Below are 106,681 nucleotides of genomic sequence, written 5' to 3'. Positions count from 1 at the left end.
TGTGAGGCACCATAGTGACATATAACCAAGGTAAATAACAAAGAAAGAAAAAAATGGTAAAAGGACAAACAATAACAACAACAAACACAAAAAGCAACAAACAAAAATAATAATATCAAAACTAATGAAAGATAACATAAAGTACAAAACACTCATATATATACCCTCCAAACCCCTTCCCCACTCACCCCCTAATCCATACAATAATCCATCCATGTATACATTCAAATTCATATTATTCACAGGTCTTTCTCTCGCCTATTCTATCACTGACCCCCCTCATCCACCCCACCACCGAAAACAGGTCACTCAATGATACAAGTTGAATTACATATACCATCAGGGTAAGGTGCATGCTAATGAATAAAAAGAAGGGTACAAGTTAAATAACCCCTGATACAATCCCTGATAGAAGGGGAAAATTTGAGTTGCAGCGATTAATCAATTAGTCAGTCAACAGAAAATAAAAATAATAATTAAAAAAGGATGAAAAAGATAAAAGGGTGTGCTTCCCCTGTTGACTCCTCCCAATATCTATTTTATCTAATAACAATCTATTAGCTGTCTGAATGTCTAATGAAATTATTGTAGGTTACTTTTTGTTAAGCTGAGGTGTAATATCTTCATATCTTCTGCTGTAACATTTTTCCCATATGTTAACTGCTCCATTTCTTTTACTTGCTCCATTAAATCCTTCAGTTTCTCTACACTAGGCCTTAGTTTCTGAAGTCAGTTTTTTGTTATAAGTTTAAGAGCAGTTATCCTTACATTCTAATAAGATACTCATCTTCAGTTCTGACTATCCCCTTTGGCATTTTTCCTAACAAAATGAACTCATGGTTAATTTTGAGGTCCATTTTCAAAACAAAAATGATATTTTTCAAGTAAAAAAGAAAAAAGACAGTACTTACTATACACTCTCCTATCTGTCAGTATCTATATTCATGATAAGTGTTAAGATATCACGATTTGTGAGCAGTTGTGGACAATTGTATAGCCATCTATACTAATATTGGGAACCACTGGTGTAGAGGACACATTGACAGGATGATACAGTAACACACATACAGCTAAACAAATATGAGCAAACTTATAGCTTAATACAACATATATAGCTATTATATACAGGCAAGAATTGCACAACAAACTACATTTATACATTCAGGATTGTTAATACAGTTAGAGGTAGTGAGGTTATTGCACAAGTTTTCAATTACATTTGATTATATGTATGTATATAAAGGTGAAATAGAATTGTAGCTTTTTCAGACTAATTGTTATCAAACCTTCCGTGGCTGCTTTAAGTGTTGAGAAGTGTAATTTGAGGGAAGAAGCTGTTCTTGTGTCTGGTGGTTTTGGCTTGTAGTGTTCTGTAGCACCTACCAGAGGGGAGAAGTTGGAACAGGTTATGTCCAAGGTCTGCAGTGACTCTGGAGGTGTACATGTTCTGGAGGAAGGGTAATGTGGATCTTTTCTCCAATCCTGACTGTCAGTTGCAGTCTGTTCTTGTCTGGTTTGGTGGTTGATCCAAACAAGACAGTGATGGATGTGCAGAGAACAGACTTGCAGGTTAAACTTCCTGAGCTGATGCAGGAAGTTTATCCTCTGCTGGGCGTTTTTCTGTAGCAGCTGTTTCTTGCTCCAGTAACACGTCTGTCTTCTGTGTCGTTACCTCATTTAAATCTTGATTGAACTCATACCTAGTAAACTATAAAATATTAAGTCATTTGTTATGTCTTTCCAAAATTACACATATCTGTCATATTATGTTCTGGTTGAGTTTAGGCAACTAAAACATTTGATTACGTTCATCTTCACAGTTAAAGGACAAAAGACAGGATGCAAACCCTGATCTTGCCTGCTTTGCTTTGACTGATGCTTACTCTAAATTACTCTAATTTTTAAATCTAGCTTCCAGTTAGCTACAGAATTAGTTTAGAAGAGCATTTGAATGTTTTTAAATCACACAACAGCTTTGGTCCATTGCAACTTGCTGACTTGCTTGACATTCAGTCAGATCTTAAGGTCAAACTAGGACCTAAAGGGTATAGGGTGAAGTATGTATCCATTATACTAAAATAGTGAGGCATTAAGGCCAAATTACATAAAATAACTAATAGACAAACTCAAATATAAAAAATAAATAAGTAAGAATAACTAAAAATAGAACAGAGGCTAGAGATACACTGGAGAGATACACTGTACAATGATGTTAATATGCTATAGTATAATACACAGTACATTAGTGCAAGTCAGGTGGATATTGCTATAGTAGTAAGGTGTGTGATTGTCCATGGATGTTAGAAGCAAATAAAGAAGAAAAAGAGGTAAACAAATATCAGCTAAAAAAAAAACATAATCAAAGTGTAGCCCAAAGATAACTAAGTGAGACAGAGGGTGTGTGGATGGGTGTAGTATCCTGAAATTTAAAAAAGACAAGTAAAACAATACCTTAATCTCGATCCCCACAACCGACAGGATGACTATGAAGACACCAGCTAAGCTCAAAGCCAAGATACATTTCATATGCCAAGGCAGGGCTGTGAAGATATCAATTGAAATGATAAACCACAGAACAACATGGTATTTATGTTAATCATATGATACATTTATTAATCATTTCTACCTGAAACAATAATGTGTGTCTCTCTGGTCTGGTTGATGTTCTTCTGTTGGACTCTACAGGTGACGTTGTTGTCGTGCCTCTTCTCTACAGTCACTCTGCTGCTGACAGTATAGAGGTCATCAGGACCTCTGACTGTCTTTGTAGGTCCAGCAGAGAGGAGGTTTCCCTCACCATCCAACCAAGACACCTCAGGCTCTGGATACCAGCCTTTAGACTCACACTGTAACACCACATTTGTGCCGTTTCTGTTTATCACCTTTATGAAAGGTGAAGAGACAGCACCTAAAATGAGAGAGTGGAGATATAAATTTCCTGCAGCTGATACAAGTTAATCATTATAACAGTGTGTCTCCTCTGAATTCTCACTCACATCTTAAATTTGTGTCGTGTGTATTTTGTTTGTCAGGTTGGACAGAACAACCAAGCCAATCAGAGTCTTTGCTTGCAGGTGGCACTAAAGTTATTGACATACAAAGCTGTGTTCGAGTCAGACAATGATCCACCACCTCCATGGTTTGGATCTGCTTAAGTTTGGGGAACTAAAAAACGTATTTGCTCAAGGTTAGGTTGCTTTTTCATGTCTTTTTCAAGTCCTAGAGGTGCTCAGAATCATGGAAAGTTTGAATGACAGTGAGTAAGTGGAACTTGAGTTATATGTGCACAAACTGTGTCAAACGGATTCATTAGGATACATGCAAACACATAATAATGGGCCAAATTAAAATAGATATTAACCATGTACAGATATAACTAATAAGTGTAAATATACTAAAAATCTGTAAAGATAAAATGTGTCTATCTCTTTAATGAAAGGGAAAAAGATGGAATTACTGTCCAGTACTGTGGTCAAGTGTGTCAAATAAAGACTTGGAAAAACTACAATCAGAAAAACATCATCAGAAGGCACATAACCTTGGGTTGGTCATTGATGAAGGACAGGATGGTTATTTCCCTGCTTTGTTTTATTATAAATATTTAATTGTCTAAAATCACAAATGTCCTGCTTTTCATATAACAGTAATGACCATAACGATAATACTCTTGGCATGTAGCAAGAGGTTGTTTTTCACTTCCTGCCTCACAAACTAATGCAAGGCAACATACTGTTATGTACAGAGGAATAAAAATATGGAATGGGTTGCCATCACATGTTACACATTTAACAAGTAAAACTGTTTTTTTAAGACTTTTAAGACTCAAAGCACATTTTCAAATGTCATGTAAAAACAAACCTATACATGAATATATATCGTCTTACCAACAATAAGTTTGATGAAAGCAGCCCGACCCAGTGTGGGAGCAAGACATCTGTATGTTCCCTCATCAGAAGGTTTCACCTCAGAGAGTCTCAGTGAAATGTCTCCGTCCTTTAATTTATCAGTTAGCAGTGATGTTCTTCCCCTGTAGGACGGCTGTTTATCAACCACAGATTCTTGACTGTTCGCCCTCACATGGACAAACCCAGGGCTCAGGTCAGGTCTCACCCACTCCAGCCTCAAGTCAGAAGCATTGATCGCAGGTTCCAGGTGACACGGCAAAATGATGTCGTCACCAACTGTCGCCACTATTGGCTGAGATGGACCAATCACCTGAGTTTGACCTGAGTAAGATACAGATCTGTTTTTTTAATTCTTGCTGTCTCAACTGCCATTTCACACAACAAGGCTCTTTGTATATCAGTTTGTAGATCATGATCTACTTTCATATCAATAACTAGTAAAGTACAGTACATCAGTCTCCATAAAATTGCAGTACAGTACAGACACAACAACCTAAAAATTAAAAAAGCTGCTAGTACTCCAAATCTGGTGGCTATCAATCAGTTTGCACATTTTTGGGGTAATAATTTGGAATCATTTTTTAAAGTTAATGAAGTTTGTGTTCATTGAATCCAGCACACATAGTGCTATTTAAGTAGTTTGCTTTGAAATTACCTGCACATGACTGTAGGACAAGAAAGACAATCATATGATGTAAAACCAAAACTGTGAAGTCACTGAAGGTCAATCTATCACTGGGCTGTATTGGATGCTGCATCGTGGATTTCTGAAAGCTGGACAAAAAAGTTGTAAAATGGAAGATAATGCTTATTCAAATTGTATTTATGATATTTTCACAAATCAAATATACAGTGTGTCATCACTTAAAAGTAAAGGAATCTTGAGATAATAAAAACACTTGAGCTAAAGAAAGTTATGATGTAACTACAAGGTAGTTATATCTTGATTTGCGATCTCTCTTTTTCTTGTTTGGCTCACGCCTTTTTCTTTACCAAAGAATGGGGAGGGTACAGCATATCTGCCCTTCAGTGATATTGTGCTGTATATCTGAATGCAATATCTGATTGAAGGAAACCTTCATGAACTGTCAGTGACAAAAACAGGACGCAAACACTCCTTGAAACAAAACTACGTACTTTTTTGAATACTGTGCCCCTTTGAACAAATTTTTAAAAATAAGAGAAGTTAAATTCTATTTGACGATTTCATAACTTTATACTCAGACAGTCAAACCAAGTCAACATTTAACAACCTTTGATGGACAAAATGTCACAGTGTGCTTTACGGACAAACACAGTCGTGTCACAAAAATAAGAAAATTCCCAAAATTTGACTTGCAAAATACCGTATACACCCAAAACAAAACAACATGCTGCTTTGTTTTTAAATTCCCAAAGTTCTCAGCTCCACCTTAAGCAGCAACATTAAAATGGTGTTTTACTGTCACTCTTAAAGGAACAATTATTTAAAATGATAATTCACTAACATTTAAATAAACTACATTTCACTGCTAATGCTTCTTTGATTTTACTTAAAATGAAAGTCCTTTAAAATGCAGGATATTTTTAACATATATGTACTCTTTTTGTCAGAGTATCACATTTAGTGGATTTACAGTAAATTAAAAGTTAAATCCTTACCTAGAAGGCACACAAGGAGTCCACTCACTCTCCAACTGTTGTGACGCAGTTCAGAAATGTAGCTGTTATTTATACGCACACTGAAAAACTCGTCCTTCCACTTTTCATGTGTGACATTCAAGAGACTGAGTGACCTGTCAGGTGATAATTTGTTAAAGAAATTAAGATATACTGTACTTCTCCACCTCTGACTAGTCTGTGGTTAATTGTGAGATGCTTAAAGGGGCCATATAATGCCCATTTCCCAGTTTTCATTTTTGTTTTAGGACATCTGCATGCTTTAAATTGCAAAAAAAGAAAAACAAAAGAAAAACAAAAGAAAAAAAACAGTTTCACTTTCTGCAGAGGAAGATTTTTCCATTATGCAATTGTGGCCACTGCCTCCTTTGGGCCTTCAACTAAAAGTGGCCCCAAAATGCTCTAGATTTATTATGCTATTTAGATATGAAACATATAAAATTCTGTTACTATTCAAACTCATTATAATTCATTACAAAAGGCCCCCAAAAGCACATTTTTAAAAATCATTGTCAATGTGCAAGTCCTGCACTACAGGGGGATGGACTATCACCTCATGACTCACTTGTTGCTAAGCAGAGTTAACATGTAATTCTACACAACATCAAATAGTGAAACTGAGTTTTCACAGAGTACATATTTAAAGAAAAAACAAAAAAGCAACGGTGGAAGAAGTACTCAGATGCTTTACTTCAGTAAGAGCACCAATACAGCAATATAAAATACTCAATTACAAGTAAAACACCTACATGAAAAATCCTACTTAGTAAAAGTACATAAGTATTATGAGCTTGATGTAGTCAAAGTATTGCAGTAAAAGTACATAAGTATTATGAGCTTGATGTAGTTAAAGTATTGCAGTAAAAGTACATAAGTATTATGAGCTTGATGTAGTTAAAGTATTGCAGTAAAAGTACATAAGTATTATGAGCTTGATGTAGTTAAAGTATTGCAGTAAAAGTAGTGGTTTGGTCCCTCTGACTGATATATTATTATATATGACATCATTAGATTATTAATAGTGAAGCATCAGTGTTAGAGCAGCATGTTACTGTTGTAGCTGCTGGAGGTGGAGCTAGTTTACACTGCTTTATATACAGTTAGCTAGTTTAGTCCAGTGGTTCCCAACCTAGGGGTCGGGCCCCTCCAAAGGGAGCCTATAACTCAAAGACTGTCAAACCACAGGAAGAGGAAGTTCTAACTTACATTATAATAAAGTTGCATTCAGTATGATACTCAGACAGTCAGCAGCAAGACAGCATGGAGGTCACAGCTCTCTGCTTCAGACTGTGTGAGTACTCACCTGTCATGGTTTCTTCTTTTTTTATAAGTTTTTCATAATCCTGTTCATCAAAATATCTGTCTGATGTACAACTCTGTTCCTTTGTTTATCCAGTGATGCTTGAAATCGTTCAGTTGGGGACTCAAGTTCAGAAAAGTGGTAAGTAATCTAAAGAATCAAGGTAGAAGATTGACATGAACCTTTTGAATCTATGATGTAATTTTGTTTAATGTTGTATATTCTGTGAAGGGTTCAATCACTAATTAATTCATGTTCATGTTGCTGGTGAAAACCTGAATGTATCTTGCAAAGAGACTCAATTTAAACTGTTTCTGTCACAAGGTGGACGCACCTACAATCATTTGTTTTGATCCAGTTCTGGATGTTTCATTGGACACTTTTTAAAAAATAATTACCTCTCGGTTTCAGATGCAGCTTTTCTTCGTATCACTCCAAACAGACTGCAGCACTTTGAATACGACTCAGTTTCTCTTGACTGTGTTGGGTTTGATAACTCAACTCAGTTGAGAGGAATCAGGAATAATGAGGAATTTACTCCTGTATGTGATATTAATAAGAGGACGTCAACAGGGTCCTTCTGCACCCTTGATAGAGCCTATCCTGAAGACAGCGGAGAATACTGGTGTGAGACTGATGGTGGAGAGAGAAGCAACAGTGTCAACATCACTGTCACTGGTACAGTATGTTTATTGTGTTTCTAAAACCACTACATATCCATTTGAACTGGTAATTATCTGTTTCTCACCCAGTATGTCCAGTATGACACTATAACACACTATATAATGTATAAAATCATTTGTTCTCAGATCAACATGTTCAAGATGATCAGGTTTACTGTAAATTTGGTAGATTTTATTAAATGTGTGTTTTTACAGAATCATGGAATCTGTATAAGGGAAGAATAAAACATTGAACAATGAGCCATCATCTATGTCCCATGTTGCCTGTACGCTCCTTATTAAGTGAGGAGCCGTTTAGCACATTTAGCATTTTATAATATGCAGAGTCAGGGTCAAACCAGAACCTTTATGTTTAAAAGTCTGTGTCTGTGGTGAAACTTAAAATAATTTCTTAATTTATGATAAAAATCACAAATTAACTATGTTACAGATATGTGGGAACCTCTGCCTACTGCTAGGGTTAGGGTTAGTATTATATATATATAATTTTTCAATTGTGTTCTGTCTAAATCTGAAACGTATTCATTCAGTGAAGAGCTTTACTTTGCAGTCAGCAAACGATAGTGCCATATGAATAAAATTGAATTTGATATCAAGGTAATGGTATTTGATGTGATTTTTTTTCACTCCAGTCTTAATTTTTCCCAATTTTCTACTGTGTTACTGCAACATTGTACATAAAACATATTTTTAGCATTTTTCAATATGTTGTTCAGCTGATTCTGTGATCCTGGAGAGTCCCGTCCATCCTGTGATGGAGGGAGACGATGTGACTCTGCGCTGCAGAAACAAGGCAAACTCTACCAACCTCCGAGCTGATTTCTACAAAGATGGCGTCCTCATGAAGAGCACTGCAGCAGGAGAGATGACCATTAACAGTGTCTCCATGTCTGATGAAGGACTCTACAAGTGCACCTCTGATGTCGGAACATCACCAGAGAGCTGGTTGGCTGTCAGAGGTGAGACACAAGAGTGTATCAAAACAAAATGAAGATGATATTCTGCTGGTTATATGGCCAGACTGTGCATGGTAATGGCAACCTTACTTATGAGAAGTCCAGTTGTTTGACTCTTGGTAGAAAGTTTTTATAAAAGTCTGTTTGAAAAATGGAATGTGTCTACCAGTGTTGTGAAAAAATTATGACTATTAGCTGGAAATAATTTCTAAATGTTTTACAACCATCTTGCCTTTAGTGCCACTTTCCTGCTGAATATTCTTCATATTTCCAGGTTGTTTATATGTGTAAATATGTTTAATTGTTTAAATAAATGTTTAATGTATCACAGGTTCCTTGTACTGTTGTGACATGTGACTTTCCTCTCAAGGGATCAATAACGTCTCATCTTTTTTTCTTACAGTCTTTGCAGCACGTCACAATGAAACTCGGTGCTCTTCCTCAGACGACACCTCAGATCAGTCCTGTCATATTTACCTCGTCTTAAGGACTGTGTTCACCATTGTGATGGTGGCTCTGCTGCTGCTGCTGGTGGGACTACTTCACTGTGGGAAACTCAAAGTTACATAAAAATAACAGATACCTGCTCACATGTAAAACTGCCAAAGTAAGGATGATGCTGGAATGATTTTTATCTTGTAAGATAGTTTGGTCACAAAGTTAATGAATTAGGAAACATGATAAAGCGATTTGGGTTTGACGTTCCTTCATAGTCTGTTTACATTACCGTTTATATTAAAAAGGAGAAATAAAATAACAGTATCTGGAATGGCACAGGTTAAGAAGTTTAAAAGCAGTTAAATACAAAATAAAACAAATATATAATAATAAAGGTGTATACTGACTGTACCGGTTAATACAGTTTGTGCAAAAAAGAGTGAACAGTGCAAAACTTGCTGTGTTAAAAATCTTGTGTTTATAGCAGCATAACAGAATAATGTAACAGGGAATATAGATAAATATACTGTTTAAAAATGTAAATATAGCATATAAATTGGTTTACAATTTTGTATTCTTATGTAAAAAGTGATAAGCCAACAACATTTGGGTGTAGACTATGTGGAGAATGGTTGAGTTAAGATTTAGGCTATTTTTATATGTTTAATATATTATTTCACTTACCCACAACCTGAAAAATAGTTTTAATGCAGTAACTATCAAGTCAATCTTAAATGCTGAATGTAAATAACCCTGTGAAAAGGCTTTTCATTAGGCCCTGTTCCCCTTCATTATTACAGTATCATTGTTTCGTGTGTTATATCATCATTACTTTCAGTCAAATGTCTCCCTTGATTTGTCAGGTTTTTGTTTGATAAATAATTGAATACATTGGTTGTGATGTGTAGTTTGCTCTGGTTTATAGGTTTATGATCTGTGTCACTGTATTTTTTCAGTTTGTTGGAGGTAGATCAGCCATTCAATCAGGGAGAGTGGAAACAGGTTTGTATCATCAGGTTCTCTTAGCAGTGAGGAACTGGGCATTGCTTGGATGTGGAAAGATAAGTGAAACTGTTCTGTAGTAAGTTACATTTTCGTTGAACTTTTGGCACTTAAGAATAATTTGTGTGCTTATAGTAGATTGTGACTTTCAGCAGTAACAGAAAAATCCAGTGTTTATAACAAGCCCACCCCCATACTTACCTGAACAGGTGGTATGTTCTAGTTAGGTGAGAAGGAGATGGTAAAAAGCCATTCAGTGGTCAATAGGGAAGAGAGTAGTTTGCAGCTTGCTGTGAGGCCGCAGATTTTATTTGTTTGTGACTATGACTGAAGTTATTTTTGTTGGATTTCCCATGGTTCATTTTTGCTTCTGTTTCATTGATATTTTATTTTTAATAAATATCACTTTTTGTGCACATATTCCGGTCTGCCAACCTGTTTTATTCCAACATCCCTTCATAGGTTTCTAGTGGCCAAATACTATCTTCTGCCCTTGATATTGGGTGACAGCAAAACAGTCCCCGATACAGTGTGTTTCATGTGTGTAAAGTTTGCATTGTCTTTAAGATGGCATACAGATCCTCTCACTGTCAGTCTCGCAGAGAGTGAGCTGCACTCAGAGCTGCTCTCAGTCCCCCTGAGAGCCTGCAGACATGACTGTGGAACCGTTGTAAACACCCCTTGATGACGTATTACAGAACTGTTCACACTGAATCACTCAGTGCAACAGCCAATGGGGAAACTCAAACACTCGTATGATGGTGTATCTCAGCCAAAATCTGCAAGCACAAAGGAGATCCACACGTGTGGACATAGAGGAGCATCTTACACAACTCAAACAGCCACACACGCACATTATTTTTGTGAGTGGTTTCACAGCACACGCACAGAATATTTTTGCTTGCATAAGCAATATTGTAGCCTGCAAGGAGAAACCATGCTTTGAATGCACATACAATATGAAGGAGCATGTGGCTATTATCCCCGAGTGCACAATTACTGTCATTGCTCTCCTGCTCGCTCACAAGTGTTTTTTCTTTTTGGCAGTGAGTGGGCAGAGAACTGGATACAGCATCAGAGGCAGGGACCCATTTATTCCTATGAAAGTTGCTCAGTGGCGCATGAAGCAAAAAAAGGCAAGTCTGCTGTAAAGAAATTATGGATGATTACATACTTTGCATGCTCTATGAGTCGCATACGCCCAGAGAGCATGCTCACTAGAGACAGCTTACACAGCTAACTTCTGGTTTAGCCCTCCAGCTAACTTAAATGGGGATAAAACAATTCAATTGTGCGGCTCCTCTAGACTTTCCAAATGTGATCCGACCAAATTGATCGAATTCATTTTTCGGGGGTTGTGATGCTTAAAAAATTTTATCTGCTAATTTACAGACATCTCATTCACAATGTAAGTCAATAGAGAAAAAGTCTGGGCCAGTGTACATCACCTGACGTTGTAATAACCTGGTTTAGCTGGGATACAATCACCATTGTATCCCTAAATATAATTAGTTGAGCAGGTCCACCATCTTGGGCAGCTAGGTACGGCAACACCATTTGGACAAACCACATAGACCAGTTCTCTATGAAAAGTGCCCTGAGATAACTTCTGTTGTGATTTGGCAAACAACAGAACTCAGACAAACACATTCAAGTACATTGCTCTGTGTAACATTTTGCATACATTAAAGTAAAGTCATATAGCGCCTGGAACAATATTGTGTGTCTCTCTGGTCTGGTTGATGTTGTTCTGTTGGACTCTACAGGTGAAGTTGTTGTTGTGTCTCTTCACCACAGTCACTCTGCTGCTGACAGTATAGAGGTCATCAGGACCTCTTACTGTCTCTGTAGGTCCAGCAGAGAGGAGGTTTCCCTCACCGTCCAACCAAAACACCTCAGGCTCTGGATACCAGCCTTTAGACTCACACCGTAACACCACTATGCTGCTGTTCTTTGAGGTAACATTTATGATTGGTGTTGAGACAGCTCCTACTGATGAGACAGGAGAAATTTCCATTTCACTTCATGCTTTATAAACAGTCAAACGAGACCGGGTTAATTTTGACCCGGAAGGACAACAGGTGTCATTATGTGCTGCCATTAAAAAGCCATTAAATAGTTTCAAGCAGTATCCTGACTAAACTTTGACATATACCAATCTGTGACAATCAATCAACATATTTTCCTCTGATCTTAAATATAATTAAAATAATTCATAATTTCTGCTCTTTTTTTACTCAAAAATGAGGTATAATTTCAAGTAAATTAGGTCTATTGGCCATAAATTCCAAAAAGTATTTTAAAGTTTGTGGTAATGAGTTGGAATGAAGTTGGCTAAAAAGATGTAACACAGTTTTGGGGGGTAATTTATACTTCATGCTTTAGTCAAAGCTGACTGTAACTTATTCAATGACTTATACATAACAATCACTTATTTATCTCAATTTACATAAACTATTTAACAAAATACAGACTGCACTACCGAAATAAACACACATAAACATAACTTGGCTCCCACAGTGTTGTTGAGTGTGATTTCCCATAAACCATTACCAATAAACCACAGAGGAAATAATCTGAGAAGAGATTAGTGGTGATTACATGACAATACATGCATGCAGGATTTTAAGATGCACACACTGACATGTATTCAGTTTTCAGAATGAGGCACCACAGCTTCTCTCCGAAAACGAGAAAATGAATTACAGTTCTGAAAGTCAATGTCTGAAATATAAGGGAAGGGAAATTTGTGTTGTATCCATTTTCTGAGTTATTTGAATCCCATCTCTTACATTACAGTCAGGCAGTACTTCATGGTAAGTATGAACAGCAGGAACAATTACAGAGACCATTAACTATTTCAGTGTACATATGGGCTTTGAGTTTTCTATTAAGAATTACTTTCACACCAACTGTTTGATGTGATGACATTGCACCATTTTAACTACACTTTTTTGAGTTGCCCTCAAGTGTGATGTGACAATGGAAAAAATAAGGGTAATCTCCTGAGATTTTTACCCAACAGCAACAATAAGAGTCATTGCTGTAAAATCCATTACAGTAAAGGTCTAATCTCCACTTTGAGCAGCTACAACCTTTAAACACTGATTACATGTTCGCACATCATTAATTTCACACAACTATTATTTAAAACAAGAACTTTTGACATTTAGATTAACTTCAACAGTCCTTTCTACATGGTTTAAAGTATATTATCAATAAATGTAGTAAAATACTGAATTAAGGCACATTTATTGTTTCATTTACATACTGTCGGCAAGTAAAACAGTACTTCTTCCACCACTGTTGAAGTATGAAATTATATTCAATAAGTATTTCCTGCCCTTATCTTGAAGTTTCACTTTAGAAGGAATGTGGTTTTGACTTTTATAGTCAAAGGAGTTCATCATTCGCTATAAAAGCTTTGTATAAAAGTTTGTAATTGTATAAAAATACAGTCAAACTTTTAAATGTATGAAAAATTCAGCATTTTTTGATGATGATTTAATTTAATGATGATGTAATGCCTTATAAAAAAACATAGAAAATTTGTTTTTGAAGACAAAGTACATAGTCTGCACATTGTTTTATCAGTCAAAGCTTTAATTTTTTTTAACATTAAGAAATGATGACATATCCAACATTTAACATACATAATAAGTAATACATTTTACTTGGTCTTATCTACAGTATGAAGAACGCTAGTTCTCTTTTCTGAGAGCGAATGTGAAAGGGTCACAAATAAAAAGTAGACTTCCTCATTTCACAAGTCAGATGTCATGTAGTGTGTAATTATGAAATACAGATTATCAGAAGTAAATGAAAATCATTTTTAGTCATTTTAAGGCAAACTGTCTCTTAACTGTGGTATGGTTTTTCTGAGGACTGTATATATTTACAATATATTTAGACCTTATAAAGTTCTATCGTACATGCAACGTAACCACAGTCTCATCCTGGGTTAAACTACAGACTCAGAGACGTCAACAATGCAAATTTGCATTACTGACAATTCTTACTAAATAACTGCTCCAAATCCAACACCTTTGGATTGCTCCAAAGATGTATCTGAAGCTTGATTTAAAAATGAAAATCAAGCAGTAATAAGTTATAATAGATACACAACAAGTACATGATTGGCTGATTCAGTCATAACACACTAGATCGGATCTTCTATGAGCCGTAGCAATAAAAATATAATTATAACAGAGGGACACATTTAAGATTAGAACAATTCTCTTGTTGCATTACTGGTCTTGGGTCTTTTGGTTGTGGTGACTCCTGGTGGTCGTGTCACAAAAGGACAACAAAAATATCCACATGGATGGTCTCAAAGCAAAATGTGTAGAGTTTCTTTCAGCCCAGTTTATACAATTTGAATCGATTCATTTATAGAATGTATCCCACCAAAATGAAAAGTTGTATTTTAAGTTTACCATTAGAATTATTTATAATGGATGATATACAGTGGCCTTGAGGGGCAAAACACAATAACATTCTACAAATAACGAGATGTCATTCTGAATACAGTGACTCTCTGATCAAAAATGAAGTACAACAGTATAACACAAATGAGGTATATACACACTAATATTTATACTACACAGGCCATCAAAATAAACTGAAAGCAGATGTTTCCTGGTTGCTAAATTCTTTTTTTATAACCTAATTTTTCAAAATGTGAGGCACCATAGTGACATATAACCAAGGTAAATAACAAAGAAAGAAAAAAATGGTAAAAGGACAAACAATAACAACAACAAACACAAAAACGCAAAAAAAGCAAAAATAATAATATCAAAACTAATGAAAGATAACATAAAGTACAAAACACTCATATATATACCCTCCAAACCCCTTCCCCACTCACCCCCTAATCCATACAATAATCCATCCATGTATACATTCAAATTCATATTATTCACAGGTCTTTCTATCGCCTGTTCTATCACTGACCTCCCTCATCCACCCCACCACCGAAAACAGGTCACTCAATGATACAAGTTGAATTACATATACCATCAGGGTAAGGTGCATGCTAATGAATAAAAAGAAGGGTACAAGTTAAATAACCAATCAATATTAATTTCATAAACATGATACAACTGGAAAGAGAGAAACAAATAATTAAATACATAAATAGTAATAATGCTGTTAATAAAAATAATGATTAAAAAAGGATGAAAAAGATAAAAGGGTGTGCTTCCCCTGTTGACTCCTCCCAATATCTATTTTATCTAATAACAATCTATTAGCTGTCTGAATGTCTAATGAAATTACTGTAGGTTACTTTTTGTTAAACTGAGGTGTAATATCTTCATATCTTCTGCTGTAACATTTTGCCCATATGTTAACTGCTCCATTTCTTTTACTTGCTCCATTAAATCCTTCAGTTTCTCTACACTAGGCCTTAGTTTCTGAAGTCAGTTTTTTGTTATAAGTTTAAGAGCAGTTATCCTTACATTCTAATAAGATACTCGTCTTCAGTTCTGACTATTCCCTTTGGCATTTTTCCTAACAAAATGAACTCATGGTTAATTTTGAGGTCCATTTTCAAAACAAAAATGATATTTTTCAAGTAAAAAAGAAAAAAGACAGTACTTACTATACACTCTCCTATCTGTCAGTATCTATATTCATGATGAGTGTTAAGATATCACGTTTGGTGAGCAGTTGTGGACAATTATATAGCCATCTATACTAATATTGGGAACCACTGGTGTAGAGGACACATTGACAGGATGATACAGTAACACACATACAGCTAAACAAATATGAGCAAACTTATAGCTTAATACAACATATATAGCTATTATATACTGGCAAGAATTGCACAACAAACTACATTTATACATTCAGGATTGTTAATACAGTTAGAGGTAGTGAGGTTATTGCACAAGTTTTCAATTACATTTGATTATATGTATGTATATAAAGGTGAAATAGAATTGTAGCTTTTTCAGACTAATTGTTATCAAACCTTCCGTGGCTGCTTTAAGTGTTGAGAAGTGTAATTTGAGGGAAGAAGCTGTTCTTGTGTCTGGTGGTTTTGGCTTGTAGTGTTGTGTAGTTATGTCCAAGGTCTGCAGTGACTCTGGAGGTGTACATGTTCTGGAGGAAGGGTAATGTGGATCTTTTCTCCAATCCTGACTGTCAGTTGCAGTCTGTTCTTGTCTGGTTTGGTGGTTGATCCAAACAAGACAGTGATGGATGTGCAGAGAACAGACTTGCAGGTTAAACTTCCTGAGCTGATGCAGGAAGTTTATCCTCTGCTGGGCGTTTTTCTGTAGCAGCTGTTTCTTGCTCCAGTAACACATCTGTCTTCTGTGTCGTTACCTCATTTAAATCTTGATTGAACTCATACCTAGTAAACTATAAAATATTAAGTCATTTGTTATGTCTTTCCAAAATTACACATATCTGTCATATTATGTTCTGGTTGAGTTTAGGCAACTAAAACATTTGATTACGTTCATCTTCACAGTTAAAGGACAAAAGACAAGATGCAAACCCTGATCTTGCCTGCTTTGCTTTGACTGATGCTTACTCTAAATTACTCTAATTTTTAAATCTAGCTTCCAGTTAGCTACAGAATTAGTTTAGAAGAGCATTTGAATGTTTTTAAATCACACAACAGCTTTGGTCCATTGCAACTTGCTGACTTGCTTGACATTCAGTCAGATCTTAAGGTCAAACTAGGACCTAAAGGGTATAGGGTGAAGTATGTATCCATTATACTAAAGTAGTGAGGCATTAAGGCCAAATTACATAAAATAACTAATAGACAAACTCAAATATAAAAAATAAATAAGTAAGAATAACTAAAAATAGAACAGAGGCTAGAGATACACTGGAGAGATACACTGTACAATGATGTTAATATGCTATAGTATAATACACAGTACATTAGTGCAAGTCAGGTGGATATTGCTATAGTAGTAAGGTGTGTGATTGTCCATGGATGTTAGAAGCAAATAAAGAAGAAAAAGAGGTAAACAAATATCAGCTAAAAAAAAAACATAATCAAAGTGTAGCCCAAAGATAACTAAGTGAGACAGAGGGTGTGTGGATGGGTGTAGTATCCTGAAATTTAAAAAAGACAAGTAAAACAATACCTTAATCTCGATCCCCACAACCGACAGGATGACTATGAAGACACCAGCTAAGCTCAAAGCCAAGATACATTTCATATGCCAAGGCAGGGCTGTGAAGATATCAATTGAAATGATAAACCACAGAACAACATGGTATTTATGTTAATCATATGATACATTTATTAATCATTTCTACCTGAAACAATAATGTGTGTCTCTCTGGTCTGGTTGATGTTCTTCTGTTGGACTCTACAGGTGACGTTGTTGTCGTGCCTCTTCTCTACAGTCACTCTGCTGCTGACAGTATAGAGGTCATCAGGACCTCTGACTGTCTTTGTAGGTCCAGCAGAGAGGAGGTTTCCCTCACCATCCAACCAAGACACCTCAGGCTCTGGATACCAGCCTTTAGACTCACACTGTAACACCACATTTGTGCCGTTTCTGTTTATCACCTTTATGAAAGGTGAAGAGACAGCACCTAAAATGAGAGAGTGGAGATATAAATTTCCTGCAGCTGATACAAGTTAATCATTATAACAGTGTGTCTCCTCTGAATTCTCACTCACATCTTAAATTTGTGTCGTGTGTATTTTGTTTGTCAGGTTGGACAGAACAACCAAGCCAATCAGAGTCTTTGCTTGCAGGTGGCACTAAAGTTATTGACATACAAAGCTGTGTTCGAGTCAGACAATGATCCACCTCCATGGTTTGGATCTGCTTAAGTTTGGGGAACTAAAAAACTTATTTGCTCAAGGTTAGGTTGCTTTTTCATGTCTTTTTCAAGTCCTAGAGGTGCTCAGAATCATGGAAAGTTTGAATGACAGTGAGTAAGTGGAACTTGAGTTATATGTGCACAAACTGTGTCAAACGGATTCATTAGGATACATACAAACACATAATAATGGGCCAAATTAAAATAGATATTAACCATGTACAGATATAACTAATAAGTGTAAATATACTAAAAATCTGTAAAGATAAAATGTGTCTATCTCTTTAATGAAAGGGAAAAAGATGGAATTACTGTCCAGTACTGTGGTCAAGTGTGTCAAATAAAGACTTGGAAAAACTACAATCAGAAAAACATCATCAGAAGGCACATAACCTTGGGTTGGTCATTGATGAAGGACAGGATGGTTATTTCCCTGCTTTGTTTTATTATAAATATTTAATTGTCTAAAATCACAAATGTCCTGCTTTTCATAAAGCAGTAATGACCATAACTATAATACTCTTGGCATGTAGCAAGAGGTTGTTTTTCACTTCCTGCCTCACAAACTAATGCAAGGCAACATACTGTTATGTACAAAGGAATAAAAATATGGAATGGGTTGCCATCACATGTTACACATTTAACAAGTAAAACTGTTTTTTTAAGACTTTTAAGACTCAAAGCACATTTTCAAATGTCATGTAAAAACAAACCTATACATGAACATATATCGTCTTACCAATGATAAGTTTGATGAAAGCAGCCCGACCCAGTGTGGGAGCAAGACATCTGTATGTTCCCTCATCAGAAGGTTTCACCTCAGAGAGTCTCAGTGAAATGTCTCCTTCCTTTAATTTGTCAGTTAGCAGTGATGTTCTTCCCCTGTAGGACGGCTGTTTATTAACCACAGATTCTTGACTGTTCGCCCTCACATGGACAAACCCAGGGCTCAGGTCAGGTCTCACCCACTCCAGCCTCAAGTCAAAAGCATTGATCGCAGGTTTCAGGTGACACGGCAAAATGATGTCGTCACCAACTGTCGCCACTATTGGCTGAGATGGACCAATCACCTGAGGTTGACCTGAGTAAGAAACAGATCTGTTTTTTAATTCTTGCTGTCTCAACTGCCATTTCACACAACAAGGCTCTTTGTATATCAGTTTGTAGGTCATGATCTACTTTCGTATCAATAACTAGTAAAGTACAGTACATCAGTCTCCATAAAATTGCAGTACAGTACAGACACAACAACCTAAAAATTAAAAAAGCTGCTAGTACTCCAAATCTGGTGGCTATCAATCAGTTTGCACATTTTTGGGGTAATAATTTGGAATCATTTTTTAAAGTTAATGAAGTTTGTGTTCATTGAATCCAGCACACATAGTGCTATTTAAATAGTTTGCTTTGAAATTACCTGCACATGACTGTAGGACAAGAAAGACAATCATATGATGTAAAACCAAAACTGTGAAGTCACTGAAGGTCAATCTATCACTGGGCTGTATTGGATGCTGCATCATGGATTTCTGAAAGCTGGACAAAAAAGTTGTAAAATGGAAGATAATGCTTATTCAAATTGTATTTATGATATTTTCACAAATCAAATAAACAGTGTGTCATCACTTAAAAGTAAAGGAATCTTGAGATAATAAAAACACTTGAGCTAAAGAAAGTTATGATGTAACTACAAGGTAGTTATATCTTGATTTGCGATCTCTCTTTTTCTTCTTTGGCTCACGCCTTTTTCTTTACCAAAGAATGGGGAAGGTACAGCATATCTGCCCTTCAGTGATATTGTGCTGTATATCTGAATGCAATATCTGGTTAAAGGAAACTTTCATGAACTGTCAGTGACAAAAACAGGGTGCAAACACTCCTTGAAACAAAACTACGTACTTTTTTGAATACTGTGCCCCTTTGAACAAATTAAAAAAATAAGAGAAGTTAAATTCTATTTGACGATTTCATAACTTTATACTCAGACAGTCAAACCAAGTCAACATTTAACAACCTTTGATGGACAAAATGTCACAGTGTGCTTTACGGACAAACACAGTCGTGTCACAAAAATAAGAAAATTCCCAAAATTTGACTTGCAAAATACCATATACACCCAAAACACAACAACATGCTGCTTTGTTTTTAAATTCCCAAGGTTCTCAGCTCCACCTTAAGCAGCAACATTAAAATAGTGCTTTACTGTCACTCTTAAAGGAACAATTATTTAAAATGATAACTCACTAACATTTAAATAAACTACATGTCACTGCTAATGCTTCTTTGATTTTACTTAAAATGAAAGTCCTTTAAAAGTATCACATTTAGTGGATTTACAGTAAATTAAAAGTTAAATTCTTACCTAGAAGGCACACAAGGAGTCCACTCACCCTCCAACTGTTGTGACGCAGTTCAGAAATGTAGCTGTTATTTATACACACACTGAAAAACTTGTCCTTCCTGTCAGGTGATAATTTGTTAAAGAAATTAAGATATACTGTACTTCTCCACCTCTGACTAGTCTGTGGTTAATTGTGAGATGCTTAAAGGGGCCACATAATGCCCATTTCCCAGTTTTCATTTTTGTTTTAGGACATCTGCATGCTTTCAATTGCAAAAAAAAGAAAAACAAAAGAAAAACAAAAGAAAAAAAACAGTTTCACTTTCTGCAGAGGAGGACTTTTCCATTATGCAATTGTGGCCACTGCCTCCTTTGGGCTCTAGATTTATTATGCTATTTAGATATGAAACATATAAAATTCTGTTACTATTCAAACTCATTATAATTCATCACAAAAGGCCCCCAAAAGCACATTTTTAAAAATCATTGTCAATGTGCAAGTCCTGCACTACAGGGGGATGGACTATCACCTCATGACTCACTTGTTGCTAAGCAGAGTTAACATGTAATTCAACACAACATCAAATAGTGAAACTGAGTTTTCACAGAGTACATATTTAAAGAAAAAACAAAAAAGCAACGGTGGAAGAAGTACTCAGATGCTTTACTTCAGTAAGAGCACCAATACAGCATTTTCATTTATTCCTCTCACCTTTTCAACATGGAAGATGCAACTCTTGTTTCACTTATTTACTCTTTGATTTGACAGACTCACACTCTACAGGGACATCTTGTGGCCACAAGTTGACAAAGCAGCTCCATTAGTGATTTAATACACGTGAGTTCATTATTCCAGGACATACAGTGAGGTGAGAGATTTAGTGATAAATTCTGAATGTCTTTTCAAAATGTATCCATAGTCAGTTAATGCAGGTTTAAGTGGCATTTTGAATGTATCAGTTTTACTTTAATTAAAGTGGTGTTATTTTTACCTAATTAAAGGATTTGAATTTACTGGGCGTTTGTACATTTTACATTTGAGAGTACTGACCAGATTATTCTCTAGGTTTCTTGCAACAATGATGTGTAGAGACTCTTCAGGGGCAAAAATGTAAAAAAAAAAAAAAAAAAAACACAGGGTAAAGGTTATGCTAACTTTAGGGATACTTGAACCAATCAGAGAGTCAGGGATGGTCGGCCCCTCTTGACTGAGAGCCTATAACTCAAAGACTGTCAAACCACAGGAAGAGGAAGTTCTAACTTACATTATAATAAAGTTGCATTCAGTCTGATACTCAGACAGTCAGCAGCAAGACAGCATGGAGGTCACAGCTCTCTGCTTCAGACTGTGTGAGTACTCACCTGTCATGGTTTCTTCTCTTTTTATACGTTTTTCATAGTCATTTACATCAAAATATCTGATGTCTGATGTACAACTCTGTTCCTTTGTTTATCCAGTGATGCTTGAAATCGTTCAGCAAGTTCAGAAAAGTGGTGAGTAACAAATACAAAATCCTAAAGATACTTTTTTGCATCATTCTTTTACCTAAAGAATCATGGTAGAAGGTTGACGTGAACCTTTTGAATGTAATATATGTATGTGTAATGTAATGTTATTTAGGTTCCTACAATTTTGTTTAATGTATTTTGTGAAGGGATTGTTCATTAATTAATTAATGTCCATGTTGCTGGTGAAAACTTGAATGTATCTTGCAGAGAGACACAATTTAAACTGATTCTGTCACAAGGTGGACTCACCTACAATCATTTGTTTTGATCCAAATCTGGATGTTTCTTTGGATACTTTTTAAAAAATAATTACCTCTCGGTTTCAGATGCAGCTTTTCTTCGTATCACTCCAGACAGACTGCAGCATTTTCAACACGACTCAGTTTCTCTTGACTATGTTTGATGACTCAACTCAGTTGAGAGGAATCAGGAATAATGAGGAATTTACTCCTGTATGTGCTATTAATAAGAGGACGCCAACAGGGTCCCTCTGCAGCATTGATAGAGTCTATCCAACAGACAGTGGAGAATACTGGTGTGAGACTGACGGAGGAGAGAGAAGCAACAGTGTCAACATCACTGTCACTGGTAAAGTATGTTTATTGTGTTTCTAAAACCACTATATATCCATTTTGAACTGGTAATTATCTGTTTCTCACCCAGTATGTCCAGTATGACACTATAACACACTATATAATGTATAAAATCATTTGTTCTCTGATCAACATGTTCAAAATGATCAGGTTTACTGTAAATTTGGTAGATTTTATTAAATGTATGTTTTTACAGAATCATGGAATCTGTATAAGGGAAGAATAAAACATTGAACAATGAGCCATCGTCTATGTCCCATGTTGCCTGTACGCTCCTTATTAAGTGAGGAGCCGTTTAGCACATTTAGCATTTTATATTATGCAGAGTCAGGGTCAAACCAGAACCTTTATGTTTAAAAGTCTGTGTCTGTGGTGAAACTTAAAATAATTTCTTCATTTATATTAAAAATCACAAATTAACTATGTTACAGATATGTGGGAACCTCTGCCTACTGCTAGGGTTAGGGTTAGTATTATATATATATAATTTTTCTATTGTGTTCTCTCTAAATCTGAAACGTATTCATTCAGTGAAGAGCTTTACTTTGCAGTCAGCCAACGATGGTGCCATATGAATAAAATTGAATTTGATATCAAGGTAATGGTATTTGATGTGATTTTTTTTCACTCCAGTCTCAATTTTTCCCAATTTTCTACTGTGTTACTGCAACATTGTACATAAAACATATTTTTAGCATTTTTTTCAATATGTTGTTCAGCTGGTTCTGTGATCCTGGAGAGTCCCGTCCGTCCTGTGATGGAGGGAGACGATGTGACTCTGCGCTGCAGAAACAAGGCAAACTCTACCAACCTCCGAGCTGATTTCTACAAAGATGGCGTCCTCATGAAGAGCACTGCAGCAGGAGAGATGACCATTAACAGTGTCTCCATGTCTGATGAAGGACTCTACAAGTGCACCTCTGATGTTGGAACATCACCAGAGAGCTGGTTGGCTGTCAGAGGTGAGACACAAGAGTGTATCAAAACAAAATGAAGATGATATTTTAATGGTTGTATGACCAGATAGTGCATGGTAATGGCAACCTTACTTATGAGAAGTCCAGTTGTTTGACGCTTGGTAGAAAGTTTTTATAAAAGTTTGTTTGAAAAATGGAATGTGTCTACCAGTGTTGTGAAAAAATTATGACTATTAGCTGGAAATAATTTCTAAATGTTTTACAGCCATTTTGCCTTCAGTGCCACTTTCCTGCTGAATATTCTTCAGATTTCCAGCTTATGTATGTGTAAATATACATAATATTGTTTATAAATATTGTTTAAATAAATGTTTAATGTATCACATGATGTGACTTGACATGACTTTCCCCTCCAGGGATCAATAACATCTCATCTTTTTTCTTACAGTCTTTGCAGCACACAAAGAAACTCAGAGCTCTTCCTCAGACGACACCTCAGATCAGTCCTCGTCTTAAGGACTGTGTTCACCATCGTGATGGTGGCTCTGCTGCTGCTGCTGGTGGGACTACTTCACTGTGGGAAACTCAAAGTTACATAAAAATAACAGATACTCACTCACATGTAAAACTGCCAAAGTAAGGATGATGCTGGAATGATTTTTATCTTGTAAGATAGTTTGGTCACAAAGTTAATGAAGCAGAAAACATGATAAAGCGATTTGGGTTTGACGTCCCTTCAGCAGAGTTAACAGGCTGTTAGCATGCATTGTCTCTTCTGTTCCTGGTGAGCCATCACACTTTAAATACACTTTATGATGGTGTTTTGTTTATTTTTTATTTCATTTCTCATATGTATACTTCTTATCATATGTTTATAGGTTGGTAGGATTGCCTAATTTTGGATAAGGCAGTCGCAATACGGCAGCTTGTGTACAGGAAAGTTTTATGAGCACGTACGAAACACTGTGGCAGCTTTCATCAAGCGAAATAGCTACATAAGCTGTTAGACTTGCTTCTCATGCATCTATATTTGAACGTTGACTGTTGAGATTAAAATAAAAGGTTGAAAACCACAGAGGTAGTGGCCAGACATGTGAACTATTTTCAAAAGGCGTGACTTATATCTTTATCTGTGTTTATTTTAGATGCTGCAGATACAGGTGATAATTTGAGCTTCTAAGATGAAGCTGCATAATTTAGAGAAACTTACAGGGTAAGACAATAAAGCTGGGCATAAATTAAAGTTTTAAATATACAAGATTCAAAGACTTTATTGTCATACACAGAGCAGCAGGTTACACATTACCATGAAATTCTTACTTTGCAGTCTGTCTACATTGCCGTTTATATTAAAAAGGAGAAATAAAATAACAGTATCTGGAACGGCACAGGTTAAGAAGTTTAAAAGAAGTTAAATACAAAATGACTGTACAGATTAATACAGTATGTGCAGAAAAGAGTGAACAGTGCAAACTCGCCGTGTTAATTAATTGAATACATTGGTTGTGATGTGTAGTTTGTTCTGGTTTACAGGTTTATGATCTATATGTGTCACTCTGTATGTTTTCAGTTGTTTATTGGGAGTAGATCAGCTGTTCAGTCAGGAAGAGTGGAAACAGGTTTGTATCATCAGGTTCTCTTAGCGGTGAGGAATTAGGCATTGCTAAGATGTGGAAAGATAAGTGAAACTGTTCTGTGGTAAATTACATTTTTGTTGAACTTTTAGGCACTTATGAATAATTTGTGTGTTTATAGTAGATGATGACTGTCAGCAGTAACAGAAAAATCCAGTGTTTATAATTGTGTGGTGTTCTGTATGCTTAAAAAGTCTAGTGTCTGGGTAGCTCACCCCCATATTTACCTGAGCAGGTGGTATGTTCCAGTTAGGTAAGGAGGAGATGGTAAAAAGCCATTCAGTGGTCAATAGGGAAGAGAGTAGTTGGCAGCTTGCTGTGAGGCTGCAGATTTTATTTGTTTGTTACTACTACAAGTTATTTTTGTTGAATTTCCCATGGTTCATTTTTGCTTCTGTTTCATTGATATTTTATTTTTAATAAATATCACTTTTTGTGCACATATTCCAGCCTGCCAACCTGTTTTATTCCAACATCCCTTCATAGGTTTCCAGGGCCAAAATACCATCTTCTGCCCTTGATATGTGGTGGTGGCACAACAGACTCCAATACAGTGTATTTCATGTGTGTAAAGTTTGCATTGTCTTTAAGATGGCATACAGATCCTCTCACTGTCAGTCTTGCAGAGAGTGAGCTGCACTCAGAGCTGCTCTCAGTCCCCCTGAGAGCCTGCAGACATGACTGTGGAAGCGTTGTATATACCCCTTGATGACGTATTACAGAACTGTTCACACTGAATCACTCTGAAAAAGCAACAGCCAATGGGGAAACTCCAACACCCATATGAGGGCATATCTCAATTTGTGAGCACAAATTAGATCCAAGCGCGTGGACGTAGAGGAGCCGCTCACGCAACTCAAACAGCTGCACTCGCACACAGAATATTTTTGCTTGCATAAGCAATATTGTAATCTGTGAGGGGAATCCATGCTTTGAATGCACACAGAATTCGAAGGAGTGTGTGACTGTTATCCCTGAGTGCACAACTACTGTCATTGCTCTCCTGCTCGCTCATGAGTGTTTTTTCTTTTTGGCGGTAAGTGAGTAGACCCATTGATGTATGAAGGGAACTGGATACAGCATCAGAGGCAGGGACCCATTTATTTCTATGAAAGTTGCTGAGTGGCGCATGAAGCCAAAAAAGGCAGGTCCAATGTAAAGAAATTATGGATGAAAACATACTTTGCATGCTCTATGGGCCGCATATGCCCATGGAGCATGCTCACTAGAGACAGCTGAGACAGCTAACCTCTGGTTTAGCCCTCCAGCTAACTAATTGGGATAAAACAATTCAATTGTGCGGCTCCTCTAGACTTTCAAAATGCGATCTGACCAAATGGATCAAATTCTGAGTTATTTTTCAGGGGTTGTGACGCTTAAAAAATTTTATCTGCTAATTTACAGACATCTCATTCACAATGTAAGTCATTAGGGAAAAAGTCTGGGCCAGTGTACATCACCTGACGTTGTAATAACCTGGTTTAGCTGGGATACAATCACCATTGTATCCCTAAATATAATTAGTTGATCACAATCGACGGGGAGACAACAGGAAGGTTAAATAATGTTGCCTTTTACAAAATATTATGGTTACATTAACATATATTAAATCCAATGATTATTAGCTGAACTTTAACAAATTACTATGAATTAACTTATTCAATGACTTATACATAACAATCACTTATGTATCTCAATTTACATAAACTGTTTAACAAAATACAGACTGCACTACCGAATTAAACACACATAAACATAACTTGGCTCCCACAGCGTTGTTGAGTGTGACTTCCCATAAACCATTACCAATAAACCACAGAGGAAATAATCTGAGACAAGATTAGCGATGATTACGTGACAATACATGCATGCAGGATTTTAATATGCATTCAGTGTCACGTATTCCGTTTTCAGAATGAGGCACCACAGCGTCTCTCCGAAAACCAGATAATGAATATGCAGTTCTGAAAGTCCATGTCTGAAATATAAAGGAAGGGAAATTTGTGTTGTATCCATTTTCTTATTATATCTTTTTTATATACATTCTATTATTTTGGGTCTGTTTGTCTTATGTTTTTGAAATTCTTTATTTCAGAAATTCATATTCAAAAAGCAGGAAATGTGGAGGACACCTACTTGATTTAGTCTAATTCAGACTACTGAACCTTCATTTTAGTTTAACTTGAATTTAACAATGCTTTTTTTCACAGAATGAGGAATGACTTATTTGAATCCCATCTCTTACATTACAGTCAGGCAGTACTTCATGGTAAGTATGAACAGCAGGAACAATTACAGAGACCATTAACTATTTCAGTGTACATATGGGCCTTGAGTTTTCTATTAAGAATTACTCTCAAATCAACTGTTTGATGTGATGAAATTGCACCATTTTAAGTACACTTCTTGAGTTGCCCTCAAGTGTGATGTGACAATGGAAAAAATAAGGGTAATCTCCTGAGATTTTTACCCGACAGCAACAATAAGAGTCATTGCTGTAAAATCCATTACAGTAAAGGTCTAATCTCCACTTTGAGCAGCTACAACCTTTAAACACTGATTACATGTTCGCACATAATTAATTTCACACAACTATTATTTAAAACAAGAACTTTTGACATTTAGATTAACTTCAACAGTCCTTTCTACATGGTTTAAAGTATATTATCAATAAATGTAGTAAAATAGTGAATTAAGGCACGTCTTATTGTTTCATTTACATACTGTCGGCAAGTAAAACAGTACTTCTTCCACCACTGTTGAAGTATGAAATTATATTCAATAAGTATTTCCTGCCTTTATCTTGAAGTTTCACTTTAGAAGGAATGTAGTTTTGACTTTTATAGTCAAAGGAGTTCATCATTCACTATAAAAGTTTCGTATAAAGTTTGTAATTGTATAAAAATACAGTCAAATTTTTAAATGTATGAAAAATTCAGTCCAATTTAAATAGACTATGATGATGTAATGCCTTGTAAAAAACATAGAAAATTTGTTTTTGAATACAAAATAAATAGTCTGCACGTTGTTTTACCAGTCAAAGCTTTAATTTTTTTAACATTAAGAAATGATGACATATCCAACATTTAACATACGTAGTAAGTAATAAGTTTCACTTGGTCTTATCTACAGTATGAAGAACGCTAGTTCTCTTTTCTGAGAGCGAATGTGAAAGGGTCACAAATAGAAAGTAGACTTCCTCATTTCACAAGTCAGATGTCATGTGGTGTGTAATTATGAAATACAGATTATCAGAAGTAAATGAAAATCATTTTTAGTCATTTTAAGGCAAACTGTCTCTTAACTGTTAAGAGACAGTTTGCCTTAAAATGCCTTAAAATCTTTGGAGCAGTCCAAAGATGTATCTGAAGCTTGATTTAACAATGAAAAACAATTAAGCAGTAATAAGTTATAATAGATACACAACAAGTACATGATTGGCTGCTACAGTCATAACACACTAGATCGAACTTCTGTGAGTTGTAGCAATAAAATTATAATTATAACAGAGGGACACATTTAAGATTAGAACAATTCTCTTGTTGCATTGCTGGTCTTGGGTCTTTTGGCTTGTGGCGACTCCTGGTGGTTGTATCACAAAAGGACAATAAAAATATCCACATGGATGGTCTCAAAGCAAAATGTGTAGAGTTTCTTTCAGCCCAGTTTATACAATTTGAATTGCTTCATTTATAGAATGTATCCCATCAAAATGAAAAGTTGTATTTTAAGTTTACCATTAGAATTATTTATAATGGATGATATATGGTGGCCTTGAGGTGCAAAACACAATAACATTCCACAAATAATGAGATGTTATTCTGAATACAGTGACTCTTTGATCAAAAATGAAGTACAAAAGTATAACACAAATGAGGTATATACACACTAATATTTATACTACACAGGCCATCAAAATAAACTGAAAGCAGATGCTTCCTGGTTGCTAAATTCTTTTTTTATAACCTAATTTTTCAAAATGTGAGGCACCATAGTGACATCTAACCAAGGTAAATAACAAAGAAAGAAAAAAATGGTAAAAGGACAAACAATAACAACAACAAACACAAAAACGCAAAAAAAGCAAAAATAATAATATCAAAACTAATGAAAGATAACATAAAGTACAAAACACTCATATATATACCCTCCAAACAACTTCCCCACTCACCCCCTAATCCATACAATAATCCATCCATGTATACATTCAAATTCATATTATTCACAGGTCTTTCTCTCGCCTATTCTATCACTGACCTCCCTCATCCACCCCACCACCGAAAACAGGTCACTCAATGATACAAGTTGAATTACATATACCATCAGGGTAAGGTGCCTGCTAATGAATAAAAAGAAGGGTACAAGTTAAATAACCAATCAATATTTATTTCATAAACCTGATACAACTGGAAAGAAAGAAACAAATAATTAAATACATAAATAGTAATAATGCTGTTAATAAAAATAATAATTAAAAAAGGATGAAAAAGATAAAAGGGTGTGCTTCCCCTGTTGACTCCTCCCAATATCTATTTTATCTAATAACAATCTATTAGCTGTCTGAATGTCTAATGAAATTACTGTAGGTTACTTTTTGTTAAGCTGAGGTGTAATAACTTCATATCTTCTGCTGTAACATTTTTCCCATATGTTAACTGCTCCATTTCTTTTACTTGCTCTATTAAATCCTTCAGTTTCTCTACACTAGGCCTTAGTTTCTGAAGTCAGTTTTTTGTTATAAGTTTAAGAGCAGTTATCCTTACATTCTAATAAGATACTCGTCTTCAGTTCTGACTATCCCCTTTGGCATTTTTCCTAACAAAATGAACTCATGGTTAATTTTGAGGTCCATTTTCAAAACAGAAATGATTTCTGTACAGATATTTTTCTAGTAAAAAAGAAGTGTGTGTTAAGTGTTAAGATATCACGTTTTGTGAGCAGTTGTGGACAATTATATAGCCATCTATACTAATATTGGGAACCACTGGTGTAGAGGACACATTGGCAGGATGATACAGTAAACACACATACAGCTAAACAAATATGAGCAAACTTATAGCTTAATACAACATATATAGCTATTATATACTGGCAAGAATTGCACAACAAACTACATTTATACATTCAGGATTGTTAATACAGTTAGAGGTAGTGAGGTTATTGCACAAGTTTTCAATTACATTTGATTATATGTATGTATATAAAGGTGAAATAGAATTGTAGCTTTTTCAGACTAATTGTTATCAAACCTTCCGTGGCTGCTTTAAGTGTTGAGAAGTGTAATTTGAGGGAAGAAGCTGTTCTTGTGTCTGGTGGTTTTGGCTTGTAGTGTTGTGTAGTTATGTCCAAGGTCTGCAGTGACTGTGGAGGTGTACATGTTCTGGAGGAAGGGTACTGTGGATCTTTTCTCCAGTCTTGACTGTCAGTTGCAGTCTTCATCCTCTGCTGGGCGTTTTTCTGTAGCAGCTGTTTCTTGCTCCAGTAACACGTCTGTCTTCTGTGTCGTTACCTCATTTAAATCTTGATTGAACTCACACCTAGTAAACTATAAAATATTAAGTCATTTGTTATGTCTTTCCAAAATTACACATATCTGTCATATTATGTTCTGGTTGAGTTTAGGCAACTAAAACATTTGATTACGTTCATCTTCACAGTTAAAGGACAAAAGACAGGATGCAAACCCTGATCTTGCCTGCTTTGCTTTGACTGATGCTTACTCTAAATTACTCTAATTTTTAAATCTAGCTTCCAGTTAGCTACAGAATTAGTTTAGAAGAGCATTTGAATGTTTTTAAATCACACAACAGCTTTGGTCCATTGCAACTTGCTGACTTGCTTGACATTCAGTCAGATCTTAAGGTCAAACTAGGACCTAAAGGGTATAAGGTGAAGTATGTATCCATTATACTAAAATAGTGAGGCATTAAGGCCAAATTACATAAAATAACTAATAGACAAACTCAAATATAAAAAATAAATAAGTAAGAATAACTAAAAATAGAACAGAGGCTAGAGATACACTGGAGAGATACACTGTACAATGATGTTAATATGCTATAGTATAATACACAGTACATTAGTGCAAGTCAGGTGGATATTGCTATAGTAGTAAGGTGTGTGATTGTCCATGGATGTTAGAAGCAAATAAAGAAGAAAAGAGGTAAACAAATATCAGCTAAAAAAAAAAAACATAATCAAAGTGTAGCCCAAAGATAACTAAGTGAGACAGAGGGTGTGTGGATGGGTGTAGTATCCTGAAATTTAAAAAAGACAAGTAAAACAATACCTTAATCTCGATCCCCACAACCGACAGGATGACTATGAAGACACCAGCTAAGCTCAAAGCCAAGATACATTTCATATGCCAAGGCAGGGCTGTGAAGATATCAATTGAAATGATAAACCACAGAACAACATGGTATTTATGTTAATCATATGATACATTTATTAATCATTTCTACCTGAAACAATAATGTGTGTCTCTCTGGTCTGGTTGATGTTCTTCTGTTGGACTCTACAGGTGACGTTGTTGTCGTGCCTCTTCTCTACAGTCACTCTGCTGCTGACAGTATAGAGGTCATCAGGACCTCTGACTGTCTTTGTAGGTCCAGCAGAGAGGAGGTTTCCCTCACCATCCAACCAAGACACCTTAGGCTCTGGATACCAGCCTTTAGACTCACACTGTAACACCACATTTGTGCCGTTTCTGTTTATCACCTTTATGAAAGGTGAAGAGACAGCACCTAAAATGAGAGAGTGGAGATATAATTTTCCTGCAGCTGATACAAGTTAATCATTATAACAGTGTGTCTCCTCTGAATTCTCACCCACATCTTAAATTTGTGTCGTGTGTATTTTGTTTGTCAGGTTGGACAGTTATTGACATACAAGGCTGTGTTCGAGTCAGACAATGATCCACCACCTCCATGGTTTGGATCTGCTTAAGTTTGGGGAACTAAAAAACTTATTTGCTCAAGGTTAGGTTGCTTTTTCATGTCTTTTTCAAGTCCTAGAGGTGCTCAGAATCATGGAAAGTTTGAATGACAGTGAGTAAGTGGAACTTGAGTTATATGTGCGCAAACTGTGTCAAACGGATTCATTAGGATACATACAAACACATAATAATGGGCCAAATTAAAATAGATATTAACCATGTACAGATATAACTAATAAGTGTAAATATACTAATAATCTGTAAAGATAAAATGTGTCTATCTCTTTAATGAAAGGGAAAAAGATGGAATTACTGTCCAGTACTGTGGTCAAGTGTGTCAAATAAAGACTTGGAAAAACTACAATCAGAAAAACATCATCAGAAGGCATATAACCTTGGGTTGGTCATTGATGAAGGAGAGGGTGGTTATGTCCCTGCTTTGTTTTATTATAAATATTTAATTGTCTAAAATCACAAATGTCCTGCTTTTCATATAACAGTAATGACCATAACTATAATACTCTTGGCATGTAGCAAGAGGTTGTTTTTCACTTCCTGCCTCACAAACTAATGCAAGGCAACATACTGTTATGTACAGAGGAATAAAAATATGGAATGGGTTGCCATCACATGTTACACATTTAACAAGTAAAACTGTTTTTTTAAGACTTTTAAGACTCAAAGCACATTTTCAAATGTCATGTAAAAACAAACCTATACATGAATATATATTGTCTTACCAACAATAAGTTCGATGGAAGCAGCTCGACCCAGTGTGGGAGCAAGACATCTGTATGTTCCCTCATCAGAAGGTTTCACCTCAGAGAGTCTCAGTGAAATGTCTCCGTCATTTAATTTGTCAGTTAGCAGTGATGTTCTTCCCCTGTAGGACGGCTGTTTATTAACCACAGATTCTTGACTGTTCGCCCTCACATGGACAAACCCAGGGCTCAGGTCAGGTCTCACCCACTCCAGCCTCAAGTCAAAAGCATTGATCGCAGGTTCCAGGTGACACGGCAAAATGATGTCGTCACCAACTGTCGCCACTATTGGCTGAGATGGACCAATCACCTGAGTTTGACCTGAGTAAGAAACAGATCTGTTTTTTAATTCTTGCTGTCTCAACTGCCATTTCACACAACAAGGCTCTTTGTATATCAGTTTGTAGGTCATGATCTACTTTCGTATCAATAACTAGTAAAGTACAGTACATCAGTCTCCATAAAATTGCAGTACAGTACAGACACAACAACCTAAAAATTAAAAAAGCTGCTAGTACTCCAAATCTGGTGGCTATCAATCAGTTTGCACATTTTTGGGGTAATAATTTGGAATCATTTTTTAAAGTTAATGAAGTTTGTGTTCATTGAATCCAGCACACATAGTACTATTTAAGTAGTTTGCTTTGAAATTACCTGCACATGACTGCAGGACAAGAAAGACAATCATGTGATGTAAAACCAAAACTGTGAAGTCACTGAAGGTCAATCTATCACTGGGCTGTATTGGATGCTGCATCGTGGATTTCTGAAAGCTGGACAAAAAAGTTGTAAAATGGAAGATAATGCTTATTCAAATTGTATTTATGATATTTTCACAAATCAAATATACAGTGTGTCATCACTTAAAAGTAAAGGAATCTTGAGATAATAAAAACACTTGAGCTAAAGAAAGTTATGATGTAACTACAAGGTAGTTATATCTTGATTTGCGATCTCTCTTTTTCTTGTTTGGCTCACGCCTTTTTCTTTACCAAAGAATGGGGAAGGTACAGCATATCTGCCCTTCAGTGATATTGTGCTGTATATCTGAATGCAATATCTGGTTGAAGGAAACTTTCATGAACTGTCAGTGACAAAAACAGGGTGCAAACACTCCTTGAAACAAAACTACGTACTTTTTTGAATACTGTGCCCCTTTGAACAAATTAAAAAAATAAGAGAAGTTAAATTCTATTTGACGATTTCATAACTTTATACTCAGACAGTCAAACCAAGTCAACATTTAACAACCTTTGATGGACAAAATGTCACAGTGTGCTTTACGGACAAACACAGTTGTGTCACAAAAATAAGAAAATTCCCAAAATTTGACTTGCAAAATACCGTATATACCCAAAACACAACAACATGCTGCTTTGTTTTTAAATTCCCAAAGTTCTCAGCTCCACCTTAAGCAGCAACATTAAATGGTGCTTTACTGTCACTCTTAAAGGAACAATTATTTAAAATGATAACTCACTAACATTTAAATAAACTACATGTCACTGCTAATGCTTCTTTGATTTTACTTAAAATGAAAGTCCTTTAAAAGTATCACATTTAGTGGATTTACAGTAAATTAAAAGTTAAATCCTTACCTAGAAGGCACACAAGGAGTCCACTCACCCTCCAACTGTTGTGACGCAGTTCAGAAATGTAGCTGTTATTTATACACACACTGAAAAACTTGTCCTTCCTGTCAGGTGATAATTTGTCAAAGAAATTAAGATATACTGTACTTCTCCACCTCTGATTAGTCTGTGGTTAATTGTGAGATGCTTAAAGGGGCCATATAATGCCCATTTCCCAGTTTTCATTTTTGTTTTAGGACATCTGCATGCTTTCAATTGCAAAAAAAAAAGAAAAACAAAAGAAAAACAAAAGAAAAAAAACAGTTTCACTTTCTGCAGAGGAAGACTTTTCCATTATGCAGTTGTGGCCACTGCCTCCTTTGGGCTCTAGATTTATTATGCTATTTAGATATGAAACATATAAAATTCTGTTACTATTCAAACTCATTATAATTCATCACAAAAGGCCCCCAAAAGCACATTTTTAAAAATCATTGTCAATGTGCAAGTCCTGCACTACAGGGGGATGGACTATCACCTCATGACTCACTTGTTGCTAAGCAGAGTTAACATGTAATTCAACACAACATCAAATAGTGAAACTGAGTTTTCACAGAGTACATATTTAAAGAAAAAACAAAAAAGCAACGGTGGAAGAAGCACTCAGATGCTTTACTTCAGTAAGAGCACCAATACAGCATTTTCATTTATTCCTCTCACCTTTTCAACATGAAAGATGCAACTCTTTTACTTTCACTTATTTACTCTTTGATTTGACAGACTCACACTCTACAGGGACATCTTGTGGCCACAAGTTGACAAAGCAGCTCCATTAGTGATTTAATACATGTGAGTTCATTATTCCAGGACATACAGTGAGGTGAGAGATTTAGTGATAAATTCTGAATGTCTTTTCAAAATGTATCCATAGTCAGTTAATGCAGGTTTAAGTGACATTTTGAATGTATCAGTTTTACTTTAATTAAAGTGGTGTTATTTTTACCTAATTAAAGGATTTGAATTTACTGGGCGTTTGTACATTTTACATTTGAGAGTACTGACCAGATTATTCTCTAGGTTTCTTGCAACAATGATGTGTAGAGACTCTTCAGGGGCAAAAATGTAAAAAAAAAAAAAAAAAACACAGGGTAAAGGTTATGCTAACTTTAGGGATACTTGAACCAATCAGAGAGTCAGGGATGGTCGACCCCTCTTGACTGAGAGCCTATAACTCAAAGACTGTCAAACCACAGGAAGAGGAAGTTCTAACTTACATTATAATTAAGCTGCATTCAGTATGATACTCAGACAGTCAGCAGCAAGACAGCATGGAGGTCACAGCTCTCTGCTTCAGACTGTGTGAGTACTCACCTGTCATGGTTTCTTCTTTTTTTATAAGTTTTTCATAATCCTGTACATCAAAATATCTGTCTGATGTACAACTCTGTTCCTTTGTTTATCCAGTGATGCTTGAAATCGTTCAGTTGGGGACTCAAGTTCAGAAAAGTGGTAAGTAATCTAAAGAATCAAGGTAGAAGATTGACATAAACCTTTTGAATCTATGATGCAATTTTGTTTAATGTTGTATATTCTGTGAAGGGTTCAATCATTAATTAATTAATGTCCATGTTGCTGGTGAAAACCTGAATGTATCTTGCAAAGAGACTCAATTTAAACTGTTTCTGTCACAAGGTGGACGCACCTACAATCATTTGTTTTGATCCAGTTCTGGATGTTTCTTTGGACACTTTTTAAAAAATAATTACCTCTCGGTTTCAGATGCAGCTTTTCTTCGTATCACTCCAAACAGACTGCAGCACTTTGACTACGACTCAGTTTCTCTTGACTGTGTTGGGTTTGATGACTCAACTCAGTTGAGAGGAATCAGGAATAATGAGGAATTTACTCCTGTATGTGATATTAATAAGAGGACGCCAACAGGGTCCCTCTGCACCATTGAGGGAGCCTATCCTGAAGACAGCGGAGAATACTGGTGTGAGACTGATGATGGAGAGAGAAGCAACAGTGTCAACATCACTGTCACTGGTACAGTATATTTATTGTGTTTCTAAAACCACTACATATCCATTTGAACTGGTAATTATCCGTTTCTCACCCAGTATGTCCAGTATGACACTATAATACACTATATAATGTATAAAATCATTTGTTCTCAGATCAACATGTTCAAAATGATCAGGTTTACTGTAAATTTGGTAGATTTTATTAAATGTATGTTTTTACAGAATCATGGAATCTGTATAAGGGAAGAATAAAACATTGAACAATGAGCCATCATCTATGTCCCATGTTGCCTGTACACTCCTTATTAAGTGAGGAGCCGTTTAGCACATTTAGCATTTTATAATATGCAGAGTCAGGGTCAAACCAGAACCTTTATGTTTAAAAGTCTGTGTCTGTGGTGAAAATAATTTCTTCATTTATGATAAAAATCACAAATTAACTATGTTACAGATATGTGGGAACCTCTGCCTATTGCTAGGGTTAGGGTTAGTATTATATATATATATAATTTTTCTGTTTTGTTTTGTCTAAATCTGAAACGTATTCATTCAGTGAAGAGCTTTACTTTGCAGTCAGCAAACGATGGTGCCATATGAATAAAATTGAATTTGATATCAAGGTAATGGTATTTGATGTGATTTTTTTTCACTCCAGTCTTAATTTTTCCCAATTTTCTACTGTGTTACTGCAACATTGTACATAAAACATATTTTTAGTGTTTTTCAATATGTTGTTCAGATAGTTCTGTGATCCTGGAGAGTCCCGTCCTTCCTGTGATGGAGGGAGACGATGTGACTCTGCGCTGCAGAAACAAGACAAACTCCACCAACCTCCGAGCTGATTTCTACAAAGATGGCGTCCTCATGAAGAGCACTGCAGCAGGAGAGATGACCATTAACAGTGTCTCCATGTCTGATGAAGGACTCTACAAGTGCACCTCTGATGTTGGAACATCACCAGAGAGCTGGTTGGCTGTCAGAGGTGAGACACAAGAGGGTATCAAAACAAAATGAAGATGATATTCTGCTGGTTGTACGTCCAGACTGTGCATGGTAATGGCAACCTTACTTATGAGAAGTCCAGTTGTTTGACTCTTGGTAGAAAGTTTTTATAAAAGTCTGTTTGAAAAATGGAATGTGTCTACCAGTGTTGTGAAAAAATTATGACTATTAGCTGGAAATAATTTCTAAATGTTTTACAACCATCTTGCCTTCAGTGCCACTTTCCTGCTGAATATTCTTCATATTTCCAGGTTGTTTATATGTGTAAATATGTTTAATTGTTTAAATAAATGTTTAATGTATCACAGGTTCCTTGTACTGTTGTGACATGTGACTTTCCTCTCAAGGGATCAATAACGTCTCATCTTTTTTTCTTACAGTCTTTGCAGCACGTCACAATGAAACTCGGTGCTCTTCCTCAGACGACACCTCAGATCAGTCCTGTCATATTTACCTCGTCTTAAGGACTGTGTTCACCATTGTGATGGTGGCTCTGCTGCTGCTGCTGGTGGGACTACTTCACTGTGGGAAACTCAAAGTTACATAAAAATAACAGATACCTGCTCACATGTAAAACTGCCAAAGTAAGGATGATGCTGGAATGATTTTTATCTTGTAAGATAGTTTGGTCACAAAGTTAATGAATTAGGAAACATGATAAAGCGATTTGGGTTTGACGTTCCTTCATAGTCTGTTTACATTACCGTTTATATTAAAAAGGAGAAATAAAATAACAGTATCTGGAATGGCACAGGTTAAGAAGTTTAAAAGCAGTTAAATACAAAATAAAACAAATATATAATAATAAAGGTGTATACTGACTGTACCGGTTAATACAGTTTGTGCAAAAAAGAGTGAACAGTGCAAAACTTGCCGTGTTAAAAATCTTGTGTTTATAGCAGCATAACAGAATAATGTAACAGGGAATATAGATAAATATACTGTTTAAAAATGTAAATATAGCATATAAATTGGTTTACAATTTTGTATTCTTATGTAAAAAGTGATAAGCCAACAACATTTGGGTGTAGACTATGTGGAGAATGGTTGAGTTAAGATTTAGGCTATTTTTATATGTTTAATATATTATTTCACTTACCCACAACCTGAAAAATAGTTTTAATGCAGTAACTATCAAGTCAATCTTAAATGCTGAATGTAAATAACCCTGTGAAAAGGCTTTTCATTAGGCCCTGTTCCCCTTCATTATTACATTATCAGTGTTTCGTGTTATATCATCATTACTTTCAGTCAAATGTCTCCCTTGATTTGTCAGGTTTTTGTTTGATAAATAATTGAATACATTGGTTGTGATGTGTAGTTTGTTCTGGTTTACAGGTTTATGATCTGTGTCACTGTATTTTTTCAGTTTGTTGGGGGTAGATCAGCCATTCAGTCAGGGAGAGTGGAAACAGGTTTGTATCATCAGGTTCTCTTAGCAGTGAGGAACTGGGCATTGCTTGGATGTGGAAAGATAAGTGAAACTGTTCTGTAGTAAGTTACATTTTCGTTGAACTTTTGGCACTTATGAATAATTTGTGTGCTTATAGTAGATTGTGACTTTCAGCAGTAACAGAAAAATCCAGTGTTTATAACAAGCCCACCCCCATACTTACCTGAGCAGGTGGTATGTTCTCGTTAGGTGAGAAGGAGATGGTAAAAAGCCATTCAGTGGTCAATAGGGAAGAGAGTAGTTTGCAGCTTGCTGTGAGGCTGCAGATTTTATTTGTTTGTGACTATGACTGAAGTTATTTTTGTTGGATTTCCCATGGTTCATTTTTGCTTCTGTTTCATTGATATTTTATTTTTAATAAATATCACTTTTTGTGCACATATTCCGGTCTGCCAACCTGTTTTATTCCAACATCCCTTCATAGGTTTCTAGTGGCCAAATACCATCTTCTGCTCTTTATATTGGGTGATAGCAAAACAGTCCCCGATACAGTGTGTTTCATGTGTGTAAAGTTTGCATTGTCTTTAAGATGGCATACAGATCCTCTCACTGTCAGTCTCGCAGAGAGTGAGCTGCACTCAGAGCTGCTCTCAGTCCCCCTGAGAGCCTGCAGACATGACTGTGGAAGCGTTGTAAACACCCCTTGATGACGTATTACAGAACTGTTCACACTGAATCACTCTGAAAGTGCAACAGCCAATGGGGAAACTCCAACACTTGTATGACGGCGTATCTCAGCCAAAATCTGCAAGCACAAAGGAGATCCATACGTGTGGACATAGAGGAGCATCTTACACAACTCAAACAGCCCCATACGCACATTATTTTTGTGAGTGGTTTCACAGCACATGCACAGAATATTTTTGCTTGCATAAGCAATATTGTAGCCTGCAAGGAGAAACCATGCTTTGAATGCACATACAATACGAAGGAGCATGTGGCTATTATCCCCGAGTGCACAATTACTGTCATTGCTCTCCTGCTCGCTCACAAGTGTTTTTTCTTTTTGGCAGTGAGTGGGCAGAGAACTGGATACAGCATCAGAGGCAGGGACCCATTTATTCCTATGAAAGTTGCTCAGTGGCGCATGAAGCCAAAAAAGGCAAGTCTGCTGTAAAGAAATTATGGATGATTACATACTTTGCATGCTCTATGAGTCGCATACGCCCAGAGAGCATGCTCACTAGAGACAGCTTACACAGCTAACTTCTGGTTTAGCCCTCCAGCTAACTTAAATGGGGATAAAACGATTCAATTGTGCAGCTCCTCTAGACTTTCCAAATGTGATCCGACCAAATTGATCGAATTCTGAGTCATTTTTCGGGGGTTGTGATGCTTAAAAAATTTTATCTGCTAATTTACAGACATCTCATTCACAATGTAAGTCAATAGAGAAAAAGTCTGGGCCAGTGTACATCACCTGACGTTGTAATAACCTGGTTTAGCTGGGATACAATCACCATTGTATCCCTAAATATAATTAGTTGAGCAGGTCCACCATCTTGGGCAGCTAGGTACGGCAACACCATTTGGACAAACCACATAGACCAGTTCTCTATGAAAAGTGCCCTGAGATAACTTCTGTTGTGATTTGGCAAACAACAGAACTCAGACAAACACATTCAAGTACATTGCTCTGTGTAACATTTTGCATCATTAAAGTCAAGTCAATTTTAGTCATGTAGCGCCTGGAACAATATCGTGTGTCTCTCTGGTCTGGTTGTTGTTGTTCTGTTGGACTCTACAGGTGAAGTTGTTGTTGTGTCTCTTCTCTACAGTCACCCTGCTGCTGACAGTATGGAGGTCATCAGGACCTCTGACTGTCTCTGTAGGTCCAGCAGAGAGGAGATTTCCCTCACCGTCCAACCAAAACACCTCAGGCTCTGGATACCAGCCTTTAGACTCACACCGTAACACCACTATGCTGCTGTTCTTTGACGTAACATTTATGATTGGTGTTGAGACAGCTCCTAATGTTGAGACAGGAGAAATTTCCATTTCACTTCATGCTTTATAAACAGTCAAACGAGACCGGGTTAATTTTGACCCGGAAGGACAACAGGTGTCGTTATGTGCTGCCATTAAAAAGCCATTAAATAGTTTCAAACAGTATCCTGACTAAACTCTGACATATACCAATCTGTGACAGTCAATCAACATATTTTCCTCTGATCTTAAATATAATTAAAATAATTCATAATTTCTTTTTTTACTCAAAAATGAGGTATAATTTCAAGTAAACTAGGTCTATTGGCCATAAATTCCAAAAAGTATTTTAAAGTTTGTGGTAATGAGTTGGAATGAAGTTGGCTAAAAAGATGTAACACAGTTTTGGGGGGTAATTTATACTTCATGCTTTATAAACAGTCAAAGCTGACTGTAACTTATTCAATGACTTATACATAACAATCACTTATTTATCTCAATTTACATAAACTATTTAACAAAATACAGACTGCACTACCGAAATAAACACACATAAACATAACTTGGCTCCCACAGTGTTGTTGAGTGTGATTTCCCATAAACCATTATCAATAAACCACAGAGGAAATAATCTGAGAAGAGATTAGTGGTGATTACATGACAATACATGCATGCAGGATTTTAAAATGCACACACTGACATGTATGCACCACAGCTTCTCTCCGAAAACGAGAAAATGAATTACAGTTCTGAAAGTCCATGTCTGAAATATAAGGGAAGGGAAATTTGTGTTGTATCCATTTTCTGAGTTATTTGAATCCCATCTCTTACATTACAGTCAGGCAGTACTTCATGGTAAGTATGAACAGCAGGAACAATTACAGAGACCATTAACTATTGCAGTGTACATATGGGCTTTGCGTTTTCTATTAAGAATTACTTTCACACCAACTGTTTGATGTGATGAAATTGCACCATTTTAACTACACTTTTTTGAGTTGCCCTCAAGTGTGATGTGACAATGGAAAAAATAAGGGTAATCTCCTGAGATTTTCACCCAACAGCAACAATAAGAGTCATTGCTGTAAAATCCATTACAGTAAAGGTCTAATCTCCACTTTGAGCAGCTACAACCTTTAAACACTGATTACATGTTCGCACATCATTAATTTCACACAACTGTTATTTAAAAGAAGAACTTTTGACATTTAGATTAACTTTAACAGTCCTTTCTACATGGTTTAAAGTATATTATCAATAAATGTAGTAAAATACTGCATTAAGGCACATTTATTGTTTCATTTACATACTGTAGGCAAGTAAAACAGTACTTCTTCCACCACTGTTGAAGTATGAAATTATATTCAATAAGTATTTCCTGCCCTTATCTTGAAGTTTCACTTTAGAAGGAATGTGGTTTTGACTTTTATAGTCAAAGGAGTTCATCATTCACTATAATAGGTTTGTATAAAAGTTTGTAATTGTATAAAAATACAGTCAAACTTTTAAATGTATGAAAAATTCAGCATTTTTTGATGATGATTTAATTTAATGATGATGTAATGCCTTATAAAAAAACATAGAAAATTTGTTTTTGAATACAAAGTACATAGTCTGCACATTGTTTTATCAGTCAAAGCTTTAATTTTTTTAACATTAAGAAATGATGACATATCCAACAATTAACATACATAATAAGTAATACATTTTACTTGGTCTTATCTACAGTATGAAGAACACTAGTTCTCTTTTCTGAGAGCGAATGTGAAAGGGTCACAAATAGAAAATAGACTTCCTCATTTCACAAGTCAGATGTCATGTGGTGTGTAATTATGAAATACAGATTATCAGAAGTAAATGAAAATCATTTTTAGTCATTTTAAGGCAAACTGTCTCTTAACTGTGGTTTGGTTTTTCTGAGGACTGTATATATTTACAATATATTTAGACCTTATAAAGTTTTATCGTACATGCAACGTAACCACAGTCTCATCCTGGGTTAAACTACAGACTCAGAGACGTCAACAATGCAAATTTGCATTACTGACAATTCTTACTAAATAACTGCTCCAAATCCAACATCTTTGGACTGCTCCAAAGATGTATCTGAAGCTTGATTTAACAATGAAAATCAAGCAGTAATAAGTTATAATAGATACACAACAAGTACATGATTGGCTGCTTCAGTCATAACACACTAGATCGGATCTTCTATGAGCCGTAGCAATAAAAATATAATTATAACAGAGGGACACATTTAAGATTAGAACAATTCTCTTGTTGCATTGCTGGTCTTGGGTCTTTTGGCGTGTGGCGACTCCTGGTGGTCGTATCACGAAAGGACAATAAAAATATCCACATGGATGGTCTCAAAGCAAAATGTGTAGAGTTTCTTTCAGCCCAGTTTATACAATTTGAATCGATTCATTTATAGAATGTATCCCATCAAAATGAAAAGTTGTATTTTAAGTTTACCATTAGAATTATTTATAATGGATGATATACGGTGGCCTTGAGGGGCAAAACACAATAACATTCTACAAATAACGAGATGTCTTTCTGAATAAAGTGACTGTGATCAAAAATGAAGTACAAAAGTATAACACAAATGAGGTATATACACACTAATATTTATACTACACAGGCCATCAAAATAAACTGAAAGCAGATGTTTCCTGGTTGCTAAATTCTTTTTTTATAACCTAATTTTTCAAAATGTGAGGCACCATAGTGACATATAACCAAGGTAAATAACAAAGAAAGAAAAAAGGGTAAAAGGACAAACAATAACAACAACAAACACAAAAACGCAAAAAAAGCAAAAGTAATAACATCAAAACTAATGAAAGATAACATAAAGTACAAAACACTCATATATATACCCTCCAAACCCCTTCCCCACTCACCCCCTAATCCATACAATAATCCATCCATGTATACATTCAAATTCATATTATTCACAGGTCTTTCTCTCGCCTATTCTATAACTGACCCCCCTCATCCACCCCACCACCGAAAACAGGTCACTCAATGATACAAGTTGAATTACATATACCATCAGGGTAAGGTGAATGCTAATGAATAAAAAGAAGGGTACAAGTTAAATAACCAATCAATATTAATTCCATAAACATGATACAACTGGAAAGAGAGAAACAAATAATTAAATACATAAATAGTAATAATGCTGTTAATAAAAATAATAATTAAAAAAGGATGAAAAGGATAAAAGGATGTGCTTCCCCTGTTGACTCCTCCCAATATCTATTTTATCTAATAACAATCTATTAGCTGTCTGAATGTCTAATGAAATTACTGTAGGTTACTTTTTGTTAAGCTGAGGTGTAATAACTTCATATCTTCTGCTGTAACATTTTTCCCATATGTTAACTGCTCCATTTCTTTTACTTGCTCCATTAAATCCTTCAGTTTCTCTACACTAGGCCTTAGTTTCTGAAGTCAGTTTTTTGTTATAAGTTTAAGTGCAGTTATCCTTACATTCTAATAAGATACTCATCTTCAGTTCTGACTATCCCCTTTGGCATTTTTCCTAACAAAATGAACTCATGGTTAATTTTGAGGTCCATTTTCAAAACAGAAATGATATTTTTCAAGTAAAAAAGAAAAAAGACAGTACTTACTATACACTCTCCTATCTGTCAGTATCTATATTCATGATAAGTGTTAAGATATCAGGTTTTGTGAGCAGTTGTGGACAATTATATAGCCATCTATACTAATATTGAAAAGTGTTGTGTGTTAATGTTTGTCCAATCTATTTATTTTCAATCCCTGATAGAAGGGGAAAATTTGAGTTGCAGCGATTAATCAATTAGTCAGTCAACAGAAAATTAACCAGCAACTATATTGATAATCTATTCATTTTAGTCATTTTTCAAAGAAAAAATTCTCTGATTCCAGCCTCTAAAATAATATAAAATCACACAAATGAATAATTTCTGGTTTCTGTATTTACTGGTAGTAAACTGAATATCTTCTGATAGTCGACTGTTGTCTGCAACAAAAACAAGATATTTGAGGACTTAGACCGGTAAGACTGATGTTCTCTGAGAACAGCTCTGGTTGCCAGGAGATTTGTCAAACAAAACATCCATAACCTGAGGACTCATTTATTCATTTGTTTGTTGTTCATCCATTCATCCAGCTGGTTAAGCTTATAACATCCTGATGCAGGTGAATTGTGAATTTGTCAGATTGGATTTTGCTTCCACAATGAATCTATCAGAGATATCAATAAGAAGCCGCTATGTAAAAAAAAAATAGTAAAAATTAAAGTTAGTTGGTGCATTTTTCTCGCACTGCAAGTCTTTTATTGAGTGACAGCAGTGCAACACTCTGCTTTAGCAAAAGGCTTCTCTTCAGGTAAATGGTATTTGAAAGTTGTTCTGTTTTGTTTGTCGGTTGTTGAGTGATTCTGCGTTGAATGAATAATAATTCAATGATAGGATCGACCGGTTATTGTTAAGCAATCTCGTCTCCTCACAGCTGCTGTATTCAGCTATGAAAGGATTGAGAGAAAACAGACAATAAACACTTCTTAACCGACAAAAGGAAGAAATCCACCATGAAAAAAGTGTCCAAAAGTGGACAGACTGGAGGTCTTGAAGGATTAAAGTTACCACAGTCACTGGTCACGCTGATAAGAGCTTTATTTCATTTTTGTTGAAAATGTTTAATGTTTTTCCAGAACCCTTAACTTAAAATTATGCTGAGTTTTACCTGAAGTTATCAAAAACCGTCAGATCTAAGTTCATATTTAATTAGAGGTTGCATTGTTGCATGTTTGAAACATGGTGAGATATATAAACGCATTAACAATTTGAGTTATTTAGTCACTTTAAGGTTGTGGTTGGTGATGTAATATTTCATAAATTACATTTATACATAAGCAGTATAAATTCAGTTGTATAAGTTGAAAGAACTTATTTACTTATACTCTCAGTATAGGTAAACTCAGTGAAGAGCAGTGGTTCCCAATCATTTTGGCTTGTGACTCCTTAAAATAAAGCAAAGTCTACCTGGAACCCCTCATCGCACGCTACATTGTCTAAAAGCTAAACGAAAGAGGACTTAACTTTTAGAGCCTTGAGGAGATAAAATAAAGTAATTCACAGTAAATAAAAATTTGTGGAAAGCTTGAAAAAGACATTTTGTATGTCAGAAATACGTTTTTTTTCTGTTCTCCTCTCGGATTAATCATCTCACAATCCCTTAGATTAATCCAGCGACCCTTTGTGTGGGTCTTGACCCCCTGGTGTAGAGGACACATTGACAGGATGATACAGTAAACACACACATAGCTAAACAAATATGAGCAAACTTATAGCTTAATACAATATATATAGCTATTATATGCAGGTAAGAATTGCACAACAAACTACATTTATACATTCAGGATTGTTAATACAGTTAGAGGTAGTGAGGTTATTGCACAAGTTTTCAATTACATTTGATTATATGTATGTATATAAAGGTGATTTAGAATTGTAGCTTTTTCAGACTATTTGTTATCAAACCTTCTGTGGCTGCTTTAAATGTTGAGAAGTGTAATTTGAGGGAAGAAGCTGTTCTTGTGTCTGGTTGTTTTGGCTTGTAGTGTTCTGTAGCACCTACCAGAGGGGAGAAGTTGGAACAGGTTATGTCCAAGGTCTGCAGTGACTCTGGAGGTGTACATGTTCTGGAGGAAGGGTACTGTGGATCTTTTCTCCAATCCTGACTGTCAGTTGCAGTCTGTTCTTGTCTGGTTTGGTGGTTGATCCAAACAAGACAGTGATGGATGTGCAGAGAACAGATTCGCAGGTTAAACTTCCTGAGCTGGTGCAGGAAGTTCATCTTCTGCTGGGCTTTTTTCTGCACCAGCTGTTTCTTGCTCCAGTAACACGTCTGTCACTGTGTTGTTACCTCATTTAAATCTTGATTGAACTCACACCTAGTAAACAATAAAACATTACATCATTTGTTATGTCTTTCCGAAATTACACATATCTGTCACATTATGTTCTGGTTGAGTTTAGGCAACTAAAACACTTGGTTAACCTCATCTTCACAGTTAAAGTAAACCAGCGGTGACTCTGACAAAGGACAGGATGCAAACCCTGATCTTTGCTTTGCTTTGACTGATACACATTACTCTAATTTTTAAATCTGGCTTCCATTTAGCTACAGAATTGTTTTTATCCGTCATACCAAAACAGATGTTTTTAAACTGTGAGATGAGCCTCCTGAGGGGGGCGCAGAGGGAGAGATGGGAGGTGAAGATACTGTCTGAGGTGAAAGGGACAGGTGTTCTACAAACGACAGGAAGTTAGTTGTTGTAGTTTAGCTGCTGATTTGGCTGCTTACAACGCTGTCAGCAGTTGGAGATGCAGAAGGGGCTGTGACACACAGCTCATAGAGGAAATTAAAGGGGCTTTGTGTGGTTTCCTGTTATGAATATATACTGTTATGATCTTGGATATCTATGCTAAATATGGTCAAAGTTCCAAAACTTGAGGTGACTGTAGAAAGGCTCCTTGGGAGGGAGGCCTTAAAGAGACAGCAGCTAAAACGGCCTGTTTCAGACAGAGGTTGAACTGAGGGGCTGCATAAATGGCCAGTATAAGATAAATAAGGAGTTTTTAATTGTAAATCATGCAAAGATATTCCAGTTGAATCCCAGAATATAAATATAAATCTGGAAATGTGCATAATATCCCCTTTAAGGAATTCCTTTTCCGGTTCATAACTCAGTCAAATCACTCATACATGATAAACATATTTTCAGATCAATTGTGACTTGTGTGATGTGACATGAGGATAATATTATATTCAATCAGAACAAATGTCCATAAATCCACTTAAAAATCACTGAAAAATGATGCTCCTTATAACTGCAGAACTTGCCTGAGAATCATCACATTTTTAAGTTTTCTTCAGTATCAAAGTAATCCAGTAGTTGTCTGCACGTACATGAGTAAATTGTAAACAGGAATTGCTAATAGCTAATTCAGCATACATTTTTAATGGCACCACTTTGCCAAAATCTAAACAAATATAAGCTAAAAAAAACACAGATTTAAGTGAGACAGAGTGTGTGTCAATGAGTTTAGTATCTTGAAATTTAAAAAAGACAAGCAAAATTATACCTTTGTCTTGATCCATGTATTATGAATACAGCCCACAGAAAGACACTGATCAAGCCCGAAGCCAAGATACATTTCATATATGAAGACAGGGCTGTGAAGATATTAATTGAAATGATAAACCACAGAACAACATGGTATTTATGTTAATCATATGATACATTTATTAATCATTTCTACCTGAAACAATAATGTGTGTCTCTCTGGTCTGGCTGATGTTCTTCTGTTGGACTCTACAGGTGACATTGTTGTTGTGTCTCTTCTCTACAGTCACTCTGCTGCTGACAGTATAGAGGTCATCAGGACCTCTGACTGTCTCTGTAGGTCCAGCAGAGAGGAGGTTTCCCTCACCGTCCAGCCAAGACACCTCAGGCTCTGGATACCAGCCTTTAGACTCACACTGTAACACCACGTTTGTGCCGTTTCTGTTTATCACCTTTATGAAAGGTGAAGAGACAGCACCTAAAATGAGAGAGTGGAGATATAATTTTCCTGCAGCTGATACAAGTTAATCATTATAACAGTGTGTCTCCTCTGAATTCTCACCCACATCTTAAATTTGTGTCGTGTGTATTTTGTTTGTCAGGTTGGACAGAACAACCAAGCCAATCAGAGTCTTTGCTTGCAGGTGGCACTAAAGTTATTGACATACAAAGCTGTGTTCGAGTCAGACAATGATCCACCACCTCCATGGTTTGGATCTGCTTAAGTTTGGGGAACTAAAAAACTTATTTGCTCAAGGTTAGGTTGCTTTTTCATGGTTGACAAGTCCTAGAGGTGCTCAGAATCATGGAAAGTTTGAATGACAGTGAGTAAGTGGAACTTGAGTTATATGTGCGCAAACTGTGTTAAACGGATTCATTAGGATATATGCAAACACATAATAATGGGCCAAATTAAAATAGATATTAACCATGTACAGATATAGCTAATAAGTATAAATATACTAAAAATCTGTAAAGATAAAATGTGTCTATCTCTTTAATGGAAGGAAAAAAGATGGAACTACTGTCCAAAGAAGACGGAAAGTTTCTCTGTGTTCACTGAAAATCTGAGTTCAAAGCATGTACCTATGATTGTGACATCACAGCTAGTTTGGAGCCAATTGTGGTCCAGTATGCAAATAACACAAGTGTGACATATTCATAGATTCTGGATTTTTATAAGGGAAAAGGAGTAGATGTCATTTTAAGGATTTTAACACGATAATTGAACTTTATTTTAGGGACAAACCACATCAGACACAAATTATTATTCAAAGCAAAGTATTTTGCATGTTATAAGACATGGAGGGGATCTTTGAGCTTCTTTGAGCTCACATATATAATGCAAATCATGTGCCAGTAAATACTAATCACATCTGTGCAAAAACCAAAGTGTAAAAACAGCATAGCGATGGTTTCACGGGGGTTATATATAGTGTATTTTCATAACAGAAGGTTACAGCTCCCGGCCAAGAAATAGTCTAGTTTATAACCCTCCATAAAACCACATGTTGTTTTTGCACTGATTGAACAGAGAAACAACGTGTTAATTAGTGAGCTTTAGAGGTGCTGGTAGGCAGATTTTTTTTACCTTTAGAGAGCGCCAGGCTATAATCTTCTCATCTAGCTCTCAGCAATTCCCCAGAATGTTGAACTGCTCCTTCAAGTAAAAGATCTGAATATTTCTTCCACCACTGACTATTTCTTCGTGATCAGCAGCTTCCAAACATTTCCAAATATTTTGTCTTTCTTTGTCATGCTGCTGTATTTGTAACTCCCAAAAGTGGCCATCCTACAATTCAAAGCACACTATATTTTCAAATGTCATGTAAAAACAAACCTATACATGAATATATATCGTCTTACCAACAATAAGTTTGATGAAAGCAGCCCGACCCAGTGTGGGAGCAAGACATCTGTATGTTCCCTCATCAGAAGGTTTCACCTCAGAGAGTCTCAGTGAAATGTCTCCGTCCTTTAATTTGTCAGTTAGCAGTGATGTTCTTCCCCTGTAGGACGGCTGTTTATTAACCACAGATTCTTGACTGTTCGCCCTCACATGGACAAACCCAGGGCTCAGGTCAGGTCTCACCCACTCCAGCCTCAAGTCAAAAGCATTGATCGCAGGTTCCAGGTGACACGGCAAAATGATGTCGTCACCAACTGTCGCCACTATTGGCTGAGGTGGACCAATCACCTGAGTTTGACCTGAGTAAGAAACAGATCTGTTTTTTAATTCTTGCTGTCTCAACTGCGATTTCACACAACAAGGCTCTTTGTATATCAGTTTGTAGGTCATGATCTACTTTCATATTAATAACTAGTAAAGTACAGTACATTAGTCTCCATAAAATTGCAGTACAGTACAGACACAACAACCTAAAAATTAAAAAAAGCTACTAGTACTCTGAATCTGGTGGCTATCAATCAGTTTGCACATTTTTGGGGTAATAATTTGGAATCATTTTTTAAAGTTAATGAAGTTTGTGTTCATTGAATCCAGCACACATAGTGCTATTTAAGTAGTTTGCTTTGAAATTACCTGCACATGACTGCAGGACAAGAAAGACAATCATATGATGTAAAACCAAAACTGTGAAGTCACTGAAGGTCAATCTATCACTGGGCTGTATTGGATGCTGCATCATGGATTTCTGAAAGCTGGACAAAAAAGTTGTAAAATGGAAGATAATGCTTATTCAAATTGTATTTATGATATTTTCACAAATCAAATATACAGTGTGTCATCACTTAAAAGTAAAGGAATCTTGAGATAATAAAAACACTTGAGCTAAAGAAAGTTATGATGTAACTTCAAGGTAGTTATATCTTGATTTGCAATCTCTCTTTTTCTTGTTTGGCTCATGCCTTTTTCTTTACCAAAGAATGGGGAAGGTACAGCATATCTGCCCTTCAGTGATATTGTGCTGTATATCTGAATGCAATATCTGGTTGAAGGAAACTTTCATGAACTGTCAGTGACAAAAACAGTGTGCAAACACTCCTTGAAACAAAACTACGTACTTTTTTGAATACTGTGCCCCTTTGAACAAATTAAAAAAATAAGAGAAGTTAAATTCTATTTGACGATTTCATAACTTTATACTCAGACAGTCAAACCATGTCAACATTTAACAACCTTTGATGGACAAAATGTCACAGTGTGCTTTACGGACAAACACAGTCGTGTCACAAAAATAAGAAAATTCCCAAAATTTGACTTGCAAAATACCATATATACCCAAAACACAACAACATGCTGCTTTGTTTTTAAATTCCCAAAGTTCTCAGCTCCACCTTAAGCAGCAACATTAAAATGGTGCTTTACTGTCACTCTTAAAGGAACAATTATTTAAAATGATAACTCACTAACATTTAAATAAACTACATGTCACTGCTAATGCTTCTTTGATTTTACTTAAAATGAAAGTCCTTTAAAAGTATCACATTTAGTGGATTTACAGTAAATTAAAAGTTAAATCCTTACCTAGAAGGCACACAAGGAGTCCACTCACCCTCCAACTGTTGTGACGCAGTTCAGAAATGTAGCTGTTATTTATACACACTCTGAAAAACTTGTCCTTCCTGTCAGGTGATAATTTGTTAAAGAAATTAAGATACTGTACTTCTCCACCTCTGACTAGTCTGTGGTTAATTGTGAGATGCTTAAAGGGGCCATATAATGCCCATTTCCCAGTTTTCATTTTTGTTTTAGGACATCTGCATGCTTTCAATTGCAAAAAAAAGAAAAACAAAAGAAAAACAAAAGAAAAAAAACAGTTTCACTTTCTGCAGAGGAAGACTTTTCCATTATGCAATTGTGGCCACTGCCTCCTTTGGGCTCTAGATTTATTATGCTATTTAGATATGAAACATATAAAATTCTGTTACTATTCAAACTCATTATAATTCATCACAAAAGGCCCCAAAAAGCACATTTTTAAAAATCATTGTCAATGTGCAATGTCCTGCACTACAGGGGGATGGACTATCACCTCATGACTCACTTGTTGCTAAGCAGAGTTAACATGTAATTCAACACAACATCAAATAGTGAAACTGAGTTTTCACAGAGTACATATTTAAAGAAAAAACAAAAAAGCAACAGTGGAAGAAGTACTCAGATGCTTTACTTCAGTAAGAGCACCAATACAGCATTTTCATTTATTCCTCTCACCTTTTCAACATGGAAGATGCAACTCTTGTTTCACTTATTTACTCTTTGATTTGACAGATTCACACTCTACAGGGACATCTTGTGGCCACAAGTTGACAAAGCAGCTCCATTAGTGATTTAATACATGTGAGTTCATTATTCCAGGACATACAGTGAGGTGAGAGATTTAGTGATAAATTCTGAATGTCTTTTCAAAATGTATCCATAGTCAGTTAATGCAGGTTTTAAGTGACATTTTGAATGCATCAGTTTTACTTTAATTAAAGTAGTGTTACTTTTACCTAATTAAAGGATTTGAATTTACTGGGCGTTTGTACATTTTACATTTGAGAGTACTGACCAGATTATTCTCTAGGTTTCTTGCAACAATGATGTGTAGAGACTCTTCAGGGGCAAAAATGTAAAAAAAAAAAAAAAAAAAAAAAAAAAAAAAAACACAGGGTAAAGGTTATGCTAACTTTAGGGATACTTGAACCAATCAGAGAGTCAGGGATGGTCGACCCCTCTTGACTGAGAGCCTATAACTCAAAGACTGTCAAACCACAGGAAGAGGAAGTTCTGACCTACATTATAATTAAGCTGCATTCAGTCTGATACTCAGACAGTCAGCAGCAAGACAGCATGGAGGTCACAGCTCTCTGCTTCAGACTGTGTGAGTACTCACCTGTCATGGTTTCTTCTTTTTTTATAAGTTTTTCATAATCCTGTACATCAAAATATCTGTCTGATGTACAACTCTGTTCCTTTGTTTATCCAGTGATGCTTGAAATCGTTCAGTTGGGGACTCAAGTTCAGAAAAGTGGTAAGTAATCTAAAGAATCATGGTAGAAGATTGACATGAATCTTTTGAATCTATGATGTAATTTTGTTTAATGTTGTATATTCTGTGAAGGGTTCAATCACTAATTAATTCATGTTCATGTTGCTGGTGAAAACCTGAATGTATCTTGCAAAGAGACACAATTTAAACTGATTCTGTCACAAGGTGGACGCACCTACAATCATTTGTTTTGATCCAGTTCTGGATGTTTCATTGGACACTTTTTAAACAATAATTACCTCTCGGTTTCAGATGAAGCTTTTCTCCGTATCACTCCAAACAGACTGCAGCACTTTGAATACGACTCAGTTTCTCTTGACTGTGTTGGGTTTGATAACTCAACTCAGTTGAGAGGAATCAGGAATAATGAGGAATTTACACTAGTATGTGATATTAAGAGGACGCCAACAGGGTCCTTCTGCACCCTTGATAGAGCCTATCCAACAGACAGCGGAGAATACTGGTGTGAGACTGATGGAGGAGAGAGAAGCAACAGTGTCAACATCACTGTCACTGGTACAGTATGTTTATTGTAATTCTAAAACCACTATATATCCATTTGAACTGGCAATTATCTGTTTCTCACCCAGTATGTCCAGTATGACACTATAATACACTATATAATGTATAAAACCATTTGTTCTCAGATCAACATGTTCAATATGGTCAGGTTTACTGTAAATTTGGTAGATTTTATTAAATGTATGTTTTTACAGAATCATGGAATATATATAAGGGAAGATTAAAATATTGAACAATGAGCCATCGTCTATGTCCCATGTTGCCTGTACGCTCCTTATTAAGAGAGTAGATGGCTCAATTTCATAATTTAACATTTTATGATCATTCATGTGGAGTCAGGGTCAAACCAGAACCTTTCTATGTTTAAAAGTCTGTGTCTGTGGTGAAATCTAAAATCATTTCTTCAATTATAATAAAAATTACAAATTAACTATGGTACAGAAATGTGGAAACCTCTGCCTCCCTCTATACTTTACTATTTTATTTTATTTTTGGTATTATTTTTTTATTGTGTCTGTCTAAATCTCACACATGGTGCGATATGAATAAAATTATGGATACCATTTATTCCAATACTGTCTGAATTTTTCCCAATTTTCTACTGTGTTACTGCAACATTGTACATAAAACATATTTCTAGTATTTTTTCAATATTTTGTTCAGCTGGTTCTGTGATCCTGGAGAGTCCCGTCCTTCCTGTGATGGAGGGAGACGATGTGACTCTGCGCTGCAGAAACAAGACAAACTCCACCAACCTCCGAGCTGATTTCTACAAAGATGGTGTCTTCATGAAGAGCACTGCAGCAGCAGAGATGACCATTAACAATGTCTCCATGTCTGATGAAGGACTCTACAAGTGCACCTCTGATGTCGGAACATCACCAGAGAGCTGGTTGGCTGTCAGAGGTGAGACACAAGAGTGTTACAAAACTAAAATATGACATTTTTCTGGTTGTATGGCCAGAATTCATGCAGATTATACATGATATGAAAACCCTATTTATGAGAACACTTGATAGAAAGTTTGTATAAAGGTGTTTTAAAAAAGGAAATGTGTCTACCCGTGTTGTAAAAATTATTATTATTAGCTGGTTAAATAATTTCTAAATATTTTACATCTGACCTGCCTAAATTATGACCTCATAGGTAAATAAAAGTGACCTTTTAGTGCCACTTTCCTGCAGAATATTCTTCATATTTCCAGCTTGTTTACATACGTAAATATGTTGAATTGTTTAAATAAATGTTTAATGTAATCCATACATACACAGTGTTATGTGTATTACAGCAAAGAGTGTTTCTGTCACCTCTCAAACACCTCATGAAGGGAACCATACTGTCCTCCATCGCTCCTCCATCCCCACCCGCCTCCCCCTGTGGGTTGCTATTATCATTGTAACATTGTCCCTGGTGCTGCTGGTGGTGGGATTTCTTTGTATTGGGAGAAGCAGAGGTACAGGTAAGTACTCTCCCAAATATATTGTGTGTAAATTACTACCAAAATAAAGGAAAAGCTTGATGAGAAGCACATGGCACTCTGTCAAACTTTGCATTTCACTTTTATCCAATAGTGTACGCACTAATACAAAAGAGCATCAAAGTCCTTCATCAAAACTGTCCTGAAGTAAACCAACTTTTCTCATATTGATGTTCTTTATTTTTGGCAAGTACTTCTCACAGTAATCCATCTGTCCTCTCCATCTCTTAACGTTATGTTGTAATGTCTGATCAGTAATGTTGGCTAACACTATGGTGCTAAAAGTCAGCACTCAGCTTCAATCGATAATGTTAAAAACTACAAACCAGGCCAGAAATTTTGGTGTAGTCATGGACTCAGACCTGAATTTCAACAACCACATTAAGACAATTACATAGTCAGCCTACTATTACCTGAGGAATATATCCAGAATTAAAGGACTTATGTCTCAGCAGGATTTGGAAAAACTTGTCCATGCATTTATCTTCAGTAAGCTCGACTAACACAGCTGAAGACTTTTCTGTTTTCCTTTTATTAAACCAAATTTGAGGGTTAATATCTTACGCTGCACTGTAACTTTTATCTTCCTGTTAATCTGTCTTATTCTATTTGAGCTTCTTTTTTATTTCCAAATTTAACACTTTTTAATTGTATTTAAATGTCTTTTCACATTGCCTTGTGTTGCTTTTATATTGTGTCTCGATGCCTTTAATGTTCTATGTAAAGCACTTTGAACTGAACAATACAAATAAACTTCCTTTACCTTAATGCTGCTGTAAAAAGCATAATTGCCTGTATACCAAAAAATTTCCCTCAAAAGAGCCACAAGCCATCAGATTAAAAAAAAAAAAATACTATGAGGGTTAAACATGTATTTCATATAATAGTGTACAATTCATTAACCTACAAACTTTGAGAATATCATGTTTGTCTTTCTCCATGTAGTACAGTTTTACTATATTTTGGAAAATTCAACAGTATTTAGCCGTACAACAACCTGAGGATGGTAAAATGCATCCACTAATGAAAAATGTACTTTTTTAGTTTTAACGTATATTTGTGTTTATTTATTTATTGTTTTTACATTTGTATAAAGTTGACACAATTGTACTCATTTGTGCAGCGTGCAGGAAAGACTACACAGTATGTTTTTTTTTAAATAACAGACTTTAATTTCCTTTTGTCTTTATTTTTCTTTTTCTATCTTCCAGCGATGTTCTGCTTTTCCTCAAAGACATCATCAGGCTCGAGTGAGCACAATCACATAGGTGAGGATGGTAATTATTGTCACTGTACTCCAGATTGCTCCATTAGTACCAAAAAAATACTATTCTGATTTATAATTTTTTAGACTAAACAGAAATATATACAACTTTTTTGAAAAGAATTTTTTTTAAGCTTCAGTAAATTAAATGTTATTATTAAACTTGATTTTGAGGAAGTTAATGTTCTATATTTATCTACAGCTGTGTACCTGTCGAAATGCCAAACTTCTGCTTGAGTGTATAATAATTTAAATGAAGTTTACTTAACATTTTCTTTTATGTTTCAGTCTTTGGAGACGACACTGCAGATGATCGAAGCGGTGTAACATATACAGTCATGACCATTAAACAGAGACGAGACAAAGGTTTACTTGACTTTCTATTTAAATTTTACATTAACTTGATGTGCGTTTATATTCTGGAGGATTTGGGGAATTTTATATGCACATATATATTCTTCATTTTTAGAGACAAGTTCTACTTTCAGCATCTTAAATCGAGTAAAACCAGAATGTTGAAATAATGAGAAGAGTTGTTTAGTTTCACTATTCTTCATGTTGAAAGTGACAGTTGAGGTGTTGCTACCAGTAAAGGTTGAGACGTGCTGAATGTGTGAATTATTTTTGCAACACCTCAGAGTGTCATACGTGTTGTTTAGCTTCAGACACTGCAGGCGCTGCTGATAGTCTGAGCCGGGACACAAACCACAGAAGAAAACCACAGACACAAAAAGGTAGAAAGGTCCCCTCATCCTGCCAGCAGAAATATTTATAATGTGCTACTTTAAGATGATCTTTGTGTTTGTCTCACTGATGTTTCTCATGAATCTTCACTTCAACCCGTTTACTCTGCCTTGAATTTAGATGAGACTCCACAAGCTCTCCAAGCTGGTCTGTATGTTTGCAAAATCTTTAAAATCCCCAAATTCATTTATTTTAGCACAACTACAGACATTTCAACATTATGTCTTCATTTGATACGTCCCATATGTGACTACAAAGGTCCACATATACACTTCCTTTGTGGGTTATTTGACCCTAAAGTGACTCTAACTGTCAGTTATGACAGTAATGATCATTTACAGTTAATCCAAAATATTTTCAGTATTGTAAAAGACATTTAAAAACCTAGGACATATTGTACTAAATAAGAGCATTAACTCTGTCAGGGCAACTTTTCAAGAATTTGTTTTGCCATATTGATTTGCAACATACATTCATATTTCATATTTCCATACTAACAGTTTAGTTTCACACTGTTGTGTGACAGCACAAGACAAGTCACACTTAACAAACTGTGCACAGCGTTTCTACCTGTATTTTGGTTAACGTGATAATGACATGATGCTGTTCAAGGCCCGTCTCACAAAAGTGTTTTGCGAGCTCTGCTTACACATAGATCACACATTTGTATTCAATGTTCGCACCTTGCAAATAGCAGAGAAATGTATGAGGCCTGTGTTCTTCTCACATGCACATGGTTGTAAGTTTGGTGCTTCTTTTGATAAGTTAAGAGAAGAAATTATCTCAGCTTGCATGTTGTAAATCTATAGAGTGAAACCAGCCCAAGATTGTCAAGAGAAAAACACAAATTATACCTTGATAAAAGCCAAAACAAGATTGTATGAATGTTACTGACTCTGCCAGAATTCCCAAAAGGCTTCAAAGTTTTAGTGCATCTAATAACATGAAAGTGCTGGATAGAACAAGTAAATAAAAAAAAAAAAAGATTTTAACATGAAGATATTTGTCTAGAAGAAAGGTCAAGATGGTCGAATCATAAAAGATTACTGTGGCAATCATGATTTAGTTCAGATAATTTCATTGACATTTGTCTTTTGGATTGTGTCTTAACATGTTGTTTTCCAACACAAATGAAACACAAATTACATTTGTTTCCAAAGCAGAATCAGGATTATCCAGATCCACAGTGACCCAGAACCCCACAGATCAAAGTTTAACGGAGCAGGAGATTCTTTATTCACCCATCAAGGTAAGACTGAAGGTATTTCTGGACTCCAGCAGCAACTTTGTCTTTATTTTACTGATTACTCTTTAGAAGGGATCTCAAACTTCCCATGTTACACCTTCATACGCTCCTCTAACTGTGAATGCAAGTGGTGTCCATCAAAAGTTCATCAGGGAATTAAAGACTCAGTACAAAGGTCCAGGTTCGATCTTTCCCTTTAAACGAGTTACACTAGTGAACATGCAACTTGCATATTTTCATAGTCTTTGTCCTCAAACTTGGAGATTCACACTTAACCTTGGAAACACAAGCTGTGGTAAAATATTCAAAACTCAAAGTTCATTTACTTACATTTTTAAAGCATATTTCATGATCTTCTGCAGCGAATGAGACTTGCTCAGATGTCTTCACGTGGCCTAAATTGTGTACTTGTGTCATGTGATGAAACCTGAGCATGTTCCACCCACTGAAGAAGGCCTGGCTTATGGCCAAAAGCTCAGGGAAGAGCTGAGTAAGTGAGCACTGAGTTTAGAATATTTTACGACAGATATTGTATTTTCTGTCTTGCAGAAGCAGAAGAGGACCTGAAGTTGCGCTGTACTAACAGAAGAAATGACAATTTATGAACTTGTATTTGTCAATTTTTGAAGTTTTTACTTTTTGAAATTTTACTTTAATTACAAATTGCAAACAAGACAAACATATACTCTACTATCATCCTACATCAAACCTTTTACATTTGTATTCTGTTTTTTCTGTAACAAAGCAATAAATGTCCATTAAAACTGAATGAAATGGCCACAGACACATGTACTTTCAAGAGGTTTAAACTGGATTTGAAACAAAGAATTGTAGATTTTGTATATTAGATATAAAATATGGTTAAATGCAGCAAAGTTCATGTACACTCATTAGTCCTGATTTTTTCCTTCAGTTCAGTTAGATGATATGTTGAGTCAGTTTTAGATTAACTTAATTTACAGCATCAGTGTTTAATTTTATTATAGTGGAACAGAGAAACCACCTATTTGCTATATCTGTTCACACGTCTGAGAACGCTGTTCACATGAAGAGAGCTGTTTTAAATAGACTCACTGTGGTTGATTAACAGCATGATAGTTTCACATCATCACAAAGCAAACAAAATAGGTTTAAGGCCACTCTGCAGCTCTTTTGCAGGTTCCTTGACTGGCTGATGGGTGATGACAGTGAACCTGGTTGAACCGTGAACCCTCCTTGCAATATGTTGTTCTATGTTGTTTATTCGGTTTCTGCAATAAAGTCACAAGTTGTTTAACCAAAAAGAAATAAAAAAAACTGCAACTGAATTCCTTGATAAATAATAGCTAGTGTTATAGTTGTATTTTAACATAAATTACATTATTTTATCAAAGTGTCTGTAAATCTGTAAAGGTTTTGCAACAAGCTCTAGTCGTCAGAGGTGAGGCAGAAAACCTGAAAGTTTGTCTAATTTTTAATGAAGCTGAGCAAAGATGTTAAAACTTAGCACACGTTATTGGGTCCATTTTTTTAGTTCTTCTGAAAATGGACTCTCAGAAATATGCTCATTGCAGAGATGCTTTTTTGAGTTAAGAGAAGAAATTATCTCAGCTTGCATGTGTTAGATCTATAGAGTGAAACCAGCCCAAGATTGTAAAGAGAAAAACACAAATTATACCTTGATAAAAGCCAAAACAAGATTGTATGAGTACAATGAAACAGATGCTGACATGATATTTGCTTAGAAAAGGTTAGAAAAACAATTCTGACTCTGCCAGAATTCCCAAAAGGCTTCAAACTTTTAGTACATCTAATAACATGAAAGTGCTGGATAGAACAAATAAATAGAGAATAAAAGATTTTGACATGAAGATATTTGTCTAGAAGAAAGGTCAAGATGGTTAAATCACAAGGATCACACTTGCAATAATGAACTTCAGATAATTTCATTGCAATTTGCCTTTTGGATTGTGTATTAAAATGTTGTTTTCCAACACAAATGAAACACGAATTCCATTTGTTTCCAAAGCAGAATCAGGATTATCCAGCTCCACAGTGACCCAGAACCCTAAAGATCCACGTTTCACAGAGCGGAAGATTCTTTATTCACCCATCCAGGTAAGACTGAAGGTATTTCTGGCCTCCAGCAGCAAACTTCCCATGTTACACCTTCATATGCTCCTTTAACTGTGAATATGTGAAAAAGGGAATTTTTCAGTCTTTATCTAAAAAAACAGTCAGTGCAAAGCTCCAGGCTCAACCTTATCTTTAGAAAAGTATTAATGCCCACTTGGTTGTGACTAAGGGTGGAGCCGAATCCAAATACAGTATTTGGAAAAGCACAGATAGTAGGTTTTTACAAAAATGTGTTTCATACAAATATTTTTTCTGGGGGAAAAAAACAGAAACATGTCAAATAACAGCACGCAGATCAGGACTCGTAGCGTAGCGACCAGGTTACATCACAGTCTCCGTCTCTCTCCTCTGCTCCACTCTGGATGTATAAATAGCTGCAGGTCTGAGTGTCTGGTGGAGCTGAGCCCTTCTGACTGAGTGGTCAGCGCAGTTGTCCTTGGTCTGGGTGACTCGGGTAAAATAGTTTATTGAAGAACATATATTTTAACACTTTAATATCCTAAAATTACGAATGTAATAAAAGCAAAACCAGGATTTTTTCATCTATTTACACTTTTATTCAAATACAAATAAAAAATACAATTAATCTTGCTGCCACAACAAATACACAGACAAATACAAATATTGGCCTCTCTGCACATCCCTAGTACAGTATTTAATGGAGTTTTAGTGTTTGTGAATGTGCTGCACAGCTTTGGCCACTAGGTGGAACTTTTGAGTAAGTCGACTGAATTTTAAAGCACAAGTCGTAGAAAGTCATGCTGGTCTTCCACCTGCTTACCTCCCTGTATGACCTGATAGTCAGTGGTGGAAAGTAACTAAGTACATTTATTCAAGTATTGTACATAAGGACAATTTTGAGGTACTTGTACTTTACTTGAGTGTTTCCATGTGATGCTACTTTCTACATTTCAGAGGGAAATATTGTACTTTCTACTCCACTACATTTATTTGACAGCTTTAGTTACTTTTCAGATGAAGATTTGACACAATGGATAATATAACAAGCTTTTAAAATACAACACATTGTTAAAGATGAAACCAGTGGTTTCCAACCTTTTTGGCTTTTGACGTCTTACAAAAAGCAGTGTGTAGTCGGGGTCACATTTCACATGTCTATGAGTTGTTAACAGCTCCACCAAATAGTGATTTTTCCCTCTAAACTTCTCACATGCTTTCATTTCAATAAATGTTCAAATGATCCAATATTTCACCAAAAATCAAAGATTAGAGAAAAAGTCCAAAAACTGAAAACAGATTTGTGTATCAGAACTTTGTTTTTTCTTCTTTCCTCTCCCATTAATCATCTCACCACCCCTCAGATTTATCTGCTGACCCTTTGGAGGGACCCGACCCCTAGGTTGGGAACCACTGGACTAAACTAGCTAACTGTATATAAAGTAGTGTAAACTAGCTCCACCTCCAGCAGCTACAACAGTAACATGCTGCTCTAACACTGATGCTTCACTATTAATAATCTAATGATGTCATATATAATAATATATCAGTCAGAGGGACCAAACCACTACTTTTACTGCAATACTTTAACTACATCAAGCTCATAATACTTATGTACTTTTACTGCAATACTTTAACTACATCAAGCTCATAATACTTATGTACTTTTACTGCAATACTTTAACTACATCAAGCTCATAATACTTATGTACTTTTACTGTAGTAGAATTTTTCATGCAGGACTTTTACTTGTTATGGAGTATTTTTAAATTCCTTTAATGGTACTTTTACTGAAGTAAAGGATCTGAATACTTTTTCTACCACTGCACATATCCAACTCTCACAAAACTACATAAAATAAAATGTCTTAAGTCTTAACGTCTTAATGAAGCAACTAGAATAATCTATAATATCTAATAATTACCTCAAATATTAATAATTAATATAAAAAAACAAAAAATTAATGAATAGCTATGATGACAGTATGTTATGATTGTTGCTGCATTGACTACTGTATGAAGGTATCAAACAACCAATTCTGATTAAAACAATAATAATAATAGTAAATTTTTAAAAAAAAAAAAAAGGTAATAATTCAAATTTCAGAAGTTGCAATAAACGTGGTCATGGAGGCATATTTATTGTAATAAATGCGACTGGAGTCATAAATGGCTTAAGAAAGTGCTGGGAATGTATTTCTCAGCTGGTCATCAGCAGTTGCGTGATGCGGGCGATGTTCACAGTTGATGGAGCAGATTTTATCACTCACAGGAAATCAGCCCTTGTGTCGCAGACTGATTCTCTGCTCTGCATAACAACATTGCTCTCTTTTTCTATTGCAAAACTCGTCACGTTTTGTCTGCTTTATGTTATGTCTGCAACAGCTGCCTGAGACTTCTGCTCTGCGCACCTCCGACACTACCATATTTGTCTAAGACTTCTTGTTATGTTAAAGTCAATAGCAGAAAGTGGGAAACTGCACACTTCCAAAGAAAACACTGTGTCACACACACACACACACACACACACACACACACACACACACACACACACACAATAAAAACATAACATTTTCCAGTCCCAGACTTTGGTTCCTGACATTTAGTTTACAACATCACAAATAAACATGTGAATGTTTATTGTGGTTATAATCATCTTATTTGTGGTATGCTTAATTTACGTTTATTTAATATATCAGGATACATTACTGAGGAGTTAATTTGTCCAAAATCTTTGTTTCTGTTGATTAAGAACGACACAGTCAACTCTTACTGAGTATATTTTTGCCTCATTATGCTGTTTTATAAAATGTAAAGGCAACTGAGTTAAAGATTTTGCTCCAATAAAAGCTGCAAAACCTTCAACTGCATTCAGGGTGATAGTGGCACTGTTCAATTTTATAATATTACACTGTATATATACATACATACATACATATTGATTGTTCTATATGTGTTCAGCTACAGTGTTTGTCATTTTGAATGAAGATACGTCAGCGCGCTGAGGTAGGAAGAAGAAAAATATGAGTTTTTACAGGTGTTCCTGAACGCAGCACCATGTTGTCAAATCGAAAGTTGAGAAATGAATGAAGTTCAGTCTGAGTGAGACTCTGCTGAGCGAGTTTTAACAGCCGCGTGAGTCTACAGAGACGTGCTGGGGTTTATCTGAAAACTTTTTTTCTTTGTTGGTTTGTTTTATTTTTGTTTGTTTTTCAGCAGGAAAAATCCTAAACTTACATTTTCAAGTGATGTTCCATCATCGTCTTGTCTTCGGTGCCGCCTTGCTGTCTTGCTGTACAGGTATGTGAAGTTTGTAAGACAGTTGCAGGAAACCTTTTTTTTAAAAAACAGATTTAAAACATTTTAAATTTCTGTCTCTCTTTCTGCGGGTTTATTTAAAGTTACTCGGTGCCTCGATTTTAGAGCAAATTTCTGCGTATTTTAACCAGCCTGTTATTGCAAAATACAGTAAGTTATAAATACCATAAGTAGGACATGACATCATTTCCTGCACTCGAGCACACGGTCACAAAGTCAGACAATAAAACACTGCGTCACACTTTGATAAATGATGATAAATTATCAGAGTAATTCAAATATTATCAAGCTGATAAAGAAGCCGCACGTGTTTTCAGAAACAAACGAGTATTTATTTTGGTTTTGAAAAGTGTTTTGGGTTTTTTTTTTCTTGAATACCAAAGATGTTTTAATCTCTGCTGATGTGGAGTTCACAAAAAGAAAACTGTGCCAGAGTATAACGTACTAACAATATATCACAATCCCTACGATCTCTTTATTGGTACTATTACTAATACCCTGCTAATACTAAAGTAGTACTGCTACTATTCTGCCTCTGTGAATATTGTCAACTTAATGAGGTGGAAAACAAAAATCTATAGTACTTTGTTTTCCTTTATCTTGATTTTTGACCCAAAAAAAGTTCCAAAAAAGTCCCAGATTCATATTTGATAAGAATTGAGGACCGGGCTTTAATTTAATACCATGTTGTCAATGTTTTTTTTGTTTTTCTGAAGGTTGTAACAGGAAGAGAAAAATAACTGTTGATAGATAAAAGCCACAAACATTATATGCATCTTAGACTATTCATGACCTGAATGAGACATACTGACATGCATTGATGCATATATAGATTTAGTTTTTAGTATATTTATACTTGTATATTATGATTATACTTGATACATATCTCCTGAGATCTTATAGTATTTTTCAGTTTTGTATTGAGGTCCATGTACAGTATGGTGCTGTTAGGTGTTGATGGTTAAAGGCCACATATACATTTTACATCAAACATTTACAAAGTGTGGCCTCGTTTACCTCATTATCTGATATGTTATCCATTGACAGTGACTTTAAGTGCCACTAGTAAAGTAGTTTGAGATGGAAACGTGACTGATGTTATGCCATTTATGTTCTCTCGTCTAGTGTATGTTACTGTTGATTATACTGGCTTGTGCCACTTATCAGAGGAATATTGATTTTTATTGACACATGATGCTGCTTATCAGCTCTGCAGATGCTGTGTGTGACTTATGAACAGTTTATCACTCCTATTTCACCAGCAGATACCAGCATTGTTTTAGCGCCATATGTAGGGCTGTAACTAACAATTATTTTCTTTATTGATTAATCTGCAGATTATTTTCTCAATTAACTGCTTTGTCTATAAAAATCCAGAAAATAGAGAAAGAAAAATGTCTGCTATAATTTCTTAGACCTAAATGTCACAAATGTCGAAAATCTAAAGATTTCAGGTCTCCCCTGAAAAAGAGATTCTTAATCCCAATGAGACTCTCCTGGTTAAATCAAGGTTCAATAAATAGAAAGTAAAATTAGTGTAACAGCTGAACTGTGAGTATTGGAGGAAGGTGGTGGAAGAGGAGTTACCACTAGTTAACAATCCAGTAGTTCTCCATTAAAACACTGTAAAGCAGCTATAACACTGGCGAAGTGGAAATTTTTTGACATGCTTGACTTGTAAAATATGAGAAACTGCTGACTCTCAGCCTACTGTTGCACAGGCTGATGAAATTCCTTTTTCCTTCCTGACGAACCTGTTTTCTTGAAAAAGTGTGGTTGGTTGTATTTACATGAGTATCGACACCGTTACGGGGAGTCTCACACTCATGAATGGTGGTGTTTTGACTGAAGAAAAGCTTGAGTCACTAACAGCACTTCCAATTTTTCACAGTTGAAAGTTTCAGACTCGCCCACACATTCGTGCAATATAATACAAACAATTAATTATGCTGCAGGCTCCTGTCAGTCCAGTTAAGAGTTGAGAAAGAACAAAGGAAGTGAATTGTGTAATTCGCCCCCAGGAGGAGTTTAATAAGGAGATGTGTTTTCCTGTGTGGGTTTGTGTATATCACTTATAATTCACAGCACTAATTCATAACTATTAATGATATGTAACATGAAAAATAACAGTTATAGTATGATGCAAGATTTCTTTCCTGTGCACAGTTTCAGAGCATATTTGGCCACTACACATTTTGCATAATCTTTGAGTTGTGACCAGTTCAACCAAAAATGGTTTCATTTAAATAATTTTAAAATGCTTAAGGAGCTGAAAATACACTCAGCATTGTGCCATTTCAACAGCCAGATTAAAATGAGCTGCAGTACAATCTTCGGCCACAACATAGGAGGCACTGGGATTGTGGCGCCATTTCAATATTTACAGACAGGAGAAATTTGAGTCTTGAGATCTTTCCTGTGCAGTGGGGGTATATAATGGTATTTTTATGTATAGTACATCTTTGCCTCATTATTCCTAAGATTTACACCCAGTTTATTAGCTACAAGTAGCTAAAACGAATGCAGCCCTGCAGCAATCCTACCTTAATGTTCAATTTTTGCTGAATCAGCTGTTCCTGTTATAATAGTCATGGTGACTGGTCAGAATGTGTTGGTATTTGTATTTTATTAACAATATGATAGCAGAACAGATGTCTACGCCTGGTACCACCACTACAACAGGGCCGTAAGTCACTAGTTAGACTCTTCTCCTCTGCAGTTCCCTGGTGGTGGAATGAGTTACCAAACTCTGTTTGATCTGCAGAGTCCCTCTCAATCTTTAAGAAAAGACTAAAGACCAAGCTCTTTCGTGAACACCTCTGCACTTGATGAACTGTACAGAGAGAAAAAACAAAAAACAAGCAAAAAAAAAAACCTGCTTCTATGCACTCTAATCATTGCCTCGTTGTGCTGCCTGTTGGCATCTACGTCCTATCGGGCCCAAACTTAAGCTTTATGGCACTTACTGGTGTTGTTGTCTCCTGACTAGATCCCTGCTTGTGTTGTATCAGTCTCATATGTACGTCGCTTTGGATAAAAGCGTCTGCTAAATGAAAAATGTAAATGTAATGTCTGAGTGTAGCCGTTCAAAATGTGCTGCAAAACCGAGTGCAAAGTGGAAATTCATTAGGTTAGTTACACTATTACACACAGTCCAGTTTTTTGCGACTTGGGCTTTTTTTACTGTGTAACTGATTATTCCAACTTATATTATCAATAAAATATACATTATGTTACATAGTTAGGTTAAAAGATGTTTTAATATAACATTATATGATATAAAGTAACCTCCATCATCGTATTGATACATTAGCATCAGATCTCTTGAAGTTTTTCACAGCTATAGCAACTAAAAGTAAGCAAGTTGTGAGCTAGTTAATGCAGTATGTAACTTTGAGGCCAAAAGCCCCTTTTAAACAGCCTGTTCAAGGTGGGAATGTTGCACCGTCATTCTGCCTCACCTTTCTGTATAAAACGTACGAACACGGAAGAGGGGGCATTGTTGTTCCACCATTAAGCCGATAGCGGAGGTAATCACATTGCCGTTCAGCGTTTGTGTAAAAGGGTGAGCCGGCATGGTGAGACAACACACTCCAAACGCCAACGCTGTTGTGTTACACATCATGCCTCTGATTCCAGATCACCGGCATGCTATCTAAAATCACACACGCGGGTGGCATTATGCCGGCTTTGTTTGGTTCAGTGTAACAAAGTAAAAGCCAGCATAACAAGGGGTCTTCTTTACGGCAATATTGAGGGATCTCTGTTTAAAAGAGGCTAAAGGTTGTCTCTTTAATCCAATATCTGAGGTGGTTGAGATCATTTCACTTTATATGACCTAAAATATATGGACATGTGTTCCTAACTTTGAGAAATGTATAGTAGGCTGTGTGAACTGATCAGGACCCAGACTTTTTACTATAGCAAGCAATATCAACCAGAAGTTGAGACACAAAAATTGGAAATGGAACAAGAGAAAACGGGGGTGGTTGTATAACGTCAACACTGAAAGGTGTATCCAATATTTTGTCCACCTTGTCTCGCTTTGTGTTAGAAACAACACAGAGTATAACACAATACCTAATGTTTAATGTCTGTCTCCAGGTGAATCCTTGGTTAATGGTCCAACAGAGACGGTCCTGGCCTTTGCTGGAGGAGATGTCATCTTGCCCTGCGGCTTCGACATCAATGCCAATGATGACTTTCCAACAGTCGAGTGGTCCAAGGAGGGCCTGGAGTCAAATGTCATCTTCCTGTACCGAGACGGCTGCGAAACGTACGAGATGAAGAATCCTGCCTTCGAGTACAGGACGAGCCTCATCACCAAAGAACTGAAAAATGGAAACATTTCATTAAGGATCTCCAATGTGCAGTTGTCCGACACAGGAAAATACCAATGCATGAGGCTGTGGAATAACCCTAACACCCGGGACATTACAACGCTGGAGCTTGTTGTGGGTACGTCCTAAGTTAATTTAAATACAGTAAAGGTTTCGTTGTTGCGTCATAGTTAAACCACCTTAAACCTGCCTGTCTTATACATGGAGTAGTGTCCATTTACGAGTGCTGCACAGGCCTGAACGATTACTCCAATTCAGCTCAATTCCTTAATTAAATGTTTGTTTGTATAGGTAAATGAAAGTATATAGCATGAACCAGTAGCACATACCACAGCATTTATAGCCTAAGCTAGTTTGTAATACCCGTCCAAAACCAAGTATTGTGTGTGTATCCAAAGCCTGACACATCGTATTTCTCTGTGCTGTAGACCTCCATTGTTTTCCAAAAGCTCTTAAAAATGAGCCACAGCACTGGGTGACATGTTGCTTCATCATGACGAGTTTGGTCACATTAGTTTGTTTAGAAACGGCTCCAAAGACTAATAACAGTGATCATGTTTTCAGTCTGAAAAGTCACAGTTCTGTGTAAAGCATAGTTTTTTTGGACAACAACGTAGTTTTACAGCACAGAGGAAACAATATATCGGCCTTTGGATACACACACAATAGTCAGATAGATTTATTTTTGATTTGGCTCTGCATATGAGATTTGTTGACAGTAACAAAAATATGGAAAACCGTAGCTCTGTCGAATTCGTCCCAGAGTTTTGATTGGAACAGATTAACATGACCAGATGAAGGTGTTAGGAGAAGAATTTGTTGTTGTTTAGGTAAGAAACATGTGATCATCAAGCTTACAATTCTGTTGCGTGCACCAGTAACAACAAGCAAAGACAAAATATTACACTGTGTAGAAGCCTGATAAAAGACTCAACACTGGGTTCTTCTCTGGTTCCATCTTCTCAATTGTGAGAATTTGCTGATTTTCTCAGTCTTATATTGTTTTTAATTGAATATCATTGGGCTTTGGACTGTTAATTGGACAAAAAATACAATCAAAGATGCATTTTATACTGTTTATACATTGAAGAACCTCCATCAAAACACTGGCTATGATTATCGAATTACAAGATATGGGTTGGGGATCACAGTCATGACCTACATGGAGCATCAAAGATTTGATCAGCAAGTAAACTTTCATATTGTGTTTTTAACCCCAATTGGCTCTTTAGTTAAGCAACTCTCTGTAACCTCACCCAGAGGAATGTGTCACTTTGCCAACATAGTAGGTGTGGTTTCCTTGAAGCCTGTTTCCACTCATGTTATTAATGGAAAATTCTTTGAAGTTTTGTGATTTCACCATATGTTGAACTCTGATGATTTTACATCCCACAGCATACAGATAGTACGACCCGTTTAATGGAACAGTCATTAAGACTGACACGAATGTTGGATGGAATTCAAAGATCACACCTTGTGTAATTATTGATTTTAAAGGTGCTGCTTCCGAGCCGAAACTCTCAATTGTTTCAGCTGAGAGCGGAGAAGTGACTCTGCAGTGTGAGGCGAACTGCTGGCAGCCGGAGCCAGAGATAACGTTTCTGGACGATCAGGGAAACAACATCAGCGCTGAAGACCCCAAAAGAGATCAAAACACCAGTGGATGTTACACTGTGAGAAGGAGGGTGACGCTGCAGACTGCTACCAACAGGTTCAAACTCAATTCACTCAAAACTTTGATCTCCTGATTTTTTTATCTAGAGCTGTCATCAAGCAGCTGTCATTTGGTCAAAACAAAAGCCCTACACATTCGCTCAATCCACTGCAATCTACTGCCAATGGCTGTAGACTCGTAGTCTTGTTTGGATTCATTTTGAAAGTTAAGTAGTCATTTATTTGACTCACAATTTTAAAACACAAATTTAAGTGTCCAAAAAAGGATCAAAAAAGAATCATTTTCAACCATAAGGGACATTCAAAGATGGAAAAGTGCAGGTCAAAAAACAGACCTTACATCATCAGTGTGATGAAGCATCACTGACTATGTTTACATGCACACTTATATTCCACTGTTATTCCAAATATGAAACAAATCCTAATTTGGTACGGGTCATGTAAACAGTGCGTTCCCTTTGGATATTCCAAATGAAGCATTTTCTGATTAAGACGTGGGATATGCTGATATTATTCGGGTTGTAGGAGCATTCTTTGGACATGTATACAGCACGTTCAGAATACGTGTCTCAGTTGGGGTTTTTACCGCAGTTTGAGACACACAGCCTGTTTACAGTCAGCTCTGTGAGTTGTAAACAAACCAACTAGCCAACAGTTTGCAAGGCTGGGGTTGAGATGCATGCCTGAAAGAAAAGCCCACATTTCTGGTCAGAAGGAGAAACACACCTATTTTTAAACATATTGAAAGACTTGGATATCAACAGGTTCTGCAATTATCACAACGTCAACCTTTTTCAAGAAGGTGGTTGAGTGGGAGGAAAGAGGGAGGCTGTGTTCACACAGTAGAACAAGTATGCCACTGGTGGAAAACTTTGAAAAAATCCTATTTTGATCAGAGTAAGCACAGCTGCATGTAAAGAGGAATATTAATGGAATATTTGTTTTCATAAGCAATGTAAACAGCTTAGTAGGAATACTCTCCTATTTGGAAAAAGGGCAAAAAACGGAATATTTTGTGCATGTAAACGTAGTCAGTGATGATGTAGGTTCTCTTGTGCTTATATCAAATATACTGGAATATTAAACACATTAGACCATGTGTGCAGATCATTTTTTCCAAAGGAAGGACTGCAGTTTAATATGTGGATTGAATCATGTGTGCGGTCAGAGTGACTTTTTTTTTTTTCCATAATAAATCGCTGCATGTATGATTTATAAACTAAACTTAAAACTCTAATCTCTTGTCTTTTGATCACAGGGTCACCTGCAGAGTTCACCAGCCAAATATCAGCCAGACCAGGGACACAGTGATTTCCATACCAGGTATACTGAAGCTTTAACAACACACCTGTAACAGCTGGATTACCAAAACCCTACATTCACATTTACACTTTGAACATGCAGCTGCCATTGCTTTTTGTTGTTTCACTGTAGGGTTCGGGCAATATTTACTATAACTACTGTATGTAAGTGGATTTAAAAAATATAATTTGTTGTAGCACCATTTTATTTTTTATTTCTTTAATTATGGGACAGTTGCTGGCAGCTGTCTTTACAGAGATCATCGTATTTGTCCTATAAGTAATATTTCTTGATAGCTGTGTTGTGGCTGGCGAGATAAAAAGCTGATAATAGAGAAGAAGCCTATTTTATACTAAACCTAATTTTTTAAATTGACATGTCATCATTTATTACCGTTAAGACATTATTTAGGCAAAACATATTGGTTATTAGTGCACTTTTTAATACTTTTGGAGTATTTTCATCTTATTTCAGTAACTTTAACATACTGAGATTTTTCTTGCTAAGATATAATTTTCATATTTGACTGTCAAACATTTTGACTCATTGCCCTGTATTACTGTATGAAGCCATCTCTTTGAAATTCATCAAATTTCACTTACAGCATTTGACCAACTCTCTTAGATTTAGGGAGCAATGATTTGTATATGTGTGATAGATAAATACATGCTCTCACCCAATAACATATTAGTCATGTCTTTATGGTGAACATAGTATTTATAAAATGTCAGATTATTTACTTACATCAGCATCGTGTTAATTGTCCTTCAGCTGGCTGCCTGAGGTCCTTCACTCTGATCACTGTCGTCGCTGTCGGAGCATCCATTTTACCTCTATTAGGTTGTGGAATAGCTGTTTTTATATGGAGGAGATGTCGCAAATCTGGTGAGTCACCAACACTAAAGACAATACAGTGTTTGTCAAAGAAACTCATTTGTCAATTACATAAGTGGTAAAACTGCAAATCTAGTGCATGTCTGGTTATACATTGACTAGTGGAGTGATCTTTCTCTTGTAGAAGTTTATGAGCCACTAAACGCCAGATCAGCTCCTCTCAAGGAAACATCAGTCACTGAAAGACATAAATAAAGTATGAAGCACAGCTGTTGGGTTTCTAAACATAATATAATTAATTCCTAATCTCCTCTTACCAGCAGGCTTTAACCAAACTTTAGATGCTGTGTGTAAATATTAGCAGAAATACTGAATGACTGAACACACATGACTTCAACCTCTGTGTTCAGTGACGCAAATTTCAGATAAGTATTACAAAGAAGCTTCCTCAATCACGTGCTTCACGTGGGTCATGTTTGTTAATCTAATGATTCATTCTCCTCGCTACTCTATTCTGTTAAGCTGCTGGTGTTTTGTACTCAAACTCAAAAAAGAAACACAGGAAGTGTTTAGTTTGACATCAGCAGTAAATTAACACGGCTAAGAGGAGCTGATCTGCAAACTGTTCTCCATTCATTCCATTTCTATTTTATTTGAGAATTCATGGTGACAAAAATAAAGGATAATTACTTATTATTATTATTATTATTATTATTATTATTATTATTATTATTATTATTATTATTATTATTATCATTATTATTACAATTTACAATTTTGGTCTTATTGTCTTTGTTTTGGCCATGATTTTTATTAGTCATGATCAAATTGTTCTCATTAGTGTGATTGTTGAGATTTGGGAGCACAGCGGTGTTGCTACAACAAAGTCAGACAGAGAGAAAACACAAGCAGACAGATGGTAACCAGACCAGTTGGTAACAAGTCGCTGCAAGAAAAGAATGCAGCTTTGTGATAAGGCACCTGTGTTCGCAAATAAAATATACACAGATGCACATTCCTAGTGGATGACTTTGTGATGGGAACACAATATTTGTGATGCCCAGAAGGGATAAATTAATTGCTACCACAATAACGTTCCAGAGTTGAAAAATCCTGTCTCAAAGTATGAACTACTGTGCAGTGTTTTGGCATCTGAAAATCCTTCAAACTCAAGAATCTGTACTGAAGCAGTGAATTTTATCTTCTCGTTCGTACCTGAAGCAACACTCATACACCAGTGCAGTCGTTGTGTTTTTTTATTGCTGAAAAAAAGAGAGTGAGTGCACCTGAAATGTTGGTGAAAATCCTTTATTGCACAGGAAAACTGTGTGGGCACAACTATGGCAAGTAGGTTAGGACAAAGTTGAAGCAGGAAGTCATCTGCAAACTGTGATCGATTGAGAGATACTTTTAGTGTTCGTCTTTGTTTTCTCCTCCAAATAAGTTTGTCTGACCTGTTTGTTTAAAGTAACTGATCTTCTGATTGTTTCTTGTCCGATCTTAATATTTTCTTCCCAGTGATCAACTTGGTGATTACAATGTTATCACAACTGACAGAACCTGTGGCTAAACCTAAGAAAATGAGATCTAAGTTGTAATAAACTGGACTTATCCTTTGTCAAAAGATTAATGTGAGTACTAAGGGTGATTTTTTTTATTATTATTCACACAGCAGAGGGACGAAAACTGCCAGTGGCCAGGCAGGCATCAGATGAAAGTACAATGAGTGATGCCGAAAGTCAGTTGCTCCCGAAGCAGAAAGACATAGAGGACCAGCTGAGAAGGGAGGTGGCTGACCTCAAATCGAAGCTTTGTGAGAAAGACAAGATCATCCTCAAACTACAGAACGACCGCAAATCTAGGTTAAGTACCGTCGTATGCCAGCACACCCAGCCAACGATTTTCTGCAGTCCTTCCAAATCCTCCCTGGAACCAAAAGCCTTCAGCCCACCATCTGACCTCAGCCCTAAAGCCATAAACTTACCCACCGACCACAATCCGAAACCAACGGCCTCAACCGACAGCAACCCTCCTTCTGTCAACTTACCTCAGAGCAAGGGAGCTAAACGTGACATCTCAAGGCAAGACAGCATCCCAGCACATGGCCGTCCGATTCAAAGAAAGTATCGCAAGAACAGCTGTCCAGCTAATATGAACTATACATTGTTCAGTTCCTCTTCAGCCAGCACGTCAAAGGAAATGCCAGGTGCTGTCGATCGTTCAAACAGTGACTCTTGTGTTCAGCCCCGTCCAAACATTCCCAAGACTCAGCGCAGACATTCCTACAGTAACCGCTTCTCTCTCCTGGAACATGTGACGGAAGAAATGGAGCTGTTGGTGTCGGAAGAAAAAGAGCCCAAAGCAAATCACGAAGTGTGAAAGTTGGAATTCCAGCGACCATGGCAAATACGAGCAAAACGATCAGCATGGCTAGATACCACTAGCAGTGTGTGAGATATATGATTTTACGTAATTTGGGTGAATTTATGTTAAAACATTGTTGTTATTGAGAGTATAAGCTCTATTTTGTCATCCCTGTCATAAGCTAACCGGCTGCTGGCTCTAGCTTTCACTTACCGTGCAGACACGAGAGTGATATTGATCTTCTCATCTAACTCTAAAAAAGTAACAAATAAGTGTATTTAAAAAATAAAATATTCCTTTAATGTTAACAACTCTGTGAACTACTAACCTTGTATTCACTGCTTTGATGTTTCCGTTCTGCACCTCAGAGATATTACCTGTCAATCAAACAGTGTGGGTTTTTATTTAAGTGTAATTATTTGCATGTAATTAAAAAAACATATTACTGAAAGAACAAAAACACATAAAAGGGGACATTTCATTTTACTATCTACTGCCTTTTCACTGGAAAAACTGGCCCTCTTGTACTTTCACTCTTCTTTTATTGAAATAACTGGTATTGTCTTAAATATGCAACGAAACAATTGTAAATACTTGAGATGCAACAATTTTGCCAGTGTTTTTCACAAATGATGTAAAAGAACATTGTCTGTGCACAAAAGGATTTACTGATAACGACCTGAAAGAATGTGTAAAACAAAAAAAACATTGAATCAATATCTGCATACTTTATTATTATTATTACTATTATTATTATTATTTATTAAAGCATTATTACCATTGGTTTATTCAGAGCATATTTCTATGAAAATGACTATACACTATAAATTCTTGGTGGTTGCACACCAGGAAAAGAAACGGGTGATGTGAAAAGTCCTTTTGTGTTACTGAAAATGTTCAATGAAAATGTTATATACTTATATATACTTATATACTAATATTTGTACAAACTCTGTAAATAGAAACATTTTTTAATTTGTTTTTTTTTTAAAGCTGTCCTTTTGTATATCCACTTCACACTGTTGAAATAAAGCTCTTTGACCCAAAAAAGATAAAGACTACCCCCTAGTGGATTAAATATGACAATGCACTCTTTGTTAGCTTTTGTGTTGGATCTTAGGTGAAGGTTTTCATCCACCAGTAGTCAGCTTTTCAAAACTTTTCTGATAGTTTTTGATGAGGTTGAAGTAAAATCTAAGACCAAAAGAAAAAATTTTCAGAATTGAAACGTGAGATTTTGATCAGTAAAAATCATATTTTAAAATTTCATTTGGCAGTTTCTGCTTCAATGTTGTTTTATCATTTGGTGTAATTTGGGATAAAATGACACAATGCAAGATGTTCAAATGCATCTTTGGTTATTGTTAAAAGGAACTGCAGCACTTTTGGTCACTTACTACGTGGTTTTGTCTTTAAAGCTGGACTGATCAATATTATTATATCATCAATACAGGAAATGACTCAGTGTAATGTGAAAGGTGTCACGCATGATGATCCCACGAAGAATTATCTGTTCCTCTCAATTCTACACAATCTTTTAGCATCTTTCAGCTCATTGTTTTGGTTTTATGGCCCCCAACTTAACTGTTTTGGTTCACTCTCAGCACTGTCATAGCTTTTTTTTGGGCCACAGCAGGCAGTTGTCTTCAGAGAAAAAGCTCTAAAAAGCCACTGTACACTACCTGCTCAGCACCAAACAACAAACAGACACAGTTAGCTGTAGACTAGCTGGTGAACACGGTGGATCATTTAGCAGCTAAAGAGCCAGATATTTCCCTCAGGAGTTGGTAGAGAGTAAAAACAGAGCTAAAGGAGAATATTGGAGTTACATTCACCAGGTGGACAGAAACACGACTCCAAATGAGTGTTGCTCCATGTCAACTAGATGTGTAAATGAGTGACTGTTTGCTAACACGTTCACAATAACAACTTTATAAGGTGATATTATGTCAGTGATATGACTACAGCTTATTGTGCTGCCCCCAAGTGGCAAAAAACTTAACCTTGTTAGTGCTGGTTTTATGTTTGGGGTTAGGGTTAGGGTTTGGGGTTGGGGTTAACCCTAACCCAAAAATCCAAGAGCGGTTGCTTATTTGTTGATTAGTGGTTATTGGTAAGACTAGTGGAACCAGCTATATATGTTGGACAACTGAGCAGGTCATGGTATTCAGATGAAGTTGTCTTTACAGCCAGTTGGGCCATTAACCTAAGTGAAATTGTAGGCCAAGTATCTGCTCTTTGCTTGGGTGAGGATAGGGCTCTTTAGAGGTGTGCTAGGTCAGAGAAAGTTTCGTTATATAACTCTTAGTAAGACTATTGGAGCTAGATAAGTCAGGATGGCGGCTGGACTGCTGAGCAGGCCATGGCATTAATATTAGGTTGAGTATTTTCCCAATCAATCAATTAGTTAATTAGAGCCCAAGGTGACGTCTTCAAATATCTTGTTTTGTCCAAAACAGTCCACAACCCAAAGACATTCAGTTTACTGTCATAGAAGAATAAAGTAATGAAAAATATTCACATTTAAGAAGCTGAAATCAGAGAATTTGAATTTTTTCCTTAAAAAATGACTCAAAACAACTAATTATAATCAACTAATCATTGCAGCTCTAATTCTAATGATACTGCCTGTCAAACCAGCTGCGTCAACCATCGTAGTTTAGCCTGAGCAATACAATGTAGATGTAAGGCTGGGTCTGCCTTGATGCCGAGTCTGCTCTTTGCTCGGGTGAGGATAGGATTTAAGGATGCTAGGTTAGAAAACGTTTTCTGATATAATTATTTGTAAGAAATTGTCAAGCTAGATAAGTAATGGAGATGACGGCTGGACTACTGAGCAGGCCGTGGCATTAAGATAATACTTCCTATCAAGCCAGTTGGGGCAGCCATGGCAGTTTAGCCTGAGCAGAAACACTGTATCATCTGCTCTTTGCTGGGTGAGAGTAGGATTTAAAGGCAGCTAAAAGATAAGTTAGGTCAGAGCTAGAAGATGGTGTCAACTACCTTGAGGCCCAGTTGATTTATGATAGCACAGCCTAATACCCACTTTAGGACCTCTTTATAGGCCAAAACATGATTTAACATGAATACTGGGCTTCCAGAGGAAAGCTCACCCAACTTTTGGCACATTTTAACTGTGTATTGATAAGTAACTATGAAATTGCCTTATTACGCTGGAGGGTTTTTGTTTTGCTGCTAAATTCTGAAGGAAATCACACCAGCAGCTACCATGACACCTAACAGAGAGAGAGAGAGTATCTGCGGGTGTAGTTCTTCAGAGAGGAAGTGCGCAGATCAAACAGTCTGTCTGTCCACCAGATAGCGGTGGGACAGGATGCAGTTAACACCGTTCTGCTTGATGATGTGTGAGTACAAACTCTGACATTACTTTAATAAATCTCACTAGTGTGCAATGAAGTTCTATTTAAACTTGTCGGATTCTCTCCACATACTGCTGACAGATATTTTAGTGTCTTTTTGAATTAAATAATCATCTTTTCGCTTTATTTCTTCTCTTTGTTGATTCGTTCTTGCATCCCGTGCTATTTTTCTACCCCTCATCTCTTTCTCTCCTTTTTCCCCTTTGCTCAATTCTTTATTTCTTTCCTTATTCCTTTTAATTCTCGCATTCCTCATACCCTTTTCTCATTTTTCATTCTCCTTTTCATATCTCCTGTTTTCTTTCTTTTCACACCCTTTTCTTGCTTTTTGTGCTTTCTATGTGCTCCTTTATACATTTCGAATTTCCTCTGCCTTCTTCCTGTTTTCATCTTTGTCTTCTTTCCTTACTTATTTTACTTTCTTCCTTTCTTTTCTTACTATTTTCTTCCTTATTTTCATCTCCCTAATGCCCATTCTCATCACTTCTATGTTTGCTTCTTTCTTTCCTTCTTTCCACCTGTTATTTGTCTTCTCTTCTTTTCTCCTTCCCTCCTTTTCTTTCAGTTTCCCTTAGTTTTATCCCTTCCTCCTCCATCCCTGCAGTCTACCTGCAGGTCAGCCCTGACAGGTCTCAGTTCTTCAGGTACAACACCGTCTCTCTGAGCTGCGAGGATCAGCTCAACTCCACCGGCTGGAAGGTGAAGAGGAAAACGCTGGACGGCGGAGTCAGAACCTGCTCCTCCGGCTGGGGCTTCACCTCCTCTGGCTCGATCTGCATCATCAGAAACATCTACCCAACCGATACCGGGGTTTACTGGTGTGAGTCTCCAGACGGGGAGCAGAGCAGCGGCGTCAACATCACCACCACTGGTACTGCACACAACACTTAAAACAAGTGGTGATGTTTACTTTCATGCTGGCTTGAGTTCAACTTAAAACCGCATTTACAAATTTTACATCAGAATCCATGTCTGACAAGTTTTAAATCACAAAGTTGAACTTCATCAGAAGCTTCATTTCAAGATCTTACAAGGACATTTGTGGAGCTGACAGGAGCTTTGTGACACTGCTGCTATGTTTCAAAGAAAATATGCAAGAGTGAAAGAGATTAAAACAAAACAATAAATGGAATCCTGCACACTATCAGCACTTATGGGGAATTTATTAGATAGTTTTGGTCAGGAGTTGATTTCTCGTTCTGAAAGAAAATATATGCCAATGTTATGTATGTTAGTGACAAAATATGTACAACTGTAATATAAGATATAAAGCCTAAAAAACAGGAAAAACAGATTTTATTTAATTTATATTTATATTCTGGGGCTCTACTGGAATATCTTTGCATGATTTACAGTTCAAAAAACTTGCAGCCCCTTAGTTCAGCTTCTGTCTGAAACAGCCCGTTTTAGCTCCTCCTCTGATCTGATTGGCCAGCTTCAGGAAGCTTCCTCCGGCTCTGGAGCACTGAAAACTACATAATTTACTGCTTTAGAAAGTTGCAGTCGACATTTGAATGGTGGCAAATGGCAACAGCCAAACAATGTACAGATTTCGTTAAAGTTGCTTATCATTTTTTATGCTTATTGAAACTTAAGAGTTTTGTTTCAGATTGAATGTTGTATTTGAAGTAAGTGAACCCTTGATTGAAATCTCAAGATGAAAAAATAGAATGTCACATTTTATCTGCTATTAGTTTTGAAGTTATTTTAGACTGTAAATCCAACTATTATAACAAATATGTAGTATGTTGGATGTGATTCTGATGTAAAATCACAATTTTTAAGTTGCAAAGTTCTTTTCTTAAGATCGTACTGTGATCCTGGAGAGTCCTGCTATGCCAGTGTCAGAGGGAGCTGCTGTGATTCTGGGCTGCAAAGGTGAGAGCAGCCCCAACCCCAAGTTTATCTTCTATAAAGATGGCCGCCCCATTGGAAAGAGTTCAACAGGAGAGATGACTATCCAGCATGTTTCCAAAACTGATGAAGGTCTCTACATGTGCAGCTCCTCTTCAGGTGTAGAATCAATAGGCAGCTGGCTGGCTGTTGAAGGTGAGATAAATGGTTTCCTTAAAGCTGACTAATGCTAGCAAAAATACTGCACATATGAGAACAACAATGATGAAATGCGAGAGTTTCTTTATTTTACTTACTGGGACAGTTCTTTATCGCATCGTTAAATTTATTTCTCTTCACAGCTTCTCTTCCACCTTCATCTCCAGCTCCGGATGCAGCTTCGTGTTCAGTTTCTGTCTCCAGACTTGTGTGTCACCTGGGGGTGGGAATACCTTACTTGCTGTCCACCATCTTATTGGGACTCATGTACAGAGACAGGAACAGAGGTAAGAACTTTGCTCTGAAACAGATTGAAATGGTTTTAAAAGAAACATCTTAATCTGAGTAAAACCTTCACTGATTATTACTGATGATTAATAATAACTTTAATATAAACGTAGCCACTGATGTTGTTTATCTCCTTCTGCTCACAGCAGCAGCTCGTCCGGAGCCAGACAGAAGAGGAAGCAATGACATCATTATGGAAATAGTTGTGTAGTCCTACAAACTGGTAAAGCAGTTCTGCATCATGTGATGCTGCACTGCAGGATGTTCTGGACATTCAATCTGACCAGCAATATTGAGTTTAATTATCTGCCATATTTGATACTTGACAGCAGCAGATTCAACAGTTCAAGACTGTAGTGATCATCCAAAAAGAGTTTACAAATGCTTATGTTCTCTTAGACATGCTGAACACCTTACAACTACTGACCACTGAATCCTGATTAAATATAAATCATATTTTGTTGTGTCCTGCAATCTTTAAAGACCCCCTCCAGACATGTTTTAAGACACATAAAAGTATTTTTTTTTTTCAAAGTTGGCGACACAAGATCTCCTGCATCGCTGAAGTCCATTCTCAGTGTTTGTGCACTGGAGGCTTCAAGTTCCCGCGTCACACTTGTATAAGTTGCATACTGGACCAGGATTGGCTCCAAACTAGAGAAACTTTTCTCCTTCAGCAGATGAATGTGAAAACAAACTCTGCACATACATCATTCTGCACAGAGAAGAGAACAACATCCAACTGAAGGAGCAAGAAACAAAACACTTTTTTCAAAAAAAATCTAAGCTAGATCTGCAACATCAACCTTATTTCATCCAAAAAAAATTTTGATTTAAGCAATGCAAGTACAAGATATAAATTCAGGCATAAATAACGATAATGTGAGACTAAAAGTAAACTTTCTCATGTTTTTTTCTGCTTTACAAACATCTGTGATTGGCTGTTGAACCAAAGTTTTTGATTGTGCCATGTAAAGGACCAGTGTGTAAGATTTAGGAGGATCTATTGGCAAAAATATTGGCAAAAATGGAATATAAATATTCATAAGTATATTTTAATTAGTGCATAATCACCTGAAACTAAGAACTGTTGTGTTTTTGTTACCTTAGAATGAGCCCTTTATATCTACATAGGGAGCGGGTCCTCTTCCACAGAGTCTGCCATATTGCACCTCCATGTATATACAGTAGCCCAAAACGACCACCACAGGTTCTTCTACATGTTTGGAAGGGGAGAGGGAGGGGAAGAGTTATCAGCTGGTTGCAATCTGCTGCTGCTGCTGCTGCTGTTGTTGTGTGCGAAAAGGAAACGGAGGGGTTGTGAGAGGAGTGTTTGTTTTTAGAGACAGTTCGTGGTTTGGGGTATACACAGTTGTCAAAGTTGTTTTCATCTTGCAAAGTGTTTGAGGTGTGAAGTTTTAGTCCAGGTGCCTACTGTTGTTCTTTGTTTTTTTTTTCCTTTTGACATTTCCTCTCTTTCCAGTGGAAACCCCGAATCAACAAAATGTCAACTTTGCAGGAAATGACTGAAAGAGAATTTACTCAAAACATGAAAGTACGTGCAATTGTGGAACTAATCTGAAAAGGTCAAAACTAAATTGGAAAGGCATCGTTTTAACAGAAACAGATAACTACTGTAAAATTGCCTTTTAGCAGTTTATTCTTTTCTCACATTCTCATATAAATGTTACAATACAGTGCATTTAGTGCCAGAGATTTATTGAATCAGCCTTTTCAGGCTTTCTGTGTGGGTAGATCGTGGTTAGATTATCTGTGCTGAAACTAGATGAGTCTCAATTCTCAGAAGTGGAAACAAAGAGATGTCCCACTTAAAAACCCACAAATAGGCCAACGTTTGTACTAAAAACACGTCCAATTTAAACTGAAAATAATGTAAAATGACTAAAGATTCTTAGAAACATTATCTACATACAAAATAAGTAGCACTATCTGTTCTGGTAAATTTTAGAAATTTAAGATTTTGATGTGGGACGGAGTAAGGAATGACTATATTTTGCATATTTTGTAGTGTGATTTGAAACTCTGGTGGTTTGGCTGCTGAGTGAAATTGTTCTTTGTTGTGTTCTGTGGCTAAAAATATGCAATAAATCTATTGCAAATCTATCACTGTCGCTGTTTTTCCTGGTATATACTGACGTGTTACTAGAATGCAGTGCAACATAACTGGGGCATGATGGTGAAGTGGCCAAATTTTAAACATAAGAAACTATAATTTAATTGATTTTAATTTAATTGATCATTCGTCATCATGTTTGGTTTACTGATTCCAACGCGAACATCAGGTGTACAGCTCCAGACACACTACCAGATCCTCCATCCCCAAACCTAAACAGCGAACAGGTAATTTGTCAGAGCCTTGCATTTAGCATTTTTCTTCTTTTATCACTTAAAATTTGGATATATTAAAACTACTTGGTAAAAGCTCTACTGTATGTGATAAGAAGATCCCTAAACATAAGTATCATTCCATTTCCACCTTTCTGACAATGTCAACAAAAACTGAAAATGTATAAGCTTTGTAAAAGAAGAATTCATGGCAGAGGTGTTGTATTGGGTTGCATTAGAAAGTTTGAGAATTCATGTAAAATGAAGAAGAAATATTTAAGATTCTGCACTATTTCTAGGTCAGCAATCAAATTTAAGCAAATTTGTGGCATTTACCAACCTAACTCCTTTGTACAAAAGGTCAGATTTCCTTCAGTTGTATCTCTTCCATTGAAGCGTTCAGATGACTCTCAGCTGGATTTGATTTACTCATCAGAGGCTCCTCCTGTTGACCCGAGGACAACAGGAGGGTTAAATGGAGGAAGTTTGGAACAACCAGGATGCTTCCTTGAGCTGGCCACCCAGCCAAACTGAGCAATTGGGGGAGAAGGGCCTTGGTAAGAGAGGTGACCAAGAACCTGATGGTCACTCTGGCTGAGCTCCAGAGATCCTGTGTGGAGATGGGAGAAACTTGCAGAAGGACAACCATCACTGCAACACTCCACCAATCTGGGCTTTATGGCAGAGTGGCCCGACAGAAGCCTCTCCTCAGTGAAAGACACAGGAAAGCCCGCTTAGAGTTTGCAAATAAGAACCTTAAGGACTCTCAGACTGTGAGAAACAAGATTCTCTGGTCTGATGACACCGAGATTGAACTGTTTGTTCAGACCTGACATCTAAGTGTCATGTCTGGAGGAAACTAGGCATTGCTCATCACGTGCTCAATACCATCCTAACAGTGACGCATGGTGGTGACAGCATCATGCTGTGGGGTGTTTTTCAGTGACAGGGGCTGGGGGACTGGTCAGGGTTGAGGGAAAGCTGACAGAGCAAAGTACATAGATAACCTTAATGAAAACCTGGTCCAGAGTGCTCATGACCTCAGAGTGGGCCGAAGGTTCACCTTCCAACAGGACAATGACCCTAAGCACACAGCCAAGACAACACAGGAGTAGCTTAGGGACAACTCTGTGAATGTCCTTGAACGGCCCAGCTAGAGCCCTGACCTGAACCCAATCGAACATCTCTGGAGAGACCTGAAAATGGCTGTCCACCGACGGTCCCAACCCAACCTGACAGAGCCTGAGAGGATCTGCGGAGAAGAATGGCAGAAAATCCCTAAATCCAGGTGTACAAAGCTTGTTGCGTCATACCCAAGAAGACTTGAGGCTGTAAACGCTGCCAAAGGTGCTTCAAGTACTGAGTAAATGATCTGAATACTTTTGTCAATGTGATATTTCAGATTTTCCTTTTTAATATGTTTGCAAAAATGTCTAAAATCCTGTTTTTGCTTTGTCATAATGGGGCACTGAGTGTAGATTGATGGGAAAAACTAATTTAAACCATTTTAGCATAAGGCTGCGACATAATAAAAAGTGAAGTTGTCTGAATACTTTCTGAATGCACTGTATATGTGTCATTTCTGGGTTAATTTGTGTGTGTTTTTGTTCTGCTTTTCTGCAGAGGTTTGACTTCCAGTGTGAATTCAGGATGTGGGTAGATGTCTGGCTGAAAGTGATTCAAAGGAACAGAGACAGCATCCAGACAGGATGGAGATCACACCGCTCTGCCTCTTGATCTGTGAGAAATTTTACTTTTTGTCAAATAATTCCTCTACAGCTTTTTTTTTTTTTTTTTTTTGTCCATTTGTAGCCTCTCAATTTATTTATAACATTACACTCTGCTAGCAAAGTTGTGATTTGCAGCACAGGGAGAAAACGTGCCTACCAATCTATAAAATGTTATGACTAAAAATGTCTTTTAGCGACATGGGAAGATTTTTGACTTTGATCTCCAGCTAAAATCATTCCAAAAATCACAGTTTGCTTGCAAATTCGTACACTTTAAAGGCAAATATCTCTGCTTGGAGTCCAATTCCAAGCTGCAAATATACAATCTGCAATAACTGGCTGGTAAAATAGAGAAATCTTTTTTCTCCCACTTTCTATCAGTTAATCTTTATTTTAATGTTTTAATATTGTAATTGAAAGATTAATGCAACCATATTGCTGTTATTGAGTACTTTCATGTCAGTTTTATAAATTCACTTTTCTTACAAAGATTACAACGATATAACCTTAACCATAGTTTATTTGCCATAACTGTTGTTTCAATGGACATAAATAATTTTAAAACATTTGCATTGAATATTATTTTGCTGAATTGTCTAGAATCAATATTCTGCCTGTCGATATAGATATTGCACTGTTTTACCACCTGGAAATTACTGAGAGGTCATGAGTAACTTAATAAAAGTTTATAAATACTTTTATCCTTTTGAAATCAAAATCTAATGACCATTAAAATGTTCATAATATGTCACAGGGTTGCTATTACAATTATCTTATACTTTCTGTGGTCAGCTGATGGCACAAACAACAGACAGCAAACATTTCATGATATTCCAGCAAATCTTGCCAAATTATACACAGTATATTTCCCTTATGAGGCTAATTAACAGGTCGGGCATCTGAATTACACTTAACCTCAGTATCTGGCTTTGTAGATCATTTTAGACTTTATTTGTCCAGGTTTTGAGCTACCTGTCTTTAAGATGTCTGCCTCCACACCAATACAATACAATGCATTGAAAAATTATGTTCCAGAAACAGTATACTAATACAGTACTCCTCACTATGGAAAGTTTTTTTGTGGAAAATAATAGTAGTAATAATTATAGTATCCAGTAAAAAACTGCTCTGGCCTCGTAAAACCAAAGTTCTCTGAATGGCTAGATAACACTAGGGGTATGTGAGAAAATATATATTTTGTATGTGTGAGATGATCGCTGGTAAATTAGATTTACATTTTCTGAAAATAAAATGATTACAGGTCTCTAAAGCAGCTCACAATCATCTAACATGCATTAAAGATGTTAGATTTGGATGAAAGAGCATTTTAAATGCATAGTATAACATTAAACTCACATCACTGTCATTCATCTCTAACACCTTCAAGTGGTTGATGGTTTCACAATGTGATGTCAGAACAGCAGCAGGCTGACTCGCACAGTTCTGACCACATCATAGCTTTTTATAAGAAAGAACACATAAGGTTTTCTGATAACAAACAACAACAACAGCATTTCAACTTGATTGTTTCAAAATAGCATCTAACATCTCCTGTATGAACCCGCAGCAGCCACACTGATCATCCATCCTGACAGAACTCAGTTCTTTCAATATGAGTACATCTCTCTGACCTGCGCAACGCCAGGGAACTCCAACGGCTGGACAGTGAAGAGAAACACTTCCTCTGGGTCGTCTCATTCATGTGAGGTCAGCTGGGGTCGCTTAAATGGGTCCACTTGCACCATTAGGGGTGTCTGCACGTTAGACAGTGGACTGTACTGGTGTGAGTCTGAGCGTGGGGAGTGCAGCAACGCTATAAACATCACAGTGAGCAGTAAGTTTGCAATGCCAAATTTTCTCGCAGCTTGTGTGTGGAAGTTAAAACTTTAACATTCTGTCATAAACTCTGTATGCAACGTTAAGCCATGCCGTCATCTCTGCCCTACAAAGCCCAAACACATTCAAGTCAGTCAAAAATGATTTTGTCATGTTTTTTTGCCATATAAAAAATGATAACCCACAGAAATGTACTCCGGCTTGGTAACATGTGGGCTACTGCTTGTTGGAAAAACTATTAACTTAATTTAAAATTAGCAATGCTCCAATATGAACATATGTCCTGCATTGAAAATGTCACTTGTTAAAGTGTGAAGCTACAAGTACTCATAATGCAGAACAACAACACTTACTGTTCCTTTTTTTTAGTTTCAGTTTTTAATATCAGTTGTTTTCATGGGAATTCACAAAAGACAGAATGTTTGCTTTATCTTTACACTATTTATAAGACAATAGTGTTGATATTAGCACTGACACAGAACAGTCTTTTCTTTAAGAAAAATATCTGCAACTAAGGATTGAAAAACAAAGGAAACGATCATTGGTCATTTTTTTCTGCACTTCAGTTGGTGTTGTGATCCTGGAGAGTCCTGTACTTCCTGTAACAGAGGGAGATAAAGTGACCCTTCGCTGTTCCTACAAAGAAAGATATGCAGAGAGCTCAACTTCAAATTTCTCTGCAAATTTCTACAAAGATAGTGTTTTCATCGGGACTCAGCCTGCGGGACAGATGACCCTCCACACAGTGTCCAAGTCTGACGAAGGCCTTTACAAGTGCAAACATCCCACAAAAGGAGAATCACCACAGAGTTTCCTGGCTGTGAGAGGTGACGATATTCTTCTTTAAATACAGCATGTGTATAAAAGGAGGTCAGCTCCAGTGTTTAGTAATAAACATTTGTCTTTGACACTTTCTGGTGTCTTCATTGGTCACTTGACCCTCACTTTGCAGGCCATAGCAGTTTCTGGAGACTCTCCTTATATTAAAACCCCACAACTAATTATTGCTTTGGGTTATTTTTCTAGTTTGTCTTTCTAGTTATTGGTCTGACACATGTTGCAAAAAATGTATTTGACGCATCTCTCTCAGTGTGGCATGCAATGGACTTACAAGATCTGAGTTATCGCCAAATATTTATGTGCCTTTATTCTCTTTCAGTCATGCTATTTTGTGAATATTCACATAGTACTACTTGAAAATTTTGAAAAATCACTCAATTTTTTCTGATGTTCACTTTCTTCCTCACAGTTCAGGACTCAAGCGTCCCTAACACTCCTCCTCTCAGGCTGGTGTGAACCATCCTACTCTTCATCCTCTTCATTGTCATCTTCATTGTGTGTATATACATGTACTGAAGGTGGTCTCGAGGTAAGAACATCTCTGAAAACCCTTAAAATAACAGAATATGGTAACCCTTTCAGTCCCTGTATTTTATCCTAATTTTATTTGTGCCCCTCAAACTCTTATAATAACTTCAGATATTGATGTTGTATATTTTTCATTTCAGAATATCCAGAACTATTAAAAAATGGAGAAATATTTGACTTGAATAATTATACTCAAGATTTATGATGAATTATAAATATGTAGAATTGAAGGTTGCCTAGAAAAAATCTATTACAAAATGCACTGAATTAGAATTCTGAAGGTGTCGACTGTCAAAGCTCATTTTAGGACAGAAACACAAGCAATCTGTGAAATCTGGGAAGTTTTATATTGAAACTGAAAACTGTCCCATAATCAATAAAAAAGAGGTGAAACTTGACAAAGTACAAAAACATTTAACTCAAAAGTAAATTTCCCTCAAGTCAAACCTGCCACTGACCTTTCTGATTTTATAGAAGTCAAGAGTGAACAGCTAGAATATAAATAGTTTGCTGAAGCATCATAACCAATAAAGAACACAAGCAACTATTCAGTGAAGTTTTATTTACAGTTTCTTCATTCAGAAGAACAAGAAACAGACAAACTTTGATGAACACATTACTCTTGGATTGCCGTACTTACAAGGAAGAGTTGACAATAATTGTGAAAGCTCATTTTGCTGGTAAGGACCGGGGCTATTGATATGTTAGTTGACAGTGAGATAGGTCTGTTGGTTTGTGTGCAGGACTCACCAAAACATTAGACGGGATGCCGACTTTTGGCTGGGACTGAAGTTTATTCCTGTATTGACATTGATGTTTCTGTTGATCCCCTCCACAGGGGGTCAGAGGTCGGGGTCAACCATAATGTTTTATTTCAGAAATTGATGAATTCAAGTCTTAAAATGAGAAGTTGAATATTCTTCTAAACTACAGAAACATTGTTAGCATTTCAGCCTGTTGAGTTCAAATTCTTCAGAAATCCATTTCTTCTTCTATACTTTGAAGACTTTCTACATGCTGTGTACTGGTTCTAGAGGACGAGTCACATGGGTATAGGCCATACGTGACCTGTATCACGAAGCAAGTTCAACTTAGTCTGACTCTCTTTGGGTCACCTGACTTCACTGAGCCTAACACTGGTGATCCTGGATAACCAGGACCATGAAGCTGCTTATCAATTATCTCTGTGAACAGGCAGAGTTCTTAACTACAAGCAACATCATCAGCACCATGAATAAAGTACTTCATATAATATGAGATTAAATGTGATAGCTGCGCGAAAATCAGCAATTCTGGCAGCAAAATGTGATATTCAAGGAGATGAAATGTAAACAACATAATCACACAACTAAATCAGGATAAGAAGCTGTAGAAACACTAGAAATACTTTAAAAATATTAAAAGTAAGGCTATAAGTAAGTGTGGGAATTATTATATGTCTTGTGTTTATGTGTCTTTTTAAATATGTTTGGCATTTTCCAACATGGTCGTGTTTCTGAACAAACTATTATGATGCATATTAAGAATGTAAGACTGTTTCTGCTGCCAAAGCAGACAAGAGATGTGGCATTTATAATTCACTGAGCTAATCAACAGCGTTTGGATTATTTTTCTAATAAATGACAAAGTGTAAAAGCAGAGAAACTATCAGGAATCCCTTCAGTGATGACATGAACTAATGTTTAAAACCAGAATATAAAACCTGGAACAGCAGGTGATTCTACTAACCTATAAAACATTTAATGTCACTTTATTGTAAACTTTGTACTTATGTCCATGTAGGCATCATGTAGGAATAACGACTCTGATTATTTCCAGTGATTTTACTGGTCATTAGTCAGACTGTTAACTGACTTTGATCTGATCGTCTGAAGTTGCCCTGCTGAAGAGCAACACAGGTTACCATGGTGATTGTGATACCAAGAAACCAGTGAGAGAGAGTCAGCTGACCCACTTGTTGTGAAACAGGAGCTGTGGTTGTGGTTGACAAGGTTAACAGCAATGGAGCCGGTTGTCACAGCAACATAGGTAGGAATCAGGAAGTGAAAGGACAGCAAAGCTAAAAGTTCATTGTGCATCAGCGCCCTCTACCAGAACCTCAGGGTCAGTGACAGCTCGTCAAAATGATGACATGGTAGACATGCAGAGGCTGTTTATGTGGAATTAAAATATAGTTTTAAAAAAATGAAATTCAAATGCCTCCACTACAGAAAGACTTTCTCCTCTCTGGTTTTCTTGCAGCTCGATCTGAAGCAAAGAAGAGAGCTTCTGATCATCTCGAACTGGAGTGATGACTTCTGTTTCCTGCCTGTTTATATGCACACCAACATTCATAATTATGATTATTCTGATAATCTCTCATTGGGAGGGCGGCCTTAAAGAGACAGGAGCTGAAACAGCCTGTTTCAGACTGAGGCTGAACTGAGGAGCTGCATAACTACTCGATAGATCGACTGGCATAAAAAAGAAGACAAATATTCTTTAGGTCTGGTTCCTAAATTGTGAGGATTTGCTGTTTTTTTTTCATCTTTTTTGTCTTTAATTAATTAAATATTTTTGTACTATTACTGACTGTGGGAGGAAACCACTGAGTCTCCCAAAAAACCCACACAGATACATCTGCAGCATCTGTTTCTTCTTTATTAGAAATATGGTGCTCTGTGACAGATGGAATAATGTTCATTACCACCAATAAGTCAGATCCAGTAGCAGAGTAATATTCTACATTTAATTGCTTAATTCATATGTGGTATTTTTCATATAAAGAAACCTGATTATTTTAATGTTATATTTTATCTTACGGTTGTAATGCATGTTGTCAGTTGCAGCAGTTTGTGTGCAGTGATTCATGCTTTTCTCCAAATTTCAGCACAGCGATCGGTCCATAATGAAAACTGCAGAGAGCACAAAACCCACAGTTTGCATAGAAGCCAATTCATACTTTTCATACATACGCAACAAATAATAACAATTAGATGTTTTCTGCCTCTCTTACTTCTCTGTAGTATCTGGCATCTATTACACAATCTATTGGAATATCAGTCAAAACACAACTAATGTGACTCAGGCAGGTTTGAAACATGTTATGTTAATGTCATTCAGGGGTCACTGAATGTAATCTGGGATGCTGCAGAAACATCAGTACTGATGTTATGTGTCTTGCCCGGTTGTGCCCACAGCTGCAGGAACACCTGCAGCATCACACAGTACTTCATCTGCTGTAAATAAATGCCCATTTTTTCTGCGTTGATTATGATATTTTTTACTGTTGTTATGTTATCTAATGCTATATGTACAGTGTCTCCAGAGGAGTCCCAACACAGAGCCAGCCTTCCTGATCAGTCTGTTCAGTGTGAGGTCGTTTTCACACTTTTGTGTTTGTTGATAAACTCCCTTTGGTTCAGCAAGGAATGCTGCACTTGCCACAACAGAAGATTTGCAACATCTTCCTGCTCAAATTAAAGGACCGAAGCTTCCTCAAGAAGTAGAGGAAGAAGTAGAAGTAGAGTCTGTTATTGAGGTGAAATCCAAGATATCTGTATCCTTCCACCACGTCCTCTCCAAGAATGGAAATGATTTTTACCCTAGTCTTGGTCCTCCTAAAATCCACAAACATTTCCTTGGTCTTGGCCACATTCAGCAGGTAAATGTGTAATGTTCTCATCTCCTTTAACATCAGCTAGCAAAGTACCCTTGAGAGCAAGGCTCCTAGGCTGGTTTCCTTCAGGTGATGTCATATTTCAGATGCTGGAAGGACAATAGAACAGAATTATTATTTAACTGTCTCTCAGAAGAGTCTGGTATGATTTACACTGCAAGAAGCAACGGTTTATTTCTGACTTACATTTGGTTTTTGGCACCTTTGTTTGAATAAATATGCACCAACTACACCACAAAGATTAGTAAGATGCAGCAAACCACCACACCGGAGATCAGAACGCTCCGACTGAGACGACCACCTGATGGAAAAAGAATAAAATCAAATCAAACTGAGATGTAAGCTACTGTAACTGGAACACAGTAAATGCACAAACATGAACATGATTCAAAGCAGTGACGTGAAATGAAGTATGCTGATCTGTCATTTTCACTCATTCATGTGTGATGAGAGTTATGTTGTTGAAAAAACACATTAAACATTGTCAATGTTGCAAAAGCTTGGAGGTGAACACTTGGAGAAATGAACCCAGTAAGGTAGAAACTGGAGGCAGTTCAGATTAAGTGATGAATGTGTGGTCAAGCATAGCGTTCAAATGTAAATAGAATAAAAGTGAATTGAAGCAGAGACTCGTCATCCATCTGCAGCTCTGATGTTTTTGAAAGTCTCACAAACTTCTTTTATATTTCACCTCCATAGTTTTGGTGTTTGTTTGCCAAGAATCTATTAAGGAGAACGACCGGCCAGTGTATTCAGTCTCATGTCGTATTCTGATTGGTTGGTTTGTAGATGTGGGTCGTAGCAGCAGTCACATTGTGAGAATTTAGACTGAAATTTCTGAGTTTTTTGCAATCAGGCTTTGAATTTTTGTCTTAAACTGTCTTTGGTCACCAAAGCTCCAAATGTTTCCAGTAAACATCTGTGAACTTATGAAAACACTGTACTGTTACTTTAAAGTAATTTCACATAAGAAAAATAATTTGTGTAAAAATGCACTTAAATAATTATAAAAAGTAGGTCTGGTTTACTGAATAAACCAATGCACTACATGTAAAAAAAATAAATAAATTCCCATTCTGTAGAATGAGAACAGTTTTGCAGCCTGTGTGTACATCTGATTATCAATTATAAATATTAAGAAGAAACCCATGGGTGATCAGGGGTCTCATTTATAACCGTTACGTAGGCAGAAAACCAGACCTGTAAGAGGCGTTCGCCACTTCCCACGAAAAAACAAACCTGACGGGAGACTGTGCGAACCTCTACGTGAACTCTGACCCATGTGTTTGAACATTTAGAAGATGGGAAACGGGTGCCGCAGATGGTGATTTCAAACGTTAATTATAGATCCACATTATCATAAACATTCAAACCAGCAGTGTTATCTGTACTTGCTGCAGGACAGTCTGGCTTGCCTTTCCCTGATATTAGAGTGAACATACCGATTCCTTTTCACCTCGACCACATTAACTAACTGATGAAATCATCATCATCAGTTGTAGAAATCCAAGATGACATAAAACTTAACTTAAACAAACATAACAAAAATAATTGCAGAACAGAGCGTTAATAGATTTTAATATCTTCTAATACTGTGCATATATCACTGGGTATGATTTTAGTTTCCATACAGTTTATTTGTGTAAAATTGCTGCAGTGAACACATGACTGTCACTGGAGACACCACAGTGGCTACCACACACACACTCTGCCTTCTACAGTTAGCTCACTATCACATCTTCACCACTTGCACTCATATATGAAGTGTGTAAATTAGAGCAACACCTGTATGCTGGGTTTTGGAGTAAAAAAAATGAATGAATACAGTATTTATTGTATTGTAGATATTGAGTGTGTGGTGTAAAAACTACTTTAAACTGATTAACCGGGTACTGGCCCGCTGCAAGGTGTCCGGTCAGAAACTTAACCAGAGATGTCTGACCATACGATCCACAGGAGTGTTTATTGAAGTTGTATATAGTTGTTCTGGGTTACACACGTAACTTCAGGAAGTCCAAAAATGGGGAAATAAAACAGTAAAAGTCCGTTCATGGCTGTCGCTTTCCTTCATCTGCAGCTGCCCAAGTACAAGTGATGAGAGACTGATTGGTGCAGCGAAAGAAACACATGAACATCAATATTCGTGAATACTTTTGCATCGACCATTTATGGTTGAATGTGGGCGTGTAGAGGGCAGGATATGAGGCTGATCGTACATTTCCAAGTGGACTGTGATTCATAAAGAGAATTATACAGTTTTATAAATCTGATTTTTGATGACACCACGACATTTTATGATGTCGTGGTGTCTCTGTCGTCCAGGCTTTGTTGAAGAGAAACAGAAGATTTGAAATGATCACATGAACACATTATAGAAAGATAAACAATCAATGCAATGTTGGACCATTAACAACATCTAAACAAGCTTACTCACCAACAACAAGTTCAACAATTGCCGACTTCACTCTGCTCTTCAACTTGGGAACCAAACATCTGTATCTCCCTTCATCTGCCAGCGTCACATTCATGATCTTGAGTGAAATGTTTCCGCGCTCCAGTTCATCTGTGAACAGCTTCGTCCTGTTGAGGTACGCTGGGATCTTCATGTCGAGGTCTTCCTGTCTGTGCCGGTAAAGATGGACGCACGCGGCCCGACTCAGCCGATCTGAGGGGTCAGGCTTCAGATCGGGCTTCGACCACTCCACCGTCAGCCCCTTCACGTTGAACTCAGGGTACAGGTGACATGGCAGGATGACATCATCACCTGGAGAAGCGATGATTGGCTGAGTTGACCCAATCACCTCAGACTGACCTGGAAAATGGAGGGAAAATTTAAATCTCATGAAAAGTGAGTGATTGCTGTATGTTGTATGTAGCAACGGTATCAACGCTATATCTCACATCTTTTCTGTAAAATCCAAACTTCCAGTATCAATGACTGTATTTTACATTTTCAATTTAGAAACTTAACAAATGCTACAGAGAGCATGTTGCACTAAGGCTGAAACTAATTTCTAATTGATTAGTTGATTATTTTCTTGATTTGTTTTGGTCTGAAAAAAATTGAGAAAAATAACCATCGGGCCTCGTTGACATCTTCAAATTTTATTGTTTGTATTGTATGACAAACGCTCCCAAAACCCAAATATATTCAGTTTAGCGCTGCAACTAACTATTATTCTCTTTATTGATTAAGCTGCCAATTATTTTCCCAATTAACAATTTTGTATATAAAATGTATGAAAAATGCCTGTTATAATGTCATAGAGCTCATGGTGATGTCTTCAAATGTCTTATAATTTTCTGATTAACAGTACAAAATCCAATAAACTTGTCTTTTAAAAAACAAACATCAAAATAGCTGCTGATTAATTTGCTGTCGATCGACTTATCGTTGCAGCTCTAATTGAGTTTATTATCACATAAGACAAAGAAAAGCAACAAATCATCACAAATGAGAAGCTGTAACTAAGAAATGTTTTGCATTTGTGTCTGAAAATAAATTGTTTTCTGTCAGTCCGTTAATGGATTAATCAGCTAATTGTTTCAGCTCTTTGTGTAGGCTAAACACAGAACGTGATTTTTATAAAGTCATCAGGACTTTATAAATGACCAAAAGGTCATTCTGTCATTCTGACAGGAAACCCTCAAACCCTCTTAACCCTTGTGACAGGAGAACACCAGGGGTCCGTTTCACAAAGCAGGTTCAACAAACTCTGAGTCTAATCCTGAACTCTGAGTTAATCTACTCTGAGATAGGAAACTCTGAGTTTCCGGTTCCAGAACAGCTGATTTGAGTCAGTTTAATCAACTCGGAGTAGTTTCACCTGGAGTTAAGCGCGTGCACCACAACTATAAAAAGCCAGCATCAATGGAGCCCCGATTCAACGAGTCACCATGGCAACGGGGAAGAGGAGAGCGGCGTTTTTCGCCCCACTAGAACTAGAAATCTTTTTCGCTCATACGGCGAGTTTGAGCATGTTTTCAAAAAGAAGTGCAGCACTGCTGCAGCTGCAAAAGAGAGGGAGACGGCGTGGGAGAACATCGCTGCTCGGGTCAATGCGTAAGTTTAAATGTAGTCCTTTGCAATCACAATAATATTACAGAGGAAAACTGCTTGATTGGTCGCCTATTAATTTATTTTATTTAGGTCCAATCCCGCGAGGGAGAAGCGCACTTGGCAGCAGTTTAGGATGAAATATAAAAACATTGTTCAAACAGGTGAGACCTCGGCATAATCTCATGGGGGTACCTCATTTTGATCATGTTTTACATTGTAAAGTAAATATTAAGTGGCTGTTTGACTGTGCAGTTGTTTTATCCCCAACATAATGCTGGTTTCACACACATAAATGTCTTCTCATCTACATCATGTTATGTTAAATAATTAATCCTATTTAAACTAACACAGACTAACACAACTACTCAGCCAACAGAAAGAAGGCAGATGTCCGTAAAACGGGTGGTGGTCCAGCACCGCCACCTCTAACGGAGGCAGAGGAGCTGGCCCTAAGCCAGAATTTAGGAAGGCCAGTGGCTGGCTCCGACACTGTACAAAAAACTTCCGTTTGCAAAGAAACGCAGCGCAACACACAATATCTGCTGGGATGTGAGAGCATGACTACGATTGGTAATGTTGCAAATGTAAGGACGGATTAGGTTTTGTATGTAGATGATGGACTGTGACGTGAAACGGTATCTCTCAAAAAGATAATTGTCTGGAAATGCCAGAACATCTATGCCGCGGTCTGATAACCATCTCTCAACAAATATTTAATTCTCTGCGCAGTGATGCTGCACCTTCATCCACGGGATCGTTATCAAACGGACATGCCATGTTAGTGAAGAAAGTCGCCACTTACTGTGCCTAATGGATTTCTAATATACTGACTCTGATTGTTTTAATGATTTTTTTTAAATGACAGACGGCAGAACTAGGCTACGCCAAAACTCGCCTGCTGACTGAATGAATGAGGAAATCAAATGGAGTGTGTGGCTCTGAAAGAGGGCGGAGACTGAGAGAAACTCGAGGTTTATTGAGAAAAACCTGGTCCCGACCAGGTTAGGTTCATAGTCTGTTACCACGGTAACTGACCAAGAGCTTAAGTTACCTCTCTCTGAAACAGGCTAGAGTTATCCCTCTTTCTCTGGTTTGAGTTACCTCCCTTTTTGAAACGAAAACTGAGTTTCCCTCATTTCAGGGTTAACAGACTGAGTTTTCACTAAACCTGCTTTGTGAAACGGACCCCAGCACTGAAAAAAGGAACAAGTTGAAACAACGCCTGTTAAACAACATGACCATGTTTATCTCTTCTGTCAGTACTGTATGTGGTGTGAAGAGGTTGATTTGTGCCTCCTTTATATCAAACTTTTGCACAATCACAAATGAGAAGCTGGAACCAAGAAATGTTTTGCATTTGTGTCTGAAAATAAATTTTCTGTCGGTCCGTTAATGGATTAATCAGCTAATTGTTTCAGCTCTTTGTGTAGGCTAAACACAGATCTTTTATAAAGTCATCATGACTTTCCAAATGACCAAAAGGTCATTCTGTCTGGGAATTTTCTGACGGTATGACAGGAGACCCTGACTAGTTTAAGTTCACATTACAGTTTGTGGACACAGAAAATGAACCGTAAAACATATTTGCACATGTTCACTGATTCATTCATGTATCGCTCAGGTGAAACGAGTTAACAAGCGAATAAAAGCGAAACATGTCAGTTTACCTTCAACCGGAGTCCAGACGATGAAAGTCAGACAGAGAATAAAAATCCAGAATGTAAACATGTTACTAAACTGATAAAAGTCCACTTTAAACATGTAAATTAGACAGACAGAGATGAAGCGTCCGTAGAGCTGCTAAACTGTGACTCACTCTGTTGTTACTCTGCTTTTGAACTGTGTAAGAAAGTTGCAGTGGGCATGCGCACTACGCGTCATCATGTCATCTAAGAATGTTCCAGGCGGTTGTAGATCTGTAATTGCATCTTATAATACAAGCGCGTGACAGCACTTTCTGTGGGACGTTCAGTGAAACTGAAAACCGCATATAAAACTACTGTGGGGTAAATTGTGACGTTTTATTGATGATCACGTTTACCTTCACTGTACTTTACTTTACTTTACTTTACTTTACTTTGGAGAAATGTATTGTTTAGATTCACTGACTCTCAGTTGTATTGAATGAATTTGTTTATTATTTTGATCAAATTTTATATTCACAAATAAGCTGATTGCTCATGTTAAACATGTCTTCTATATGTGAATGTACAAAAAACATGTTAAAATATAACTCCTGTGAGCTTTACAAGAGGGGTGACAATCAATAAACTAGTGAACCAATCAGACTAATTTTTCATATTGTAGGCTGATAAAGACGAGGACTCGGACCTTCAGAGGGCAGAACGGAAAGAGACAGCATCGGCGCAAAACACTCTGGTCTTTACTGTTTTTGGTTCTCCACTTGGCCAAATGCTTCAATAAACATTTTCAGCTTTAAGACATCAAAAGTCTTGTGTGCGCCTTTCTCCACTGCTGACCATTGCTCAAAATATCCACAACACATGTCACATATGGATGACCTTGATAAAACTACAGACAATGAAGGTGACTTATTTGGCATAAAAACTGAAATCACATGTACATGTAGACATGAAGGCACATGTTCATATCAACCTGCAACATGTGTCAGCCACCGGTGGCGCAACACCTACTGATACATTCAAATGGCCATAATTCAGCAGTGATGAGTCTGACTCACTTGAAATTGTGCACCCTTCATCTTTGTACAAAGATACCATAAGTTTAATGGTTGGGTTCACAATTTTTCAAGCTGTCGACATGAACATTGGCCTTTCACCTGTCAATCACAGCTGTCAATCAACATCCCACAGCAGACATCAAAGCTACTACAAGTCTTCAAATTTTACTAAAAGTAATAGTGATAATGTCCAAAATGGCTACCAGCACACTGATTAGAGGGCCTGAATTTGGTGATTGAGACCATAATGAGCTGATGCTTTTTGAATGGGGGTCAGTTGCATCTAGTGGCCATCGGTGGCATTCACTTATTTCAATGTTCTTCAGACTGAAGTTGCAGCTGGGTCTTGATGGACAGTGTTGGACTGAAACTTTGAAAGACTTCATTTGACTAATTTAGATGGCGGAAGCTGTTGATCAACTCCACATGAACTTTTAGGCCTAAATGTCAGACATTCTTTGATATGCAGCTGAGTTAAGCTTAATCTAAAACTGTTCGGTGTTCAAGATCTAATTCTTTTGCCCTGAAAGTAATAAAAGTAGTGTTAAAAAAATAAAAGTATGCAAGCTTTCAGTATTTGCTTGAACATTTGCTCTGAAAAAGAACATACGAAGCATTCATATTAAACAGAGCAAACCAAGGTTTTGTTTTGTACAGTGACATCAGCGGTCTTTTTTTATTTAATTATAATTTACATCAAATATTTGGATTTAAATGTTTAAACCCAGCTGGTGTTTAACAGTCAGCAGTTTTGTGTTGCAGGTAAACTCAACACTGATGTCTCCTACACTGATGTCATCATCACACAGGAAGTGGAACTAAAGAGGATCAGAGGTAACTGATAATCTATTAATGGTTTAAGTTATTTTTCCAAGCAATTAAAAGCCAAATACTCACTGGTTTGGTTAAATGTGAGGATTTTACACTTTTCTCTGTCATATATAATAATAAACTGAATGTCTGAGTTTTTGAACTTCTGGCTGAATAAAACGAGCAGTTTGAACACGTTACTTGGACTTTTAGAAATGATAACAGGCATTTTAAAGACAAAATTAATCAAGAAAATAATTGGCAGATTCATCAAAAAATCAAAATAATAGTTAATATATAATCTACTGTTGTTACTGACCTGTTCTCCAAATAATAACCAACAGTTGATATAAAAGGTGTAAAAAAAAGACAAAAAAAATCACAAATATTCAGATGAGATGTTGAATTAAAAACAAATTTCAGAACTTTACAGTTTATAAAAACACATCAGACTTCAGCTCTTCTATAAAAGAAGAATTTAAACACACTTTTCTACCTCTCAGTGTTTCAAGTATCTACATTAAAACACACACACACACATTCTTCTGTTATGTAATGACTGTTATGTTTCGTCCCTCTGGCTGTTTGTTATCCGCTCGGAAACGGAAGTTCCGCCCTCTGTGCTCTTATTGGTCCTCAGTGACATCAAGCAGACATTGCCATGGTTACAGTAAACAAAACAGTAAGAATGAGGTCATATGTCCGCCCCCTTAAACTCCAGAGGGAAACCCTGAGTTTCTATTCTTAGACTTTACTTTCAATGATTTGTAGGTTAACTGACATGAGGACATTGATAGAAATATAACAGAAACATGTTGATATGGAGCAGAGAAAAACAAAACACATAGATACAGACTGAATGGATGGTAATGGAGAGATATAGAAAGGCTATGGAACAAACTGAACCAAAACAAAGTGACAGACTGCAGACATGAAATGTCCACCTGACTGCAGTTAATCTTCAGATTTTTTCCTGCTTTACTGTCTTTTGGCTCCTGATCTGTTTTTTTTATTTTATTACTTTTTTCTGGACCTCTGGAGCTTGAAACTGCATGAAAAATGAATTTATTCATTTACAACAGACAGAATTATATATATTATAATAATATATATTATGTAGTTCTACTGTGATTTTGACTCCACTGCATCTATCTGACAGTTATAACTACACTCAGTTTGACTGTTATTGAACCATTGAACAGTGGTGAAATACATTTGGGAGTTATCATGGAACAGCTCTTATGCTGGCAAAATAAACAAAGGGAATAAAGGGAAAATCCATGAGACCACACCATTTGCAGAAATGAAACTACTTAAATAACAAGGGAATAAAGTCCTATTGTTTGACAAAGACACTTAACTCTCAGTCTAAATATACTGAAACAGAGAGTTCATTGTCTGTGTCTTCATGAGACTCACTTGACCTGTTCACAAAATAAAAACAAGAAACTTGTGGGAAACTTCATACAGGGACTTTTTCTTAGCTGATTTTCAATGAGCACAGAGAAACTTTCCACTTTCAGCAGATGAATGTGAAAACAAACTCTGCACATCCATCATTCTGTACAGTGAAGCTCAAACATTCAACTGTAGGAACAAGAAAAACATATTTTTGAGTGGAAGGGGACTTTAATGACCAAAACCCTGACAGATATTCAGTATTAAGGTCATTATGTAAGACAATCTTAAAGCTGCATGAATTGATTTTTCGGGGGAGGGAGAGAAACAAATTTTTAAAAAACACTAAAGGAACATATTAAGTTATAAAGTTGAATGTGGTGAATGTTTTAGCTAACAGCTAGCAGTCACAGAGCAACATTATCATATCATTTGATTTGCATCAACTTCATAGAAATAAGTCCAATATTCACTCTCTTTTAGCTCTGTTTTTGCTCTCTACCAACTCATGAGGGAAATATCTGGCTCTTTAGTTGCTAAAAGCTCCACTTTCTTCACAAACTAGTTGCTAATTTGTTAGCTACCTGCTGCTACGTGAAACAAAGTTGATATAAGTCCAGCTGTCAGCTAGAAACCAAAAAAACCAAAAAGCAACCAAAACAGAGTCTGCAGAGCTGTGTGGAAACTGCAGTCAGGCGATAATTCTCTGTGGATTTGTCACAAAGTGTATGACATTTCACATGATATGTAGTCATATGATCTATTGTTTATATATAAATGTTTTTGACTGCAGCTGGAACTTGTTTGACCTTTAAACAGTTAAATCATATATTATGATGTTAGATGTTAAACATGGTCAAAGTTCCAAAACTGAGGTTTACGTATGTACAAGCGCTGCCTGAAAGTCAAAAGTCAGGGCTTCAACCTGTTTGGAAAAGTCTGTTTATAAGGTAAAAGTTACCTCTACTAAAGTTACCGTAGTCTTTGTGGCTGAGGTTGTTCATGTTGAACATTATCATATTTCAGATCAGATTTGTGTTCCAACATGTATGAATGAATTTGAGACATTGACATTTTGAGTAAAGAAGAAGAGGAATCCTGCTACTATAGTTTGTTTACGTAGCCTCCAGAGCTGGAGGAAGCTTCCTGAAGCTGACTAATCAGAAGTGGGCTCATCGGGAGGGGGACCTTACAGAGACAGGAGCTAAAACGGCCTGTTTCAGACAGAGGCTGAACTGAGGGGCTGCATAAAGGACCAGTATAAGATAAATAAGGAGTTTTAACCGTAAATCATGGAAATATATTCCAGTAGAGCCCCAGAATATAAATATAGACCTGAAAATGTGCTGAATATGTCTTTAATTAAAATACCATTGAATGTTCGAAATTCTTGGGTTTGACATCATATTTTTTTTTAATTATGCCACGTTAGCATCATGACTCAACTGATGACAATATTGGTCTGTTGGATATTTCAGTCGTCCTCATTGAAATATCTCAAAAACTACCTGATGGATTGCCTTTAAATATGGTTCAGACATTCATGTTCTGCTTCTAGATGAACTTTGATAACTTTGGTGATGTCCTGACTGTAGCGCCAACATCAGATCAAACTTTTTTTGTCCTATCTAATATCAGTAAAAGTGATGCCAAAGTGCAGCTGCTATATGGCTTAGACTTTTGACCGACTACACCTGTGCTATCGATACCTGATTCAACAGGTGTTTTTTCATTCTTTCTACTGATTCACCACCTGTTTAACGTCACAGGGCATTCCTTCCATACTGAAGTCACACCTTCGACTGAGCAAACACTGAGTCTGCTCTAATTTGAAATTTTACTGATGAAAAAAACATAAAAATAAACATTTAATCTGGGCTCAATTGAGTTTTTAAACATCTTGGTTACATATAACTAACTTTGTCTCAACAACATTTCAATTCAATGTTTGTTGTGTGTATGTGTGTATATACAGTATATATTGTATATATGTATGTGTTATGTATACATACACCATACTACCTTAATTTTCTTCTCTTCTTTTTATTTCATATTATTATTTTCACTATCAAACATATAAATATTGTAAGAATGGTATAAGTATGAACGCCATCATATGTAAGCAAATGTAAATCTACATAAGTGCACTCTTGCAATGAAATATATTCAGGACTTGCTTCACAATTAAACATAATCATTGAAATGTTTAAAAACACAGACGTCTAAAAAACTGCAATCACATTCAGCCTGTTTTTTTTTTAACACAGATGTCTTGATATCTTTTGAATTACACATCATCAAATTAAAAACACCGTTGTGACTTTTACAGAAATGAGACTCTTCAAAGATCAAAGATCATTATTGTGAGAGGGGCTGTTATTGGCCTGGTAATCACCTGAAAACTGACTCATCGGCCAGTTTGTTATATGATACATGAAACAGAAGCTGAACGCTGGGGGGATTAACAGTAAATAATCAAACTGTGTTCCTCTTATTAGTATCTTCTAAATGTCATTTCATAACTTCCTGGAAGAAAACTGTAGCTTCCTTGTGTAGTCAAGGTCTCTTCTGTGTTTCGATGGAAGAAACACAAGGAAGGAATTTACACAAGGAGGAACAGGACAGATTTTTACTGATGAAATCTGGGATTGTCCCCAATAGATTGTTGATGTATTTTTTAAAAGTTAAAGAAGTAAGAGATGCTGCAGAGACAAAAAAAGATGAAGAAACATCAAATCCTCACAATTTAGGAATTAGACCTAAAGAATGTTTGGGTTCTTTATTATTCCAATTGATTTATTGACTAATTGTTTCAGCTCTAATTTATTTATTAGCAATTAGTTTGTGGTAACTTGATTAAGCACACATTTCTTTAGTAGAATTCAACATTTCAGCCCAAATTAGAGCGAAATAATAAAAGCTTTTCAATTTGATTTTAACTTGGGGTTCTTCTACAAGATGGAATCTCAAGATCAGGTAACAATTCAGGTGTTGCCTTAAAGCCCCTATCATTTCAGTTTATAATGTCCTTTTGTGGTATATCCAATTTAAAAAAATAAATAAAATCAACTAATTAAATTACCATGTGGTTAACCTGGAGCCTGTGGGGCCCCTGAGGTTCTGGGCCCCATGGTAATTAAAAAAGATCAATTGAAAAGGTCTAGGAGGAGCCGAGTAATAAAAAAAAATGAGTGTATGAATTATAAATAGAAGTTTGGATACATGTGTAAAATAAATTTTATTGTATCTGTTTCAAAGCATCTGAAATGTTCAAATAGTGACACCTCCTGGCCAAACATCGGTATTGTTTTTGAATGGAAGCAGTTGAGTCAACCAAGCACTTTATTAGGGACGCCTGTGCAATCTAATGCAATCCAATACAAGAACTCTGCCATAAATTCTCCTTTTGACCAGAATATTAGGAACACTTTACAATCTAATGCACTCCAGTACACCAACACCACCCACTACAACCTCAATGATAAACATAAAGTACAATTATCACCTTTCTGAAAATGTCAACAAAAACTGAAAGTGTATAAGTTTCATAAAAGTAGAATTTAATGCAGAGCTGTTGTATTGGATTGGTTATGATTGCACAGGTGTTCCTAATAAAGTGAGTATAAGTGAAAACTGATGATATCATCCTGAAGACTTTGTTAAATAAAGGTTCTGATGCTGTTTGAGGATAAATAAGAACTTATTAATCAAAAGAACAAAGTCAAAAACCAGAGAAGACATCAAGAAGAACAAAAATATTTCCATTCCAACTAAATGGCTTGAAATGCTTCTTTATAGAGTTTTTCCCCCTTAACTGGAACATTTTGTCTGGTTATGTCTGTAGTGAAAATATTTTAGACTAAAATGCCCAACAGGTGGCGCAAAGCAGTCATGTATGATGCTGTTGATCAGCTTTATTGAAATGTAGGTGTAGCACATCCTTAAGTGCTTCAGGAAGTAATAATTCATTGAAGTTTTTACACACACACACACACACACATAAACACACACAAAAAAACATAATATACTCATTGCCTGAGAGACTGTCCCAAATGTTGGAGAGCTGAAACAGGAATCACGTATAAAGCTTTGTGTTTGTGCTTCAAGTCTAAGTCTGTTTACTGGCTAAAGGTCAACCCTCCCAGTAAATAAATGTAACAGGAAGCTGTGAGACTTCCAGGAGCACTTAGATTAATAGTCCTGATAGGATGTTGACAACAGTAAATCGTGTGAATGAACATGTTGGCGGTGCAAATGTTGTGATTTATGATGATATTCTCTATACCAGACAATAACTGTTGGTTAACTCTGTATCCCAGTTAATTGACTTAAAACAAGTTAATTAAATCTAGTTTACAAACTGGTTTTCATGCACAAACAAGTCTGTTTTTACTGTATATGTGCTATTCATTGTATGACTACAATAATTGTGTTTTTAGGTTCTAGGAATGGCAGTGTTGGTCCACTACTGTGATCCAGGATAAAATAACTCAAAAACTAACAGATGGATGTGTCACCGTGATATTCTGGACAGACATTTGTGGCTCTTGATGATCCTCTGACTCTTTATCTTGCACCATCATGAGGTTCACATTTGTAGATTCAATGTCATAAGAACTATTGCATGAAATTGGCATAAAGTTTTCGACACAAATTAAGATGAATTGTAATAACTTTGTTGATTCCTTAACTTTTAATTGAATACTTGGGTTTAACTTAAAATGTATTCAGCTCAGCTGTGTTTAGCTAAATGTTAGCAGACTAACAGTGAACATGATGAATATTATATCTGCTAGACAGCAGCATGTTAGCATTGTCATATGTGAGCATGTTAGCATGCTGATGCTGATGTATCAGATGTCAGAGTAAAGTCATAAACAGCTCCATTAATTAGTCCATACTGTGACATTTTGTCTACATGGCTGATGATGCCTCTGAAATCTATCTGTCAGCTCTAAAATGTCTTTTTTGTCAGTAAAAATGTATGATAGAGCTGCCTGCTGCTGCTTGAAAGAGAGCAGATAACAGTCCAGCTATGAGGTATGATGATGCCATATGCACATTACATTCTTTTAATTTGATTTATTTTAAGTAACATCTGATGTGTGTTTATTGTTGTTAGGCAGTTAAACTAACCTGTAAAACCATCAGCTGATGAAGGATAATGCTAACATTAGTTAGCTAACATTGTTAGCATCCTATTTTGTAAACACTGTTACCATCTGACGCAGCATGACGTTAGTTACTAACTTATCTAACGCAGGATCCTGGTGTCTAGTTACATAGCTTGGTGACTTCCTGTTTGCTCAACTAAAACATTTGTAATTGTTTATTCTCAGATGTTGTTACGTAGATAGATGTGATATAAGGTTTTATTCTCAGGTGGTGTTATGTAGCTGTGATATGAGGTTTTCGGAGATGCTGCAGTAATGAGTAGAGGTGTCTCTGAGGTCCTCTCATATCTGACATTAGCTGCATTTGTTCTATATCAAACAGTCAATGATTGACTTTCACCATATTCTCCTGCATAATAGCATATGTATGACATTGCACTGTTATGTAAAATAAGAGTTACTCTCAAAAAGGACAGACGCATATTTGCAGTTTCAAGCTTTCTGTGTAACTTTGAAACCATCTCAGGAGCAAGTAGAGATGTCAGGAAACAGCTAATAAATAGCAGGTGAGCCAGCTGATTGTTCAGCAGCATTGGATGATGACTGGAATACAGCTGAAGAAAGAGAAATTGAAAAGAAAAGGGAGAAACAGCACAAGGAGTTAACACCGGGAGAATTAAATCAAATAGAAGATGAAAAAGGTGAGATCAACACAAAAAAAACAGTGAAATGGGCAGTTAATATTCTGAGAGAAAAAACAAATGGACTGTAACTAAAAACTATACCGCCAATGCTCTGAATGAGACCCTGTGGGGGTTTTATGCAGCTGTCCAGTCCACCAAAGCAGAGGAGAGTACAGCGTTGCCAACCTAAAGAGTCTGAGGGCAGGTATTATCTTTTAACTGAATTCAATGTCATGACTGGTACCAGATTCAAGACCAGTAATGCAGTGTTTAAAGCCATATTTAAACGTTATAGGAAAAGCGGTAAAGATACCAGCCTCGACCATCCCCGTATCTCTGAGTCAGACCTTGAACTCATTAGAAATTCCATTGCACTGTCTCCCAATACACCCCTCGGTCAGGTCAGAAAAGTCTGGTTTGACATCCAACTATGTTTGGCTCGGCATGGCAGGGAGGGCAAGTGGCAGTTATCCAAGGCATCTTTCATACTTCAGAGAGACGAGGATGGAGTCGAACATGTCAGCCTGGTGCACAAACCACAAGCTAAGAGTCATAAAGACAAAGAGGTTTTATGTTTGCCAGGCCCAAGGATCCGCTGGGTCCGGTCGCAAAATTCAAGTTAAATATTTCCAAATGTCCGTCAGATGCCAAATCTTTCTATCTCCACCCGAAGCACGCCGTGACCTCCAACATGTGGTACAGCCAGGAACCTCCACTGTCCACTGCCTCAGGAACATGATGAAAAAGATCAGCGAAAAGGTGATCACGCTTAAAGTCTATTGGCTAATAAAGAAATGACAGTCTGATAATTTTGTATGACACTAAATAATATTTTCTCCCTCCATCCCCAAAAGATAATAAATATCCTTATTATTCTCCCTTTCAGGTGGGTCTTTCACGGGTCTACACAAACCACAGCCTCCGAAGCACTGCTATAGGCCAGCTCTCAGACGCTGGCCTGGAGAGCCACCAGATAATGTCTGTGACAGGCCATCGCTGTGAGGGCAGCCGGCAGGCTTACTGGGCTCTGTCACTGCAAGAGAGATGAGAATGGAGCCATGTCTTGTCTTCTTCCAATGCCCTGACAAGTAGTGCCTGTCATGGCCAGTCCTGAGCTGAAAAACACCCTCCTTCAAAGGCTGCTATGCTGGATTTGCCTATATCACTATCAAACTTTACAATAATTGGAAAAGTTGAATTTAATTTGAAATAAGACAGCTACTGTAGGTAGCACATAGTTGATAGCTGATGCAAATTGTTAATTCAGTCTGTTTTCTATTCATATGATTTCCATTGGCTACAATCTGTAGAGTGGAATCAATTGTTGACATGTGTTTTTGCAATAAAAACACGAATTACTACCTGTGGTTTTTAATTATTTAAAACAAAATTGTTCGACAAGCCCATGACTACAACATGAAAAAGCACAATACATCCAGTCAGCCCACTGTATGAGCAATTTAGGTTAGGCCTAAATTTTGCAAGTCTCATAAAAACGGTCCTGTTAATACAATATATCTAGTCTGGCCTACAAACCTCTGCTGGCATTGGCCTCAGCTGGCT

General features: G+C 36.5%; 12 protein-coding genes and 1 long non-coding RNA gene across 22 annotated transcripts; 7 read left to right on the top strand and 6 right to left on the bottom strand.

Annotated features, from left to right (window-relative positions):
* Positions 1-488: 488 nt before the first annotated feature.
* LOC121889669 (butyrophilin subfamily 2 member A2-like) lies at positions 489-5,564 on the bottom strand. Of its 2 annotated transcripts, XM_042401826.1 has the most exons (6): positions 5,547-5,564; positions 4,561-4,679; positions 3,885-4,226; positions 2,627-2,908; positions 2,452-2,540; positions 489-1,708 (listed from the first exon to the last, which is right to left on the bottom strand). In XM_042401826.1, exons 2-6 carry the CDS (start codon positions 4,661-4,663, stop codon positions 1,571-1,573), a joined length of 954 nt encoding a protein of 317 aa, XP_042257760.1. In that variant the 5' UTR covers positions 4,664-4,679; positions 5,547-5,564; the 3' UTR covers positions 489-1,570. The 2 variants fall into 2 exon arrangements, with proteins under 2 accessions (XP_042257760.1, XP_042257759.1); XM_042401825.1 differs by lacking the exon at positions 489-1,708 and having other exon boundaries at positions 2,107-2,540.
* A 1,248-nt stretch (positions 5,565-6,812) lies between these two features.
* Positions 6,813-9,073, top strand: LOC121890002 (low affinity immunoglobulin gamma Fc region receptor II-like). Its single transcript, XM_042402249.1, has 5 exons — positions 6,813-6,855; positions 6,961-7,005; positions 7,276-7,542; positions 8,264-8,506; positions 8,907-9,073. The coding sequence occupies exons 1-5, from the start codon at positions 6,825-6,827 to the stop codon at positions 9,071-9,073; spliced, it is 753 nt and encodes a 250-aa protein (XP_042258183.1). The 5' UTR covers positions 6,813-6,824.
* A 7,104-nt stretch (positions 9,074-16,177) lies between these two features.
* LOC121890001 (butyrophilin subfamily 2 member A2-like) lies at positions 16,178-20,313 on the bottom strand. Its single transcript, XM_042402248.1, has 6 exons — positions 20,109-20,313; positions 19,164-19,282; positions 18,489-18,830; positions 17,234-17,515; positions 17,059-17,147; positions 16,178-16,315 (listed from the first exon to the last, which is right to left on the bottom strand). The coding sequence occupies exons 2-6, from the start codon at positions 19,267-19,269 to the stop codon at positions 16,178-16,180; spliced, it is 957 nt and encodes a 318-aa protein (XP_042258182.1). The 5' UTR covers positions 19,270-19,282; positions 20,109-20,313.
* An 8,884-nt stretch (positions 20,314-29,197) lies between these two features.
* On the bottom strand, positions 29,198-34,750 carry LOC121889689 (butyrophilin subfamily 2 member A2-like). The gene is made up of 7 exons (XM_042401853.1): positions 34,730-34,750; positions 34,037-34,071; positions 33,093-33,211; positions 32,418-32,759; positions 31,205-31,486; positions 31,030-31,118; positions 29,198-30,285 (listed from the first exon to the last, which is right to left on the bottom strand). The coding sequence occupies exons 3-7, from the start codon at positions 33,193-33,195 to the stop codon at positions 30,163-30,165; spliced, it is 939 nt and encodes a 312-aa protein (XP_042257787.1). The 5' UTR covers positions 33,196-33,211; positions 34,037-34,071; positions 34,730-34,750; the 3' UTR covers positions 29,198-30,162.
* Positions 34,751-35,208: 458 nt separating this feature from the next.
* Positions 35,209-38,777, top strand: LOC121889731 (low affinity immunoglobulin gamma Fc region receptor II-b-like). The gene is made up of 5 exons (XM_042401925.1): positions 35,209-35,368; positions 35,474-35,518; positions 35,789-36,055; positions 36,773-37,015; positions 37,416-38,777. The coding sequence occupies exons 1-5, from the start codon at positions 35,338-35,340 to the stop codon at positions 37,580-37,582; spliced, it is 753 nt and encodes a 250-aa protein (XP_042257859.1). The 5' UTR covers positions 35,209-35,337; the 3' UTR covers positions 37,583-38,777.
* A 4,566-nt stretch (positions 38,778-43,343) lies between these two features.
* Positions 43,344-51,088, bottom strand: LOC121889714 (butyrophilin subfamily 1 member A1-like). Its single transcript, XM_042401898.1, has 6 exons — positions 51,028-51,088; positions 50,083-50,201; positions 49,407-49,748; positions 47,737-48,018; positions 47,560-47,650; positions 43,344-46,364 (listed from the first exon to the last, which is right to left on the bottom strand). The coding sequence occupies exons 2-6, from the start codon at positions 50,186-50,188 to the stop codon at positions 46,322-46,324; spliced, it is 864 nt and encodes a 287-aa protein (XP_042257832.1). The 5' UTR covers positions 50,189-50,201; positions 51,028-51,088; the 3' UTR covers positions 43,344-46,321.
* A 1,250-nt stretch (positions 51,089-52,338) lies between these two features.
* Positions 52,339-54,849, top strand: LOC121890000 (low affinity immunoglobulin gamma Fc region receptor II-a-like). Its single transcript, XM_042402247.1, has 5 exons — positions 52,339-52,369; positions 52,475-52,519; positions 52,790-53,053; positions 53,723-53,965; positions 54,348-54,849. The coding sequence occupies exons 1-5, from the start codon at positions 52,339-52,341 to the stop codon at positions 54,563-54,565; spliced, it is 801 nt and encodes a 266-aa protein (XP_042258181.1). The 3' UTR covers positions 54,566-54,849.
* Positions 54,850-55,718: 869 nt separating this feature from the next.
* On the top strand, positions 55,719-74,324 carry LOC121889634 (butyrophilin-like protein 9). Of its 2 annotated transcripts, XM_042401753.1 has the most exons (10): positions 55,719-55,804; positions 56,089-56,166; positions 56,460-56,534; positions 59,799-59,887; positions 63,079-63,162; positions 67,285-67,638; positions 69,018-69,231; positions 70,453-70,517; positions 71,268-71,381; positions 73,003-74,324. In XM_042401753.1, the coding sequence occupies exons 5-10, from the start codon at positions 63,111-63,113 to the stop codon at positions 73,707-73,709; spliced, it is 1,506 nt and encodes a 501-aa protein (XP_042257687.1). In that variant the 5' UTR covers positions 55,719-55,804; positions 56,089-56,166; positions 56,460-56,534; positions 59,799-59,887; positions 63,079-63,110; the 3' UTR covers positions 73,710-74,324. The 2 variants fall into 2 exon arrangements, with proteins under 2 accessions (XP_042257687.1, XP_042257688.1); XM_042401754.1 differs by lacking the exons at positions 55,719-55,804; positions 56,089-56,166; positions 56,460-56,534; positions 59,799-59,887 and adding an exon at positions 62,944-62,997.
* Positions 74,325-76,982: 2,658 nt separating this feature from the next.
* LOC121889723 (Fc receptor-like protein 5) lies at positions 76,983-80,016 on the top strand. 2 transcript variants are annotated; one of them, XM_042401911.1, is made up of 5 exons: positions 76,983-77,059; positions 77,640-77,945; positions 78,881-79,123; positions 79,270-79,413; positions 79,564-80,016. In XM_042401911.1, exons 1-5 carry the CDS (start codon positions 77,029-77,031, stop codon positions 79,623-79,625), a joined length of 786 nt encoding a protein of 261 aa, XP_042257845.1. In that variant the 5' UTR covers positions 76,983-77,028; the 3' UTR covers positions 79,626-80,016. The 2 variants fall into 2 exon arrangements, with proteins under 2 accessions (XP_042257845.1, XP_042257844.1); XM_042401910.1 differs by having other exon boundaries at positions 79,561-80,016.
* Positions 79,023-82,249, bottom strand: LOC121889812. Of its 2 annotated transcripts, none has more exons than XR_006093636.1 (4): positions 82,101-82,249; positions 80,520-80,630; positions 79,225-79,427; positions 79,023-79,114 (listed from the first exon to the last, which is right to left on the bottom strand). It is a non-coding gene; the product is annotated as an uncharacterized LOC121889812 (long non-coding RNA). The 2 variants fall into 2 exon arrangements; XR_006093637.1 differs by having other exon boundaries at positions 79,225-79,388.
* A 1,139-nt stretch (positions 82,250-83,388) lies between these two features.
* Positions 83,389-89,160, top strand: LOC121889768 (Fc receptor-like protein 5). 2 transcript variants are annotated; one of them, XM_042401995.1, is made up of 6 exons: positions 83,389-83,500; positions 85,058-85,324; positions 85,893-86,153; positions 86,576-86,695; positions 88,513-88,828; positions 88,936-89,160. In XM_042401995.1, the coding sequence occupies exons 1-4, from the start codon at positions 83,470-83,472 to the stop codon at positions 86,620-86,622; spliced, it is 606 nt and encodes a 201-aa protein (XP_042257929.1). In that variant the 5' UTR covers positions 83,389-83,469; the 3' UTR covers positions 86,623-86,695; positions 88,513-88,828; positions 88,936-89,160. The 2 variants fall into 2 exon arrangements, with proteins under 2 accessions (XP_042257929.1, XP_042257928.1); XM_042401994.1 differs by lacking the exon at positions 88,513-88,828.
* A 99-nt stretch (positions 89,161-89,259) lies between these two features.
* Positions 89,260-96,278, bottom strand: LOC121889774 (myelin-oligodendrocyte glycoprotein-like). Of its 3 annotated transcripts, none has more exons than XM_042402007.1 (4): positions 96,080-96,278; positions 92,784-93,164; positions 90,539-90,653; positions 89,260-90,441 (listed from the first exon to the last, which is right to left on the bottom strand). In XM_042402007.1, the coding sequence occupies exons 1-3, from the start codon at positions 96,171-96,173 to the stop codon at positions 90,580-90,582; spliced, it is 549 nt and encodes a 182-aa protein (XP_042257941.1). In that variant the 5' UTR covers positions 96,174-96,278; the 3' UTR covers positions 89,260-90,441; positions 90,539-90,579. The 3 variants fall into 3 exon arrangements, with proteins under 3 accessions (XP_042257941.1, XP_042257942.1, XP_042257943.1); XM_042402008.1 differs by having other exon boundaries at positions 92,787-93,164; positions 96,080-96,275; XM_042402009.1 differs by lacking the exons at positions 89,260-90,441; positions 90,539-90,653 and adding an exon at positions 91,914-92,454 and having other exon boundaries at positions 92,787-93,164; positions 96,080-96,277.
* A 7,841-nt stretch (positions 96,279-104,119) lies between these two features.
* Positions 104,120-106,479, top strand: LOC121889759. 3 transcript variants are annotated; one of them, XR_006093610.1, is made up of 3 exons: positions 104,120-104,361; positions 105,792-105,877; positions 106,005-106,479. XR_006093610.1 is itself a non-coding variant. In XM_042401979.1 (3 exons), exons 1-3 carry the CDS (start codon positions 104,357-104,359, stop codon positions 106,164-106,166), a joined length of 282 nt encoding a protein of 93 aa, XP_042257913.1. In that variant the 5' UTR covers positions 104,346-104,356; the 3' UTR covers positions 106,167-106,479. The 3 variants fall into 3 exon arrangements, 2 of the variants coding, with proteins under 2 accessions (XP_042257913.1, XP_042257912.1); XM_042401979.1 differs by having other exon boundaries at positions 104,346-104,361; positions 105,763-105,877; XM_042401978.1 differs by lacking the exon at positions 104,120-104,361 and having other exon boundaries at positions 105,368-105,877.
* Positions 106,480-106,681: the final 202 nt, after the last annotated feature.

Source organism: Thunnus maccoyii, chromosome 22, assembly GCF_910596095.1.
Source record: "Thunnus maccoyii chromosome 22, fThuMac1.1, whole genome shotgun sequence".
Lineage (NCBI taxonomy): Eukaryota > Metazoa > Chordata > Actinopteri > Scombriformes > Scombridae > Thunnus > Thunnus maccoyii.
This window is presented reverse-complemented; position numbering and strand designations above follow the sequence as displayed.

Bases quoted from the DNA above. Each gene is read 5' to 3' on its own strand.
- LOC121889669 (XM_042401825.1), bottom strand. From the start codon at position 4,663: ATGCAGCATCCAATACAGCCCAGTGATAGATTGACCTTCAGTGACTTC. The intron at 2,909-3,884 runs GTAAGACGATAT...CTCTCATTTTAG, and splicing joins TTTCATCAAACTTATTGTTG to GTGCTGTCTCTTCACCTTTC. The intron at 2,541-2,626 runs GTAGAAATGATT...ATATCTTCACAG, and splicing joins GACACACATTATTGTTTCAG to CCCTGCCTTGGCATATGAAA.
- LOC121890002 (XM_042402249.1), top strand. From the start codon at position 6,825: ATGGAGGTCACAGCTCTCTGCTTCAGACTGT. The intron at 7,006-7,275 runs GTAAGTAATCTA...TCTCGGTTTCAG, and splicing joins GACTCAAGTTCAGAAAAGTG to ATGCAGCTTTTCTTCGTATC. The intron at 8,507-8,906 runs GTGAGACACAAG...TTTTTCTTACAG, and splicing joins GAGCTGGTTGGCTGTCAGAG to TCTTTGCAGCACGTCACAAT.
- LOC121890001 (XM_042402248.1), bottom strand. From the start codon at position 19,269: ATGATGCAGCATCCAATACAGCCCAGTGATAGATTGACCTTCAGTGAC. The intron at 18,831-19,163 runs GTAATTTCAAAG...TTTCTTACTCAG, and splicing joins TGTCCTACAGTCATGTGCAG to GTCAACCTCAGGTGATTGGT. The intron at 17,148-17,233 runs GTAGAAATGATT...ATATCTTCACAG, and splicing joins GACACACATTATTGTTTCAG to CCCTGCCTTGGCATATGAAA.
- LOC121889689 (XM_042401853.1), bottom strand. From the start codon at position 33,195: ATGCAGCATCCAATACAGCCCAGTGATAGATTGACCTTCAGTGACTTC. The intron at 32,760-33,092 runs GTAATTTCAAAG...TTTCTTACTCAG, and splicing joins TGTCCTGCAGTCATGTGCAG to GTCAAACTCAGGTGATTGGT. The intron at 31,487-32,417 runs GTAAGACAATAT...CTCTCATTTTAG, and splicing joins TTCCATCGAACTTATTGTTG to GTGCTGTCTCTTCACCTTTC.
- LOC121889731 (XM_042401925.1), top strand. From the start codon at position 35,338: ATGGAGGTCACAGCTCTCTGCTTCAGACTGT. The intron at 35,519-35,788 runs GTAAGTAATCTA...TCTCGGTTTCAG, and splicing joins GACTCAAGTTCAGAAAAGTG to ATGCAGCTTTTCTTCGTATC. The intron at 37,016-37,415 runs GTGAGACACAAG...TTTTTCTTACAG, and splicing joins GAGCTGGTTGGCTGTCAGAG to TCTTTGCAGCACGTCACAAT.
- LOC121889714 (XM_042401898.1), bottom strand. From the start codon at position 50,188: ATGATGCAGCATCCAATACAGCCCAGTGATAGATTGACCTTCAGTGAC. The intron at 47,651-47,736 runs GTAGAAATGATT...ATATCTTCACAG, and splicing joins GACACACATTATTGTTTCAG to CCCTGTCTTCATATATGAAA. The intron at 46,365-47,559 runs GTATAATTTTGC...ATTGTTTACTAG, and splicing joins ATACATGGATCAAGACAAAG to GTGTGAGTTCAATCAAGATT.
- LOC121890000 (XM_042402247.1), top strand. From the start codon at position 52,339: ATGGAGGTCACAGCTCTCTGCTTCAGACTGT. The intron at 53,054-53,722 runs GTACAGTATGTT...TATTTTGTTCAG, and splicing joins TGTCAACATCACTGTCACTG to CTGGTTCTGTGATCCTGGAG. The intron at 53,966-54,347 runs GTGAGACACAAG...TGTGTATTACAG, and splicing joins GAGCTGGTTGGCTGTCAGAG to CAAAGAGTGTTTCTGTCACC.
- LOC121889634 (XM_042401753.1), top strand. From the start codon at position 63,111: ATGTTCCATCATCGTCTTGTCTTCGGTGCCGCCTTGCTGTCTTGCTGT. The intron at 63,163-67,284 runs GTATGTGAAGTT...GTCTGTCTCCAG, and splicing joins CTTGCTGTCTTGCTGTACAG to GTGAATCCTTGGTTAATGGT. The intron at 70,518-71,267 runs GTATACTGAAGC...ATTGTCCTTCAG, and splicing joins CACAGTGATTTCCATACCAG to CTGGCTGCCTGAGGTCCTTC.
- LOC121889723 (XM_042401910.1), top strand. From the start codon at position 77,029: ATGCAGTTAACACCGTTCTGCTTGATGATGT. The intron at 79,124-79,269 runs GTGAGATAAATG...TTCTCTTCACAG, and splicing joins CAGCTGGCTGGCTGTTGAAG to CTTCTCTTCCACCTTCATCT. The intron at 79,414-79,560 runs GTAAGAACTTTG...TTCTGCTCACAG, and splicing joins GTACAGAGACAGGAACAGAG to CAGCAGCTCGTCCGGAGCCA.
- LOC121889768 (XM_042401994.1), top strand. From the start codon at position 83,470: ATGGAGATCACACCGCTCTGCCTCTTGATCT. The intron at 83,501-85,057 runs GTGAGAAATTTT...ATGAACCCGCAG, and splicing joins ACCGCTCTGCCTCTTGATCT to CAGCCACACTGATCATCCAT. The intron at 86,154-86,575 runs GTGACGATATTC...TCTTCCTCACAG, and splicing joins GAGTTTCCTGGCTGTGAGAG to TTCAGGACTCAAGCGTCCCT.
- LOC121889774 (XM_042402007.1), bottom strand. From the start codon at position 96,173: ATGTTTAAAGTGGACTTTTATCAGTTTAGTAACATGTTTACATTCTGG. The intron at 93,165-96,079 runs GTAAACTGACAT...TCCATTTTCCAG, and splicing joins CGTCTGGACTCCGGTTGAAG to GTCAGTCTGAGGTGATTGGG. The intron at 90,654-92,783 runs AGTAAGCTTGTT...TTTTTCCATCAG, and splicing joins TGTTGAACTTGTTGTTGGTG to GTGGTCGTCTCAGTCGGAGC.
- LOC121889759 (XM_042401978.1), top strand. From the start codon at position 105,380: ATGCAGTGTTTAAAGCCATATTTAAACGTTATAGGAAAAGCGGTAAAG. The intron at 105,878-106,004 runs GTGATCACGCTT...TCTCCCTTTCAG, and splicing joins TGAAAAAGATCAGCGAAAAG to GTGGGTCTTTCACGGGTCTA.